This window comes from Corythoichthys intestinalis, chromosome 11 (genome assembly GCF_030265065.1).
Source record: "Corythoichthys intestinalis isolate RoL2023-P3 chromosome 11, ASM3026506v1, whole genome shotgun sequence".
NCBI classification, from domain to species: Eukaryota; Metazoa; Chordata; class Actinopteri; order Syngnathiformes; family Syngnathidae; genus Corythoichthys; species Corythoichthys intestinalis.
In genome coordinates, this window is record NC_080405.1 from 52,610,938 (window position 1) to 52,755,116 (window position 144,179).

Here is a 144,179-nt window from a genome sequence, read left to right on the forward strand (position 1 = left end):
GAAGCCTATCAAATCAGTCGCACCCAAGCACCAGCAGAGGGCAGCAAAACTCCACAAAACACAATTAACAAGTGGGCATTTCACTATACTGTCATTTAAATCTGTCTGAGCGGGGTATGTGCGTTAATTGCGTCAAATATTTTAACGTGATTAATTTTAAAAATTAATTACTGCCCGTTAACGCGTTAATTTTGACAGCCCTAATTAAAACCCCTCTTAATGTTTTCGTTTTAGTTTAAGTTTGTAAGATTTTCAATCAATATATAAACTACTAGCTCGCCATTGTTGATGTCAATAATAATTATGATGCTGAAACCCATAAAATCAGTCGCACCCAAGCGCAGCAGAGGGCGCCAAAACACCAAAAAACACAAGTAACAAGTGGAAATGACACTTGGCTGTCATTTTAATCTGTTTGAGCGGGGCATGTGCGTTAAATGCGTCAAATATTTTAACGTGATTAATTTAAAAAATTAATTAACGCCCGTTAACGGGATAAATTTGACAGCCCTAAAAAAAAAAAACGCTTATTGTCAACTTATTATATTTCTTGTAAGTTAATTTTATTGCTGACACTGCATTTCGGGGTCATCAACATGTTGTGATCCCCCTGCCCCAAAAGTCAAACTCCGCCTATGATCCAGGGGCATCACTAGGTTTTAAGAACAGGGAGGCTTAGCCCCCAGGAGTTAGCAGCAGCTGTTTTAGAGTAGCACCGGATGTAAGTGAACGTAGCGTACAAGCACAAAACTTCACAAACAGCTAACAAAGACTAATAATTTATGTATAGCTATAATATATTATATTAAATATATGGTGGAAAACACATACAAGCCTGAAAAAGCGGTTTCTGCTCTTGCACACCTCTTTAAAATAAACTGCTGTATTTTAAGCCAAAAGAACAGTTGTGTTTGATAGAACAATCTGTCTATATGCTGCCATAGCAGATTCATGGCGCATTATAGCCCCGAACTATTTTTAATTTGTCCGTTTTACCCTGGAAACCCCCGTTTACAGACGTCGCGGAACCACTTTTGTTTTAATCCAGCCATAAAACGAAGGTAATTATATTTATTATTCAAAATGTCTGTCGCTTTTAGCTTAGAATCATTCATTGATGTCTCATATTTCGTTTTAAGGGGAAAAAAAAGACTTTAAAAAAATATTCACTCACATATTTCAAACTTTTAAACAAATTATGTCACAATGAAAAAAATGGCATCTGTAAAAAAGTAACAAATATCTACCTCATAACTATCGCTTAATTGTATTTTTTTTGTTACTGTCGTGTTTTCTCCAATATGTTAGATGATAACTAATTGATTCAAACAAAGAAAAACGTTTAAAAGGGTAAATATATGAAAAAGAAAATCTTAACCAATCCTTGATAGAGATGTCCCGTCACGTCATTTTCAAAGTATCGGAATCGGCAAAAAAATATAGGACATGCCTTTTTTTAATATATATATATTTTTTAATTAAATCGTTTTCTAATTGTATTTAACGTAACAGACCTAATGTGTTACACTCTTCCAGAGTCTTTAGTTTAAGCTTAAGGTAGGGTTGTCAAATGTATCACCTTAACGGTGAGAATGAATATTTTTTACATTCATCACGTTACAATATTTAACGCATGCGCTGCACGACTCACTCACGCATTGTCGCGTTCAATCTATAATGGCGCCGTTTTACCCATACAGTATATAGAGCTAAAAGTTAGCCTTAAAATGAGTAGAGTGAATTTTGGCAGCCTTTGGAGCCTTTTTTCAAATGGCTAAAGCCTTACAATTCCTCTCCCAACGATTAGAATAATTGTGGGAAGCAATGTAGGGAAGAAAGGTAGTAGATGATCTTTTTCTTAACACCCTATGTTATTTCCCAACGCAGAGAATATATATCAATTGGTACCACGACGCACAGTCATGGTTGCACTTCCCATCATGCATTTGGGCAGAAGTTAAATGGCTATAGTATCATTTACTGAAAGCTCAACAAATACACTAGATGGCAATATTTAGTCACAATTTACAAAGTCACATTTATCCTTTAAGAATTACAAGTCTTTCAATCCGTGGATCCCTCTCACAGAGAGAATGTTAATAATGTAAATGCCATCTTGAGGATTTATTGTCATAATAAACAAATACAGTACTTATGTACTGTATGTTGAACGTACATATTCGTCCGAGTTTTATTTATTTTTTTCTTAATGCATTGCCAAAATGTATATGATAGGGAAAAATTATCGGGAATGATTGGAATTGAATCGGGAGCAAAAAAAAAAAGCAATCGGATCAGGACATATCGGGATCGGCAGATACTCAAACTAAAACGATCGGGATTGGGTCGGGAGGAAAAAAACATGATCAGAACAACCCTACTCCGTGATGTCTGTGATTTCTGCATCGCGACCATTGTTAAATTACCATGTTTTACCCATAAAATCCCCCAAAAATCCAGCTGTGGCCATTCACAGCTGTGTCTTGTCACTCAGTGATACATGCGACATGGAGTTTTTGGATCGAAACAAGGTAAGTAAGCGATAATATCTCGTTAAAGGCATGGTGTCTGTAATTCTGCTCTCGCGTTCTCTGACCTCCAGAAAAGGTTTTGTAGTTAAAATTATTATTATTTTTTAAAAAATGCCCTCTTGTCCAAAATTTTTCTTCCCCCTGAAAATTGAGATTTTAGTAAACACCTTAAAACGCTATAGAGCCTACCCACGTACCACGTGCTCGCTGTATGGTTCCGCCCACTTGTCCGTCATTTTGACTCTGTATTAGCATTGTTTTCAATTGATGGCGGAATTGAAAATGCATTTCATGGAAGACCCGGTGCTTTCTGATGCCGCAAACTCACTGGATCTGTTGCATAAAAGGCGTTATGAGGAAAAGCTTCGTTCTATACAGTCGCCAGATCCATATTTGATGCCCAAATCGATGTTTTTCGACCCACCGTCTTCGCCCTGTCTGCCTGACATCTGCTACGCAGATATTTACAATTATCTTGTCCACACTAAATCAGCCTATTCTCACGAAAATATGAAAAACTTCAAGAGCTTGGAGGCTTATAAATACTTCGTTGCTGGTTGGGTGAAACAGGTCCTCGTCCACGAAAATTCGGCAGGAATCTATCTTGTGCTTGGAAAGGTGAGTTACGAAATTTTCAATTCAAAATCTTTTGTTATTGCTAACATCCACTGTCAAGTCTAATGTATTTCATGTCGTTTGTCAATGGAGTTAAGGCTTTTAATGTTTATATGGTTTAGCGATAGCACTCTCACTACATACATACGTGTATGTTGTCGGCGATTAGCCTAGCAATGATCTTAATTGTGGTTATTTGTCAGCCCCGTAGACGAGGCCAGTTTCTTTCACTTGGTACCAGCTAAATATTATTCAAAAAATAACGATGGTGGAAGAAAGGGAAGTCACAAACATCTTGAATTTGAAACTATGTCGTACTACGTCGTATGTTGTCGGCGATTAGCCTAGCAATGATCTTAATTGTGGTTGTCAGGCCAAAACCCTCTAAATATATATTAAATGCATCTTACCGGATATAAAATGATTACTACATAGTCTGTGGTGATTTTTTGGTGTCCAGTTTTCACGTCGAATTGCAGCCGTCCATTTCGCTCTCCTCTTTGGATCCCTCGGAATACGGTAAAACTTCAAGTCTCTCCTTCCATCTTCTCTGTTAGTGCAACCAACAGCCACACACGCCTTCACCATTTTGATTATTAATGTTAAGGAGCAGAAAAACACGCCGTAAATAGGAGAAATGTACGTAGCCGTAACAGGTTAACACTATGTTTTGACGGACAAGTGGGCGGAACCATACAGCTAGCACGTGGTACGTGGGTAGGCTCTATAGCAACATGGCATATTCTCTCAAGCAAGATAAAAAAATGTTACAATATTTACAAAACTAAAGCTTCCTGTGGCAGCCTGTCTTCAAATTACCGTTAGTCAGCGGTGACAACAGTTGCCCACACTGATGCCTGATCTAAATCCTTTTTTTAATTGGTTTACTGTTTTAATTATTATTTTGTCAATCGGCCGATGGCTGATGTTGGAACAAAAGTTTATATATCGGGCCGATATATCGGTCGACTTCTGCTGTGTATAACACCAAATTCTCAGTTAAAAGTGGCCATACAGCAAAAACAATTGCTTCATTGAGCCAATCTCTGTGGCGCTATCAAGAGAGACATTACAGTATAACAAAAGAGGTGCACAATGACAGCGCTGAGGAGGTTCAACTGGTTTCTCTGTTTTTGGGTGCTGGGGATCAATACGACCTATTCAGCCCCCGACTTTTCTTGTAAGTACTTTTATGCTCTATTGCTCGGAAATGTATGTGCAGAGATGACCGGAAAAACGCTAACCTATTATGTTGTGAGTCAAATTGACGTCGTTCGGACCATACAAAAATGGAGAAGTATGTACATTTGAATAGTCCGATTTCTGATGTTTTATTGTTTTTATGCAATCTATGTATACTTTATTGTTTTTTTAATGCACACATACCTATACATATACCAGTATAGTTGAAATATGTCATCATTCTCAGTATACTTCACATGTCACCGGCACACGTTCACACCTTATTTAACACACAAACACACCTACTGTATAAATATTTAATCTCCCATTTAAAATGTGAGGAGAGTCAGACTTATGAACTGTATACTCAGAGAATAACAAAACAGTTCTTCTATGTATATTTGAATGTAAACATTAGCGTAATATCTATTAGTGGAAAAGGTTGCTGTGTGTGTGTCTTCGTGTTTTCATCTCGAGGAAGCCTAATAATAGTTCATTGTGAGCTAGTGCTTGGCACCACCCAAAATAAGCAAGGCACATGCACACCCTAACACACGCTTTTACAAGGCTATATATTGTAGGCACTACTATTCAACATGGAGTAACGGGCGCAAATAGAAAGAAAAAACTTGTAGAACAATTTATTACATTGTGTTTTTTCAGGTTTAAATCACAACGCAAAATTTGGGAATACAAGTTCTTTTTTTGTTTTGTTTTACAAGTTAAAATTACAGGGAAAACGTTCATTTACAACTAAGTTACAAGCTGTGTTGTTATTGGCAGCCCTTTTAATTTTCGTCGTAGTCTTTTGGACGATAATACTTTATTAGTCATATTTTAGTCATTTCAAAATGCTTGTCTTTGTCTAGTCTTAGTCGACGTTTACTCATAAATACAGATGACAGATGAAGCCGAAACTTCAAAGCGCCGCATACGTCAATCATCGTTTAATGACTTGTTAAAGAAATTGCTGTGGCAACTCATTGTGTGTAAGTGAGCAGCTTGAGCGGATTTGAGTGGACTCACTCAATGAAGCATTTAATAAAGACAAGCATTTCTGTACTTTATTCTTGTTTAAAAATAATTCGGTGGGACAGTAACATGTTTAAAAATTTATGATAATTATTAGATTTGAAGTGCTTAAAAACATTTATTAAAATATTAATAAACTAGGGCTGTCAAACAATTAAAAATTTTAATCGAGTTAATCACAGCTTAAAAATTAATTAATCGTAATTAATCGCAATTCAAACCATCTATAAAATATGCCATATTTTTCTGTAAATTATTGTTGGAATGGAAAGATAAGACACAAGATGGACATATACTGTACATTCAACATACGGTACATAACTACTGTATTTGTTTATTATAACAATAAATCAACAAGATGGCATTAACATTATTAACATTCTGTTAAAGCAATCCATGGATTGAAAGACTTGTAGTTCTTAAAAGGTAAATGTTACTACAAGTTATAGAAATTTTATATCAAAACCCCTCTTAATGTTTTCGTTTTAATAAAATTTGTAAAATTTTCAATCAAAAAATAAACTAGTAGCCCGCCATTGTTGATGTGAATAATTACACAATGCTCATGGGTGCTGAAGCCCATAAAATCAGTCACACCCAAGTGCCAGCAGAGGGCGACAAAACTCCAAAAAACACAAGTAACAAGTGGACATTGCACTTTGCTGTCATTTTAATCTGTTTGAGCAGGGCATATGCGTTAATTGCGTCAAATATTTTAACGTGATTAATTAAAAAAATTAATTACCACCCGTTAACGCGATAATTTTGACAGTCCTAATATAAACATAAGAGTTTTTAATATTTTTTTTCATCAAACATGTCTTATACTGTATGTATCTCTTTCCAATGCTAAATCTGAATAAATACATTGGACACACTTAAAAAAAAAAATATTATTTTGCTACTTCGTGGTTTTTCACTTATCGCGGCAGGTTCTTGTCACCATTAACTGAAAAAAGAGGGATCACTGTACAAGTTGTTTCTTTTGTTTTACAAGTTAAACTTTGTTGTTTTACAGGGAAAAGTTGCATTATACAACTTCACTTCTTTTGGCACTATTATATCTCCACTGACTTTTTTTTTTTAAATATTGGAAAAAAAATAACAAAGAAACATCAGCAGATGGACTGCTAACTAGCTAATCGTTATCACAGCAAATCAATTTCAACTGGGAAGGCAGCCAATGAGCTAACACTTAAAAAATAAATTAATACATAAAAAAAAACCAAAAAAAAAACCTGATCTTGTTCACCTGATTCCGATCCTCTGAAAGTCACGTGATCAAATCGGGGACATCTCTACAGTATGTTGTATCACGAAAAGATGCACGCACACACACTTGTCCATTGTTTTGCATGTTTATGCGTGAGGTCATAGTCCAAAAAAGACTCAAAGAGCTACACCCAACGACTGAGACACCACCACCCATTTAGTCATTTATAAAGATGTCAGTTTACAAGTAAATCAGGCAGTAAATCCATAAATCAGCCCTCTACATGAAACCTAAATCTTTCCTATTTTGATGAAGTCAGCCCAAACATTCTGCACTAGCTATGCCATCTAACTTTCTCTCTTTTTCTCCTGTAGTGTATCTTCCCAGTGTTCTAAAAAACCGCACAGCTCATGCTTGCGAAGGGGAAATGCTTACTATTGAGTGTCCCGCCAGAACATCCGTGGCCGTCCTATCAGCCTTCTTCGGACGCCGCGTTCCCCATCGTTATTTGTGTCCTAAACCGACGACAAATCTAACCGCCGAGGAAGATGCAGATTGTTCTTCCCCTGTCGCTATCAAGGTGTTTGTTTACGTCTTTTCTGTTGTGGGAAAATGATTATATTTTGTGTTTTTGTCTTTTTTGTAATGCAGAAAGTGCTGTCGGAGTGTCAGGATGAGCAGTCCTGTCAAATCCCTGTCTTTGCCCCTGTTTTTGGGCACGATCCCTGTCCACTTACCACTAAGTACCTTCTGGTATACTACAAATGTAGACCAGGTAGGTAGAGCTAAAATGAGATGACTACTGTTTCGTGCCATTGAAACGGAACTATACTTAATGTAACTGTTTGATAAAACTGTCGGTGCCAGAAATAGTGATTACATAGCAAAAAGTAGGATTTCAACACATTAATACTCACAAGGTACAGTGGGGCAAATAAGTATTTAGTCAACCACATATTGTGCAAGTTCTCATCTGACCAAAGCACACAGTCCCAGTTGAAGCCTGGGACCGTGTGTATTCTTGTGTGGGACCAAGATTGAGCTTTTTGGCAACAAACACTCTAAGTGGGTCTGGCGTGCCACGAAAGATGCGCATGCTGAAAAGCACCTCATACCCACTGTGAAGTATGGGGGTGGGTCAGTGATGCTGTGGGGCTGTTTCGCTTCCAAAGGCCCTGGGAACCTTGTTAGGGTGCATGGCATCATGAATGCTTTGAAATACCAGGACATTTTAAATCAATATCTGTTGCCCTCTGCCCGAAAGCTGAAGATGGGTCGTCACTGGGTCTTTCAGCAAGACAATGACCCTAAACATATGGCCAAATCTACACAGAAATGGTTCACCAGACACAAAATCAAGCTCCTCCCATGGCCATCTCAGTCCGCAACCTTGTTTTGTTGGCAAAAGGGGGTTGTACAAAGTATTAACACCAGGGGTGCTAATAATTGTGACACACATTATTTGATGTCAAATCATTTTTTTCTTTATGTGGGATTTTTTTCCCCACTGAATGAATGCACTTGTATTGAAGGTTGGATTTTTCTCTTTTTTCCAGTAAGGTCCCATATTATTTGAATTTAAAAAATATATATTAAAAGCTAAAAAACACATCTTTTTCAGGGGTGCCAATAATTATGGAGGGCACTGTACTAAAAAAAAAAAAATCAAATTTTAAAACCCGATCTATATTACCCGATTCCGATCCTCCGTTTAACAAATGACAATGGAAGGATTTTTTGAAAGCCACTCGGGGACAAAAGTTTGGACACCTCTGCCTCAGAGGCTGAGCTTATGGGAGTGCTGGGGCTGTAGCTGTCCCCAGGCCTGGCCCGCGAGGTGGCGTGGTTGGGCAAGGGAAGTGTATTAATCTAAGGTGAGATGATGTGCGGAGCTATAATATAGCGTTTAAGTCAGTGGTTCGTAACCTGGGTTGGATATAACCCCAGGACTTTAGTGAGTATAAGGGGTTCGGCGAAGCCAGACAGGGCCGTATTTTCATACGGTGACGAAAACCAATGTGTCATTTTAGACTAGATTTTGGAATCATTTGCCCCAATTTACAAGCTTTATTCCATTTCTTTTAACTGCTAGCCCTCTATCAAATGGGTGGAAAAACTGCTTTGCTCAGTGGAAGGTTGACTCGCACTTGGTATGAGGAAATATCACAGACCCACAGTAGAGATCGACCGATATGAGTTTTTCAGGACCGATTATTAGTAGTCGGCGGGGCCGATAACCGATTTTTGGATCCGTTATTCATTTGCTGTAAAAGTGTAAAAAATGGCGAAAAAAAGAATGAGTGATGAAAATATTGAACTTCATTGAAACGCCTCAAGTATTTTTATTGAATCACACAAATAGAAAATAATAGCTCCAAAAGCGCCTGAAATTCCAAGACTCAGAAACATCTCTTATGAAGTTGAATAAAAGATTTATAAAATAAGCTCTCTGATTTTTTTTCCACAGAAAAAAAACTGTTAAAAAAAGTTTTAAACATGTTACTGTTCCACTGTGCAGTCTTCATTATATAAATTATTTTTAAACAAGAAAAACGCCTTTATTAAATGTTTCATTGATTGCGTTCACTCAAATCCGCTCACGCTGCTGAGAACAGCCGTTCACTTACACACACACAATGAGTTGCCACAGCACACAACCGCTAGTGTTTGACAAGCTAAACGATTATTGACACATTGGGTGCATTTGAAGATAGCGCTCCAAGCTTCTCTGGCAAGCTCAAAGCTTCAACGCCTGTCAATCATCGTTAACGTTAACAAGCAAACACCTGCTGCGTTGGTGACCAAGAAAAGCAGCAGGAGGGAGAGTGAGAGGCTGTACGTATATATGTTATATATAATTGTTAATTAAAAACCCGATCCTTTACACCCGATTCTTTAATTTTCTTTAAATAAACTCAGATTGACCCTTCTCTGTGTCTAAGCAGTTAATCAAGACAGGTTTAAAAAAAATTAAAAAAGTAAAAAGGCAAAAAAATCAAATGCTTGAATGCACATCAAAACAAAATAATTCAGCGGAACTACAGATTGCATCTTTATCGAGGAGACGTCCTATTGATATCTTGTCGTTTCCTGTTGATTTTTTTTTGCCATTGAAAATGAATGGGAAAATTTTTGGACGTCCATGGCAGTCAATGGCATCAACTTACATAGGCATCAATGGAATCCAAATACATTGGGGCCAATAGAATGGAATCACATGTCCGTCAGTGGCAATAAACACAGTAAATCCCATTAGAAATGAATGGGAAATTTGGACGTCTATGGCCGTCAATGGCAGCACCCTTCATAAGCGTCAAGGGAATCGGGGAAGTTTGGGGGACACGTCCTATTGATATCTGGTCATTTTCTGTTGATTTGGGGATTTTTTTGTTTTTCCCATTGAAAATGAATGGGAAAATTCTGGGACTTCCATGGCCGTCAGTGGCAGTGAGTTACATAGGCGTTGATAGAATTCAAGTCCATTAGCATCAATAGATTTGACATACATGGCCGTCAATGGCAACAATGCAATGTAGATTCTATTGGAAATCCCACTGAAAGTGAATGGTACATTTCCCATTAAAAATGAATGGGAAAGTTTTTGGCAAATTCCCGGCGAACCGTAATTTTTTTCCAAATTCTGTATATATCTTTATGCCCCTCACCGTCCCAGAATTTTTGATGTCCAAATTATGTGATTTGGTCAAAAATTGGAGGACAAGTAGCGTTTTGAAAATTTTTTTAGAAACTGGAAAATCGCCGTTTACGGGCGAACGCAAAAATTTTCGGGGCCGTTTGATAAATTGCCATGGTCGCGCGAAAATTCCGGTCGTGTCGATACTTGAACGGTGCCGATCGGTGCAATGGTTCGGGCTGCGCGGCGCACCGAAAAAACACGGAGAATAAGTTAAGAATAATAAATAATAATAAAGTTGCAGAATAACATTATCAGGCTTTGCCAAAAAGGCAAAGACCAGATAATAATACTCATAATTCATGTCACTCGTAGTTCAGTTCACTACCATACCAAAACCTAGTCCAGTGTGTCCAACATGTGTGTTTTGCTGTGTTTTCAGTGCACCACCGTACAAGACAAGTGTGTGAGAACGAGCGCTTGAGGCTGGCATGTAAAAACGACACCGTGCTGGCCATCTATTCAGCCACATTTGGATACCTGCTGCACGGAAGCGTGCTGTGTCCTCTGGGAGGGGGCTCGCCGTTGGACACGGGTCAGCAACGCTCATAGTGGAATGAAACCAAGACGTGTAAATGATGTCGTCAATGAACCACCCTTCGATTGTTTCACTTCTCTTATAGTAGCAAATATAGAAACTACCCGTAATATACCAACATGCAAAATATGTCACAGTTTACTAAATGAATCAACAGGTTACTACTAGAATTTTCCACTAGACCAAATTTTTCCATTAGAATAGTGTCTATGTTAACTCACTAGCTGCTATTGACAGCACAAGACGACCAATTCATCTTGACAGGGTGGGGACGAATGAACAAATGTAGGTTTTTCGGTCATTTGCTATTATTTTGTGGCCTCTTAGGGTCACTTCTTTGTTAACTCAGTTCAAACATCCACATTAAAAGCCAGTCCTCCCATTTTAAATGAATTGGGATTATCTATCGCTTTCAGTGGCAGGCACTTTAACCTGTGACAGCATGAAATAAAAAACTTAAATAGCATTATTATGTGAATTAGAATCATATTTTGAGACGATTCAACTGTACACAACAATTTGGCAAAGCGCAGATGACAAGAAATTAGATTTTTAATCTGCCGTTTAGCCCTGCCTGTCATTATAGCGCTCTAGCGTCCCCGCCTGGAAGATGACGTCGGCAGGGTCACAATTTTGTCTGATTTAGAATTCAACCTGTTGAGGGGAAATTATTCAGAATGAGTAAAATGCGACGAAGAGAGCAGCAAAATGTCATTGTTTCAATCTCTCTACTCCAATATTTAACAAAATGTTCTTTTTATCTAAATATTTTTTCCACAATTTCAAAATAAATTGTGCGGTCATGACAAAGAACCGTTTTGTGCTAAATGGAATATGAAATATTAAAAATGCATTTATTCAGTACAACATGGCAAAATTACTCCATAATGGTCAAAATTGTTGACTTCTTGTACCTCCTGAACGATATTTTATGCCATAAGCGTTAGTCCGGCTTTTGTCATTTCCCTGCCCTGGCTTCGGAGAGCGTGAACAAACCAGGAGGCGCGAAAGCTAGCCGACATACTAACCCGAACCGAGCGGCGTTTCAAAGTCTTATTCACGCCTTTTGAAGTGAAAAATAACACAAAACTACCCCGGATCATGTCACACGGCGGCGGATTGTCGATTGTCTTCACCGATTGGCAACCCCCCCAGCGGCGAGCAAGTTACAGCTCGTCGTTCCCCTGCTGCGGGCAGGAGAATGACCACCGGACAAACCGGCCGACGTCGGAGGAGCGCGTAGCTGCCCGAGCCCAACCCTATGATAGAGGTCTATTGCCGGGCACACGAAGAGGGCAGATGGGGCTGAAAGTCTGGACGATATGGAGAACCGCACGAGCGTAAAGCCAAGTATAGCGCTCGCTAAGTGGGCATGCGATGAGGACCGAGGGGGTTGTGCGACAAGCCGCCGGTCGTAGGCCGAGGGGCATTCTCAGTGGACAAGGAGCATTGTCAGTAACAAAATGCAAGCCACCTCCGTATTAAAATCCTAGTACCGTATTGGCCCGAATATAAGACGACCCCGATTATAAGACGACCCCCTCTTTTTCAAGACTCAAGTTTGAAAAAAGACTTTTTGAACACCAAATTAATTTTTATACAGAAAATAATTACAATACATCTGAAACAAATTATTATAACAATATATTTGAGAGAAAAGGCATTTAATTTGACATTCAAAACTTAATATCTGAACATTTAAACATTTAACATTTAAATATGTAAACTAAAGTGCAATCAAATTCATAAATGAATGGCTTCTGGTTTTTGAAATATAAATGGGGTTCGCTTTGGCCGCCGGAGTCGCGTTCAGCATTCGATTCATTGATGACTGGCGCCATCCAGTGTCGTGAATGGGTATATGTCTAGGCCGCAGTTTTTTTTGTTTTTTTTTTTAGGCCGCAGTTATAAGACGTCCCCCAGGTTTTCATTCTTACTTTAATGCAAAAAACACCGTCTTATATTCGGGCCAATACGGTATTTAATTTGACATAATACAAAACACGATGTTTACTCACTTCCTCGTAAGTCCAATGGTCCCACAGTTGTCGGACTTGTTTTAGCCAATCTCGGGGTGAATGGGAACTTTTTGAAACCCAAAAAGGCTCACACGCCTCTCCCTGGTGCAGCAACAAAACCCTGCAGCACATTTGGCTGACGTGATGCAAAAAATAAACGAATTAATCTGCAAAATCAGCTGAATCCGCAGTCCATCTGCATGCTATAAAGCAATGCTGTATTGTGAGATGCTGATGTCACATTCGCATTCCTCCTCAATACAGGAAGTTGTTTATTTTCATGGAGCGGGATTCAAAAAATTGAATGTTTAAATCGATCGCTTCCACACACATCCAAACGATCCATTCTATTCAGGAGCATAAAATACCGCGTGAAATGTGAAATAAATATGCTTTTTGCCGTCATAGGCACTTTAAGAAAGACACTTGTTTGTTTACAAGAATTATGCAATAATTCAGTGTTGCTGTGTTTATTTAAAGAAAAGTTGCAGTGAAATATTGTCATTGGCTTTGGGGATAAGATAAAAGTGTATTTTTTAGGGCTGTCAAAATTATCGTGTTAACGGGCGGTAATTAATTTTTAAAATTAATCACATTAAAATATTTGACGTAGTTAACGCACATGCCCCGCTCAAACAGATTAAAATGACAGTACAGTGTCATGTGCACTTGTTACTTGTGTTTTTGGAGCTTTGTTGCCCTCTGCTGGCGCTTGGGTGCGACTGATTTTATGGTTTTCAGCACCATGAGAATTGATGGTACTGAACAATGGCGAGCAACTAGTTTATTTTTTGTTTGAAAATTTTACAAATTTTATTAAAATGAAAACATTGAGAGGGGTTTAATATAGAATTTCTATAACTTGTACTAACATTTATCTTTTAAGAACTACAAGTCTTTCTATCCATGGATCGCTTTACACAGAATGTTAATAATGTTAATGCCATCTTGTTGATTTATTGTTATAATCAACAAATGCAGTACTTATGTACAGCATGTTGAATGTATATATCCAGGGCCGGCCCAGGCCATTTGAGGGCCCTAAGCAAAATAATGCAAAGTGGCCCATATTTTTGGCCCACCATTTCGTCACAGTCTACTGTGAAACCCATACATGCAATCCAACCCATACATAGATTTTGTTGCACTGCATACTTCAAACTTCTCACCCCAAATGATTGTCAGTACTGACAGTAGATAGCGCCAAACCTTTTTCTAAAAGAGGAAAGAAAGAAGTTAAGGAAGATCTTTTATTTTTTTAAAAACTTGTAATCAAGTATCAAAACTCACAAAAGTCAAATAAAGCAAACTGTAGTAAACAAAATAGAATATAAATTAAACAATTGCCAGATTGGGGGCCCCCTAGTGGTCCCTAAGCAGCTGCATAGTCTGCATATAGGCTGGGCCGGCCCTGCATATATCCGTCTTGTGTCTTATCTTTCCATTCCAACAATAATTTACAGAAAAATATGGCATATTTTATAGATGGTCTGAATTGCGATTCATTGCAATTAAATACGATTGATTAATTTTTAAGCTGTGATTAAGTCGATTAAAAATTTTAATCGTTTGACAGCCCTAGTATTTTTATTTATTTATTTTATGTTTAGAAATAGCTTGTTTTTCTCTGTAATAGTTGTATCAGACTATTGTAGACAGATTTCCTGATCACTGATAATTGCTGTATATTGTGAGATAATCGTGATCATGGGCCTTGTATCGCAAATCGTAATGTATCGGGGGGTATCCAGAGCTTCCCACCATGTAAATCATCTGGAGCAGTTTGGTCCATTGAGACAAAAGGGCCTAAAGAAGATTAGGCTGACATATCAGCTCATAAAGGCTGAAATCAGTTGTGTTTTGCAGAGTGTTTGTCAGCGTCCGCTCTGAGGAGGGTGTCACGTCGGTGTCACGGCCGAGCGAATTGCTCAGTGCTTGCTGACACAAAAACCTTTGGGGACCCGTGTTTCCCTGGTACCAGGAAACATCTGCGTGTGTCCTACACTTGTGGTGAGAAGCCTTTTACTACATGCTTTTTGTAATTGAGACTTGAACATGCCGCATTACCTCCCTTAAGTGTGAGACTAGGGTATCATGGCTTGGTCAGACACTGCTTAACTCATAGGCCACCATTGACAGCTTTTGACGTCCATTCCATTTTAAGTGGAAGCAGGGCCGGGCCTAGGCAAAAGTGTAGCTAGGAGCCCCCCAAAAATGACAATTTATTTTTTAAAATATTGTGTATTTTGTATTTATATTATTAGGGCTATCAAAATTATCGCGTTAACGGGCGGTAATTTTAAAAAAATCATTGATCACGTTAAAATATGTGACGCAATTAACGCACATGCCCCGCTCAAACAGATTAAAATGACAGCAGAGTGTCATGTTCACTTGTTACTTGTTTTTTTTGTCTCCCTCTGTTGGCGCTTGGGTGCGACTGATTTTATGCACAATGAGCATTGTGTAATTATTGACATCAACAATGGCGAGCTACTAGTTTATTTTTTTGGTTGAAAATTTTACAAATTTTATTAGAACGAAAACATTAAGAGGGGTTTCAATATAAAATTTCTGTAACTTGTACTAAAATTTGTCTTTTAAGAACTACAAGTCTTTCTCTCCATGGATTGCTTTAACAGAATGTTAATGTTAATGCCATCTTGTTGATTTATTGTTACAATAAACAAATACAGTATTTATGTATAGTATGTTGAATGTATATATCCGTCTTGTGTCTTATCTTTCCATTCCAACAATAATTTACAGAAAAATAAGGCATATTTTATAGATGGTTTGAATTGCGATTAATTGCGATTAATTACGATTAATTAATTTTTAAGCTGTAATTAACTCGATTAAACCTTTTAATCGTTTGACAGCCCTAATATATATATATATATATATATATATATATATATACACATACAGTGGGGAGAACAAGTATTTGATACATTGCCGATTTTGCTGGTTTTCCCACTTGCAAGCCATGTAGAGGTCTGTAATTTGTATCATAAGTTCTCTTCTACTGTGAGGCACGGAATCTAATACAAAAATCCAGAAAATCACATTGTATAATTTTAAATTAAAAAAAATTGCATTTAGCTGCATGAAATAAGTATTTGATACATTACCAACTAGTAAATATTTTGGCTCTTAGTTCTTTTTTAAGAATCCCTCCTGTTCTCCACTCATTACCGGAAGTAACTGCACCTGTTTGAACTTGTTACCTGTATAAAAGACACCTGTTCACACGCTGAGACAAACAAACTCCAACCTCTCCACAATGGCCAAGACCAAAGAGCTGTGTAAGGACATCAGGGATAAAATAATAGACCTGCACAAGGCTGGAATGGGCTACAGGAAAAGAGGCGAGCAGCTTGGTGAGAAGGTAACAACTGTTGGAGCGATTATTAGAAAATGGAAGACGTTCAAGTTGACGGTCAATCTGCCTCGTTCTGGGGCTCCGTGCAAGATCTCACCTCGTGGGGCATCACTGATCATGAGGAAGGTGAGGGATCAGCCCAGAACTACATGGCAGGACCTGGTCAATGACCTGAAAAGAGCTGGAACCACAGTCTCGAAGAAAACCATCGGAAACACATTACGCGGTCATGGATTAAAATCCTACAGCGCACGCAAGGTCCCGCTGCTGAAGCCATTGCATGTCCAGACACGTCTGAAGTTTGCCACTGACCATCTGGATGATCCAGTGGAGCAATGGGAGAAGGTCATGTGGTCGGATGAGACCAAAATTGAACTTTTTGGTCTAAACTTGGCTCGTCGCGTTTGGAGGAAAAAGAAGGATGAGTACAACCCCAAGAACACCAACCCAACCGTGAAACATGGAGGAGGAAACATCATTTTTTGGGGCTTCTTCTCTGCCAAGGGTACAGGACGACTGCACCGTATTGAGGGGAGGATGGATGGGGCTATGTATTGCCAGATCTTGGCTGACAACCTCCTTCCTTCAGTGAGAGCCCTGAAGATGGGTCGTGGCTGGGTCTTCCAGCATGACAACGACCCAAAGCACACAACCAAGGCAACTAAAGAGTGGCTCCGTCAGAAGCATCTTAAGGTCCTGGAGTGGCCTAGCCAGTCACCAGATCTGAACCCAAAAGAAAATCTATGGAGGGAGCTGAAAGTCCGTGTTGCCCGGCAGCAGCCCCGAAACCTGAAGGCTCTGGAGAAGATCTGCATGGAGGAGTGGGCCAAAATCCCTGCTGCAGTGTGTGCTAACCTTTTCAAGCACTACAGGAAACGTTTGGTATCTGTAATAGCAAACAAAGGTTTCTGTGCCAAATATTAAGTTGGATTTTTGTGATGTATCAAATACTTATTTCATGCAATTAAATGCAAATTTATTATTTAAAAATCATACAACGTGATTTTCTGGGGGGTTTTTTGTATGAGATTCCGTCCCTCACAGTTGAAGAGAACTTATGATACAAATTATAGACCTCTACATGCTTTGCAAGTGGGAAAACCAGCAAAATCGGCAGTGTATCAAATACTTGTTCTCCCCACTATATATAGATATATATATATTCCACAACCTCTGTCACTGTTTATAGTTCAGCTGGAACAAGCTATTAAGGGTTCCGCCCCGTGAATTGAAGTCCCATTTTAAGTGCACATTACCTTAAATTCCTGTCTTATGGTGTTTGTGTTTCATAATGGGAGAGGCTTGCACTCTGACAACCCCTTATTTCAGAGGTCCCCAAACTTTTTCCTGTGAGGGCCACATAACTTTTCCCTTCTCTGATGAGGGGCGGGGGTCAGTTTGTAACAGAATAAGTGTGACGAATGCAGGAGTGCCTTAATGTAAAAAATTATTGTTTTTCAGAAAGTCACAATCAAATAACCCTTTCTGGATTCTTCAAGGAAGAAAAGTACCGTATTGGCCCGAATATAAGACGATGTTTTTTGCACTGAAATAAGATTGAAAAAGAGGAGGTCGTCTTATAACTGCGGCCTAAAAAAAAAAAAAAAAAACTGCCGCCTAGACATATACCCATTCACGACGCTGGATGGCGCCAGTCATCAATGAATCGAATGCTGAACGCGACTCGGGCGGCCAAAGCGAACCCCTGACACGAAGAAGAAAGTGGTAAGAAGGAAAAGAGAAGAAAATACCGGTAATAGAAGAGATAACCAAAAATGGAGAAACTTCGCGACAATTTGGAGAAAAGTGGGTCGAAGATTGGCCAGATTAACAGGTGTTCGGCCATTCCTTACTACGCGGCGAAACGTCTACACAATGCTCAGGGCGCTTGCGTATGCATTCACACGCATGCGCACATCGGTTGGAAGCGGTGAGTACTCACTATTTTTGTTTTTATTTAGTTATTTAGAACCTTTTCACAGCCTCAAAGATACTTTTTGCATGTATTACCCTCTCATACTTTTAACCATTGTGTTTTTTTGTGTTAGCTTTGAAGCAGTTGACCACATTAGTCACGTAGCGTATTTAAACCGTCCTTATTTGATATTAGGCTCGAGCGTTTACGTCACAGCAGCACGGGATCGTGCGAGATTTGCCATTGCGGAAGCACGTCTGCATCACGGGACATTTAAACTTAACGGCACAATTCAACTACGAGTGCCAAAGATGGAAAAATGTAGGGAAAACTTGCCAGTTCGAAACAGAGACAAACTTGTTACCACGGCGAAGGACAGATATGTGAGCAATTTTAAGGATGTGAACAATGTTGACCCTCACGAGCAAGCAGAACACAAATGGAATAAAGATGTCGACAAGCTTCCACCACTACGCGAAATGGACATCATGCTGTATTTAGTGTTTGGTATATGTTACTACACTCATCAGCAATTCCGAAACTACAAATCGCTACAAAGCTACGAACAGTTTTGCTGCGGATGGGTGCAGGATCTTCACTTTATGACCATAGCAAACAGCAACACCATCTTTCTAGCAAAGGTAGGCAATGTGTGTTTACATTAGTCCCTGAACACGGATGTACAAATCTTTTGCTGCATAAAATGTAGCCTGTGTACAAATTCTTTGCCACTCTCTCACGTCAAAATATTACAGCTTTTTCATTTAGCAACGACATGAATTATGTCTTATGAAGACAATGCACATGTATGCATGCTAGTTGTTTAGCTGTAGCAATAGCTAACAACAGGCCGACTTAGGGCGTAAAGTTACTGAAATTTGCGTAAGCAAACGAAATTAACTTACCGGAGTGGAAGTGCATAGAGCAAACTCAGTGTGTAACTGGAGAATCAAACGTTATGCCCTTCCTTCTGATCGAGGCCACCCATGCCATTCTTCGACGTTTGGTAAGTTCAGATATGAGCTTTCCCTCGCCTTTTCTCCATGTAGGGATCCGGAAGAAACTCAACGGTGTTCCGTCGAGCTGTACATTCTCCTTTCTATTCGATCGGTTGTTGCAATTCTTTACCGCACAATAATTTCCGACCATTTTTAAAGAGCGACCTGTAACTTGAAATGCCTCAGTTTATGTTTCTCGCTTCCACAATGGCGATAGCGGCTGAAACCTCGCGAGTGCCACGTCATACGCTCGAGCCTAATAACTACATTTAAGTATTTTCTGCAGGCATTTCTTTAGTACGTTATTCCTGTATGCATCCAAACAAAACAAGTTTAGAGCGCACGGTAGTAATTTAGGTGTCAAATTCGACTAATGTAGGACGTTTCGCCGATGTAGCATATTTTGGCAGAACACCGGCAGCTGAGGAGAAGTTATGACGCAAACTTCAAGTTGATGGTGATAAATGAGGCGGTGTCTTCAAACAACTGCAAAGCGGCTGTGAAATATGGTGTCACAGAGTGTAATGTACGGAGTTGGAGAGCTCAAAAAGATCGCCTAAAAAATGCTCACAGTCAGAGAAAAGCTTTCCGTGGTCGTTTCTGTATAAAAATTAATTTGGTGTTCAAAAAGTCTTTTTTCAAACTTGAGTCTTGAAAAAGAGGGGGTCGTCTTATAATCGGGGTCGTCTTATATTCGGGCCAATACGGTAAATAAAAGAAATAATAATATAATATGATATAATATAATAATAATAATGAATAATAATAACAGTATTAATTAAATAGATAATAACCCTGTCTGAATTCTTCACAGAAAAAGGCCAGGAAATAAAAGCAAGCCTTAAAGCAATTTGGCGCCCCCTCCACAAGACGACACCCTAGGCAACCGCCTAACTTGCCTATGCCGAGTGGGTGGGATGTTCATTCGCTGCCAGGCTCAAACTTCAAATGGATTGGACCTCTACTAGTGTTAAACTCATTGGAGGGAGGGTGCATTTTGGCCAGAGGAAGAATAAAAGTTTTTTTTTTTTTTTTAAACTCATTGGCTGCTACCTACCCACTTTAAATGGATTTGATTTCTAATAGTGAAGAAGTACTGCTAACAACAGTGTTTTCCACCTTTTATTGAGCCATAGCACTTATAGTATTTTATACCATCTATCCAGTACCCAGGTATATTCTGGAGGATGTGGGTCGAGGGACAACGGATCCTTTCATGATCTCAGACTACACACATGGTGAGTGTAAACAACAATACTACTGCACTTTATGTTTTGGTTGCACGCATGGGTTTGACGAGGGTCTGAGTGGAGGCTCCTCTCGCCTGCAGGTGGATGGTACACTGGCCCCACCTACAGGCCTCAATATGTCCTACTAACCAACTCTCTGGAGATAATAGAAAAAATGTTGGGTATGTGCAATGACCTACCATACAGTGTTCTAGGTGTTGAATACATGAAAATGAACAAATTTAAAAAAAAAAAAAGACCAAAAATAGTCACTTACCCGATAAAGGGTTGAAGAATAGCTGCCCACTGTAGTTACTGTTGTCCCTGAAAGGGTTAAACTTTTGAGTTATTATAGACATTATTCCAGCGGGAGTTTTTGGTCTAGTGGAAAACATGCATTGCTTTCAGGAGCACCTGAGCGAGTGGTTCTGTACTTCGTTTCTGGGATCTGCGCCGGTCTGGTTTTCCTGCTCTGCCTGTTCGGACTGCGTTCCACACTAGTGAAGGATGTGAAGGAGCTGGTGTCAGAACTGCAAGATGAGATGAAAACATCCAGAAGACAGCACAAGGACCTCACAGAGGATCTCTTCGACAATGATGAACTTTCGGAGGCCTCGTCGTTTTGTCGACTCGCCCAGTCATACCGCACATCACTCACAGTGGAGTCGATGACCCGGGGTATCGAACACACCGCAGCCCTGCCCGATGGAGATATGTGGCCACATCCAGACACCAACCCTTACGCCATTCATCGCATTACAAATTACAATTAATTTCTTCTATGATTTGACATGACTTTTCCTAAACTGACCTAAAAACAAACAATTGAAAATGTTTTCTTATGTACAGGTACTTGGTGTACTTAATCGATTTAATTTTTTTTACCGACAAACAGGGCCGGGCCAGGCCATTTGGGGGCCCTCAGCAAAATAATGCCAAGGGGCCCATATTTTTGGCCCACGATTTCGTCACAGTGTACTGTGAAACCCATACATGCAGTCCAACCCATACGTCCATATTTTGTATATTAACCAGATCTTGTTGCACTGCATACTCCAAACTTATCACCCAGAATGATTGTCAGTACTTACAGTAGATGGCGCCAAACCTTTTTCTAAAAGAGGAAAAGAAAGAAGTGAGGGAAGAACTTTTATTTTTTTAAGCTTGTAATCAAGTATCAAAACTCACAAATTCAAGGAGAAATTCTCTTCGACATATTCATGCATCTATTTTCCAAGCACGTTTGAGCACCAATCATCGCAAATCAGGTTCAATGTCACTCCCCAGGTTGCCAGATTGTAATGACAAGAAAATGGATGTTTGCATAGATAAACGGCAATGCGCACCACATTATTCACGATGTTCTATTAACAACGTATAAAATTAGGTTGCCAGATTGGGGGCCCCCTAGTGGTCAGGGGCCCTAAGCAGCTGCATAGTCTGCGTATAGGCTGGGCCGGCCTTGCCGACAAACTGTGAGTTTCCACCATATTTGCACAAGTTAACAAAACGGACATTAATTCAGCAGAGGGATGAATGGACGCCATTGGACATCTACAGTGGGGCAAATAAGTATTTAGTCAACCACTAATTGTGCAAGTTCTCCCACTTGAAAATATTTGAGAGGGCTGTAATTGTCAACATGGGTAAACCTCAACCATGAGAGACAGAATGTGAAAAAAAAAACAGAAAATCACATTATTTGATTTTTAAAGAATTTATTTGCAAATCATGGCGGAAAATAAGTATTTGGTCAATACCAATAGTTCATCTCAATACTTTGTTATGTACCCTTTGTTGGCAATAACGGAGGCCAAACGTTTTCTTTAACTATTCACAAGCTTTTCACACACTGTTGCTGGTATTTTGGCCCATTCCTCCATGCAGATCTCCTCTAGAGCAGTGATGTTTTGGGGCTGGTGTTTAGTGTTAAGAAGTATTTAAAAGGTTAATTTTGACTTACGCGGAAATCCGGGATACGTCGTCAGTGCAGGAACGGAAGTTGTTCGTTAACCGTGGACTACCTGTATATACACATCTGCCACTGGTTTATTGGGATGCAACAATGTACATGTAGATCAGTGTGCATGCCATACAAGAGGAACAGACAAATTCAATTATATAGCATTGCTTTCTGCAATTCTCTTTAAACAACAAAATAATGTTTTTGCCATAGAGTCATTAAATGAATCATTTTAGGCGTCCCTCACAACCTTATTAAAGACATTACATGGATGTTTTGCAGTGCACGCCTTCATGACACACATTCATGCTCGGTCCACCCATCCATCATTTATAGTTGTTGTCCTCTTCTGGGTCACATATGAACTAGAGCTTATCCCAGATGACTTTAGACGAGATTTGTGCTACACCATGGACTGGTCACACTAATCGTTAACCAAACCGTTAGTGACAAAACTCAAATTCTATGCATTTTTATCGACCTGCATAGTTTGTGTCAATTAAAGCTAAACTCATTCATAAAAATAAGAGTAAACATGCTTGAAGCAAGTGTATAACTGCCGAGTAAACAAACATTTGTCCATGATTTGAGCTGTTCATTGTCGTTTAGATTTTTTTTTTTTTTTTTGCAAGATGTCGTTGGGATGGATGTATTTATTTTTTTAAGTAATAACTCATTGGGTACCATAGAGGGCTTGGACGTCTCTTGTCATCATAGATGATAATGCATGAGCACGCAAAGCTAGCCTAGCCCACATAAATGAGTTAAGGGCTACAAGCAGCACAATTATCCAGGGGTATAAAGATTTAGCAAAAAAAAAAAGTATATATATATATATGCACACTAACAAACTTTGCAGAACAAAGAGAAAATTAAATGTTAAGAAACGTTAAGAAAATCACAACCAAGATTGGATTACCAACTTTATTTTTTATACAAGTTTATTTTAGGGCTGTCAAAATTATCACGTTAACAGGCGGTAATTAATTTTTTAAATCACGTTAAAATATTTGACGCAATTAACGCACATGGCATGCCCCGCTCAAACAGATTAAAATGACAGTGGCGTAATGTCCGCTTGTTACTTGTTTTTTGGTGTTTGGCGCCCTCTGCTGGCGCTTGGGTCCAAATGATATTATGGGTTTCAGCACAATGCGTGAGCATGGTGCAATTATTGACATCAACAATGGGGAGCGACTAGTTTATTTTTTGATTGAAAATTTTATAAATTTTAATAAAACGAAAACATTAAGAGGGGTTTTAATATAAGATTTCTATAACTTGTACTAACATTTATCTTTTAAGAACTATAAGTCTTTCTATCCAAGAATCGCTTTAAGAGAATGTTAATAATGTTAATGCCATCTTGTTGATTTATTGTTATAATAAACAAATACAGTACTTATGTACTGTATGTTGAATGTATATATCCGTCTTGTGTCTTATCTTTCCATTCCAACAATAATTTACAGAAAAATATGGCATATTTTATAGATGGTTTGAATTGTGATTAATTACGATTAATTAATTTTTAAGCTGTAATTAACTCGATTAAAAATTTTAATCGTTTGACAGCCCTAATATATATTAAATATATATATATAAACTTGTATAAAATGCATAAATTACATGTATTTTTTGCAACCTTAGTTCATGCTCCACAACTGAATTGCAATTTTGTTTTATTAATTTATTGTCATTATTACAGGGATTCCTTGCTACTTCACGGCTCAAATTCCATGCCCTCAATGCATCGTAGATTAAAAAAAAAAAAAAAGATACAAAAGTGTTCTAAAAACATATGTATGCACACTTTATTTACATCTACGTATTTTTGCTTATACTTGTATCATATGAGAGAGTAAGGGGATGATTGTAAAGTAGGCTACTTATAATTTATATATTATTGTATGTTACTGATATTACTAATATTTTATTTGCATGTTTCTAACTAGTATTTAATATTCTAATGATAACATATGCGTTTATAAGGTTTGATATACACTTATCGATATATCATGGACTTCACTATCTCATTTGCTCCCAAAAACATATAAATACATTGTATGTATAATTGTTTCAGTGTCCCAAAGACTTATTTATATGTTTATTACGTTTTTTTATTTTTATTTTTTTCTCCAAAAAGACATCTCTGGGCTGTTATTCAATTTAGCTCCAAAGCACAGAGCTGAAAATCCATTTTAAAGCAATAAAACTGGCCACTGGAGGGCAGTGGCGCATTTGGTAAGACCCACAACCCGATTCAACGGCAACAAACGGCCAAGCTTCAAGGCAGAAGATGACCGAATGGATGCCAGGCAGCGGATGACCGAGCAGAACAACCGGTAGGATGTCCGCGATGCCAGGCGCTGGACGACCGAGCAGAACGACCGGGACCACTAGTGCAGCCTTTGAGTCAGAGCCCACAGAGACTCTAAAAAATTCATCTTTATGAGACAGACGCCGATGAGGGAAAAGTTTAACTGGCTGTCGCGGCCAGAACAGCGTCATCTTTCAGTTAGTTATGTGTAAATAAATTGTTACTTTGCTATCAAAAGCTCTATTTGTCTTGTTGTTTATCTTATTTTGTATAAGGAAAACATTATTCAGATGTTTGGGATGTAACCAAAGCAAAAAATAGCTGTGTATAAGTCGAAGTTATGTTTGAAATGTATGCTTTAAAACAAAGCTCAATTTCGCCGTTTTTTCATCAGAAACTGGAAAATTGCTCAAACTAAGCTATTTTTTTAATGCTGTTTTCTAAAGAATGGAAAAAGATATGAACATACTGAGTCTCATCTTTCTTTTGGTGGGTTCCATGTTTATACAGCAATAGAACAGAATTTTCTGTTAGCCTTGCAAAATCAGTCAAAATCCAGTAAAACGGCCGGTAGCGAAGGGCCTTTCTCTGGTGATAATGGCTGGGAGTGAATGAGCTATCAGTAGACGGGGAAAAGGGTGCGGAGCCGCTCTGTAGGGGGCCTATTTTCAAAAACTTAAAATTCAAATATTTTCAAAACCAAATCCGCTAGCGACCTAGAACCAAAACAGGAACCTCCCCTAGGCATATATAAGTCTCCATGAGCAGTGGCATGAAAAAATCGTCCTGAATAAAATCCCGACTTATTATTAATTTTTTTATATAAGTATAACAAAACTTAAAATGGCTATGAAATTCCCCGATTTTACGCTAGATGCACAAAAAAAAATAAAATAAAAAATAAAAAAAAAATGCAGAGATAATCACCTATATCTTCAGGATCAATGACACTATTTAACATATAACAAGTTTTTTGCCCGAAATAGCGACTTAAATTTTTTTTTTTTTAGTGCAATTTTGACAGAAGTTTTAAATAGCTAATAAATCACTTAATTTTCACATCAGAAACTTGAGGAAAGCATGCAGAATCATCTTAATTTAACTCATGAAAAGCAAATTTGGCATTTTTCTACATACAATCACAACTTGTTTAGGTGGAATATTGCTGTTGCCTCAGCACGTCTCACTGGCTATCTGGCCCTCGTCGTTTTTAGATTAAAATGTTACGTAAAATAAAACACAAAGTAATTTTTTTGTATGGACGCTGAAATGTCGAAATTACTAGTTGTTGTTTTTTACCAAAAAACGGGCAGTTGGCCGAAAATTACCTGATTATTTTAATGTCAAGTTACGTTATTGTGTATGGATACAAAATCCAACATGGCGGCCGTCACAATACAAGCAGCTTGTAATTCTTGTAAATAAATGCGTAAATCCTGGAAATTTTATAGATATGAACTAGGGGTGTCAAACGATTAAAATTTTTAATCGAGTTAATTACAGCTTAAAAATTAATTAATCGCAATTAATCGCAATTCAAACCATCTATAAAATATGCCATATTTTTCTGTAAATTAATGTTGGACTGGAAAGATAAGACACAAGATGGATATATACATTCAACATACGGTACATAAGTACTGTATTTGTTTATTATAACAATAAATCAACAAGATGGCATTACCATTATTAACATTCTGTTAAAGCGATCCATGGCTAGAAAGACTTGTAGTTCTTAAAAGGTAAATGTTCGTACAAGTTATAGAAATTTTATATTAAAACCCCTCTTAATGTTTTCGTTTTAATAAAATTAGTAAAATTTTCAATCAAAAAATAAACTAGTAGCCCGCCATTGTTGATGTCAACAATTACTTACACAATGCTCATGGGTGCTGAAGCCTATAAATCAGTCGCACCCAAGCGCCAGCAGAGGGTGACAAAACTCCGTAAAACACAACAAGTACACATTTCACAGTCCTGTCATTTTAATCTGTTTGAGAGGGGCATTTGTGCGTTAATTGCGTCAAATATTTTAACGTGATTAATTGAAAAAATTAATTACCGCCCGTTAACGCGATAATTTTGACAGCCCTAATATGAACGTAAAACAGCCTAGATTCTTGGTTAAAAGCAAAACAAAAAACAAACAAAAAAAAAAACCCGGCAGTTATCATTCATTTTACGTAAATATTTCAAGCTAAAGTTACACAAATTTTTTTCCATTCATTTAAAAAAAGTTTTCACAATATTTGAAAGTGCATGCACGGTGCTATTTTGTATAATAATTACCCGGAATACTCAACCAAATCACTCTTGAGACACTCCTGCCTGCTTGTATGCAGTAAAACTTTCGTCCTGTTTCCACCTAAATCTGGCGGTAGAACACAGCGTATGTTTAAGCTACCTCGACGCTCTGCCTGGCCGGGCCTCCTACGGGAAGCCGTGGTGCAATGTCCGTAAGAGCTGTCACGTCAACGATAGTGGAGTCTATGATTATTATAGACACAAAACAATTATGTTAAAAAAGAGGGGGCTTTACACTACTTCGCGGTTTTTCCACTTTACTCGGTTGGTTCTGGTTCCTATTAACAGCGATAATTGAAGGATCAATGCATTTTAAAACATTATTTGATAGGTTTCTACAGGTTGTAATGTACACTCCTGAACAAAGAGGGCGCAAACTGTGCTTCAAGGGCGATATGAAGTCGAGCAGTACTAAAAAGGGAAGAAGATACAGCAGCAGCCGAATCCTTTCCGCAACTCTCCACTGGAAGCCAACATGCTTTTACATCTGGCGTCAAATTTAAGCTATGCTGTCAAATGAACCAGGTCAAGAAGAGGTTAAAAACCCGGGAGTTTTTATCTTCATAGCTAGAATGGCGCCAACTAGGCGGGACACTATGAATTCTCAACGCTGTTAAATGTCCGAAGTCATTCCCTGGACAAACCACCGAGGTCCTGGCACCCGGAAGGCCGCCGCTACCTCTGCCGTCGCCGCCGCCTCACCGGGCGGGGATTTAACTTTCTTCTTGCCGTACGTATGGACGGAGCCAACTAGCAGCCCCGCCGTAAAATTCGCCTCTTTTCGGTAAGGATGGAGTCCTCCTTGGGGATTGGAAGCGAGGAGTGCTTGGCAATATCCTTTTGAGGAAAAAAAGATACCTTTAATTTTATTGTTGAAGAGCTAGCTTGATTGTTAGCATGTATTCTATGGCTACCGAGTGATTTCTCGAGCTATTTTAACTCCTAATTTGGATACTTGAACTGCATGCGAGTTATAGTGTAACAAACTAATTCAAATTTTGCATACCCATTTCTTCCACTAGGGGGCTGTCAACCAAAACAATGATATAATCACGCGATTAAATGACGGACGAACAGTAGGCGCTCATTGCTCATTTAATAATTAACTCTTTTTCAACTTCAATAGTTATCTGTGTCGCTGTTAGTCTTATATTAATCTTTTGACCTAGTTTGGAATGAGAGCCCCGGTGTGAAGAAATTTACCATAATAACAGCTAAGCTTGAACCTTTAACACTAACCAATGTATTGACTTTTTTGTGTTCTAACAAGGTCTGTTTTCTGTCAACCGTATTCTCCGGACTATAAGTTTTTTGTCGTAGTTTGGCTGGGGGTACGACTTATACTCTGGAGCAAGGGCGTAGGTTTGCATAGGGACGGTAGGGACATGACACTACCAACTTTTCAGGATGCACAAATTGTCACCACCAACTTTTAAGCAACCTTATTTTAATTATATAATGGGATCAGTTATATATTTAATTAGGATTGTCTCCCTATATGTTGGAAGGATATAATTGATCCTACCCCTATTAATTATTTTCATTATGTTCAGACATTTACCCCTTTTCACTGCTGAGTGTGTCAGTCCATTTTTTCCCCTCAAATGCATGTTTAATTGGCTGATGACTTGGACCCCATCCCCCCACACAGACACGCACTCACAGCCACAAACCCATGCCGCCTCCTCTACCCTCTTCGAAGAGTAGGGATATTAGAAGTAGGACTGTCAAACGATTAAAAATTTTAATCGAGTTTATTACAGCTTAAAAATTAATTAATCGTAATTAATCGCAATTCTAACCATTTATAAAATACGCCCTATTTTTCCGTAAATTATTGTTGGAATGGAAAGATAAGACACGAGATGGATATATACATTCAACATATGGTACATAAAAGTACTGTATTTGTTTATTATAATAATAAATCAACAAGATAGCATTAACATTATTAACATTCTGTTAAAGCGATCCATGGATAGAAAAACTTGAAGTTCTTAAAAGATGAATGTTAGTACAAGTTATAGAAATGTTATATTAAAACCCCTCTTAATGTTTTCGTTTAATAAAATTAGTAAAATTTTCAATCAAAAAATAAACTAGTTGCCCCACATTTTTGATGTCAATAATTACACAATGCTCATGGGTGCTTAAGCCCATAAAATCAGTCGCACCCAAGCGCCAGCAGAGGGCGACAAAACTCCAAAAAACACATGTAACAAGTGGACATTGCACTCAATGCACTGTGCTGTCATTTTAATCTGTTTGAGCGGGGCATGTGCGTTAATTGCGTCAAATATTTTAACGTAATTAATAAAAAAATTAATTGCCGCCCATCAACGCGATAATTATGACAGCCCTTATTAGAAGGTTTTTTTTTTCGTCCAGTTGCAGCCACTGTAAGTAATGTAAAAAGACGTTAATGTTGTGGAGGTGGGGAACATACCACTAATTTTGCTACTGAAAGTCCGACCTGTATCAGTGTTAGCATAACATTAAACTGTGTGAATTTGCTAAGATGCTACCTCCTGTATGTATTTTCTATTGTTAACGTCAATTAAACTGTGAGAAATGTATTGAACTGAGGTTCATTCCTTTATCCCCAATTTTCATTTTTATTTTATTTATGTGGTTTTAAAGCAGCCCAAAGGAGCTTTCATTTTTTTGTTGAGTTTGGCTGTGCTTGTGGACACAACCAGTAGTGTCTTATCTGAAGGAAGGCTGAATTTTTATTTATTTTTGTTTACCCCTGACTAAGAGGTTATATCTAATGTATATTTTTATATATTATATATATGTTATAGTAATTTCTCAACAATGTTGAGTGGTCTTAAGACAAATGTTTATTTTTTTGCATTCCTGGATAGTTAAGAGATTATTAACAAGTTTGTTTTTATTGTGTATTCTAATATAATTTGAGTTATTTTCAGATATTGAAAAATAAATCTGCTAATTTAATCCAGACATTTATTCTGGAAGTTTTCAAACTGTTTCTTTAGTAGTTTTTGAAAACAAAGGTTTGAATGGAACAGTTTATCACCTGAACCAATACATATGAAAGTTAGTTTAAGTCAATACAGATGTATTTTGCATTGATTATTTAGCCTATCAATTAATGAGAAATGTAGCCCTGACCCCCATTAACCCGATCTGTCTGTTTGGTCTTATTAATGTCCCGTCCCCAGCAAAAAGTGTACATGCAGGTTATGCTGTTATATCGTCCCTACCAACAGTGTTGGGAATAACGGCGTTATAAATAACGTCGTTACATAACGGTGTTATTTTTTCAGTAAATGAGTAATCTAAGTAATTATTTTTTCCGTCGTTACCGTTACTGACGGTCAAAAGCGGTGCGTTACTTATTTTGAATAAATTGAAGAAACTACCAGCCGTAGCGAGTCTACTCTGCTCTGTTTATTTGTCATCCAAGACTTGGGGTGCGTTCAGGTTCATGGCAATGAAAATAGTAAACACACATAGCCTACCTTTGAAAGAACGATGAAGTTGCTGTTTGATACGGTCATAATGTGCAGGTTCTGCACCAATCCGCAGCAAAACTGTTCTTTGGAGCGATTTGTCATTTCGGAATCGCTGATGAGTTTAGGAACATACACCAAACAATAAATACAGCAGAATGTCCATTTCGCGTAATTGTGGAAGCCCATCGACATCTTTACTCCATTTGTCTTCGGCTTGCTCGTAATGGTCAACATTGTTCACATCCTTAAGTTTGATCACATATCTGGTCTTTGCCTTAGTAACGAGTTTGTCTCTTAATCGAACTAGCAAGTTTAAGTTTAATGTCCCGCGGGCCAGACCTGCTTCCAATTTTCTGTGTAGTTGTCAAATCTCACGTGATCCCCCATTCTATAACGTAAAGCCTAATAGTGCACATACTTCAGAGCCGGTGTTTTCACACACAAACCAGAACACAGAGTCCGGCAAACACACACACGCTAAACAGATGCAGAGGGATATGGTGGCAGAGCATTCAGAGGAAAATTTGTCCTTTACGAGGTGGAGATATAAACACTATTTAAAGTTGGTCAAAATTTAAGGAAAGAACGTGCATGTAAAGTGTAATTTATGTCCCGGGGCAAACTTTTTGTCGACATCTGTGGTAAGCAATTCAAATCTGTTTATTTTTGTTGCACTTAAAGTGTAGGATAAATCTGTTGCTGGTGAGGTGCAATAAATATTACAAGGTTCTATAACACAACTACCTGTCTGTTCTTCTCTATTCAACTGACTCGAATACTGCTCAGAAAATTTCAAATTCTTTGGCATTCAAAAACTTCTTTTTAAAGTAAAGGAAATAGTTACTTTCCCTGGTAACCAGTTACTTTTACTATAGAATAATTCAGTTACGAACTCAGTTACTTTTTGGAAGAAGTAGTGAGTAACTATAATTACTTTTTAAAGTAACCTGCCCAACACTGCCTACCAATGTTGAGACCAAAACTACGCCCTTGCTCTGGAGTGACTGAGGTGTGAAATTGTTTACCCATTATTATATCATTTCACATATTCCGTTCTCAGTCCATTGTTTCAGCGTTATGTAATATTAGCATACCATACACTTATTCAGCCTGTTGTGCTGTATTTTTATTTTAAATTGCCTTCCAAGATGACATGTCTGTTCTTGGTGTTGGATTTTATCAAATACAGTGCCTTGCAAAAGTATTCGGCCCCCTTGAACCTTGCAACCTTTCGCCACATTTCAGGCTTCAAACATAAAGATATAAAATTTTAATTTTTTGTCAAGAATCAACAACAAGTGGGACACAATCGTGAAGTGGAACAACATTTATTGGATAATTTAAACTTTTTTAACAAATAAAAAACTGAAAAGTGGGGCGTGCAATATTATTCGGCCCCCTTGCGTTAATACTTTGTAGCGCCACCTTTTGCTCCAATTACAGCTGCAAGTTGCTTGGGGTATGTTTCTATCAGTTTTGCACATCGAGAGACCGACATTCTTGCCCATTCTTCCTTGCAAAACAGCTCGAGCTCAGTGAGGTTGGATGGAGAGTGTTTGTGAACAGCAGTCTTCAGCTCTTTCCAAAGATTCTCGATTGGATTCAGGTCTGGACTTTGACTTGGCCATTCTAACACCTGGATACGTTTATTTTTGAACCATTCCATTGTAGATTTGGCTTTATGTTTTGGATCATTGTCCTGTTCGAAGATAAATCTCCGTCCCAGTCTCAGGTCTTGTGCAGATACCAACAGGTTTTCTTCCAGAATGTTCCTGTATTTGGCTGCATCCATCTTCCCGTCAATTTTAACCATCTTCCCTGTCCCTGCTGAAGAAAAGCAGGCCCAAACCATGATGCTGCCACCACCATGTTTGACAGTGGGGTTGGTGTGTTCAGGGTGATGAGCTGTGTTGCTTTTACGCCAAACATATCGTTTTGCATTGTGGCCAAAAAGTTCAATTTTGGTTTCATCTGACCAGAGCACCTTCTTCCACATGTTTGGTGTGTCTCCCAGGTGGCTTGTGGCAAACTTTAAACGAGACTTTTTATGGATATCTTTGAGAAATGGCTTTCTTCTTGCCACTCTTCCATAAAGGCCAGATTTGTGCAGTGTACGACTGATTGTTGTCCTATGGACAGACTCTCCCACCTCAGCTGTAGATCTCTGCAGTTCATCCAGAGTGATCATGGGCCTCTTGGCTGCATCTCTGATCAGTTTTCTCCTTGTTTGAGAAGAAAGTTTGGAAGGACGGCCGGGTCTTGGTAGATTTGCAGTGGTCTGATGCTCCTTCCATTTCAATATGATGGCTTGCACAGTGCTCCTTGAGATGTTTAAAGCTTGGGAAATCTTTTTGTATCCAAATCCGGCTTTAAACTTCTCCACAACAGTATCTCGGACCTGCCTGGTGTGTTCCTTGGTTTTCATAATGCTCTCTGCACTTTAAACAGAACCCTGAGACTATCACAGAGCAGGTGCATTTATACGGAGACTTGATTACACACCGGTGGATTCTATTTATCATCATCGGTCATTTAGGACAACATTGGATAATTCAGAGATCCTCACTGAACTTCTGGAGTGAGTTTGCTGCTCTGAAAGTAAAGGGGCCGAATAATATTGCACGCCCCACTTTTCAGTTTTTTATTTGTTAAAAAAGTTTAAATTATCCAATAAATGTTGTTCCACTTCACGATTGTGTCCCACTTGTTGTTGATTCCTGACAAAAAAAATTAAATTTCATATCTTTATGTTTGAAGCCTGAAATGTGGCGAAAGGTTGCAAGATTCAAGGGGGCTGCATACTTTTGCAAGGCACTGTAAATGTTCCCTAAAAATGCAACTTCTACTTCGGTGCAACTCCTTTTTTTCCCTCTTCATTGCTTATTTTTTTAGCTGTTGCGACTTATAGTCACACTACTCAGGTGCGGTTTATAGTCCAAAAAATACGGTAATATAGTCCTGTCGTTTCTCGATCTGACAAATTATCACACACATATGACATTACAATCCCAACCTAAAGGGTGGTCTTTTAAAATACACAAGTAAATGCAGTACTCAGTCTGTTTACAGTTAAGCTGTAGATTGTTTTCATGTTGATACGCAATCATTCCTTCATTATGCTGCTCACACTGTAAGAGGTCTGGAGTTGAGGGATGGCCAGAAGGAGCCCAGACTGCTGTCACTAATTGAACGTGGTGGACAATTTATGTAAGTACCCTTATACTATAGATTAGGGATCTTGCCAGAGTCACAAACTTCAAAAGTGCCGCATGCGCCAATCATCGTTTAACTTGTTAAACAGTTGCTGTGGCAACTTATTGTGTGTAAGTGAGCAGCTAAAGTGGATTTGAGTAGACTCACTCAATGAAGCATTTAATAAAGCCAAGCATTTTTCTACTTTATTCTTGTTTAAAAATAATTTGGTGCGATAGTGACATGTTTAAAACTGATCATAATTGTTGCATTTGAAGTGCTTAAAGAAACATTTATTAAGAAAAACATATGTACATTTTTTTTAATTTTGGGAAAAAACTGTACGTGACTTATGTGCCTCTTTTCAATGCTAAATCAAAATAAATAGATTGAACCCACACACACGAAAAATTAATTCCCATTCACCGCGAAAAGCGATCACTGTATTATACTATCATGACATATTTATTCCCAAAACTCAAAAAGTTCATGCCCCCCTCTCCCTACCCCATGAATATTTTTGTAAGACTTGTCCTGTTCGTCAACTAGTAAGTCAACTAGTAATAAACTCATTTAAAGAGTTTTAATTTCATTTTTAAGATACACATGATAGGACGTCTGTCGTTTTCAGTGACATTGAAAGAGTTCATAACAAAATAGCATTCAATTTTGGGGGATTTTTCTCTATGTAGTATCGAAAATTGTATCGAGTATTTTTTTGGAGTGTCAAAATCGAGTTAAAACATTTTGTTTCCTGACAAAAGTAGTCTTTAGGTGCGGTTTATATTTGAATAAATAATGTTTTCTTGTCAAATTTGGTGGGTGCGGCTTATAGTCAGGTGTGACAGTTTTGTGTTCTGTTTTTAACATACTTTTAGATTTACAGTATGCTTATAAGTAACTTATGGAAGTTGGGTGTAAACTTATGGTTGTGTTGAGCTTTCCATGTACAATAATTGCATGATTGGGCCACTGACCTTGTGTCTGTGCATATGTACAACCCCTAACAAAAAGTATGGAATCACCAGTCTCGGACGAGCAACACTCAGACATTTTATCATGTAGAACAAACTCTGATAAAAAGCTTGAAAAAATAATGAATTTTTGTCAAGAGTCAAGAATCTGCACTGCACAAGATGATGATGCTGGAACTTTTGTTTGGTGCGGTTCCAGTGAGATTTACAAAGATGACTGCCTGAAAAAAACATCAGAATTCATGCCACAGAGCTAAAACTGTTAAAGCATTCCTTAGAGAAAGACTCATCCAGTCCATGGCATGGCCTGCAAATATCCCAGATCTCAACCCCATTGAAAACCTGTGGTGGAAATTGAAAAAAAAATGGTCCATAGCAAGGCTCTGACCTGCAAGGATGATCTGGCAACTGCAATCAAAGAGAGTTGGCACCAAATTGATGAAGAATACTCATGAAGCCCATGCCTCAGAGACTGCAAGCTGTCATAAAAGCCAGAGGTGGTGCTACTAAATACTAGAGATGTGTTTTGTTTGTTATTTCTTTGTTTGTTTCTCATGATTCTATATTTTTTCCTCAGAATGTGGTGATTCCATATATATTTCACTGCACTTGGTCTATAAAAGTAACATTTACTGACCACCACAATGTTTTTTAAATTCATTTCTTTTAGTTTTTCTGAATGCTATGATAAAAACGAGTTACACTTTTGGAACTGAATCATTATTTTTTTCAAGCTTTTTATCTGAGTTTGTTCTACATGATAAAATGAGTGAGTCCTCGTCCGAGACTGGTGATTCCATACTATTTGCTAGGCGTTGTATAAAAGCTAGCAGGCTGTCATGTTTTAGCGTGAGGCACAAAGCATTTAGTCCCTGCCAGCTGCTTGCTACCTTCAGTCATTATCTGGAATTCCTTCACTACGTAATGGAACTCACATGGGAACACAAGTTCAGTGCTCAGTTAACTGTTGGAAAGAGATTCGGGGAGAAACGGACCGGCCAGGGTTTCTATTCTTTGACAGCATTGTTGCCGAGCGGGTCTAAGGTTTAGTTTCGAATCTTGGCTGTGACAAGTTGTTTTTTGTAGGGTACCTCCGGATTTGATGCAGTTTGCAATACAAGGCTCATGATAACTATTAAGGGTGTACAATGTATTAAAAAAGTGATATATTGCGATACTTTGTAGTCCAGACTCCAAAATGTTATCAATAGGCTCCTACCATGAATCAATATGTCGTCTTAAAAAGGTGTCAGTGTTTAAAAAAAGAAAATAAAAGAACCAACAGATTGCTACCAAAGTCTTCCATTGGAATAGTGTCTGTTTGCTCACTGGCTGTCATTGATGGCGCTAGGCATCCAATTCATTTTGACTGGATTGGACGTCTAGTGCCGTCAATCGCACTGAAACCAGAGCATTCACAGCCAGTCTTTTGTGAGCATTTACCGATAACCTCCTCTTCATTTTAGGGCATTTACTGGTCCATTTCTGTTGTTTTTATATCCAAATTAATAGGAAGTGACTCATTCTTGAGTCACATTCTTTTCAGTAACCCAAAATCAACAGGAGGTGACCTGTAAATTCCCCCAAATCAACTGGAAGTAACATGAAATGCCCCAAAATTAACTCATTGCCTGGGCATAGACTTCATCTTGTATTGACGGGACAGGGGCCGCGGGGCCGATAAATAGGGGGCCTGCATTGTTGGCGAGGCCGTCAAAGCTGACCGAGTGGAATCACAGACAGAGAACTTTTTTTTTCGTGGAAAATTCTTGTGAATAAATGCTTAAATCCCAGAATTCTTGATAGATATGGACGTAAAAAAGTGTTGATTTTTGGTTAAAAGCAAAAAAAACCCCAAAAAACGTGCAGTTAGCATTTATTTTACTAAAATATGGGAAGTAAAATGCTAGTCTGTTAGTGACTGTAGCTAGCGGCCACCTGATGTAAACAGAGCTTTTATGGTGAAAATTATTGTGAATAAATGCTTAAATCCCCAAATTCTTTATAGATATGGACATAAAACAGTCTCAATTCTTGGTTAAAAGCAAAAAAAAAAAACGTGCAGTTAGCATTTATTTTAAGTAAATTGTGTCGAAGTAAAATGCTAGTCCGTTAGTGAATGTAGCTAGCGGCTGCCTTATGTACACAGAGCTTTTATGGTGAAAATTCTTGTGAATAAATGCTTAAATCTCCGAATTCTTAATAGATATGGACGTAAAACAGTCTCGATTCTTGGTTAAAAACAAACAAAAGAAAACGTGCAGTTAGCATTTATTTTACGTAAATATGTCGAAGTACAATGCTAGTCTGTGAGTAAATGTAGCTTGCGGCCGCCTAATGTAAACAGCTTTTCCGGTGAAAATTCTTGTAAATAAATGCTTAAATCTCTGAATTATCAATAGATATGGACGTAAACAGTCTTGATTCTTGGTTAAAAACAAAAACAAAACAAAAAAACCATGCAAGTAGTATCTGTTTTACCTAAATATGTTGAAGTATAATGCTAGTCTGTTAATGAATAATTCATTCATTCATTCATTTTCCATGCCGCTTTTCCTCACGAGGGTCGCGGAGGTGCTGGAGCCTATCCCAGCTAACTACGGGCAGTAGGCAGGGGACACCCTGAACTGGTTGTAATAATAATAATAATAATAATAATACATTTTATTTATAACTCACTTTACATTTAGCGGCAGCCTTATGTAAACAGAGCTTTTCCAGTGAAAATTCTTGTGAATAAATGCTTAAATCTCCGAATTCTTAATAGATATGGACGTAAAACAGTCTCGATTCTTGGTTAAAAGCAAAAAAGAAGAAAACAACAAAAACATGCAGTTAGCATTTATTTTACGTAAATATGTCGAAGTACAATGCTAGTCTGTTAGTGAATGTAGCTTGCAGCCGCCTTATGTAAACAGCTTTTCCGGTGAAAATTCTTGTGAATAAATACTTAAATCCCCAAATTCTTTGTTAATGCAAAGGCTAATAATATAATTTCTAAGAAGGGGTACAGAATAGTGAGAAATAATAGAAAGAGGAAGTTGAGCCACACAATAACCTGAACTAACTAGCTGTTTATGACCCCTACTACTAGTACTACTGATAACAAGTGGACCACAATACATCACAGCATGCAGGTCTGCATTATTGCTCAGTTTTTCCATTTTGAATAACTTCATGGTTTTGCCAAATATAAATGGCCATCTTCTCTGCATCCCTTGAAGAACTTTGCATGAAACTGCCTTGTCATTGTGAGAAAATGGGAACTTACTGCTGTAGACGTGAAATACTGTTGTTTGAACATCTATAAATCGTGAAAACAAATAAGGAGCTGGTATTAAGCTGGAGTCTGTGCTGTCGCCACGCAGACTCGGTGTGCTGGCAACCCCTGACGCAGTCGTGGCCCGTCCAGTGCCCCAGCTCTCCATACCTATTAATGGAAAATTTGAAATTGTTAAAGGTAAGTGATGATTTGACTTGATTATTCTACATTTTTATCCCTTTAAGTTTTTAAAGGACAAATTTGAATGCAAATTTCATAGTACTAGTGTTGTCCGATAATGACTTTTAACCGATATACCGATATTGTTCAACTTAAAAATCTAATACCGATATCAAACCAATACCGATATATGCGGTCATGCACTTAACTTGTTATTGCTAATCGTATTGTGATGCCCCACTGAATGCTTTAATAATGATAAATGTAACAACTTGATGGTTTTCCAAATAAAATGAACATTCTGTAAAAAATAAGAGAACTTCAACTGAAGTTATAGAAAATACATGCCCTATATAAATTTATATAAATTGAAATGAGCAAAAATGTCCATAATGTAATAAAAGGACTAATTTACAAATAAATCATGTTTATACTAGTTACCCCAAAGGGCCACTGGGGCGGCGACAGAGCATTACAAATAAAAGCAGCCAATTATAGGACATGCCGATGCGATGATAATTCTCAAGATGCGTTTTGCTGTGCTTTTGCGCAGATTTTTGTATTTTAATACAGGTAGTCCCCGGGTTACAAAAGAGTTCCGTTCCTACGCTGGTGACGTAACCCGAATTTCCGCGTAATTTGGAATTAACCCTTTAAGTACTCCAGACACCCCCCCTCAACCTCAAACTAACCGTCCAAAAACATGAATTATACCTCATATTAATAATATAAAGTTAAAAATAAGATACTGAACTTACCATTAATGCTGGTGGATGGTGAAAAAGGTACACAGAGTATGCCGGGCTTGTTCAGAAGTGGAGACACAAGAGTTCTTATTTCATCGATGTTTACTGTCGTTTTACTTTTAAACCACAGCCACGACGTAGAACACTTTGGCCTGCTAGTGAACTGGTAAGTCAATGCGACTTATGAAGCTCATTTAGAGCTTGATTTCAGCAACTTAGCTGCTTATGCTACACCGTTGCTTGCTGCATCGCACTCTACTTCCTTAGTAAAAACAGAAAGCGACTGGGTGTCCGTTAACAGCAATTAAACTTAATGCCATCTTTTTAATTTAACTTGTAAATAAATTATTATTAGGGGTGCACGCTATCCATTTTTTGAAACCGATCGATAACTATCGATAACTTCCTGCTCCTCAAAGCCGATACCGATATCGATATATAGTGGTGGATTCAACATAGATTTGCCTTCTCACCAGATTTTTCATAATGACATGAACAAAACAGTGCGTTTCACTTCTGCACTGCCTGACAGCCAGCTAAAAATGAATGCACTTCCATAAACCACAAGGCTTGGTCTTTTCTTGCTTTTATGGGAAGACACTCGTCTTAATAATGTGAAAGTACAACAGAAAAATACACATATTCAATACTCGGTATACAACAAACTGCACAATACACTTATATTTACTGGTGCTGCGTCACCAGTAGGTAGATGGTGAGATAGTGTAAAGCGCTTTGAGCGCCTTGAAAGGTGGAAAAGCGCTATATAAGTATAACACCATTTACCATATATATACAACTATTATATGTATAGCATAGCACACTAGCTTGAGCTACTAAAGCATTGGCTGGCTTCTATAACACAACAACTTAAGTTCTGTACATATGACCCTTCACCAAAAAGTAAACATATGGTGCACATCCATATGTTATAGTGAACATAAAATACTTACAAACATATTTCCGAGGCGGAAACGTAGCAGAAAGCATTCACGATTGTCAATGCGACCGCTAGACACCGCAATGTGTATGTGAATGAGCTTGTAATGTGAACAAAACTACTGTAACAAAAAATAGATGCAACGAATTATTCTTACCAGCAGGTGGGAGCAATGCACCGCAAATGGTCAACTGCTTTCCTATCCTAGTGTGTAAAGTCAATGTAAACTGTAAAGCAAACACAATCAATATTATCTGTCCCATTAATAATGTTATTGGATTTATCGGGATGACGTCATAATTCCTATTATCAGACCGATAATTATCGTGCACCAGTAATTATTGTCAACAATATAGTCCCAAGAATTCTACAATGACGACAGGAAACCAAAAATAATGCACCCCAAAAAATATGTTTTCAATCAACCTTAGTGAGACAACAGCTCCCCTTATTGGCGAAACAAATATTTGCAGGAGAACTTGACTGCTGTTAGACGAGGAAAAATTCTGTGCTTATAAAAAAAAAAAAAAAAAAAAAAAAAAAACGACGAGACAAAATGGCGGACGAGACTGCAGCGTCATAAAGTCGAAATCGTATAAGTCGGGCACGTTGTAACCCGGGGTCTACCTGTACTTTTCTAGTTTTCTTAGAGACTATTTCTTTCTGGTAGAGCAGTAGTTATATGCAATGAGTTTATAATTCATTTTTTTCAATGATTTATTGTTCATTTAATTTTTGCACCTTGAATGCTAATTGTCTGCTCACAAAACAAATTCCAGGCATCTTAGTTTGGAGACACCCAATAGCCAATAAGTATAAGTACATAAATAACTGCTGTGCTAAGCTGTGACTAGCCCTTGTACAAAGGGCGAAGGCTAAAGGCTTCTACATTCACTTCGTAGGCAACATGCGAATTGAGTCAAAACCGATATCTATATTATCTTATTTTATTAGACAAATCTACGAAATACTATTTAACACTGATGAAGCTATTTTTTTCCTCTTCTTTCAGAGGGTGAGGAAGCTCTTCTCATTGACTTCTCCTTAGTCAGTGAGTATTTTCAAACCCTTTCTGGTTAAAAAAAAAAAAAAATCTTCCAACCGTCTATTTTTTACTCCAAGGCCAAACTGTGGGAATATGCAACCTCATTGGAATGCAGAAAACTGCATTTCTTTTGGTAGTGTTTACATCTTTATTTAGTAGCAGTCACGGGTCATTGGTTTCCCTGGGCACTCTGAGAGAATTCTGAATGGACTGACTGTGAAATCCCTATGCTTTGTTTTTTTGAGTCTGCATTTCTTGTAGCCATTCCAAAGTTGTCTCCTGTTGTTAAAATGTGTGTTGTCCAATTGCCTATAGCCGGACTCAAGATACGAATAAAAGGAGAAAAAGCTCCAGAACTCTTGGTAGAACTCCAGGATGATGAACGCACGCAGACTTTTCTCACCCAAGTGATTAGCGCTCAACAACAAGGTAAGTCCTCTTGTGTGAAGTGGTTAGATGATGTATTTTAACAAATTACCGTAACTTTCCAAGTATAAGACACTACTTTTTTCCTTCGCTTTGAACCCTGCGGTTTATAGTCCAGTTTGTCTTATACAGTATATGGATTTTTACAGGCCAATGAACAATACACTCACCGGCCACTTTATTAGGTACACGATGCTAGTAACGGGTTGGACCCCCTTTTGCCTTCAGAACTGCCTCAATTCTTCGTGGCATAGATCCAACAAGGTGCTGGAAGCATTCCTTAGAGAGTTTGGTCCATATTGACATGATTGCATCACACAGTTGGTGCAGATTTGTCGGCTGCACATCCATGATGCGAATCTCCCGTTCCACCACATCCCAAAGATGCTCTATTGGATTGAGATTTGGTGACTGTGGAGGCCATTTGAGTACAGTGAACTCATTGTCATGTTCAAGAAACTAGTCTGAGATGATTCCACCTTTATGACATGGCGATTATCCTGCTGAAAGTAGCCATCAGAAGTTGGGTACATTGTGGTCATAAAGGAATGGACAGCAACAATACTCAGGTAGGCTGTGGCGTTCCAACGATGCTCAATTGGTACCAAGGGGCCCAAAGAGTGCCAAGAAAATATTCCCCACACCATTACACCACCAGCCTGAACTGTTGATACAAGGCAGGATGGATCCATGGTTTCATGTTGTTGATGCCAAATTCTGACCCTACCATCCGAATGTCGCAGCAGAAATTGAGACTCATCAGACCAGGCAACTTTTTTCAATCTTCTGTTGTCCAATTTCGATGAGCTTGTGCAAATTGTAGCCTCAGTTTCCTGTTCTTAGCTGAAAGGAGTGGCACCCGGCGTGGTCTGCTGCTGCTGTAGCCCATCTGCCTCAAAGTTCGACGTACTGTGCGTTCAGAGATGCTCTTCTGCCTACCTTGGTTGTAACGGGTGGTTATTTGAGTCACTGTTGCCTTTCTATCAGCTCGAACCAGTCTGGCCATTCTCCTCTGACCTCTGGCATCAACAAGGCATTTCTGCCCACAGAACTGCCGCTCACTGGATATTTTTTCTTTTTCGGACCATTCTCTGTAAACCCTAGAGATGGTTGTGCGTGAAAATCCCAGTAGATCAGCAGTTTCTGAAATACTCAGACCAGCCCTTCTGCCACCAACAACCATGCCACGTTCAAAGTCACTCAAATCACCTTTCTTCCCCATACTGATGCTCAGTTTGAACTGCAGGAGATTGTCTTAAACCATGTCTACATGCCTAAATGCACTGAGTTGCCGCCATGTGATTGGCTGATTAGAAGTTAAGTGTTAACTAGCAGTTGGACAGGTGTACCTAATAAAGTGGCCGGTGAGTGTATATCCTTAGTAGAGTTGACAATGATATCGAAAAGTGCTGCGTGCACTTGGCACAGATGCATGTTGATTGCATATGAGTATCCAGTTCCTACCACAGATGTTTATTGGTCATCAACACACCGTAGAATTAAAGTTCAGACATACAAAATAGGGAAACACAGCTACAGTAAACATTATAAAATGTTAGCATTGCTCCAATGAGGCTAATGGAAAAAGGACAATGTACTAACCACTTTAGTCTGCTATAAAAACATTGGCAGTTTTTTCCAAAACGCAAACCTGTGGTCAAAAGGTGACACTTCAAACATAAAAACTCGCTGGCTTACAGCATTTGCAAACGATGCGAAGAAAAAGAAAAAAAAAAATGTATGACTTATTACTTGCACTTTTTTACTGAGTGTAAAGCTTAGTGTTAGCAGCTTAGTGCACGTATTTCCGGTGAACATTTCAAAATAAAAGCATGTCATTTTCAAGATGTAAATAAAGATTTCTGGGGTTTATCTCACATACTTCAGATTCTTCATCGCTTTAAAATGACACTTATTTTGAAAAACTGGCAATTAATAATTTGGCTTCAAATTTGCTAAAATGCGCACTTTGGAATTCAAGATGACAGTCATCTTGCATTAAATAAACACTTTTGATGGACTAATTGGCATAGAACAAAAATGGTGTAGGTTTTCGCACCTATTTCATATTCCGCGCTTAGCTAGGTTTCAAATGACACATTATGCATTGTGTGTGTGCGTGTGTGTGTGTTTTTAAATATTATTTTTAATATAGTTTGTGCTCAATTTAGAAATAACAATTTATTGCGTTCGAATGGGTGATTTATTAGGATATGTTGTCACTACATTAGTGGTTGAATTAGTTAAAAAAAACAATTGACCATAATATCGCATTTCTGCAATAATTTATGAGACAATATATCACCTACTAAAATTTATCCTGACAGGCCTAATTTAGGTGTGAAAATATTTCTCCTCCCCCTGTTGGACAGTGGTATCGATGAGCCCGCTCAAGATTGTCCACTAGCACTCCCAGTCGGACGTTATCCACTGGGGGCCCGTTGAAACTCATCACACCTGGACCCTGTTCACATTTGTTCCGCCACTGAATGGAGGATTTTTTTGCATTTTCCTTGTTAATGTGTTCATTCGCTGCCAACCCTCCCACTTTAAATGGATTGGACGTCCACTAGTGATAAACCATTGGTAGCAGGATGCATCTTGCTTAGAAGAAGAAAAAATTGTATTTTTAAAGCCCAAAGTCACTTAGGACATGCTCCAGTCAGAGAGCTAGCACTGTAGAAAACTGATTCATATTGGTAATATTTTACAAAATACAGGTCTTCAAGAATTCATTACCACAATTTGAGCATGGCGAGGTCAAGTAACTATAATGCTGCCATTGTTTTCAGATGAATATTCTGAGCAGTTGGAAAATATGTTGTACAAGCATGCAGGAAGATGTGATGACTCACTCTCCGTTTCCTCAAATGCATGAATCAACATAGATAAGGGGAGTGACTGCCTTTCTGTTTTTTTTTTTTTTTTTTTTGGACTGCATGGCCTTATATACGCACACTGGTTCACAACTGCCCTACATCATACTGAAATTATGTTTAATTCACCCTATTAACGAACATGATAAATCTTAAAAATATGAATGTTATAGTTGAGGCTCCTCAACATGTTTTTACTATGAATTGATGTCGTTGAAACACTAGTAGTATAGTAGTTTTGATATTTGTATTTTTTCTTGTCTGCTTTTACGGCACGCATTTTGACCGATTCTGAACATTCCAACTTTGAAATGTTCCAGAAATTCACATGGCGATTTCACTCTTACGATTTCGCCTCTAATGTTTACAGTTGCGGCAAAAGCAGTTATTGTTTATATAATATATTTTTTGACAAAAAAACCTTTATTATTTCCAAAAGCAAAAAAAAACATTTCAACATATATCTCGCCGTTCATATTTTTCATCCAATTCACATGATTAGTAAAGATGTCGATCGATCGGGTCCGATTACGTCATTTTCAAAGTATCGGAATCGGTGAAAAAACATCGGACATGCCTTTTTTAATATACAGTGCTGCTCGAAAGTTTGTGAACCCCACAGCGATGGTCAGATTTTTTGTAAAAAAAAACTAAAATAACCTTATTAAATGTTAAGTTATACCCAAATCCACAATACTGACATTCCAAATAATGGACTGAAACAAAAGAAATAGTTATATTGTCATTCTTTATTTAACAAAAGTGGTTGATTTAAGAAAAACTCAGATATCATGTGTGCAAAAGTATGTGAACCCCTTCAGTTAATAGGATATTGCGCCTCCTTTTGCAGAGATTACCTCAACCAAACGGTTTCTGTAGTGACTAATCAGCCTCTCACATCTACTTTGGGGGATTTTTGCCCATTCTTCCTTGCAGAACGCAGTCAGTTGAGAGAGGTTTGATGGGCGTCTGGCATGAACTGCTCGCTTCAGGTCCCGCCACAGCATTTCAATGGGATTTAGGTCAGGACTTTGACTGGGCCAGTCCAGAACACGAATCTTCTTCTTTTTCAGCCATTCCTTGGTTGTATTGCTGGAATGCTTTGGATCATTATCATGTTGCATGATCCACCTTCTGCCAAGCTTTAACTTCAAAACAGATGGCGTCAGGTTATGTTCTAGGATTTGACAATATTCCTCAGAATTCATGATTCCCTGGACTATGTGGAGTTGTCCAGATCCTGAGGATGAAAAGCAAGCCCAGATCTTGACATTCCCACCTCCATGCTTCACTGTTGGGAGAAGGTTCTTTTGGTGGTATGCAGTGTTGACTTTTCGCCAGACATGGCGGTTTTAGTTGTGACCAAACAGTTCAATTTTGCACCTACATCAGTTGATGAAAACTCTTTTTAATTTAGTCTCGACAACACAACTGTTAAAAAAACAAAAAAAAAACTACTGAATTGATTGATTAGGAAATCAGGTTGAAATAATAGAAAATTCCAAAATGTTGAGGGGGTTCACAAACTTTTGAGCAGCACTGTATACAGTGCCTTGCAAAAGTATTCGGCCCCCTTGAACCTTGCAACCTTTCACCACATTTCAGGCTTCAAACATCAAGATATAGAATTTTAATTTTTTGTCAAGAATCAACAACAAGTGGGACACAATCGTGAAGTGGAACAAAATTTATTGGATAATTTAAACTTTTTTAACAAATAAAAAACTGAAAAGTGGGGCGTGCAATATTATTCGGCCCCCTTGCGTTAATACTTTGTAGCGCCACCTTTTGCTCCATTTACAGCTGCAAGTCGCTTGGGGTATGTTTCTATCAGTTTTGCACATCGAGAGACTGACATTCTTGCCCATTCTTCCTTGCAAAACAGCTCGAGCTCAGTGAGGTTGGATGGAGAGTGTTTGTGAACAGCAGTCTTCAGCTCTTTCCACAGATTCTCGATTGGATTCAGGTCTGGACTTTGACTTGGCCATTCTAACACCTGGATACGTTTATTTTTGAACCATTCCATTGTAGATTTGGCTTTGTTTTGGATCATTGTCCTGTTGGAAGATAAATCTCCGTCCCAGTCTCAGGTCTTGTGCAGATACCAACAGGTTTTCTTCCAGAATGTTCCTGTATTTGGCTGCATCCATCTTCCCGTCAATTTTAACCATCTTCCCTGTCCCTGCTGAAGAAAAGCAGGCCCAAACCATGATGCTGCCACCACCATGTTTGACAGTGGGGATGGTGTGTTCAGGGTGATGAGCTGTGTTGCTTTTACGCCAAACATATCGTTTTGCATTGTGGCCAAAAAGTTCAATTTTGGTTTCATCTGACCAGAGCACCTTCTTCCACATGTTTGGTGTGTCTCCCAGGTGGCTTGTGGCAAACTTTAAACGAGACTTTTTATGGATATCTTTGAGAAATGGCTTTCTTCTTGGCTTTCTTCTTGCCACTCTTCCATAAAGGCCAGATTTGTGCAGTGTATGACTGATTGTTGTCCTATGGACAGACTCTCCCACCTCAGCTGTAGATCTCTGCAGTTCATCCAGAGTGATCATGGGCCTCTTGGCTGCATCTCTGATCAGTTTTCTCCTTGTTTGAGAAGAAAGTTTGGAAGGACGGCCGGGTCTTGGTAGATTTGCAGTGGTCTGATGCTCCTTCCATTTCAATATGATGGCTTGCACAGTGCTCCTTGAGATGTTTAAAGCTTGGGAAATCTTTTTGTATCCAAATCCGGCTTTAAACTTCTCCACAACATAATCTCGGACCTGCCTGGTGTGTTCCTTGGTTTTCATAATGCTCTCTGCACTTTAAACAGAACCCTGAGACTATCACAGAGCAGGTGCATTTATACGGAGACTTGATTACACACCGGTGGATTCTGTTTATCATCATCGGTCATTTAGGACAACATTGGATCATTCAGAGATCCTCACTGAACTTCTGGAGTGAGTTTGCTGCACTGAAAGTAAAGGGGCCGAATAATATTGCACGCCCCACTTTTCAGTTTTTTATTTGTTAAAAAAGTTTAAATTATCCAATAAATGTTGTTCCACTTCACGATTGTGTCCCACTTGTTGTTGATTCTTGACAAAAAAATTAAATTTCATATCTTTATGTTTGAAGCCTGAAATGTGGCGAAAGGTTGCAAGATTCAAGGGGGCCGAATACTTTTGCAAGGCACTGTATGTATTTTTTAATTAAAGCGTCTTCTATTTGTATTTAACGTTACAGACAAAATGCCTTACACTCATCCAGAGTCTTAAAGTAGGGCTATCTAATTTATCGCGTTAACAGCGGTAATTATTTTTTAAAAATTAATCACGTTAATATATTTAAAGCAATTAACGCATGCGCTGCACAACGTACTCACGCATTGTCGTGTTCAAATTATAATGGTACCGTTTTACCTATATATAGAGCTAAAAGGCAGCGTAAAATGAGTAAAGTGAATTTTGGCAGTCTTTGGAGCATTTTTTTAATTGGCTAAAGCCTTACAATCCCTCACTCATCAATTAGAAATATCGTGGAGAGCAATGTGGGGAAGCAAGGTAGTAGTTGATCTTTTTTTTTTTTTTTTTTTAACACCCTATACGCAGAGAAGATATATCAATTGGTGCCACTACGCACAGTCATGGTTCCACTTCCCATCATGCATTTGGGCAGAACAGTTAAATGGCTACAGTTTCATTTACTGAAAGCTCAACAAATACACTAGATGGCAATATTTAGTCACAATATACAAAGTGACATTTATCCTTTAAGAATTACAAGTCTTTCTATCCGTGGATCCCTCTCACAGAAAGAATCTTAATAATGTAAATGCCATCTGGAGGATTTATTGTCATAATAAACAAATACAGTACTTATGTACTGTATGTTGAATGTATATAATCGTCCGAGTTTTATTAATTTTTTTCTTAATGCATTGCCAAAATGTATATGAAAAATTATCGGGAATGATTGGAATTGAATCAGGAGCAAAAAAAAAAAAGCAATCGGATCGGGAAATATCGGGATCGGCAGATACTCAAACTAAAACGATCGGGATCGGATCGGGAGCAAAAAAACATGATCGGAACAACCCTATCTGTTATAAGAATTCATTAATGCTCATGACGGTCTCATCTCATAATTATGACTGTCTAATGAGTCTTATGGCGCCACTGTTAAATAAAGTGTTACCAAATACCATAGATAGCAATTAATGAAACAACTGGTACAGTAACTGAAGAAATAATTCGCACAGAACAAGAATTTTGATTGTAAGTTACATCCGTAGCTCTGCAATGCATGCTAGGAAGCATGTTGGACAACAACAATGTTGACAGCAGTTGGCAGAAGAGGCTTCCCCAAGGCAGCAGTGATGGCCAAATGAAGCTTCTTGAACCACCATGAAGCTTTGCAGCCAATCGGTTCAAAGCTTCATGGTGGTTCATTTGGTCTTCTGACAGTCGTATGATGCCGCTGTGTAATAAAGTGTTGCCGGTTAATATCTTGTGGTGTAAATATCCCGTAATACAGTGAGGACAGCTGCGGCTTAAAGTCCAGTACGGTTTATCTATGAACAAATGCCATTTTCGTCTCACATTTGCTGGGTGGCAGTTTACAGTCAGGTGGGTCTTAAAGTGCGAAAAATCTTACATTTTCAGTTTTATATTTATAATGACAAATTCAAAATAGATGTATCTCAAAGATGTATAAATTTATATCGATCAGGCTCACTTTTTTTCCCTTCTCTTTTAGTTCAATTGAATCCCACCAAGCCCGGCGAAATGGATCCCCTTGCACAAGTTCCACAAAGTAGAAGTAGAGTCCCCACCCCACCTCAGAGAGGACATAAAACTGCCAACTGTGTGGACTCGGGAGTAAACGTGCCCACTTCGACAAGCACACTGCCTTCCGCTCTCAATAGCAGCGCAACTACACATAAGACTAATACAGGTAAAATTTGCTCTACAGCTCATTAATTGCAATGATCTAAGAACACTTTGTACATACTTATCTGATGATACAGTCCATTCTCTGGCCTCGGACTTCGGGTTCGAGGACAACTTCAATCACACTTTAAAAGTAGAGGAAAAGAAGAACCACCAAAACAGGATAGTCGCTTCCAGGGATCCTCCTCCCGTGCCTCCTCTGCCTCCTCGCAAAGCCTCCTTCACGCCATCTTATCAGCTGCCCCCTACGCCCGTCCCTAAGGAGCGAGCAACCTCCCTGACCAAAGATAACTCCACTGCTATCACCAGACCAGAGTGAGATAACACTCACATGATAAAGTCTTAAATCCACTCTAAATTCATTTAATCTGGCAGCAATTTTAGGTCGAACTTCGATCGGGCGGACAGGTCTCCGTCGTGGTGCGAGAGTCCCACCACAAACACCATGAGACAAGCTTTGTTCTCCACTCAGGCCGGACAAAGAGAATATGTCATCAAACAACGCTTGGGAAAGAAAGAAAACGAATATGTAGACATACAGAATTTTAGGTAGGACTGCTTTGATTACCGTATTTTTGGGACTATAAGTCGCAGTTTTTTTCATAGTTTGGCTGGGGGTGCGACTTATACTCAGGAGCGACTTATGTGTGAAATTATTAACACATTTTTATATAATTTCACATGTTAATTTGGTGTTTTGGAGTGACACTGATTGTTTGCTAAACTTGTTAGCATTTTCTTGATGCTATAGTTATCTGAGTAACTCTTAATAGCTATGTTACGTTAACATACTAGCCACGTTCGCATTTTGTTGTTCATGCATCATGTAACATTATCATACTGTACACTTATTCAGCGTGTTGTTCTATATTGTACTTTAATTTCAAATTGCCTTTCAAGATGAAATATCTATTCTATGTGCTGGATTTGATCGAGTAAATTTCCCCCCAAAATGCGACTTATACTCCAGTGCGACTTATATATGTTTTTTTCCTCTTCATTGGGCATTTTATGGCTGGTGCGACTTATACTCAGGTGCGACTTATAGTCCGAAAAATACGGTATTTAGATTTAGGTTTGAAAAAATTACCACTATTACCAAAGTTTTAGCCACATTTCAGCCACTGATTTTTCATTGTATCCTTTATTTAAACCAATTGCTTTGCTCTCTTTTTGTAGGTTCTTCAGTGGTACGTGGAACGTCAATGGGCAGTCGCCAGACTGCAGCCTTGAATCATGGCTCTCTTGTGACGCGGAACCTCCTGATATTTATGCTGTGGGGTCAGTGATGATTGTTCATTTGCCTCCTTATTTCCCTTTTGCAATATAAATTCAGTATTTCTTTCTTTTTATTAGTTTTCAAGAATTGGATCTGAGCACTGAAGCGTTTTTCTACATGGACTCATCCAAGGAGCAACTGTGGGTGGAAGCGGTTGAAAGAGGCTTACACCCTAAAGCACAATACAAGAGGGTGAGTGGAGAAGCAAATTTAATTACGTTTGCCTGCTTAGCCCCTGAATGCCTGAATTAACATTTAACAAATATACATAAATACATAAAAATAGGATTATTAGTATAAAACTACAGTAATGTGAAAAACGTAGGACACCCTATGGAAGCCTGTGTGTTTTCTAACATATTTGGTCATATGGATATTTAATATAAATTTTAACAATCTTGAGAAATTCAAGTAATACAACTGAACAATTAAAATGGAAAAAAAAAAGTTTTTTTTATTTTTTATTTTTTTTATAGCATTCTGAAAAATGTAATTTTAAATAAATTCAATTTTTGTTGAGGAATAAATTAGGACACCCCCACATTCAAGCCCACTTAAAATGGCTAAAATACAGGTGTATCACATCAGGTGCACATGATTTGAACATCATTACCCAGTGTTTTGAAGGAGGCTTAAACCTCACATTTAGTTTGGTGTTCCCCTAACGGTTGAAGTGAGGGAAAACACCATGGTGAGATCAAAGGAGCTGTCTGAGGCTTTCGGAAGGTAGATCGTAGACGCTTATGAGTCTGGTAAGGGATTTCAAAAGATCTCAAAAGAATATATAATAAACCAGTCCACAGTGCGGAAAATTATCTGCAAGTGGAGGACATTCAAAACAACTGCCAACATGCCCAGGTCTGACCATCCAAGCAAGTTCACCTGAGAGCAGATCGCAGGATGCTAAAAGAAGTCTCCAAAAACCTTAAAATGCCATCAGGCTCTTGCTAATGTTGATGTGAAAGCGCATGCTTCTACAATCAGAAAGAAACTTTACAAGTTTGACCTTCATAGGAGGTGTGCAAGGAGAAAACCTTTGCTCTCCAAGAAGAATATGAAGGCCCGACTGAAGTTTGCCAGAGTGAATATAGACAAAGACCACGACTTCTCAAATAATGTTCTTTGGATAGGTGAATCTAAAATTGAATTATTTGGACACCAGAACAGAGGACATGTTTGGTGTAAACCCAATTCAGCATTCCAGGAAAAGAACCTCATACCAACCATGAAGCATGGAGGTGGAAGTTTCATGGTTTGGGGATGCTTTGCTACACCAGGACTTGGACAGCTCACCATCATCTAATCCACCATGAATTCTATCGTGTATCAGAAGGTGCTTGAGGAACATGTGAGATCATCTGTGAAAAAATTCAAGCTGAAGCGAAACTGGACCCTGCAACATGATGATGACCCAAAACATACCAGTAAATCCACCAAGGACTGGCTGAAAAGGAAGAAATGGATAGTCCTGGAATGGCTGAGTCAAAGCCCAGATCTTAATCCCATTGAAATGCTATGGGGTGATTTTAAACGGACTGTACATACAATAAACCCCTCAAACATCTCATAGCTGAAAGTATTCTGCGTTGAGGATTTGGGCAAACTTTTTTCAAACCGATGTCAAAGACTGTTAGATGGCTACAAAAGCGTCTCACTCATTTATTTCAGCCAAAGGGGGTAACACTAGCTATTAGGTGGTAGGGTGTCCTAACTTTTTCCTCAGTTAGAATATGCATTTTTGTTGATATATTTGGTTTAATGAGTAAAACAATGTTAATATTTGTTGTCTACCTGCAATGAAATCACTTTCTTTTCCAGAGATAAAGAAAAACAAGATCATACACGGATATGTGAACATTTCTTCATAAAGAGCTGATTATTTAATGGGGTGTCCTAATTTTTTCACGTGACTGCAAATATGGAGCAGTAAATTTAATAGTATAGGTAAAAATTAGCGAAGCCGAAAATAAAAAAAATTAGGGGTGTCAAACGATTAAAATTTTTAATCGAGTTAATTACAGCTTAAAAATTAATTAATCGTAATTAATTGCAATTAATCGCAATTCTAACCATCTATAATATATGCCATATTTTTCTGTGAATTAATATTGGAATGGAAAGATAAGACACAATATGGGTATATACATTGAACATACGGTACATAAGTACTGTATTTATTTCTTATACAATAAATCAACAAGATGGCATTACCATTATTAACATTCTGTTAAAGCGATCCATGGATAGAAAGACTTGTAGTTCTTAAAAGATAAATGTTTAGTACAAGTTACAGAAATTTTATATTAAAACTCCTCTTAATGTTTTCGTTTTAATAGAATTTGTAAAATTTTCAATCAAAAAATAAACTAGTAGCCCGCCATTGTTAACGTCAATAATTACTTACACAATGCTCATGGGTGCTGAAGCCTATAAAATCAGTCGCACCCAAGCGCCAGCAGAGGGCGACAAAACTCCGAAAAACACAACAAGTACACATTTTACTGTCCTGTCATTTTAATCTGTTTGAGCGGGGCATTTGTGCGTTAATTGCGTCAAATATTTTAACGTGATTAATTCAAAGAATGAATTACCGCCCGTTAACGCGATAATTCTGACAGCCCTAAAAAAAAAATCATAGGATTTTTTCAGAATTGTAAGAAATCCAGTGATCCCTCATTTTTCCCGTGTAATGGGGCCCAGAACCTGCCGTGATAAGTGGAAAAACTGCGAAGAAGATTCCCCCCCCCCCCCCCCCCGATTTTTGTTTTGTTTTGATCGTCTGTTAACAAAACAAATCTCAAGCATCTTTGTTTGGAGACAACTAAAGGTCAATACGCATAACTGCCGTGCCATGCTAAGCTGTTACCAGCTCTTGTACAAAGGCAGACATTCATTTTCAAGGCGATATGCATACTGGCCATGAAACCGATAATGAAAAACCGATGACGAAATGGTCCAATATTGTTTTAAAATGCTTTTATCAGTCAATATTATCGGCTAACTGATAATATCGGATAACTGTAGTCCTAGGCAATCCATTAACTTGTATATGTTCTTCAGGTTCGCATCATTAGACTGGTTGGGATGATGCTGGTGGTTTTCATCAATAAGATCCACAGGAATCACATAAAAGAAGTGGCCGCAGAACATGTCGGCACCGGAATAATGGGCAAAATGGTATGTTTGGACAAACTTGGAAATTTCAGGATTGTCATTCCTTTGTATCCCAGATTATTTTTCCTGCATAGGGAAACAAAGGAGGTGTGGCGGTGAGGTTTGTGTTCCACAATACCAGCTTCTGTATCGTCAACTCTCATCTGGCGGCACACGTGGAGGACTTTGAGCGGCGCAACCAGGACTATAAAGACATTTGCGCCCGCATGACCTTCCATTTACTGGACCACCCCCCTATTAGTATCCACAAGCACGAGTGAGTTCCTAAGCCTTTTTAAATTTAGAGTGCACGTGGCTCTGATTTCACACTCATTAGCTTTCGTTATTCTCGCAGATGTGACAATTCAGCCATTCTTACAAACTGAGACGATCTAGACAACATGCAAACATTTTTTTAATGTTTTCCTCATGCCAAATCCTGATTTGGTTTATTCTTTGTGTGTTGTAGTGTGGTAATCTGGTTGGGTGATTTAAACTATCGCCTCTTCATGTATGACGCCTCTGAGGTCAAGTATTTAATTTCCCAGAACGAGCTGAAGAAGCTTCAGGAATTTGATCAGGTGAAACATTCATCAATATACAGTAGTGGTGGGAACCTCTGGGTACTTCCTGATATGATACGATTTGCGATACAAGGCTCACGATGATGAATAACTAGCAATACTTTCCGCACACGGGTCAGGAAACCAATCGACGATATTCGACAACTATTAATCGACATGGATAGACTTCCAATTCATTTAAACTGGGAGGACTGTGTGAGAATTTTATTCATGCTTAAAACACAACCATTATACATCATATTTTGTATGCTTTTGTTATGCTTGCATGAGAACATTGTAGCATTAATCTGTTGAGTGTGCCTTCTCAATGGCTTTGACTACAGTAGACTGTATCACCATATGCGCAAATATGGACTGTTATAGGAGTGGGAACCTCTTGGTACTTCACGATACGATACGATTTGCGATACAAAGCTCACGGTAAAGATGATCTGACAACGATTATCGATACATTGGTCAGGAAATCATACTAGAATATTCTACAAACAACTAATAAACAGAAAAACAAGCTTCTGCTGTGAATTGGAATGAGTTTATCACTAGTAGATGTCCAATCCATTTGAATTGGGAGGGTGACGGCGAATGAACATTCGCTGCCCATCCGTCCCACTTCAAACGGATTGAACGTCTATGGCCGTCAGTGGCAGCCAATGCCAGGCAATGAGGTAATTTTGGGCTATTTAAGGTCATTTACCTGTTGATTTTGAGTTACTTCCTGTTGATTTTGGGGTATTTTAACTGAGACACTAATTTAACTGAGACACTATTATGGCGGAAGGTTTTGGTAGCAACTTGTTGGTTCCTTTTTATTTTGTATCTTTTTTGTTTAGACATACCTTTTTAAAACGATATCTCGATTCTTGGCAGGAGCATATCGATAACCTTTTGTGATACAAAGTATCACGATATATCACCATTTCGATATTTTGTCACACCCCTACACTGTTATGTTCTTATGTTCTCAATATGCCCTGAATGAATACCAGGGAGGACTGTGGTTTATCATCTTTCTAGCCGGGACTGGTGTTCAAGGTCTCAGCTCAAAGATGTTTTTGTATGGGAAAATACCCAGGTTTGTGAGATGATGTTTCGTTTCTGAGTACGTTTCGTGGGCTTCGGCACCGCCCTTTCAACTGTATAAATGTCCAGCCTCTATTATACTTCTTCGTACTTTCTGGGTGATCGCAGCTCCTGGCTGGGTCGCATCATTTTGTACCCGAGAGCTCTTGTTTATAAAGCCTTGGAAGAAAAGCAATCCATGCTTGGGGTCGTATTCATTCCTCTAATCGAGCTATCGAGGTAACACTTGTCTTGGAGTTAAAACTTGAGCTTCCTTGACAGACTGGGTTTGGAGATTTTTAGCACTAGCATATTGATAATAGGGGTTTGGCAATATATCCAAAGATGATATATCGTGATGCTTTGTAGTCCAAAATGTTATCGATATGCTCCCAGCAAGAATCGATCGTTTTAAAAAGGTGTCCAAAAAAACAAAGGAACCAACAGGTTGCTACTAAAGTCTTCCATTAGAATGGTATCTTCGTTAGCTCACTGGCTGCCATTGACAGCGTTAGACATCTAATCCATTTGGACTGGACTGTACGTGTAGCGCCGTCAATGGTACTGAAACCAGAGCATTCACAGCCAGGCTTTTGTGAGCTTTTTCACGTCACTTTTTGTTCATTCTAGGGCATTTACATGTTACTTAATGTTGATTTTGAGTCCCTTCCTATAACATTTGGGTACATTGAGTAACGTCCTGTTTTATCACCCGAAATCAACAGTAAATAACCCAGAAATGCCCTGAAAATAACAGGAAGTGACTGAAAATAAACTGCAAATGATCTGAGATGCCCCCAAATTAAACTTACTGGTTGCCACTTACCGCCATTGATGTCCAATCCGTTTGAAGGGGGAGGGATGGCAGCGAATGAACGAATGCTCATCATTCATTCATTCACCTACTCTTGATAAATTAATTCCAAATCACAACAGAAGGATGAAAAGAGTATGTTTTTCTGTTTAGTACCATAATTTTCGCACTATAAGGTGCACCTGACTATAAGCCGCCACCCACCAAATTGACATGAAAATGACATTTGTTCATAGATTAGCTGCACTGGCATATAAACCGCAGCTCTCCTCACTGTATTATAGGATATTTACACCGAAAGATATTATCCGGTAACACTTTATTTGACAGGGGTGTCATACAACTGTCCTAAGACCAAATGAACCACCATGAAGCTTTGAACCAATTGGCTGCAAAGCTTCATTGCTTCAAGAAGCTTCATTTGGCCATCACTGCTCCCTTGGGGGAGACACTCAACCACGGCTGCCACTTGCTGTCAACATTGTTGTTGTCCAACATGCTTCCTAGCATGCATTGCAGTGCTACAGATGTAAATAACAATCAAAATTCATGTTCTGTGCTATTTATTTCTTGAGTTTCCATTCTAGTTTTTTCATTAATTGCTATTTATGGTATTTGGTAACACATTTTTTGACAGTGGTGCCATAAGACTGTCATTAGACAATCATAATTATGACATGAAACTCATTACTAGCATTATTGAATGCTTATAACTAGAGCTGCAGCTATCGATTATTTTAGTAGTCGATTAATCGATAAACTAGTTTATCGAATAATCAAGTAATCGGATAAGGAACATGAAAAATTAAAATACCTGAGCTGAGCCTCAAACGGTATAAAAAAGATTAAATAAGGATCTATGTTTAACAAAAGAACAATTGGCTAACTTACATAGCAAAAGTCCGCTAGCTTAAATAATATAAAACGCTAACTTTTTTATTTTTTTAAAATTTTTTTATAATGCTCTTAACAAATGGTTCAGACACATATTCTCACAAAAAATGGCTGAATATACTCATAAACTAAATTATGAATGCATTAAAAAAACATTAGCTCAAACAAAAACTTAGCTTAAGTTGGTCTTAACATAGAGCTGCTGGATTCACCCATGTAAAATGAGGCAGACTAGAAGGTAGTGTATCCACTCAAATCAATAAAACTGAATGCAAACACTTTCGAAATAAACCATTACAACGCCACAATCAGGCGAATACTCGAATCAGCAAAATTTAATTTGAATCTTTTTTTCTAATCGAATACTCGAGTTAATCGATAAATCGTTGCAGCACTACTTACAACATGTAATTTAGTGTTATCTGGCAAATTATCTCACTTTTGAACGGATGTTAAAGATCCGAGCTGGACGCACTGTAAATTGAGTTAGTGACATAATTTGCCAGATGACACTTAATGACATCTGTCATAAGCTTTCAGTAACACCCATGGTAGTGTCATGACATAATTATGACGGTCTTATGACACCGCTGTCAAATAAAGTGTGACCTATTCAACCAAATAAATCAACAAATAAACTGCATTGGACTATAAGATGTAGGATTCAAAATGGAGGAAAAAAGTTGCGGCTTATGTCCGAAAATTACGGTAGTTGTTTTATTTTATTTTTTTTTTAGAATATCCTAGATTGATTTCCTGACCCATGTCTCGATAATTGTTGTATCGCCATATCATGAGCTCATCTTTATCGCGTATCGTGAGTTACCCAAAAGTTCCCACCCTTAATTAATAACCTATGGGGATACAAAGTATAGTGATATGATTCAAAGCTTTAGATACAACTGCTAATTTATTTTCTTTGGTTTGCAGCTGAACATTCAACGCCAGACCAGACGAGCCTTCACTGACTTTATGGAAGGAGAAATCAACTTCATCCCTACTTACAAATACGATTCTAAAACAGACAGATGGGACTCAAGGTATAACTCTATTTTGCTTTGGCTTTGTATGATATGCCAAGAGCAGCTCAAATACAGCTTTAGTTGTGTCAGGATAAAATCTGGCCAGCAAAGCAGATGTTTGCTTTCAATATAAGCTTACAGATGCCGAGTCAGCTTATCTGCGTAGGTCTGCTCTGCTATCACTGAAAGCCTTTCCCTTTTTTCCGTTAGCGGGAAGTGTCGAGTTCCGGCGTGGTGTGACAGGATCCTTTGGCGGGGCAACAATGTCAAGCAGCTCAAATATCGCAGTCACATGGAGCTGCAAACAAGTGACCATAAACCAGTCAGTTCCATCTTCAAGATGGGGGTAAGAGTTTACTAATCAAGACCTGTTTTAAATTGCACTTACTGTATTTCCTAAAATTATGTTCTGATTTACTTAGCATGCCTGACTGTGTCCATGTAGAAGATACAGTGGGGCAAATAAGTATTTAGTCAACCACTAATTGTGCAAGTTCACCCACTTGAAAATATTAGAGAGGCCTGTAATTGTAAACATGGGTAAACCCTCAACCATGAGAGACAGAATGTGGGGGAAAAAAAAAGAAAATCACATTGTTTGATTTTTAAAGAATTTTTATGAAAATCATGGTGGAAAATAAGTATTTGGTCAATACCAAAAGTTCATCTCAGTACTTCATTATGTACCCTTTGTTGGCAATAACGTAGGCCAAACATTTTGCCTGTAACCCTTCACAAGCTTTTCACACACTGTTGCTGGTATTTTGGCCCATTCCTCCATGCAGATCTCCTCTAGAGCAGTGATGTTTTGGGGCTGTCGTTGGGTAACACGGACTTTCAACTCCTTCCACAGATTTTCTTTGGGGTTGAGATCTGGAGACTGGCTAGGCCACTCCAGGACCTTGAAATGCTTCTTACGAAGCCACTCATTTGTTGCCCTGGCTGTGTGTTTGGGATCATTGTCATGCTGAAAGACCAAGCCACGTCTCATCTTCAATGCCCTTGCTGACGGAAGGAGATTTTCACTTCTCTCGATACATGGCCCCATTCATTCTTTCCTTTACACAGATCAGTCGTCCTGGTCCCTTTGCAGAAAAACAGCCCCAAAGCATGATGTTTCCATCCCCATGCGTCACAGTGGGTATGGTGTTCTTCAGATGCAATTCAGTATTCTTTCTCGTCCAAACACGAGAACCTGTGTTTCTACCAAAAAGTTCCATTTTGGTTTCATCTGACCATATCACATTCTCCCAGTCCTCTTCTGGATCATCCAAATGCTCTCTAGCGAATCGCAGACGGGCCTGGACGTCTGGCAGTGCAGGATTTGAGTTGCCTGGTACACCAGACTCAACGCTGTTCCAGCTATTGAGTCTGGCCACCATTCCCACGGAAACAATTTCCAGGGCGGAGCAAGCCACAGCAAACAGACAGCGGAGTGGACCAATCGGCGACGGGCAGACGTGACGTTAGAAAAATGGCGACGGCAGGACGAGGGACTTGCTCGCGGAAGTAAACATACGAAGAGAGCGGAGTTTATTCGACATGGCGAGCGCGAGACAGACTGTTGTCAATGACTCGTTTCGATGTGTTTTTGGTCATTTAAAACTGATTTTACCGTGGATTGGAACATATTCTCGGCTCTGCCGTTCACCATCTGTGTTGCTGAAGAGACGACTTTCGACCCGCAAGAGTGACGTTGCTCGTGAAGAACACGTCACGCAAATAAACGAATCTGATTTGTCGATTGATTTTGTATCTGCTCGAAAAGGCCGTTAATGGGATGGTTCCCAGACTATTTCTCTCAGTGTTTGAAAAATACAGGGAGAATAGTCTGGCAGAGCCAGGCTAGGATTTGAGTCCCTGGCGGCACATTGTGTTACCGAAAGTAGCCTTGTTACTGTGGTCCCAGCTCTCTGTTGGTCATTCACTAGGTCCCCCCGTGTGGTTCTGGGATTTTTGGTCACCGTTCTTGTTATCATTTTGACGCCACGGGGTGAGATCTTGCACGGAGCTCCAGATTGAGGGAGATTATCAGTGGTCTTGTATGTCTTCCATTTTCTAATAATTGCTCCCACAGTTGATTTCTTTACACCTAGCGTTTTGCCTATTTCAGATTCAGTCTTCCCAGCCTGGTGCAGGTCTACAATTTTGTCTCTGGTGTCCTTCGACAGCTCTTTGGTCTTGGTCATAGTGGAGTTTGGAGTGTGACTGACTGAGGTAGTGGACAAGTGTCTTTTATACTGATAATGAGTTAAAACAGGTGCCATTAATACAGGTAACGAGTGGAGCCTCGTTAGACCTTGTTAGAAGAAGTTAGACCTCTTTGACAGCCAGAAATCTTGCTTGTTTGTAGGTGACCAAATACTTATTTTCCACTCTAATTTGGAAATAAATTCTTTAAAAATCAAACAATGGGATTTACAGGTTTTTTTTCTCCACATTCTGTCTCTCATGGTTGAGGTTTACCCAAGTTACAGGCCTCTCTAATCTTTTCAAGTAGGAGAACTTGCACAATTGGTGGTTGACTAAATACTTATTTGCCCCACTGTACATGACAAGTCAGTCTGGTCTTCTGTGGTTGAGTCTGCATTTCAAAATCGATGCGATAGGTGGAATGAACAAGCACAGACTGAATCTGAACAAACCAATCTCAGAAGCACAGATGTGACGTAAACGAAATGTGCTATCTGTTGTAGTCAATTTGTAGTTCTCAAGCAATCTTAACATGCAGTTATGATAACCGTCGTTTTTGTGGTAAAAATGTGAGCGTACATGGTGTATTGTTGTGTACAGTACTTGTTTTTGAAAACACAACTATCGCTGAAAGTCAGTCTGAAAAATTTGCTCAGTTAGGTCTGCCTTTGACTTTGTGTGCAAAGTTAGATGCTCTCTCACGCTCCGAACGAGACTTTTAAGTTGTATGAGCAATAATGAGATACTGAAAAATGTACCATCAAGTCCCCTAGGTCATTCTTCGCACGCTGTAATTCATTAGTTGGTATTTTAGTGTTGCACCGACTCAATGCTAGTACCAATATAGTACCAAAGTAACGCTATTAGTATCAGTGAGTACTAAGAAATAACATGCTGATGCTGCGCAATAAGTACTCTTTAAGATTTAGCTTCTAACTGCTGGTTGACCTACCCAAGATGGCTGCCAGCCACGCATGCCGCTTTAAAAAAAAGAGCACTTGTCTCCCTTCCCAAGACGAAGATAAACATCCAATCGTGTGGCGTCCAACCATCCTCTGCTGCGAATTTCAATGAGTTCATCACTACCAGACGTCCAATCCAGTTAAAGTGGGAGGGTCAGCGCTCCCACATTAAATGACAATGACAATGATAGTCATAACTTTACATTCAAGTGAGTACAGTGATACCTCGTTTTTCGCGGTGAATGAGGACCAGAAACCCCCCCGATAAGTGAAAAATCGAGAAGTAGCACCCCCCCTTTTTGTGTGTGTGTGTTCAATGTATTTATTCAGATTTAGCATTGGAAATAGATACATATAAGACATGTTTTTCACCCCCCCACCCCCAGAAGTATAATAATAATAATAAAAAAACCAAAAAAAAAAACTTTTATGTATATGGCGGAAAACACTCAGGTGACTTGAAGTTCTGCTGTGAGAGCCCCAATTTGGGCAAATTTCAAAATTGTCCTATATCCATGTGTGATAAATAATTGGAAAGCTCAAAATCTCAATTTTCTGGAGGAAAAAATTAGAACAGGCGGGCATTTAAAAAAACAAACAAAAAAAAAAACAAAACTTTTTTACAAATTTTTTGTAATGTAATTACTTATTTTTATAGCTGGGTTGAAACAAAAGTAGTTGCGCGGTGTCTGTAAACAGGGGTCTCCAGGGTAAAACGGACAAATTAAACAATAGTTCGGGGGCTTAATGCGCCATGAAACTGCTATGGCAGCATATGGACATATTTAACAGGTCTTTTGGCTTAAAATACAGCAGTTTATTTTAAAGAGTAGTGCAAGAGCAGAAACTGCTTTTTAAGCCTTGTCTGTGTTTTCCACCACATATATTTTAATAAATGGTTTTAAGCACTTCAAATGTAATAATTCTGATAGGTTTTACAAATTACTGTCCCACCAAATTGTTTTTAAACAAGAATAACATGGAAAAATGCTTTTCTTTATGAAATGCTTCATTGAGTGAATACACTCAAATCCGCTCACGCTGCTCACTAACACACAATGAGTCAGCAGATGTTTAACAAGCTAAACGATGATTGACACATGCGGTGCCTTAAAGTTTCGGCTTCCGAACTTCCATGGCAAAATCGAACCTTAAAGCCTGTCAATCATCATTAACTTTAACAACTCCAGTGACCAAGAAAAACAGCAGAAGGGAGAGTGAGAGACTACGTGATCGGATTGGGACAGCTCTATAAAATACTGCATTTATTTATTAATTTTTTTAATTGAAAAAAATAAAATAAAATCCGCGATTGACTGAGGGTGCGAAGTTTAAGGCGCGAAGTAGCAAGGGATCAGTGTATTCTAAATTTAGTTTGAAAAGAAATATTTTTTTCCTTTTGTCCCAAGGGCAGAATTTTAGCACCATGATGAATATGATGATTATGATGCTGTAATGCACACAAAGCCATAAAGCATAAATGATCTCCTGATGAAGATCACAGTGCACTTGTTAACACTGATTTATATAAGACTTCTTTTTTTGTCCTTAAGGTGAAGGTGGTCAACGAGCAGCGCCACAAAAAAGTATTTGAGGAGATTGTTCGGGCCATGGACAGAATGGAGAACGATTTCCTGCCTTCTGTGTCTTTGAGCCGGAGAGAGGTAAGAAAGTCGCTCTGCCTCACACCAATCGTCGATAACTCCTTCTATTTTTATGAGCAGCATAACTGAGTGGCTGTTTCCTTAGCAACATATTCTAATTTGTCCTCATGGGCCTTGAGGCATTCATAGGCCAAAAAGAGACCTGTAATCCCTCTAATATGTCCTAGGATAGATCTATCAGATTTTAACCTCCTGGTTCACTGTGACTGGACTACTTCCAGTAGGAAGTGTGTATCTCACTTCCAAAATCAGGTGCCTGCCTGAATACCCTCAACCCACTGGACGCAAATGAGCTTATAGGTTAAGTCTTGCTAGTACTTGAATAAAGCCCATTTGCAGAGCTTGTTTTCATGGTACATTCCTTCAGTTAATACCCAAAACTGAGGGAGGCAGGGAAGTACAGTGGTACCTCTACTCAAACTTCTGGCAGGCAGATTAATAGGGGGGCCTGCATTGTTGCAAATCTGCAAATCTGACTGAGTGGAATCATAGACAAAGAGCTTTTTTCTTTGAAAATTATTGTGAATAAATGCTTAAATCCCTGAATTCATTCTAGATATGGACGTAAAGCAGTCTCGATTCTTGGCTAAAAGCGAAAAAAAAAATCAAAACGTGCAATTAGCATTTATTTTACGTAAATATGTCGAAGTACGATGCCAGTCTTTAAGTCGTTGTGTCGGCCGCCATATGTAAACAGAGCTTTTACGGTGAAAATTGCTTGTGAATAAATGCGTAATTCCCTGAATTCTTTCTAGATATGGATGTAAAACAGTCTCTATTCTTGGTTAAAAGCAAAAAAAAAAAAAAAGTGCAGTTCGTATTTATTTTACATAAATATGTCGGAGTACGATGCTAGTCGTTGTGGCGCTGCCTTGTCACCACAATGAGCTTTTTACGTTGAAATTCTTGTGAATAAATGCTAAAATCCCTGAATTCTTTATAGATATGGACATAAAACAGTCTAAATTCTTGGTTAAAAGCAAAAAAAAACATGTAGTTAGCACTTATTTTACGTAAATACCGGTATGTCGAAGAATGATGCTAGTCTCTTAGACAATGTGGCGGCAGCCTTACTACAAAGAGCTTTTTACGTTGAAAATTCTTGTGAAAAATGAAAATATAATAATTACCTTGAATCCTCGAATAAATCACTCTTGAGACAATCCTTCCTGTTTGTGTTTGTCGCTGCGACTGACTGGAATAACTGAAGCGGATTGTGGGATGGCCCCCTACTTAAAGGCATGGCGCAGTGAAGGTCGAATCTGACCCGTCAATATCATTCTGATATCTGTTTCATGATATGAGAGGCAAAAATACATTATGGGTTGCTACTCACAGCTTCCAGAGTGAACCTAATGTACTTATAGCTGCTACTGTATGTGTGTATCCCAGCATCCTCTCCATGAGGTGTTATGACAGCTTTACGTCAGTGTATTAACTTTTAATCTTAATTCTTTTTTTTTTTTACATTATGCACAACTCTCCTTTTCTGTTCATTATGCAATGATATAAATATATCATGTATTTGTTACATGTTTTGATTAGAGGTAGGAATCTTTGGACACCTAACGATTCGATTACGATTACGATTCCGAGGCTCCAATTTGATTATAAATCAATTATTGATGCACCAGATGCACCCCCCCCCCCCCCACGCTTTTAATTTTGTGCAGTAGTTCCCAAATTGTTCAAAAATCCTCTCAGGCTAAACAAACTACTATTTCAGTATCAAGTTAACTGTTTAAAACAGTAAATAAAATACTCAAGTCCCCATTCTGTATCGGTAGCTTTAAACAACATTACATTAATTTAATGTTCTGAATCAACCGTTAAAGTTGTTAAAATTGCTCCTGTTATTCCATAATTTCCCTTCTGTCTACTTTCGACGTGAAAGTTTTAAAACTGTTTCATCATTTAAAGATGGATTCAAGTCAAGATTTTGCCGATTTGGGTTTTTTTTTTGGGGGGGGGGGGGGGGGGGAGAAATTAGGTTCGCTACAACAAAGCCTTCTAGAGAAGTCTACTGCTTTAAGATGGCGCCTGTTTACTAGCGCGGGAAAGTCTGTCATTTCGCATCTAGTTCTTGGTATATGATCCAACACAGCCATCGTCTGTCATTTCACATCTACTTCTAGATATATGTGATATCTACCATAGCCATATGTTTGTAGCAACTAGCAACTGGGCGCTATTTGTAGCAGCTGACGGCCGCAGTCAGGTATTAATGTTTTTTTGTTTTTTTTTATCTAGCGGCATGAGTTGAACATGATATTTACTCTCCGTCTGTTCCTCATTGCATCCTGAAGAACGCGCTGACGGTTTTATTTCCGCTTTACCTGGTATAATTCAATAATCAAAATTTCGATGTTTGTGAATTCTTCTCGAATCTTCCACGGCCGAATCGCGATTAATCCAAGAATCGGAAATTTCGCACGCTTCTAGTATTGATGCATTTTTATGCATTATATTAGATTTATGTCTGAATTTTTGGAGGCTTGGAAAATGTGGAAAATGTGTCTCTACTTACGGAATTTTCAGTTTATGAGACTACTTCCAGAACCATATTTTGTCATATCACCATATTGTGAGATAATTGTGAGCCTTATAGACATACTAAAAATCCCTATGGAAGCCGCAAGGTTCAAAGGGGATGAAAAAAGTAGCGGCGAACAGTGCGTAACTTCCGTTTGTTTACTACTCTCTCACTATTGCTGTCTCTGAAGATTTTCTCTGCAGTCAATTGGTCACAGTCTCGTTCAATTTTTTTTGTGGGAACGAGTCATCTCACAAGTGGTTATTTTTTACCCATTATCATTTTTTTAAACTTCTTTTCACCCACAGTTCGCATTTGAGAATGTGAAGTTCCGGCAGCTTGAGAGGGAGCGTTTGCTTTTAAAGAATGACGGGCAGGTCCCTTGTCACTTTGCTTTCATACCTAAACTGAATGACACACTGTACTGCAAGTCGTGGCTGCGTGCAGAACCCAGTGAGGGATTCTTGGAACCAAGTAAGTCCTTTTCTACATTTATTAATCTTCCATGTAATATTTGTAGCAGCTCGAATCCAGGAACAGTCTTGCCAAAACCCTAATGATAATGCCAGCAAGATTTTTGAACAATACATGGGTTACTTTGTTGTGGTTGTTCTGCACATATTAAAGCAGTTCTACATTGCTCTGCATCACACTGAAGACAAATGTAATATTTTAAGTCCAACAATATGTAGCAAAATTAGCCAAAAATAAGTTGCCCTGGGAGTAGGCTTTTTTTTTTCATTAGGGCTGCAACTTAGTTATTTTCATAATCAATCAGACGATTACCGTAATTTCCCGAATATAACGCGCACTTTTCCCCCTTCCAAAATCAACTTGTAAAATCATGGTGCGCATTATAAACGGGTACATGGATGGAGACAGAAATATATATACACTCTCCATTTTATATTTTATTAGGTACACCATGCTAGTAACGGGTTGGACCCCTTTTTGCCTTCAGAACTGCCTCAATTCTTTGTGGCATAGATTCAACAAGATGCTGGAAGCATTCCTCAGAGAGTTTGGTCCATATTGACATGATGGCATCACACAGTTGGTGCAGATTTGTCGGCTGCATATCCATGATGTGAATCTCCCGTCCCGTCACATCCCAAAGATACTCTATTGGATTGAGATCTGGTGACTGTGGAGGCCATTTGAGTACAGTGAACTCATTGTCATGTTCAAGAAACCAGTCTGAGATGATTCCAGCTTTATGACATGACGCATTATCCTGCTGGAAGTAGCCATCGGAAGTTGGGTACATTATGGTCATAAAGGGATGGACATGGTCAGCAACAATACTCAGGTAGGCTGTGGCGTTCCAACGATGCTCAATTGGTACCAAGGGGCCCAAAGAGTGCCAAGAAAATATTCCCCACACCATTACACCACCATCACCAGCCTGAACCGTTGATACAAGGCAGGATGGTACCATGCTTTCATGTTGTTGACGCCAAATTCTGACCTTACGATCCGAATGTCGCAGCAGAAATCGAGACTCATCAGACCAGGCAACGTTTTTCCAATCTTCTATTGTCCAATTTCGATGAGTTTGTGCAAATTGTAGCTTCAGTTTCCTGTTCTTAGCTGAAAGGAGTGGCACCCGGCGTGGTCTTCTGCCGCTGTAGCCCATCTGCCTCAAAGTTCGACGTACTGTGCGTTCAGAGATGCTCTTCTGCCTACCTTGGTTGTAACGGATGGTTATTTGAGTCACTGTTGCCTTTCTATCAGCTCGAACCAGTCTGGCCATTCTCCTCTGACCTCTGGCATCAACAAGGCATTTCTGCCCACAGAACTGCCGCTCACTGGATATGTTTTCTTTTTCGGACCATTCTCTGTAAACCCTAGAGATGGTTGTGCGTGAAAATCCCAGTAGATCAGCAGTTTCTGAAATACTCAGACCAGCCCTTCTGGCACCAACAACCATGCCACGTTCAAAGAGCCTCTGAATCGTTATCGTAATCAAATCATTAGGTGCCCAAAGATTCCCACCTCTACTTATTACTCCTTATAATAAAAGTAAAATACAGTCATGATTATGTAACATGACTTGGCTATTTACTATAAGTGACACATCTCATCTGAACAGACGAGACCCTGGAGATCTACCTAGAAGTCTACGTCAGTAAAGACTCTGTCACGCTCCTCAACTCCGGAGAAGACGTCATCGAGGACATCCTGGTGCTTCACCTCGACCGAGGGAAGGACTACTTCATCACCATCTCCGGCAACTACTTGCCCAGCTGCTTCGGCACTTCGTTGGAGACCCTGTGCCGAATGAAGAAGCCCATCCGGGAAATCCCCATCACGAAACTCATCGACTTGGTAAGTAAGGAGGATTTCTTTTTGAGTTGAATAATTGTTAAACACAACACGTTTAGTCTCAATGACCGGTCTTGCAAGTGAGGCCCCTGACTGCAGTAAGCGACACGTGAAGGCTTGCTCACTAGCTCTGGGTAAACTCGGTCACACAATGAGTCTATTTTTAAGGACTCTGAAATGCCTCAGCGTGTATTTACGTGAACAAGGAAGTAGCAATGACACCGGAAAGGAGTTAGAGAACTCATTTAGGTGATAAGTTTGATGTTGCTATTTTTGATCGGCGCTACTATCGCTCCTTTATTCCCACCCGTTTTCATTTTCCTGCATTTATGAGGATGCGATGATTTATTCTGACCATCATCAATCATTTTTCTGTTTCTGATGCTTGGTGCCATCTTCTTTCCCTTTCTGTTTCCTTTTATCGCCTCTCCTTGCCTTGATCATTCCTTTCCAACTCTGCACTCTGGTTGTGGGCTGACGCCTTTCTCAGGGAGAGGACACCTTCACTGAGAAGGTAAAATACTCTTATTGATAATTGCAGCATCTGAGGACGGAAAATGTGTGGTTTCATTTGCATTAGCACAAGCATGTCATTGAAGAGTAGAGAGTATTTGTTGAATGATGATTAGGGTTGGGCATCGACGGGATCCAGGACTAACACTCTGATCCTCCCGGAACCGTTCAATTTTTTAAATTTTGATTCTAAGTTTCGATGCCCTGACAGCCGACCGGAAAAAATAGCTGCCGAACACCACAAAGAAGAAGCCACTTGAAGACTAGCCTCGTTATCAGCAAATCAAATGAAGTGGCTAAATTAGCTTAGCACAAAAACGTGTTGCTTCACTTCACATACATGACAACAAAGTAACAGAATAAACACACCAAATACAGGGGTGGCCAACCCTGGTCCTCGAGAGCCGCAGTCCAGCTTGTTTTCCATGTCTCCCTCCTTTAACACACCTGAATCAAATGATCAGCTCATCAGCTAACTCTGCAGTTGCCTGATAACAATCCTGATGATTTGATTCAGGTGTGTTGGAGGAGGGAGACATGGAAAACAAGCTGGATTGCGGCTCTCGAGGACCAGGTTTGGCCACCCCTGCACCAAAATGATATCAAACGCTCTGTTAAAACATGCAAACCTACAGATTTTGTTGTATCAAGGGTTCCCAACAATGTGTAGTGCAGAGTACAAATCAAGGATTCTTTTCCAACGAAAGTAATATTCTTTTTGCCTGCTGTTTCCAGTAAGTCACCACTAGGGGAAGCCAAGCGCAAAAAGCAAAACCAGATAAAAAATAGTCTGGAGTTACAATAGTAAAATCTTGTGGACGGATGAACAATATATCAGTTTAGAAATAAATCAAACTTAAAAAGTAGTCAACTTAAGATCAAGGGACAGACCACTCCTTACATCTGCCAGCCCTTAACTAACTTGTAGAAATACCACCTAAAACAATAAATTAGAGCTGAAACGAATACTCGAGCAACTCGAGTAACTGGAGTTTAAAAACTAATCCGAGTAATTTTATTCACCTCGAGGAATCGTTTAATTTTGCCAGCTCTACGCATCACGTTTTGCCAGGACTACTTTTAATGCATGACAACGCGCTGACGTCACGTGCGTAGAGGAAGAAGCAATTAAAAAAAAAAAAACCTTTCTGCACCCGACAACCGCTACAAACTATGCCGACGTTGCTAAAAACTACGCCCGCATGATGCTAGTGTGGTAGCAGGTAGTGGTCTGATGCGTCTAATAGATATCGCATGCATTTAGGACTAGATGCGAAATGACAGACTCGGCCGCATTAGTAAACAGCCGCCATCTTTAAGCAGTACTCAGCGCTAATAAATATAACGTTACTGTCACTCGCTCACGTAACGTTAGCCCTTCATAGGGTTAGGTTTCTATTGATTATGACCACTGTCGATGCGTGGCTAACGTGTCTTATATACAGGCTTTATTTAATCTGTAAAAACACAGCGCTGTAGAGTGATGAGGGTGTAAAATTAAAACATAATAAAGCTAAATGTCAGTTTTAGTTCAGTAGTCATTGCTGAATAAAACACCAAGTAGCACTGGTCCCTAATGCGCTCCAATACAGCAGGTATCATACATTTGTTTTGAACACTGCAAAAACTCAAAATCCTATCAGTACTTACAGTTTAGACTAAGTTAAAACATAACTGGAACTTAAAAATAGCTTGACACAAATGGAAATTCAATTGAAACACGTGGGGAAAACACGTAGCTTTCAAGTGATGTCTGTTGTCAAGCGTAATTACTAGGGCTGTCAAACGATGAAAAATTTTAATTGAGTTAATTACAGCTTAAAAATTAACTAATCGTAATTAATCACAATTCAAACCATCTATATAATATGCCATATTTTTCTGTAAATTATTGTTGGAATGGAAAGATATGACACAAGATGGATACATACATTCAACATACGGTACAGAAGTACTGTATTTGTTATAACAATAAATCAACAAGATGGCATTAACATTATTAATATTCTGTTAAAGCGATCCATGGATAGAAAGACCTGTAGTTCTTAAAAGATAAATGTTAGTACAAGTTATAGTAATTTTATATTAAAACCCCTCTTAATGTTTTCGTTTTAATTATATTTGTAAAATTTTCAATAAAAAAAAAAAACTAGTAGCCCGCCATTGTTGATGTCAATAATTACACAATGCTCATGGGTGCTTAAGCCCATAAAATCAGTCGCACCCAAGCGCCAGCACAAGTAACAAGTGGATATTGCACTGTGCTGTCATTTTAATCTGTTTGAGCGGGGCATGTGCGTTAATTGCGTCAAATATTTTAACGTGATTAATTAAAAAGAATTAATTACCGCCCGTTAAGGCGATAATTTTGACAGTCCTAGTAATTACATTTTTAGGTAGGAAATATATAATTTATATAAATATATATTAGGGCTGTCAAAATTAGCGCGTTAACGGGCGTTAATTAATTTTTTAAATTAATCACGTTAAAATATTTGACGCAATTAACGCACTAGGCCCGCTCAGACAGATTTAAATGTCAGTACAGTGAAAGGCCAGCTTGTTAATTGTGTTTTATGGAGTTTTTCCGCCCTCTGCTGGCGCTTGGGTGTGACTTGCATATGTTATGTGGCGTAATGTCGCCCTCTGCTGGCGATTTAGTGCAGCTGATTATTTGGGTTTCGGCGCGCTTTTCTGACGTGATTATATGTCGACGCGAACTCACACTAATAGACAGTGCTATTCAGACCAGCTAACGTCTGCATCCAGTATTCAGTGGCAGTTCTCATAGCCCCATCACACTGTTTGTGTCTAATACATGCATCGCTTGTGAGTTATATTCCTCCTTTGTTTATATTCATGAGCATTAGATAGTTATTGATGATGTGTATTTGAATTTGTTCACATATATGGTGAAATGCAGTTACATTGTTAGATGCTTGTGAGCTAATTGGCTAGTGCTACTGCTCAAATGGACACGTGTGTGTACATTTTGTTATTTTGTGATTTATGCAAGTTATACATTCCCTTGTTATTTTCAGTTTTACAAAAATACAAGAAACGTGCTCCTGTCAAAAAGAGATGACTTCAGTAAAGCCCATGCAACTTTGCCACACCGTCTGATTTCTTTTTGGAACTTATGTTCGCTATCTGTCAATTTGTGTACTCACACACATTGAGGACAGAATAGGGCTACTAGTTTATTTTTTGATTGAAAATTTTACAAATTTTATTAAAACGAAAACATTAAGAGGCGTTTTAATATAACATTTCTATCACTTGTACTAATATTCATCTTTTAAGAACTGCAAGTCTTTCTATCCATGGATCACTTTAACATAATGTTAATAATGTTAATGCCATCTTGTTGACTTATTGTTATAATAAACAAATACAGTCCTTATGTACCGTATGTTGAATGTCTATATCCATCGTTTTATCTTTCCATTCCAACAATAATTTACAGAAAAATATGGCATATTTTATAGATGGTTTTAATTGCGATTGATTGCGATTAATTACGATTAATTAATTTTTAAGCTGTAATTAACTCGATTAAAAATTTTAATCGTTTGACAGCCCTAATATATATATATATTTTTAAATAAGATCTAGAAGTTTTTTTGAGTGAAAGCAGTGCATTTTTTTTCGTAGTCACATCTGAGATGCAATTGTTGGCTGTTTGCAACAATGTACATCGAAAATAAAGACATTGATTGACTGAAAATGGTTCAATATTGGATTAAATGTCTTTTTTTCTCATGTATATTTATAATTGCTCTTTACCTAAAAAAAATGTTTTATCCAATTACTCGATTAATCGGTAGAATTTTCAGTCAATTATTAAAATATTCGATAGTTGCAGCCCTACAATAAATGCCTCGAGCATAAGACACTCTAAAACATAGGCAAAAAAATATGTGTAAATGTTTTCTCCTTGAGCTTTTGAAAAATAAACATCTTTGTGAAAGTGCACTCCTGTGGAAAGAAACTTCATCATATTCCAAATTCAAAGACTGATATTTGTATACAAGTTAAAATAGCCCCATGAGAAATTCATAGCAAAGTTGGTTGAAAGTTGATGTAATTTAAAAAATAATCGAGATGTTAAGAAATTGATATAAACTACTATATATATACTAGATATAAACTTTTTTTACCCTGCCTACTAATAGAATCTGAATTGAGAATCGTTCGGAACCGGAGTTAAAATGTAGAATCGGAACCGGAACCATTCAAATTCAAACGATACCCAACCCTAATGATGATCATCTGAATGATCACTGCTGGAGGGGTGGGAACCTCTAGGTTCCTGCCGATAGGATTTGCCATACAAGGCTTACGATAACAATGATCTCACGAAGTGGTGGTACAACAACATTGGCCATAAAGGTGTAATGCTATACGCAAGTCACGATTAGACACGTAACTCGGTACAGGTGTCACGGTTCGGTACAGGTTTGGTACAAAAGGGAAATCAAAGCATTGCCTAGAACTAAAACGCAGCTCTTATTTTAGTTCAAAATAAATAGAAGCAAACATCAAACATTTGTGTTTTTATTTTTCTAATATTCTTGAATTCACAGTTATGTGCAAACTGACAATACACCTTTTTTTTTTTTTAGGGATCAACTTAGGTAACAGTTAAAGTCGTGTAGCATTTGCCATCTAGCAACCTGGGTAACTTTTTTTTAATAATAAAAATTATAGTCAACCATTTTCAATGTTGGATTACAGCAGTTCTTCTCAATTATTTTCTGTTATGTCCCCCCCATGAAGACGTAAACGTTTCGCCCCCCCAACTCTCTGCCGCCACTTTAAGTAGTACCATTATTATTATAAGTACACCTCTGCATAACATTGTCCTTATTTATATTAAAGGAAAAAAGTGATATAAATCAACTTGGAATAAAGTATAACTTTTTGAACATTGTTTTGTCTGTAACAGAAAACGGTTAAGCATCATTTTTTGACCTTTTAAAACTTAAAAATAACTTAATAAAATCAATCAATAATAATAAATTCAAATTAAATGACAGTGTCATTGGACAGAGGGAGTTATTTTTGTTGCAGGCAGTACTAGCCCCTTTGCTTTGGTGAGTTTATTTTGCACTGTGCATGCTGGTTTACTGCTGTAACATTGACAAAGAGGGACGATTGTTGGTGATATTCGGCACGTTTTCGCTGAAAAAGATTCAAGCGGCTTATCAATGCGATCGGGGTCTAATGTCTTTAAGTGACGTCTTAGTTGATTTGGCTTCCTGGTGTCTGCTTCAAACACTTTTAGACACAGTAAACAGACAGGTCTTCCCTCGTCTCCTACTGTAGTCTTTGCTGAGTGTTCTTGTTCTGTTTAAAAATACTGCGCACACTCTGAACATGAGAACGCCACTGCCACCTACTGAGTGGGTGTGCAAGTACACTGTACACTGCTGCCACAAAAGTACACTTTTGTACAGCAAAAAAATCATGTTTACCCGAGGTCGCATGCGCCACCCCCGGCATGGATCTGGCGCGCCCCACAAATTGAGAAGTACTGGATTACCCTCAGTTAACTATAAACCATTACCAGTGATCATACACTCCCACATAAGATATAATTTTATATTAGCTAAAATATAATAAAGTGCAAATTGTTCCAAAACAGAAAAAGCATCTCTTGTAGTAGTAAATAGTGCAAAAGAAAAATACTCAGTGTTTCAATGACTTCAGCCTAGGGCTAGAGCAAATAAACATTTCCTGATTTGAAAATAAAAAATCAATACATTTCAAAAATTGTTAGTAATTCTGCATTTGATTGTTTCTACTCTTTACATTCACCATAACTTTCCTAGTAGTGAGTTTGTGGTCTTTTTTTCCCCGTAATGATGGTTGTTAGTTTAGGTGCATTACCTCTACTGTCCCCTGGAGTGGTGGAGGACTAACTGCGACATGTTTTTTTTTTTTTTTTTTTAAACTCAAAATGTAGTCACCGTCTGACTGCGTACACCGATCCGTGATGCCCGTACCGAATACAAATACCATTACACTCTTAATAGGCCAGGAAATCAATCTACGATATTTTTCGATGACAAGATATGAGATAACGTAGACCAGGGGTAGCCAACTCTGGTCCTCGAGGGCCCCTATCCAGCTTGTTTTCCATGTCTCCCTCCTTAAAAACAGCTGAATCAAATGACCAGCTCATCAGTAAGCTCTGCAGGAGCCCGATAACAATCCTGATTATTTGAGTCAGGTGTGTTGGAGGACTGAGACATGGAAAATAAGCTGGATAGGGGCCCTCGAGGACCGGAGTTGGCTACCCCTGATGTAGACACTATTCTAGTGGATAATTTTGAAAGCAAACTGTTGGTTCCTTTGTGAAGTAGCGACATTTTTTTAAAAACAATGTATCGATAACCCATCTGATAGAAAGTATCGTGATGTGTCACCACAAGTCATAAGTGTATTTGTTTTTGTTACCCCCAGGAGAGGTCCAAGGTGAACTTCCTTTTGATGGATGGTGCAAGCACAGAAGACAAACCTCTAAAGATCCCCAAAGAAGTGTGGATTCTGGTCAACCACCTTTTCACTAAGGCCTGTGATCAAGTAAGACGTGATGCTGTATGGCAACACAAATGACAAATGAGTAACGTGAGTTTCATATATCAATCCTGTCTTGCATTGCTCTATTAGGAAGACCTGTTCCAAACGCCAGGTTTAAAAGAGGAACTACAGAGCATCATTGACAGTCTTGATACCAGCATTCCAGACACAGTCCGTATCCTCATTCACGAAGCCACTGTTAAACTTTACCAAATAGCAGATTGACAAGTCTGACACGTTTGAAATGAAAATAATTCCGAGAACAATAGAAGCACGTTGACGGTTACTAGTCCACCTTTATAGGGCAAGGAACAATGTTTGAATACATTGCTTGAGTCAAACAAGTTTATTTTTTTTCGATGACCATCCTGGTTAGAAATAGTGTTATTGAAACGAATGGTAATGACATAGTAATGACATTAGTCTACTCCAGCCTCCTAAAAGAAACAATTTGTAGCATGTTTTTAGAAGAATCACACTCTACAGTGCTGGCCAAAAGTGTAGGCACCCCTGCAATTCTGTCAGAAAATGCTCAATTTCTCCCAGAAATTTATTGTGGTTACAAATGCTTTGGTAGTAATATCTTCATTTATTTTGCTTGCAATGAAAAAACACAAAAGAGAATGGAAAAAAAAGTCATTATCATTTTACAGAAAACAAAAATGGGCCGGACAAAAGTACTGGCACCCTTTGAAAAATCATGTGATGCTTCTGTAATTTGTGTAATTAAAAGCACCTGTTACTTTCATGTGGCACATAACAGGTGCTGGCAATAACTAAATCACACTTGCAGCCAGTTAAATTGGATGAAAGTTGACTCAACCTTTGTCCTGTGTCCTTGTGTGTACCACATTGAGCATGGAGAAAAGACCAAAGAACTGTCTGAGGACTTGAGAAGCAAAATTGTGAGGAAGCATGGGCAATCTCAAGTATTACTGCAACGATTAATCGATTAACTTGAGTAATTCGATTAGAAAAAAAAGATTCGAATTAAATTTTGCTGCTTCGAGTGTTCGTTTAGTTGAAGTGGCGCTGTAATGGTTTGTTTTGAAAGTGTTTGCATTTAGTTTTATTGATTTGGGTCAATACATTGCCTTCTAGTGGCAACAGTGTATGACATTTTTCACATGGCTGAATCCAGCTGCTCCCTGTTAAGACCAACATAAGCTAAGTTTTTGTTTGAGCTGTTTTTTAATGCATTCGTAATGTAGTTCATAGGTATATTTATCATTTTTTTCTGGGAATATGTGTCTGTTAAGAGCATTGTAGAAAATAAAATTGTTAGCATTTTATAGCATTTAAGCTAGCGGACTTTTACGATGTCATTTAGCCAATTGCTCTTTTGTTGTACTTAGATCCTCATTATTTTTTTTATATCGTTTGAGGTTCAGCTCAGGTATTTTAATTTTTAATGTTCCTTATCCGATTACTCGAACTAACTAGTTCATCAATTAAAGGACTGCTAAAATAATCGATAGCAGCAGCCCTAATCTCGAGGCTACAAGTCCATCTCCAAAGACCTAAATGTTCCTGTGTCTACCATGTGCAGTGTCATCAATAAGTGTAAAGTCAACGGCACTGAGGCTAACCTCCCTAGATGTGGACGGAAAAGAAAAACTGACGAGAGATTTCAACGAACGATTGTGCGGATGGCGAATGAAGAACCTCGACTAACATCCACACAAGGTACAACAGTGTCAACCCGTACTATCCGTCGGCATCTGAATGAAAAGGGACTTTATGGTAGGATACCCAGAAAGACCCCACTTCTGACCCAGTGACTTACAAAAGCCAGGTTGGAGTTTGCCAAAACCTACCTGAGCCAAAAACGTTTGTGAAGAATGTTCTCTGGTCAGATGAGACTAGAGCTTTTTGGGAAAAGGTATCAACATAGAGTTTACAGGAAAAAAAAACAAGGCCTTCAAAGAAAAGAACACGGTCCCCACAGTCAAACATGGCGGAGGTTCCCTGATGTTTTGGGGTTGCTTTGCTGCCTATAACACTGGACTGCTTGACTGTGTGCATGGCATTATGAAGTCCAAAGACTACCAACAAATTTTGCAGCATAATGTAGGGCCCAGTGTGAGAAAGCTGGGTTTCCCTCAGAAGTCATGGGTCCTCCAGCAGGACCATGACCAAAAATACACTTCAAAAAGCACTACAAAATGGTTTGAGAGAAAGCACTGGAGACTTCTCAAGTGGCCAGCAGTGAGTCTAGACCTGAATCCCATTGAACACCTGTGGAGACATCTGAAAATGGCAGTTTGGTGAAGCCACGCTTCAAATCTCGGAGACCTAGAGCAGTTGGCCAAAGAAGAATGGTCTAAAATTCCAGCAGAGCATTGTAAGAAACTCATTGATGGATACAGGAAGCGGTTGTTTGCAGTTATTTCGTCTAAAGGTTGTGCTACCAAGTATTAGGCTGAGGGTGCCAATACTTTTGTCTGTCCCATTTTTGGAGTTTTGTGTGTTTTCATTTTCTTTAGTGTTTTTTTCATTGCAAGCAAAATAAAGGAAGTATTACTACCAAAGCATTTTAATTGCAATAATTTTCTGGGAGAAAATGAGCATTATCTGACAGAATTGCAGGGGTGCCAATACTTTTGGCCAGCATTTTAGTACCTTTAAGTCAAATAAAATGTCAAAGCAATCAGTTGGTTATCAAAATAGTTCATTATGTGTTAAATAATAAATGTTGTATCTGAATGTTTAATCTGACAGTAAACTTAACCTGGGCAAACACAGTTAAACACTGTTCACTATCAATCTGAGGGAACTATACAGTGTTGAGTGCGCTTGCTTGTTCTTAACACCCTCAACAAGCTGGTTGCAACCACTCTGTGGCCGAGGCTCTGTTGATCTTCTTAGAGGCCTTGCCGGAGCCAGTCGTGTGCTATGAACTCTACCAACGGTGCCTGGACTGTGCCCACGACAGCCGGCTCTGCAAACAGGTGACAGCATTAACATTTATTGTCCTTTTTACTTTCATTCGTCATAAAAATTCATGCATTTTGTTTTATGTCTGGCAGTTGGTCTCCCAGCTGCCTCGAGCCCACCGTAATGTGTTCCGCTACTTGATGGGTTTTCTGAAGGAGCTGCTCAAGCATGCGCATAACAACAACCTCACAGCTAACCTCATTGGTAAGACACATAACTGGAAATTTTGGTCTCCAATATGGATTTCCAGCTCTTTTCGAGTTTTATTTCTTGCAGCTTTTAGCCATTTAAACACCAAAATTGACTTAATTTACCAAGCCAGAGGGGCAAATATGGGGCCTAATGTAGTAACTACAGTCATACCTTGAGATACGAAAGCAGGGGTGGACAATATAAATGGCCCGATGGCCCGGACGAACTTTGAAAACCGTCATGGCTACCAGAATGATCTAATCACTGGCTCGGAGGGGCCAGTAAAAATAATGCGACATTTAAAAAAAAAAAAAAAAAAAAACTATTTCACATTAATTCCCAGTGTGTCCATGTTTTGATGACGTTACACTATCCAGATCAAAGACAACCTTACAGTCTGTACTGCCAGCCATTGCGAACACACCTCGTTCAATTGCTCGCTCTCGTGTGAACGCGCACAACCGATTACTGCTGCCGACTAATTGTTAATATCTGAGTACCCACCTGACATTATACTACACAATGACATGTTTCCGAAATCCCCAGCACCTGGCCAAGCACCAGGGGAAAAAAAGACCACTCTATAAAGAGAAAGTCACCTGAGGAGTTGAAGGAAAGCGAAATCCAATATAAAAAGAAAAGGGGGAGAGAGTTTCAGCCCCAGTTGTTTTTGTTATCAGGTGTTATGGTAGTACAGGACATCCCGCCATTTGTTCTGGACTGTCCTGAAGAGCTGATTGCGGGATTTGGTGTTGCAGACGTTGGCTTGTAGATAGATGTCTTGCCTATCACCTGGTTGTCGGCGTCAATCTTGCTCAGTCAGCTGCATGACGCACGCGTTGGGACTCCGTGGTCAGAGGGCTTCATGTATCTCTTATGCCCTATGTGAAAAATATTCTGCTTGTTTTCCTTAAACTATGATATAAATGCTATTTATTTTATATCGTGTACGTTAGAGTAATACAAACAAACAGTAACTACAAGAAAAGATACTATTACCTGATTGATTACATTAAGTGTTTTAGAGTAAAACAAACAGTCGAACGGTAAATACGAGAAACTCCAGCGTGTTTAGTGTGTTTAGCGGTGGTAAAACATTTGTTTTTTCTCTCTGGCAACTGTCTTTGTTGAGAAAGAGAGCGTGTGTATTATGTAAACATGATACGAGTCATACACATGTGCTTTTTATGGAAAATAATTCAATTATTTTTATTCTGATGGCAATAATGTTGAGCTGTGGCTGTGGGTTTAGGCTGACCTAAAGGACTGCATTTATTTCAATTTTATTTACAATATTTTGTTTTATTTATTTATTTATTTACTTTACACTTATGTTCCAATTTGCTAATGTTTTGAAAAATAAAAATCATGTTCAATGGATTTTTTAAAAAACTCAGTAATCTCAAAGTAACACATTTTGGAGCTGTAATTGCAATACTATTTAATACTAACTAATAATATTTTTGCTTAAAGTTGTCATACCGTCAGAATATCATACCAGCACATGCCTAAGTGACACACATATCATCGTGCTGTGTCCGACTTAACAGCAGGCTACTTCTTGTGTAGAATGTTGGTTTATTTTATAATCTTATATCTATATCTATATATAAATAGCAAATTTTAAGGTACACCGCAAATCTTTTTATGATTACACACATAAATCATACTTTCTCCCGCCCACACCCTTTTGTCAGCCACCCTCTTTGCCAGCCTGCTCATCAGACCTCCTCCCAGCACGGCGAGCCGACAGACATCCCACGACCGACAAAAAGCCATCGACTTTGTCTTGGGTTTCCTCATGGCGGGAGATGAAGACTAACTTCGACGGTGTCTCCAACGGAGCCAAACAAGTGATCATCTGGTGAAAAACATTCTCAAAACTTCACGTGAGAGTTCCCAGATGCCTTTTTTGGGGGACCTCCATTAGACGGTGAACCGTTTTAACAAGTTGTCCTCCTCTGGATAGCCGGTATGTGGATTTACGAGCACTTTGGACAGATGCGCTTCGTTTCCCGATGAACTAAAGGATCCTCAGTTCCAAAACACATGCCCTCATTCCTAACAGATTCAAAATGGACCCCCCCCAAAAGGAATCTGAACTGCACCAATAGAATGGTGGGCATATAAAACACTATGCTTCATTGCTGTGCTATCATACCTCTTACGAATTTAGTTCACAAGTCAAGCTTAATGGTCATTTTAGGTTCATAGTAAAATTTCATCCTAAAGGTGAGTGATTGCGATGACCTTACTTAGAATAAGGCACGCAAAATCGTTCATTTTACAGCAGATATTAACATGTTTGCATTTTAAAATGCGTTGACGTTTAAAAATAGAAATGTACATCATTATATGACGACATTTCATCAAAATGTTTGTGGTGATCTTCTTGGGAGCCTCACATCAAGTTTGTCCTGTTAGTCCGGAGTTACAAAGCAAGTCTTTTTATTCATACGTCAACTTCCTGCTTAAATGCGACTAGTTCAGCGCGCTATCCCCGTGGCTGTAAATAGCAACTGTTTACCTTTTAGTGTGACATCTGTTATTTGCTATTTTGAGAGTGGTACTATTTACGTTTGTGTGTGTTTGTTTGATAATTGTTTTCTGCCTTTTATTCATCGTGTTGCTATCTGTCTCACTCTGCTTTCTCCTTACTGGAACACCACGAGGCATAAGCATATCCGGGTGCATTGTTTGATGATGTGTGTTGTAGTAATTGACCAATCAGATTAGTTCTAAACTGTGTAAGTGAGTGAATATGAGGTTATTCATTGATACTCATTAGTTTTGCTTTGCCTTGTGACACTTCAAGTGTGAGCATATGATGTAACTGCTGACAATCACGCATATAGGCTTGAAATTGCTTTAATGCTCGCAGAGGCAACGTTCTAGCTTGGGAGAGACATGTTCCATTACTATTTTAATGTTCTATATTTGTGTTTTCAAAATCCAACTCTTTATATATCCTGAAATCAAAACCTACGAGTCAAAGTGTCGTCCCAAGCCAGTGAATTATGTGTATTTATGGGAATTTATTAGGCGGATATTGGTTACGTGACACGCTACTTAATGAAGGTACTCAAAGCAACACTTCTGTTTGTCTGTTTAGATTCTTTGGTACGTTTTAATTTATTTAACAAATAAAAATACATTTAAAATTTATTTGTTGTTTTTTTGTTGGAAAATGAACACGGCTTAGTTGTTTGGTAAGTTCACTCATCTCCATGCTTGATTTTAATTGCAGGTTTACAGCTTCACTTACGATGCTATGACACCAAGGGGTCCTCCCGTATGCTGTTAATATTAAGCGCGGAGCCAGTTGGTAAGCGCCTGTCTTCAAACTTGAAGTACAGTGCTGGCCAAAAGTAATGGCACCCCTGCAATTCTGTCAGATGATGCTCAATTTATCCCAGAAAATGATTGCAATTACAAATGCTTTGGTAGGAATATTATGGAGGTAGATTTGTGTCTTTATCATTCATTCAAAAAAACAAAAGTTGCTTCAATCAAATAAAAAGTTGCTTCAATGAAAATAAACATTTTCAATCGAAGAAAACGTCACTTCATAAAAAAAAATGTGTTTGAATGCAAAAATAAATTTGAAACTCAAAAAAATATATTTGAAAACTTTTTCTTTGATTATTATTATTTTTTGATATTTTTTTTGATTGAAACACCATTTTTGATTGAAGTCATGTAATTTTGCGTTTGGACCACATTTTGTGTCTTTATTATTCAATCAAAAATTAAGTTGTTTCAAACAAAAAATATATATTTTCAAAAGAAAAATCACTTCCAAAAAAAAAAAAAAAATTCAATCGTAGAAAGGTATGAATGTGAAAAAAAAATTGAGACTCAGAAATTCGCATTTGAACACTTTATTTTTCATTCAAACTTTTCTTTGATTGAAGCAATCCTTTTTGTGTTTGAGCCATATTAGGGGTAGGACATTTGTGTAAAATCATTCAATCGCAATAAAAGTTGCTTTAATCTAACTATTTTTAGTCAAAGAAAAAAATCATTTGCAAAAACGTTTTTTGAAAATATTTTTTTGAAATATGTTTTTAAAGTGTCACTTTTTTTGAAAAGCAAAAGGTTTTAAACTTTTTTTTTTCAAAGTGGAAAAAGTAAAGATACACGATAATATCGGTTACCGATAATTATCGGCCTATAATGGCAATTATGACGTCACACAGATAATCCAGAGATTAAAAAAACTGCTGGCTGGTGGAAATAAAAAACGACGCTCTTTCCATCTGCAAAAAATGCACTGCAGAAGTTCCACAAGGCGGAAAAAAGCGTCCTCATTCAACACCACTAAACTCGATCAGCCATTTAAAGCTGCATCACAAATATTTTTGGAACGAATACGAGGCTGCTGCTAGCGAGGATGCTATTGGTAATGTAAACACACATAAACAAAGCTAAACTATGCTATGCTATGCGGCTTGTGTTGACGAAGAGGCGCTGCGGACTTCCCAGGGTTGGGTTGTTTGGGGATGCACCCCAAAGCGGGCGGTAAACTCAACATCTCGAGGCTAAACACCGGCACGAGACCGATAGTCGACAAGTAGCCGTCTTCCAACGGAGCCCGCCGGTAATATCTTGTGTATACTTTAAAATTTTACATAAATCTTTTAATAGAATTATCGACTTGACATTATCGGTTATCGGTTGGAACGAGGAGGAAATTATCGGTTATCGGTATCGGTTGAAAAATGTATTATCGTGCATCACTAGGAAAAAGTTTTGAACACTTTTTTTTTTTTTTAAATTTGAAGTGGGAAAAGTTTTGAAGGCACTTTTTTTTCGAATGAATCATTTTGACACAAAGATTCAACTTCCAACGCTAGTTCCGGTGTGTTTAAGTGGCAGCTGATTACGCCAACGGCATTAAATTTATTTTTGCATTCAAACACATTTTTTTTCATTGAAGTGACGTTTTCTTCGATTGAAAATATATATTTTGATTGAAGCAACTTTTTATTTGACTGAAGCAACTTTTTTTGGGATTGAATAATAAAGACACAAATCTACCTCCATATAATATCTTCATTTATTTTACTTGCAATGAAAAACAAAAGAGAATGGGGGGGGGAATCAATCATTTTACACAAAACTCAACAAATTGGCCGGACAAAAGTATTGGCACCGTTCAAAAATTGTGATGCTTCTCTAATTTGTGTAATTAACAGCAACTGTTACTTATCTGTGGCACATAACAGGTGGTGGCAATAACTTCATCACACGTACAGCCAGTTAAAATGGATTAAAGTTGACTCAACCTCTGTCCTGTGTCCTTCTGTGTACCACACTGAGCATGGAGGAAAGAAGACCAAAGAACTGTCTGACGATTTGAGAAGCAAAATTGTGAGGAAGCATGGGCAATCCAAAGGCTACAAGTCCATCTCCAAAGACCTGGATGTTCCTGTGTCTACATTGAGCAGTGTCATCAATAAGTGTAAAGCCCATGGCACTGGCTAACCTCCCTAGATGTGGACGGAGAAGAAAAATGGACGAGAGATTTCAACAAAAGATTGTGCGGATGGTGGATAAAGAACCTCAACTAATATCTAAACAAGTTCAAGCTTTCCTGCAGTCCGAGGGTACATCAGCGTCAACCCGTACTATCCGTCCGCGTCTGAATGAAAAAGGACTCTATGGTAGGATACACAGGAAGACCCCACTTCTGATCCAGAGACAAAAAAAAGCAAGGCTGGAGTTTGCCAAACCTTACCGAAGAAAGCCAAAAACGTTTTGGAAGAATGTTCTCTGGTCAGATGAGATAAAAGTAGAGCTTTTTGGGAAAAGGCATCAACATAGAGTTTACAGGGAAAAAATGAGGCCTTCAAAGAAAAGGTCCCCACAGTCTAACATGGCGGGAGGTTTTGGGGCGCTTTGCTGCCTCTGGACTGCTTTGAACGTCTAGCGCTGTCATTGGCAACCAATGAATTAACACTTAAATATTTGGTCGAGAGGAAATCTTTTGGTAGCAACCCGTTGGTTCTTTTATTAAACTGGTATCTTTTTAAAAAGATATATCGATTTTGGGCGGGATTAGACTGATAATCTACTTGGATACAAAGTATCGCGATACATCACGATATCGTTATATTGTCACCCCGTTAGTAGTCAAGTACAGAAAATCTAAATGAAAGGCTGTAAGTATATCGGCAACTGAACGTGCCTTCAAGTACTTTTTACATTTTCATGCGATAGTGCAGTCTTATCACTAGGTGGCAGTGTTGCCTAGCCTGTGTCTCCTCAGCGTCTGGTTTTTAAGATGGCTGTCAAAAAGACGGATGCATGACTAGGCATTTGTATTTGCACACACGATGCTTTCAGTACTTAAGCCTGATCATATTTTTTTTCCTTTTTATGCGAGGATGATGTATGTTTTTTTTCTAGTTTTTTTTTTTCTTTTAATGTGAGTACAAATCGAGGCCTATATGTAAAAAATCAGGGAAGTCTTGTGAACACAGCAGTAATTTCTACCACATACACTCACCGGCCACTTTATTAGGTACACCTGTCCAACTGCTCGTTAACATTTAACATGGTTTAAGACAATCTCCTGCAGTTCAAACTGAGCATCAGTATGGGGAAGAAAGGTGATTTGAGTGACTTTGAACATGGCATGGTTGTTGGTGCCAGAAGGGCTGGTCTGAGTATTTCAGAAACTGCTAATTTACTGGGATTTTCACGCGCAACCATCTCTAGGGTTCACAGAGAATGGTCCGAAAAAGAAAAAATATCCAGTGAGCGGCAGTTCTGTGGGCGGAAATGCCTTGTTGATGTCAGAGGAGAATGGCCAGACTGGTTCGAACTGATAGAAAGGCAACAGTGACTCAAATAACCACCCGTTACAACCAAGGTAGGCAGAAGAGCATCTCTGAACGCACAGTACGTCGAACTTTGAGGCAGATGGGCTCCAGCAGCAGAAGACCACGCCGGGTACAACTCCTTTGAGCTAAGAACAGGAAACTGAGGCTATAATTTGCACAAGCTCATGGAAATTGGACAATAGAAGATTGGAAAAAACGTTGCCTGGTCTGATGAGTCTCGATTTCTGCTGCGACATTCGGATGGTAGGGTCAGAATTTGGCGTCAACAACATGAAAGCATGGATCCATCCTGCCTTGTATCAACGGTTCAGGCTGGTGGTTGTGGTGTAATGGTGTGGGGAATATTTTCTTGGCACTCTTTGGGCTCCTTGAGCCAAAAAAAAAAGCCTGAAATGTGGCGAAAGGTTGCAAGGTTCAAGGGGGCCGAATACTTTTGCAAGGCACTGTATGTAGATTTCCCCTTTCATATTAATTGTTTCCATATTATATCCAGAATGTTTATATAGTGCCCTATCAGTCCATGTCTATAAAGGTCTATAAAGGTATAATATTAAAGTTTTCATGTATCTGTGTTTTAAATATGGGCCTGCATAATACTATAATTAATTTAGAAAATGTTTGTACCATGGTTCAAAACAATATTTCACCGTATAATCCCTGAATGTTTTGTCTTGTATTGGTGGATGGGGGGATGGGGGAATGGGGGGGGGGCACCAGGGCACCACAAAGCATTTATGCCTAGCGCACCAAAATAGCTAGCGCCGGCCCTGATTTTAAATCAAAATCTGTTGCCGTCTGCCCGAAAGCTGAAGATGGGTCGTCACTGGGTCTTTCAGCTAGACAATGACCCTAAACATATGACCAAATCTATACAGAAATGGTTCACCAGACACAAAATCAAGCTCCTCCCATGGCCATCTCAGTCCCCAGACCTTGTTTTGTTGGCAAAAGGGGGTTGTACAAAGTATTAACACCAAGGGTGCTAATAATTGTGACACACATTGTTTGATCTCAAATAATTTTTTCTTTATGTGGGATTTTTTCCCCCCACTGAATGAATGCACTTGTATTGAAGGTTGGATTTTTCTCTTTTTTTCCCATTAAGGTCCCATATTATTTGAATTAAAAAAAATATTTGAAGCTAAAAAACACATCTTTTTCAGGGGTGCCAATAATTATGGAGGGCACTGTAGCTAGCGAATTCTTTATAGATATGGACGTAAAATAGTCTTGATTCTTGGTTAAAAGCAAAAAAAAAAAAAAAAACCCTGCAATTAGCATTTATTTTACGTATATATTACGAAATGCTGCAGCGGCTAATATCCCCCATTGATTTTCTTTTCACAACGTTTCAAAATCCATGCATGGTACGAAAAATATAATACCCGAATCCTCGAACAAATCCCTTCTGAGACAATCTTTCCTGTTTGTACGCGGTACAACTTTCGTACTTTTTCGACCGGAATCCGGCGTTAGATCGCTGCGTACGTGTTTGTGAATAGCTCCTCTTGATGTGGACGGCCCCCTACTTGAAAGCGAGGCGCAGTGCAAAACCGATCTGACCCGTCAATACATTATGTAGTCTACGGTGAATGGCACCCAATGTGTTTGAGGCAGGAATTTAAGCACTCATTGTTTTGGTGGCAAAGGGTTAATGAGTACGTGTGTGTGGAGTGGGTGTGTCACTGTCACTCTGTCACCTAATTAATCTCACCTGTGACTACCTGGGAAGGTTTGATTGAGGTAGGAAGAGAGGAGGCAGGTGCCAATTTTCTGTTGACCGCTAATGTTAATTTATCCGATAGTATTTGAATCCAAAGGCGTAGGTTTGCATAGGGACGGTAGGGACACAACAGTGGCGCCTCCAGAAATTTTTCATAGGGGTGGCCAGATGGGGCCACTTAAAATCTTGGGGTGGCCAAAACTAAAAGCCATAATTTCAGGTTTTCATTATATTGTCGCAGTAAAAAGGTCAGGGGAAAACTTAAGAAAGACTTAAGGACACGGCTACTGATATACTTTGGTGTATAGTGTAATATTTGATGTTACTAATGATTTAATGTGCCTAGTCCATTACTGTCCAGTCAACATTTTGAGTTCCACAACAATTCTGTTTTATTGTGTTATGTATATATTAGGCATAAGGTGTACATTTAACTAGGGCTGTCAAATGATTAACATTTTTAATCGAGTTAATCACAGCTTAAAAATTAATCGTAATTAATCGCAATTCAAACCATCTCTAAAATATGCCATATTTTTCTGTAAATTATTGTTGGAATGGAAAGATAAGACAAGACGGATATATACATTCAACATCCTGTACATAAGTACTGTATTTGTTTATTGCAACAATAAATCCACAAAATGGCATTAACTTTATTAACATTTTTTCTGTGAAAGGGATCCACGGATAGAAAGACTTGTAATTCTTAAAGGATAAATGTGAGTTTGTATATTGTGACTAAATATTGCCATCTAATGTATTTGTTGAACTTTCAGTAAATGATACTGTAGCGACTTAACTGTTCTGCCCAAATGCATAATGGAAAGTGGTGCAACCATGACTGTGTGTGGTGGCTGCAAATGCTATATCTTCTCTGAGTTGGGTACACTTCAGGGTTTTAAGAAAAAGATCAATTCCAATCATTTTTCCCCACGTCGCTTCCCACAGTATTTATAGGTGCTGTGGGAGAGATGAAAAAGCTTTTGCCAATTAAAAGCACGGCCCAAATGAATGAATGCTTGTGTCTACTCCACTCTGCCTCTTATCTCTGTATATAAGTAAAATGGCGCCATTGTAGGCTGTTTGCTGCAATGTGTGAATGAGTCGTACAGCGAATGCGTTAATTGCGATAAATATTTTCACGTCATTAATTTTAAAAAATTAATCACCGCCCGTAACATGATAAATTTGACAGCCCTACATTTAACAAAACAAAATAAATGCATTCATTTGGGATGAAATGCATAACTGATGCTACAACAATCTAACGATATACTGGCAAGTGGGGTGGCCAGTGCGGTGGCCAACCAATTTATAGGGGTGGCCGTGGCCACCCCTGGCCACCCCCTGGAGGCGCCACTGGGACACAACACTAGCAACTTTTCAGGATGCTGAAATTTTCCCCACCAACTTTTAAAGCAGAAATGTGAAGTAATTTCATAACATGCCAAATATGGTTAATTAAATTAATAATGAAAGTAATTAAACATTGTCCAACAAATAAAGCATGAAAAAATAATTTATATGTTGTATATTTGACAAAATAATCGCGTTTCCGAAGTTCGAGCCTGAAAGGGGAAGAACCCGGAAGTGCTACGTCAAACAATGATTCAAATAGCAATATAAGCGATAGATCGATAGATACAAGTTTTTGAAGAGTTGGAGGAAGAAGAGGAGCTTGGAATTTCATGTTGGACCTAATATGTATTAGCCAGACGCTAATCAGGATGCAAACAATGTGCCTGGACTACCTGACATGGAATGGAGACAAGACCCATCGAGATTACAAGATTGGTAAAATATAGGCTGTTATTATTTCCATGATTTGAAGATGCAGGCATTTGCACATAATTTTATGTTTTTGTCTATCTGATGACATTGTGTAAAAAAAAAAAAAAAAAAAATCTGACTTCATGTTCATTTTGGCAGATCCGGCAGCTCCCGTGCATATAAAATAATAATATAAAAACTAGAGATGTCCGATCACGTCATTTTCAAAGTATCGGAATCGGCAAAAAAAATATCGGACATGCCTTTTTTTTTAATATATACAGTGGGGAGAACAAGTATTGCCAATGGGAAAACCCATTGGCAGTGTATCAAATACTTGTTCTCCCCACTGTATATATTTTTTAATTAAATCGTTTTCTAATTGTATTTAACGTTACAGACACAATATTTTACACTCATCCAGAGTCTTTAGGCTTAAGGTAGGGTTATCAAATTTATCCCGTTAACAGCGGTAATTAATAAAAAAAAAAAAAAAAAAATCACCTTAAAATATTTAACGCAATTAACGCATGCGCTGCACAACCCACTCACGCATTGTCGCGTTCAATCTATAATTGTGCCGTTTTGCCTATATATAGACCTAAAGGCAGCGTAAAATGAGTAGAGTGAATTTTGGCAGTCTTTGGAGCCTTTTTTAAATTGTCTATAGCCTTATAATCCCTCTCTCAATAATTAGAGAAATCGTGGGAAGCAATGTGGGGAAGAAAGGTAGTCGTTGATCTTTTTCTTAACACCCTATGTTATTTCCCAACGCAGAGAAGATATATCAATTGGTGCCACTACGCACAGTCATGGTTGCACTTCCCATCATGCATTTGGGCAGAACAGTTAAATGTAGGGTTGTTCCGATCATGTTTTTTTGCTCCCGATCCGATCCCGATTGTTTTAGTTTGAGTATCTGCTGATCCCGATATTTCCCGATCCAATTGCTTTTTTTTTTTTGCTCCCGATTCAATTCCAATCATTCCCGATAATTTTCCCGATCATATACATTTTGGCAATGCATTAAGAAAAAAAAAAGAAAAAAAAAAAAAAACTCGGACGAATATAGACATTCAACATACAGTACATAAGTACTGTATTTTTTATTATGACAATAAATCTTCAAGATGGCATTTACATTATTAACATTCTTTCTGTGAGAGGGATCCACGGATAGAAACACTTGTGACTTTGTATATTGTGACTAAATATTGACATCTTGTGTATATGTTGAGCTTTCAGTAAATGATACTGTAGCTATGGCCAAATACATGATGGGAAGTGGAACCATGACTGTGCGTAGTGCTATCAATTGATATATCTTCTCTGCGTTGGGAAATAACATAACGTGTTAAGAAGAAGATCAAGTGCTACCTTGCTTCCTCACATTGCTTCCCATGATATTTCTAATCGTAGGGAGGGGGATTGTAAGGCTTTAGCCAATTAAAAAAAGGCTCCAAAGGCTGCCAACTTTCACTCTACTCATTTTACGCTGCCTTTTATCTCTCTATGTAGGTAAAACGGCGCCATTACAGATTGAGCGCGACAATGCATGAGTGGGTCGTGCAGCGCATGCATTAATTGCATAAAATATTTTAACGTGATACATTTAAAAAAAAAATTAATTATTGCCGTTATTGGGATAAATTTGATAACCCTACCTTAAGCTTAAACTAAAGATTCTGGGTGAGTGCAACATATTATGTCTGTAATTTAAATACTATTAGAAAATGATTTAATTAAAAAAATAATAAATAAATAAATTTAAAAAAAAAGGCATGGCCAATATTTTTTTGCCGATTCCGATACTTTGAAAATGACGTGATCAGATCGGGATGCCGATCAATCGGGACATCTCTAGTTAAATGGCTACAGCATCATTTACTGAAAGCTCAACAAATACACTAGATGGCAATATTTAGTCACAATATACAAAGTCACATTTATCCTTTAAGAATTACAAGTCTTTCTATCCGTGGATCCCTCTCACAGAAAGAATGTTAATAATGTCAATGCCATCTTGAGGATTTATTGTCATAATAAACAAATACACTGCTTATGTACTGTATGTTGAATGTATATATTCGTCCGAGTTATATTCATTTTTTTCTTAATGCATTGCCAAAATGTATATGATCGGATCGGCGGATACTCAAACTAAAACAATCGGGATTGAATCGGGAGCAAAAAAACATGATTGGAACAACCCTAGTTTTGGTGAGAAATCATAAAGGAGGAAGAGTAGATAAGATATGCGAATAATGCACAGCTCCGATGGGTTAAACTGCACAATATGGTAGCGATAAGGTCACTTGTCCATGGAATGATGTTAGACCTGAAAGAGGGTTTGCTAGCTCACCATCTATGTTTTAGTTCATCCCAGCAGTGTTGAGCTAAATTGTTCAACACCAAACTCATTCAAACATGCCTTTATAGATCTTGCATTTCTCACAGGAAGTGGACCCACGTGTGACGGCGCTGTTTGGCACCAGTGCAGACAAGCGACTATCTGCAAGTAGCAGCTGGCTGACACGGTGGCCCCGGCGCAAGATGCCGAGAGACGATATACAGCAACGGCGTGATGAAAGACGACGCTTCGGAACCCATAAAACACAGGATTGTGGGTCAGACGTAAGTTTTGGATGAATGCCCGGGCCTGTAAGTTGACAAAGCAGCACATGCTGGGATGCCCCATCCAATCATGAGTTGTGGTCAACCAATACCATGCAGTATAAAAGTCGTGTGTCTTAAAAAAATACTTGAATTTTTTACCTGAGGCCAAAATATGAATGTGGAGCCTGTTGCCGAAATGCCTCAGAGCTTTCACGATAAAAATGATGTACAAAAATAAACCCAGTTAGCTGCTGCCAAACTATACAGAAACACCATTTATACTGTTTTACAATAATACAGTATTGCCTTGATTTGTGTTTTTTTCATTTCGATGAATAACACGTATTAAATCATCTTTAACACTGGAATGAAAGGAAATTTAATCTGATCCAGCAAACCCCCCCCCCCCCCCCCAAAAAAAAAGTAGATTTATATACAGCATCTAGCATCTGAACCTTTAGGAATTTCTCACATATCTGCATAAAATCACCATCAAATGCGATCTGATCTTTGTCAAAATCACACAGAGGTAAAAACAGTGTCTGCTTTAACTAAAACCACCCAAACATTTACAGGTATAGCATGCAAACAATGACACTAGGGGGTAAATAAGTAAGTGCATCCTCTGCTTAAGGAGACTTAAAGAGCAATTTAAACCAATTTTCACCAAACAATTTAACTCTTAAAGACCGGCAACATGTAGCAATTATCAGAGAATCCCAAAATTTGAAAAATAAGGTCCTAATGAAACCTTTTTTTGAAAATTTGTAAAAAGAAATGTCAAAATGAATATGTGTAATAAGCGCTCTAATATCTATAACCCTAGCTAAATCCTGTTTTTTTTTCTCACTGAACCTGCAGATGACTTGCATCCATCTTTTTTTTTTCCAAAAAGAAATGTCAAACTTCTGAATTACTCTCAAAAGCATGAAATTTTAGGTGTATCAAATGTTACAGTACATTTGGCAATAAAGGGCTAAGACAGGTGTGTGCCCAATCGCTGATGAGTGGTTTAAAGCTGCCCTGCCCACTATAAAACACACATATGGTAAGAATTGTCTTGATGAGAAGCATTGTCAGATGTGCATCATGGCTCAGTCAAAAGAGCTGTCTGAAGACCAGCGATCTGGGATTGTTGATTTGTATAAAGCTGGGAAAGGATACAAAACCATCTCTAAAAGTCTGAATGTTCATCAATCGACAGTCAGAGAAGTTGTCTACAAATGGAGAGAGTTCGGCACTGTTGCTTCTCTCCCAAGTAGTCGACGTCCACCGAAGATGATGCCAAAAGTTCAGCGCAGAATACTCAGAGAACCCCAGAGAGTTGGCTAAAGACTTACAGAAATCACTGGCACAGTCCAATATCTCTGTGCACACATCAACTATATGTAAAACTATGGCCAAGAATGGTGTTCATGGGAGGACTCCACGGAGGAAGCCACTGCTGTCTAAAAAAACATTGTTGCTCGTTTAATGTTCGCAAAAAGGCAGTTGAACACTCCACAGTTTTGGCAAAATATTTTGCAAACTGATGAAACCAAAGTTGAATTGTTTGGGACTGACACATAACAGCATGTGTGGAGGAAAAATTGAACAGCTCACCAACATCAACACCTCATCCTCACAGTGAAGCATGGTGGAGGGAGCATCATGATTTGGGGCTGTTTTGCTGCCTCATAGCCTGGATAACTTGCAGTCATTAATGGAAGAATGAATTCAAAAGTTTATCAGGATGTTTTGCAGGAAAACCTGAGGCAGTCTGTCAGACAGTTGAAGCTAAAAAGGGGATGGATGCTGCAACAAGACAATGATCCAAAACACAGAGGTAAATCAACTTCAGAATAGTTTCAGATGAACAAAATACACATTCTGGAGTGTCCAAGTCAATGTCCAGACTTGAACCCCATTGAGATGCTGTGGCATGACCTAAAGACAGCGATTCATGCCAGACAACCCAGGAATCTGACTGAACTACAACAGTTTTGTAGAGAAGAATGGGCCAAGATTAGTCCTGATCAATGCGCCAGACTGATCTGCAGCTACAGGAAGCGTCTGGTTGACGTTATTGCTGCCAAGGGGGGGCACAAAAAATTAAATGTGAGGGTTCACTTACTGACTCTGAGTTTTTGTGTCCAACTGTTTGAGATGTTGTTTACGAAACATCAATTTTAAAAATATGTACCGTATTGGCCCAAATATAAAACAGTTTTTTGCGTTGAAATAAGACTGCAAAAGTGGGGGTCGTCTTATAGTTGCGGTCTAGATGTTATACCCATTCACGACGCTGGATGGCGCCAGATATCATTGAAGCGATGTTCTGGCATGACACATCTCAGCTACTCTCAAGTTTAACCAGTTTGCATTATTTTATTGCAATGTTTTTCCTTATTCAGATTTGTTTCAAGACTAGTTACAGTTAGACCTCACTTTGATGGTGACTGCAGTTAATGCAATTTTGTTGTTTTATCACAATAGATTGGTTTATTTACATTTCAAAAACCAGGAGCCATTCATTTACGAATGTGATTGCACTTTAGTTTACATATTTAAATGTTCAGATATTACGATTTGAATGAGGTAAAATAACATGCTTTTTCTCTCAAATATATTGTTGTAATCATTTGTTTCAGACGTACTGTAATTATTTTCTGTATAAAAAATAATTTGGTGTTGAAAAAGTCTTTATTTCAAACTTGAGTCTTGAAAAAGAGGGGGTTGTCTTATAATCAGGGCCGTCTTATATTCGGGCCAATACGGTAATTCATTTTTTTAACCTACATAAACATAACCCCTTCAGGGACAATGGTTACTACAGTGGACAGCCATTGCTTAAATATTAGCGATAATTGTGTTGTTTTCTTGATTATTGATCATTTTCATATTTTTAATGTTATTTTGGATTCTCATCTTCAATGCAATTGATGGCGCTAGACCAGTGTTTTTCAACCTTGTCTGAGTCCCCGTTGTCTTTGGTTGCATACTATCTTCATTAAAATATGAAAACCTTGAAATATTTGGGTGGTTTTAGTTAAAGCAGACAGTTTTTTCATCTGTGTGATTTTGACAAAGATCAGCTCATATTTGGTGATTTTATGCAGAAATGAGAAATTCCAAAATGTTCAGATATTTTTTTATACCATTCTACATATCATTAGAGGTGTGTAGTAATGCGTTACATTTACTTGAGAAACATTTTGAGAAAAATTCAGTAAGCCATACTTTTTACTTTTACTTGATTTGTGAAGAAGAAACGCTACTCTCACTCCGCTACAGTTCCCACAATGAGACGTCGCAAGCTCGCTCGCTTGTCTAGCTAGGACTTGGCTCCAATGTCTTGGCGAGGACAGTACAATGATGTATAATACATGTTTTTGGATAGTTATTTTGAGATTTTGGGGGTATTTAGGCATACTTAAAGGGTTCATTCCGACTTGCGCAGAAATTAGGGTTACGTCGTCAGCGTCGGAACGGAAACACGTTCATGACATGGGGACTACCTGTATGTTTTTTTTACCCACTGTATTGTGCATTCCGTGGCTGGGTGGACTTATACTCAGGTGTGACTTATAGCCCGAAAAATACGGTAAATGTAACGCGTTACTATCCACCTCTGCTGTTCAATACGATGTCCTCTTCCTTTGCTCCAGTGTGTAACAAGTCGACTTCATCAGGCTGCGTTTTTCCTCTGCAGAGTTGGACATTTAACACACTCCCTGTGGGAGCACGCTCCATCAGTCGCCCCTCAGAAAATGCGTATGAATAGCAAATGAAAACAGAAGTTCCCCTTTGTTTTATTAAGTGTTATTATCAGCACTTCCACATAGGCCGTATTCCCCTGATGGATGAGGAGCCATGTCATTATTTAGAAAGGGTGGTGGAACGGAGAAAAATATAAAGGCGGCCAATGCGGCTTTTTAACAGGCCATTTAACTTGTAATGGAAGTGGAAGTTCTAAGCTGAAAAGTTCTTTACTGTACGCACGGCTGAATGCAAATGTTCATTCGGCTCATATTTGTTCAAGGTTGGAAAGTAATGAAGTACATTTGACTCCACTGTTAAGTGAGAGCGCATGTGTATCTCGTGACATTTAAAGCACACATTGGCGCGGCTCGTTCCCTGACGTACTCACTCTGCTTCGCTGACATAAAGAATGTTTCGGGTCATAGTCCATTACATTCTCCATGAATTTATACTTAAAAGCTGGCCATTGTGTGAGAGATTAACTCACTTTTCCCTTTAAATGTGCAGTACATGGTCATTTGTCATAGAACAAACCCATTCTAAAGTACTGTAGGCGTGTGACTACCGTAATTTTCGGACTATAAGCTGCTCCTCATTTTGAATCCTTTGGTTTATGGTCCAGTGCAGCTTATTTGGTGATTTATTTTGGTTAATAGTAGGGCTGTCAAAATTATCGCGTTAACGGGCGGTAATTTTAAAAAAAAAATTAATCACGTTAAAATATTTGACGCAATTAACGCACACGCCCCGCTCAAACAGATTAAAATGACAGCAAATTGAAAGGTCCACTTGTTGTGTTTTTTGGAGTTTTGTCGCCCTCTGCTGGCGCTTGAGTGCGACTGATTTTATAGGCTTCAGCACCCATGAGCATTGTGTAATTATTGACATCAACAATGGCGGGCTACGAGTTTATTTTTTGATTGAAAATTTTACAAATTTTATTAAAACGAAAACATTAAGAGGGGTTTTAATACAAAATTTCTATAACATCTACTAACATTTATCTTTTAAGAACTACAACTCTTTCTATCCATGGATCGCTTTAACAGAATGTTAATAATGTTAATGCCATCTTGTTGATTTATTGTTATAATAAACAAATACATTACTTATGTACCGTATGTTGAATGTATATATCCATCTTGTGTCTTATCTTTCCATTCCAACAATAATTTACAGAAAAATATGGCATTTTATAGATGGTTTGAATTGCGATTAATTATGATTAATTACGATTAATTAATTTTTAAGCTGTAATTAACTCGATTAAAAATTTTAATCGCTTGACACCCCTAGTTAATAGGTAACACTTTATTTGACCACAGCATCATGAGACTGCCTTAAGACTGCCATAATTATGACATGACACTATGATGGGCGTTAATGAATGCTTATGACAGATGTCATTAAGCGTCACCTGGAAAATTATGTCACTAACTCCATTTATGCACAGCTCAGATCTTTTACATCTATTCAAAGTGAGATCATTTGTCGGATGACACAATATGACACGTTATGACATACATTATATTTCGCTGCTCAGCCTTCACCGCGTACAGACGCACTCTGAGCTCCTGAAGCACTCTCTTATCTTTACCGATAAGCGCTCAGGGCCAGCAAGCTCGACTCCCAGTATGGCTCCAAAGAATTTGAAACCTGGAGACTTTGATGAAATAAAATCCTCCATACAGAAGTTGGAGGTCTCCTTGACTGGCTTGATTCAAAACCAGAATCAAGAAATCGTCAGAGAGCTCCATTTAATTCGCGCTGAAAACGAGAAACTCAAGCAGGCGGTCGAGGAGAGAGATGTTCGCTTGATTTTATACATTCATGTCTGATGAAACTGTTACAGTGACCTTTGTGTGCGCCAATTGTTGCCGCTACTCACACCAGCTGTGATAACACATAATCACTTTTGCCACACACATAACCACAACAAAATGTTCCACAGCAAACAGATGCAAAAATGTCAGGGACATGACTAAGCCATAACCTTGTACGCCCTGAAATTAATTGAGCTGCTTGACTGGACGCTAAGTTACTAAACTCAGATTGTTGATTGTGTTATTGTATTGTATTGTATTCCATGCCTGAATGTGCGTCTTTAGTTGTATGGGGGACGGGAAACTGATAAGCATATGCTTCATCCCGTCCGCCTTTGTCTTCTTCTTCGGTTCCTTCGGGCAAATCATACACATTTTGTAATTGTCAATGATTTGTCAATGATACCGATGATGATGACAATAAAATTCCATTCCATGCCATACTTTATATATTTTATATATGGCGGAAAACACAGACAAGGCTGAAAAAGCAGTTTTTGCTCTTGCATCCCTCTTTAAAATAAACTGCTGTATTTTATGCCAAAAGAACTGTTGTGTTTGATAGAACAATACGTCTGTATGCTGCCATAGCAGATTCATGGCGCAATAAGCCCCAAACTATTGTTAATTTGACCGTTTTACCCTGGAAACCCCCGTTTACAGATGTCACGCAACTTCTTTTGTTTCAACCTAGCCATAAGAAGAAGTAATCGTATTTAATATTGGTAATGTCTGTCATTTTTAGCTTGGAATAATTAATTGACGTCTAATATTTAGTTTAAAAAACAAATGACTAAAAAAATTATTCACTCGCATATTTCCAACTTTTAAACAAATTATGTCATAATGAAAAAATTGGCGTCTGTAAAAAAGTCAGATATCTACCTCATAACTATCGCTTAATTGTATTTATTCGTTACTCTCGCATTTTCCCAAATATTTTACATGATAAATAATCCATCCAAACAAAGAAAATTTGAAGGGAAAAAAAAAAACATTTAAAAGGGTAACTATATGAAAATGAAAATCTCGACCACTCCTTGATGTCTGCGATTTCTGCATCGCGACCAATGTTATATTACAGAGTTTCACCCCTAAAATCCCCCCAAAAATCCAGCTGTGGCCATTCACAGCTGTGTCTTGACACTTGATATATGCTACATGGAGTTTTTGGATCAAAACAGGGTATGTACGCGATAAGATCGCGTTAAAGTCACGGCGTCTTTAATTCTGCTCTCGCATGCTCTCACCCCTAGTTTTGGTTTTGCTGTTTAAAAAAAAATTTTTTTTTTTAAATGTGCACCTGTTAAACAATTTTTGTTCCCCCAGGAAATTGAGATTTTATGCTTTCCAATGATGTATCACATATGTATATCGGACAATTTTGAAATTTGGCCAAATTGGGGGTCTCGAAGCAGAATTTCAAGTCACCTGAGTGTTTTTTCGCCATATACAGTGCCTTGCAAAAGTATTCGGCCCCCTTGAACCTTGCAACCTTTCGCCACATTTCAGGCTTCAAACATAAAGATATAAAATTTTAATTTTTTGTCAAGAATCAACAACAAGTGGGACACAATCGTGAAGTGGAACAAAATTTATTGGATAATTTAAACTTTTTTAACAAATAAAAAACTGAAAAGTGGGGCGTGCAATATTATTCGGCCCCCTTACGTTAATACTTTGTAGCGCCAACTTTTGCTCCAATTACAGCTCCAAGTCGCTTGGGGTATGTTTCTAACAGTTTTGCACATCGAGAGACTGACATTCTTGCCCATTCTTCCTTGCAAAACAGCTCGAGCTCAGTGAGGTTGGATGGAGAGTGTTTGTGAACAGCAGTCTTCAGCTCTTTCCACAGATTCTCGATTGGATTCAGGTCTGGACTTTGACTTGGCCATTTTAAAACCTGGATACGTTTATTTTTGAACCATTCCATTGTAGATTTGGCTTTGTTTTGGATCATTGTCCTGTTGGAAGATAAATCTCCGTCCCAGTCTCAGGTCTTGTGCAGATACCAACAGGTTTTCTTCCGGAATGTTCCTGTATTTGGCTGCATCCATCTTCCCGTCAATTTTAACCATCTTCCCTGTCCCTGCTGAAGAAAAGCAGGCCCAAACAATGATGCTGCCACCACCATGTTTGACAGTGGGGATGGTGTGTTCAGGGTGATGAGCTGTGTCGCTTTTACGCCAAACATATCGTTTTGCATTGCGGCCAAAAAGTTCAATTTTGGTTTCATCTGACCAGAGCACCTTCTTCCACATGTTTGGTGTGTCTCCCAGGTGGCTTGTGGCAAACTTTAAACAAGACTTTTTATGGATATCTTTGAGAAATGGCTTTCTTCTTGCCACTCTTCCATAAAGGCCAGATTTGTGTAGTGTACGACTGATTGTTGTCCTATGGACAGACTCTCCCACCTCAGCGGTAGATCTCTGCAGTTCATCCAGAGTGATCATGGGCCTCTTGGCTGCATCTCTGATCAGTTTTCTCCTTGTTTGAGAAGAAAGTTTGGAAGGACTGCCGGGTCTTGGTAGATTTGCAGTGGTCTGATGCTCCTTCCATTTCAATATGATGGCTTGCACAGTGCTCCTTGCGATGTTTAAAGCTTGGGAAATCTTTTTGTATCCAAATCCGGCTTTAAACTTCTCCACAACAGTATCTCGGACCTGCCTGGTGTGTTCCTTGGTTTTCATAATGCTCTCTGCACTTTAAACAGAACCCTGAGACTATCACAGAGCAGGTGCATTTATACGGAGACTTGATTACACACGGGTGGATTCTATTTATCATCATCGGTCATTTAGGACAACATTGGATCATTCAGAGATCCTCACTGAACTTCTGGAGTGAGTTTGCTGCACTGAAAGTAAAGGGGCCGAATAATATTGCACGCCCCACTTTTCAGTTTTTTATTTGTTAAAAAAGTTTAAATTATCCAATAAATGTTGTTCCACTTCACGATTGTGTCCCACTTGTTGTTGATTCTTGACCAAAAAAATTAAATTTCATATCTTTATGTTTGAAGCCTGAAATGTGGCGAAAGGTTGCAAGATTCAAGGGGGCCAAATACTTTTGCAAGGCACTGTATACACACTCACCGGCCACTTTATTAGGTACACCTGTCCAACTGCTTGTTAACACTTAATTTCTAATTTCACCTACTTGTTACGCAGCACCAGGACCAATTTGGGGTTCAGTATCTTGCTCAAGGATACTTAGACGAGTTCATCAGGGCAGAGAATCGAACCCACGATCTCTGGGTTGGGGGGGGGGGGGGGGGACTACACTACCACTGAGCCACGCCACCCCATAAGACGGTACACAAGAAAGCCCGCCCATCTCATCAGACCATAGGACATGGTTCCACTAATCCATGTGCTTCGATGACACATCTTCAGCAAACTGTTTCTTCAGAAAAGGCTTCCTCCTGGGGTGACAGCCATGCACACCAATTTGATGTAGAGTAGGGCGTATTGTCTGAACACTAACAGGCTGACCCTCCACCTCTTCAATCTCTGCAGCACTGCTGACAGCACTCCAGTAACGAGTCACATGACATTTTGGAGTGAAAATGACAAGCAGGACTCAATTTGGACATTTAGGGATGTACGTAGTTCCCATGCGGTGTACTCACTTTTGTTGCCAGGGGTTTAGATATTAATGGCTATTTTTTTAGTTATTTTGAGGGGAAAATAAAGTGTATGTTTGACTTTTTGGGTTCGGTGTGAAAAGAGCCAACAGAAGCGCTGACATCACGCTAACCTTTGCCGTCTTCTTCCACTGACCACTTGACCTCTCTCCATTTTGAAACCCGTCCTCTTCCATGCTGAGTTGGTCGTGAATGTAAATCTCCGTTTCCACTTAAATCTCATGTGTTTTACTTCCCCTCTTAAGATGACACAAAATGATTTAGATCTCACGATAACAGACCCAGACAAACAGCCTTTGTGTACCTGGGTGCATGCTTGTGTGCGTCCTAATGTGTATTGCAGAGACACTGGTGCTGTTCTGGGGTCAGTCCACAGCTCCAGTGGTTCTGACCTCAAATGAGGAGAGGGTGTCTGCCCAGTTCAAAGGTCAGGAGTGCAGTCAGACTGCTGGCCGCCTTCCCAGGCACCTCAGCATTACTCATGTGCAACATCTCCGGCTGCCATAATTTTATCCTTAGCAACCTTTCATGAGTTGCATTGCCCCAGCACGTGATGTGATATTTCAGGAACAGATTTAACACTTTCAGGGACAGTGGTCACCATAGCAGACAGCTATTGAAAAGTTGGCACTGAAATGGCAATGAAAATGACTGCACCAATGAAGTTTTACATGAGGAAAACAAATATGTCACTCAAGTATTGTTGTCGTTTACCATTTCATAGATATTTCGAAAACGCCTGACAGAATTTCAGAACAGTCACACGGCAACACAATAAAAAGCCTATGGATAGCATGCTAGACGTTTACAAAATTCTGTAGCAGTGGGTGAGGCAAAGGCTCGTTTTTCTGATTGATTTGTATAAAAAAATATGCCATCATTTTAAATTCACGTGTTGTCGTATTTCATAGCACCTTTAGATGTTGTACAATCGGGGACGCTTCTTTAGAACGTCTGTTGTATTCATCATAAAGACCAGTATATACGTAGACGAATAGTAGCTATTTCATTCAACACTAGATGGCAGCTTTGTCCCATCGTAACCAAATGAGTTTTCCAGAGTTGCCTGAAAAAAATCCAGTTGAAGTTCATGTCAGTGGCCGACATCTTGCATCCGCAAAGTTTTATATCCTCTCCTCCCGAGATAATCAATATTGATCGCAATTATATGGGAAATATGGCATCGCAACGACAAGGTAGGGGTAGAAGAAGGTGTGGAACACCAAGAGAAGACCATCCAGTCCGTAGGAGGCGAGTACAAGCGGTAAATTATGTCGAGTCTAATGAGAAGTCTCCAGAAAGAGGGGACATGGATTTATAGGAAGACGAGTTGATAAAAGAATGGCATTGATTCCGTCCAAGAAGGTAATAAAATGAAAAAATATTGCCATTTATCATGGACATATCAAAGATCCAGTTAAATTAGAGCTCCTTAAACAGTGACCCTCACTGCTGAATTAATAACATGTTGTATTTTTGCCCATGTAAACAATGACAAAAATGTGTTTTTTTTTCTGTTTGTAAGATGCTAAAATCCATTAGGAACCTAAAAATACATTGATAAATTATGAGACTACACTATCATTTTTTTTCGTTTTATATGATACTCATGTGCGAATTTGAAAATACAGTGTGAAAATGGCTATTCATAAGAAATAGAATATATTAGGGCTGTCAAAATTATTGCTTTGACGGGTGGTAATTATTTTTTTTTTAAATTAATCATGTTAAAATATTTGACACATTTAACACACATGCCCCCTCAATCAGATTAAAATGACAGCACAGTGGCATGTCCATTTGTTACTTGTGTTTTTGGTGTTTTATCGCCCTCTGCTGGCGCTTGGGTGCGACTGATTTTATGGGTTTCAGCACCATGAGCATTGTGTAATTATTGACATCAACAATGGCAAGCTACTAGTTTAGTTTTTGTTTGAAAATTTTACACATTTTATCAAAACAAAACGAAAACATTAATAGGGGTTTTAATACAAAATTTCTATAACTTGTACAAACATTTATCTTTTAAGAACTACAAGTCTTTCTATCCATGGATCGCTTTAACAGAATGTTAATAATGTTAATGCCATCTTGTTGATTTATTGTTATAATAAACAAATGCAGTACTGATGTACAGTATGTTGAATGTTTATGTCCGTCTTGTGTCTTATCTTTCCATTCCAACAATAATTCACATAATAATATGGCATATTTTAGTGATGGTTTGAATTGTGATTAATTGCGATTAGTTAATTTTTAAGCTGTGATTAACTTGATTAAAAATTTTAATTGTTTGACAGCCCTAGAAAAAAGATATAAATATTTTCACCTTTCAGATCGACCCTCTGCCATGGCCAAAAATCCATGGAGGCCCAGGTGCAGGGCAAGATGTAGAGCCAGAGGCATGAACTGACCCTTCCTAGATGTAGAAGACAAGGTTTCATTCCATTGAAATGAATAGAAAATGTTATTTTTCAACTTTCATGACAATAATGTCTATTGTTTACAAATGATTGTCAAAAAAGTGCAATTTTTTGGAATGTACAGTGGTATGAAAAAGTATCTGAACCTTTTGGAATTTCCCACATTTCTGCATAAAATCCCTCTCAAATGTGATCTGATCTTTGTCATAATCACACAGATGATAAAACGGTGTCTGCTTTAACTAAAAACACCCTAACATTTATAGGTTTTCATATTTTAATGAGGATAGTATGCAAACATCAATCAGGACTAATCTTAGCAAATTCTTCTCTACAAAACTGCTTTAGTTCAATCAGATTCCTGGGATGTCTGGCATGAATCGCTGTCTTTAGGTCATGCCACAGCATCTCAATGGGGTTCAAGTCTGGGCTTTGGCTTGGCCACTCCAGAACGTGTATTTTGTTCTTCGGAAACCATTCTGAAGTTGATTTACTTCTGTGTTTTGAATCATTGTCTTGTTGCAGCATCCATCCTCTTTTTAGCTTCAACTGTCTGACAGCCTCAGGTTTTCCTGCAAAACATCCTGATAAACTTTTGAATTCATTCTTCCATTAATGATTGCAAGTTGTCCAGGCCCTGAGGCAGCAAAACAGCTCCAAATCATGATGCTCCCCTCACCATGCTTCACGGTGGGGATGAGGTGTTGATGTCGGTGAGCTGTTCCATTTTTCTCCACACAGAATGTTGTGTGTCACTCCTAAACAATTCAACTTTGGTTTAATCAGTCCAAAAAATATTTTTGCCAAAACTTCTGTGGAGTGTCCAAGTGTCTTTTTGTGAACATTAAACAAGTAACAATTTTTTTAGACAGCAGTGGCTTCCTTCGTGGAGTCCTTCCATGAAAACCATTCCTGGTCATAGGTTTTCATTTAGTTCATATGTGCACAGAGATATTGGACTGTGCCAGTGATTTCTGTAAGTCTTTAACAGAGTACTCTAGGGTTCTTTTTTACCTCTCTGAGTATTCTACACTGAACTCTTGCTGTCATCTTGGGCGTGGACGGCCACTCCTTGGGAGAGAAGCAACAGTGCCAAACTCTCTATTTGTAGACAACTTCTCTGACTGTCGATTGATGAACATCCAGACTTTTAGATATGGTTTTGTATCCTTTCCCAGCTTAATAAAAATCAACAATCCTTGATCGCAGGTCTTCAGACAGATCTTTTGACCAAGCCTTGATGCACATCAGACAGTGCTTCTCATCAAGACAATTCTTACCGGGTGTGTGTTTTATTGTTGGCAGGGCAGCTTTAAACCACTCATCAGTGATTGGGCACACACCTGACTTAAATTGTTTGATAATAATTGGTTTCAATGGCTCTTTAAGTCTCCTTAGGGAGAGGGTTCACTTATTTTTCCCCCTTCTGTCATTGTTTGCATGCTATCCTCATCAAAAGATGAAAACATATAAATGTTTGGGTGGTTTTAGTTCAAGCAGACACTGTTTTTGCATCGGTGTGGTTTTGACAAAGATCAAATCACATTTGATGGTGATTTTATGCAGAAATGTGAGAAATTCCAAAAGGTTCAAATACTTTTTCATACCACTGTAAATTACCCGTGTTCCTTCCATTGATGGTGATAAATGTCCTTTTGCTACTTCTTTTAATCACACTGGCGAAAAGACAATTTAACAAATATCATCACCCAGATAATGAACATCACAGTTGTCCTATAATATCAGCTATATATCAGCTGATATCTGCCGATCTTGAAAATTGTCCACATAGACAGACAATATACTGGTTGGCCTTTTAAAGGAAGATCATCACCCAAAAAGTGACCATAACATACTGTATTACCTTTTTTTATTGGGTATATATTAAGGGTGTAACGGTACATGTATTTGTAATGAACCATTTCGGTACGTGGTGCTCAGTTCGGAACGGAGGCGTACCGAATGAGTTTCTGATGTAATGTAACCCTAACTTTTCAAGGCTGTGAGTCGATCGGGTTACAGTTTCTTTGTGTAGATTATATTTACCGTATTTTTCGGACTACAAGTCGCGTTTTTTTTCATATTTTGACTGGGGGTGCGATTTATACTCAGGAGCGACTTATGTGTGGAATTATTAACACATTATGATATAATTTCACATGTTATTTTGGTGTTTTGCAGTGACACTGATGGTTTTGTAAAGTTGTTAGCATGTTCTTATGCTATAGTTATCTGAATAACTCTTTATAGCTATGGCCACGTTCGCGTTCTGCCTTTGGCAGTGTATGTTCAATTGTATTATTGACTTTTTTATCTTGAAATGGATGCATTTAGTTTGTGGCGCTTTCACGCCCACGTGAGGGCGCACTCGCACTTGTTTACGTGAAGAAGAGTGCTCACACGCCAGAAGAAGACTGACAGCTACGTAGCTCTGAGTGAGTGAGTGGGCGAGCTAGCGAGAGAGAAAAGACGGCTGCGAACCTACTTTCATTGTTTATGCTTTTAAATTATCTCTACAGAGGCAACGCCTGCGTGTATCATCTTTTCTGTTGTTGTTGTGTGTTTTCCACCCGCGATCGGACACTTAGAGGCAGTTGTGTGGTTGTTTGAACAATGTGCTAATGATAGCGAACGCATGCTAACCTGTTACTTATTACTGTAATAGTACCTAATTATCATTTATTTACGTTGATGCGAACCTGTTTGCTATCGGGGACCAAATTGATTCAGCAAATTATGCGGACGTCCAGCATTGTCTTTTGGGAGTTTGCTGGATAGCCAGGACCGAGCCATAGCGTAGGACAGTATATTCATATTTCGTTGTTCATGCACTGTACACTGTACATTTATTTAGCATGTTGTTCTCTATTATATTTTTATATTAAATTGCCTTTCAAGATGACATGTCTGTTCTATGTGTTGGATTTTATCAAGTAAATTTCCCCCAAAAATTTGACTTATACTCCGGTGCGACTTGTATATGTTTTTTTTCTCTTCGTTGGGCATTTTATGGCTGGATCGACTTATACTCAGGTGCGACTTGTAGTCCGAAAAATACGGTACTCCGTCTTCTCTACTATAATGAGGACCAACACGGTAGGACAGTATAACCCAGAAACGTCAACGGCGCGACAATGTGGCCGCCGCGAGAACGCAATGAAACGCAGGCGTTAAAGTCAATCAGCCAATGCACACCAGTTGCAGTGGGGCTGTGTGTTAGACGGGTCCCGGAAGCGGCTCAACACGACACACGCGAAAAGAACGGCAGAGTTTATTATTTGACGCGAGACGCGACCCTCCTGCGTCAATACTACTACCGGTAGCTAGGATCGGGCAGACCGGAAGGCACTTTTGTAAAAATACGGTGGATCCGGTCGATTTTCAAACCAATATGCAATCGTAACCCACTTTTTGAGTCCATCAGATCTCTTGAGTGGTAGATCGGGGCTTAGTTGACTTATCTTTGTTGATTTACTGCTGTCTTCTCTGCTATAATAATAACCAACACGGCCCCGTGTTCAATACAAAACGTTCCTACTACAACAAAACAAGTAGGAACTAATATTCCCATAGGAACTAAAGTTATACAACATAAAATATACAATATAAATGAATACTACATCACATTTGTAAAATATAAACACATAATAAAATAAATTGAAATGAGCTAAAACACCTGTAATTAAATAATAAGAATAATACACAGATCCTGCTTACACAAATGTATTAATTTCTGTGTGGCGCTTGAACTTGAGAAAATCCACCAATAAAGCTTTTGAAAACCGTTCTTAAGAAAAAAAAAATAATTGTGGCATTTCATTTGTATAATACATGTTAAAATCTTTGTCATTAGGCTTGCTTTTTGTCTTTAGCACAGGACTTCTTTTTTCTTCTTTCAGAAAGAAAGCTGACCAGTACGCGGGGTCTGAAAGGCAAATTGTTGTTGGATTATCTTTAAAGACCCTCTACTTTTTGAGCAGAATTCTAGCTTTGTATAGGCTAATGTTCCTATTGTTGAAAGGTGTGTAATAAACAACTAGCACATTCATATTTTGAATTTTGTTTTCTTACTGTACCGAAAATGAACCGAACCGTGACCTCAAAACCGAGGTACGTACCGAAGTGAGATTTTTGTGTACCGTTACACCCCTACTATATGTTGGACGTCTAATGAGCTTTTTACAGGGTTTAAAAAAATATGTTTAAGTGCATGAAAGTGTTAATAGCAATTCAAATGAAAAAAGTGCAACATCAACACTGCTGCACCGCTCATATCCTTCAAGAATTCTGCCTAGCAACAAGTGGCCGCGCGAACACGATGCGCGCACTAAAAAGAAATTGATGTACATCGAAACTCCTTCTCCTCTTCCCACCCCGCTGTCTCTCGGATGCAGCCCCATTCTGCGCCTACCCTCGTTTACAAGACGCACTTGTCTCCATTGCAAAATGATTGCTATTGGCTTTGAATGGTAATGCTGATTGCTAGCCAAGACACTTTCTCTCTCACACACACACACCTGCACGTCCTCCAGTCGCTCGGCTCTACTGAGTTTTGTTCCCCTATCCAATCAAGAATGTGCTGTGCTGAGGGAGAGCTTTAACAATCAGCCAGTGCAGGGGCCAAGTTGAGAGAAGCTCTGATTTCCCCTAAAGAGACAGCAATTCTAATACACTGACTACCGGAGCTACCATTGCTACAAACGCATTGCTAACAGAGACTATTAATGCACCAGCTGGCTGATATGCTGCCAACACTGATGACGCAGTAACACAGAAATTACAGATGCTAATATAAGGATTACGAATACTCATTAAATGGAAACAGATGTGCATATACAGAATTGTACTAAATTGTGGATAACAATGGCTAAATAACTAGATGGGGATACTTTGCTCTCCCTTGGGTTACTTCCTGTATTTTTGATCAATAGCTTATAGTTTTGGGGTGCTTTTTGGGTCACTTCCAAGTAGATCGATCGGGATGCCGATAGATCGGGTCCGATCACGTCATTTTCAAAGTATCGGAATTGGCAAAAAAATATAGGCCATGCCTTTTTTAAATATATATATATATATATATAAATTAAATCGTTATCTAATTGTATTTAACATTACAGACATAATATGTTACACTGATCCAGAGTCTTTAGTTTAGGCTTAAGGTATGGTTATCAACTCTATCCCGATAACGGCGGTAATTAATAAAAAAAAAAAAAATGTAGCACGTTAAAATATTTAACGCAATTAATGCATGCGCTGCACGACCCACCAACGCATTGTCGCGCCCAATCTGTAATGACGCCATTTTACCTATATAGAAAGATAAAAGGCAGCGTAAAATGAGTAGAGTGAATTTTGGTAGCCTTTGGAGCCTTTTTTTAATTGGCTAAAGCCGTACAATCCCTCTCACTACAATTAGGAATATCATGGGAAGCAATGTGGGGAAGCAAGGTAGCAATTGATCTTTTTCTTAACACCTTATGTTATTTTCCAACGCAGAGAAGATATATCAATTGGTAGCACTATACACAGTCATGGTTCCACTTCCCATCATGCATTTGGGCACGGCTACAGTATCATTTACTGAACGCTTAACAAATACACTAGATGGCAATATTTAGTCACAATATACAAAGTCACATTCATCCTTTTTTTTTTAAATTAAATCGTTTTCTAATTGTATTTAACGTTACAGACATAATGTGTTACACTCTTCCAGAGTCTTTAGTTCAAGCTTAAGGTAGGGTTATCAAATTTATCGTGTTAACGGCAAGAATTAATAATTTTTACATTTATCACGTTACAATATTTAACGCAATTAACGCATGCGCTGCACGACCCACTCACTCATTGTCGCGTTCAATCTATAATGGCGCCATTTTAAACATACAGTATATAGAGCTAAAAGGCAGCGTAAGTTGAGTAGAGTGAATTTTGGCAGCCTTTGGAGCCTTTTTTTAAATGGCTAAAGCCTTACAATCCCCCTCCCAACGATTAGAATAATCGTGGGAATCAATGTGGGGAAGAATGGTTGTAGTTGATCTTTTTCTTAACACCCTATGTTATTCCCAACGCAGAGAAGATATGTCAATTGGTACCACGACGCACAGTCATGGTTGCACTTCCCATCGTGCATTTGGGCAGAAGTTAAATGGCTACAGTATCATTTACTGAAAGCTCAACAAATACATTAGATGGCAATATTTAGTCACAATATACAAAGTCACATTTATCCTTTAAGAATTAAAAAAAATTAAATAAATTAAAAAAGTCTTTCTATCTGTGGATCCCTCTCACAGAAAGAATGTTAATAATGTAAATGCCATCTTGAGGATTTATTGTCATAATAAACAAGTTCAGTACTTATGTACTGTATGTTGAATGTATATATTCGTCCGAGTTTTATTCATTTTTTTCTTAATGCATTGCCAAAATGTATACGATCAGGAAAAATTATCAGGATTGAATGGAACTGAATCCGGAGCAAAAAAAAAAACAATCGGATCGGGAAATATCGGGATCGGCAGATACTCAAACTAAAACGATCGGGATCGGATCGGGAGCAAAAAAACATGATCGGAACAACCCTACTTCCTAGTTTTGATTGACTTTGGACTACCACAGGCGTTATTCTGGAAGAATAGAGCTGGGTAGACTAGCCAAAATTTTACTCAAGTAAGGTAGCTTTCCTTTGAAATATTACTCAAATAAAAGTGGTCATCCAAAAAATGTACTCAAGTACAAGTAAAAGAGTAGTGAAAAGAATATTCAAATTACTCTGGGTCTTTGCTGTATGGAGATACAGATCTTGGCCCCACCCAGGTTGGTTTGGGGACAATATCAGGTCCTGGTCATAACATGTCATTTGTGGACATTTGGGGGAGACGTGTCCTGGTCATATTAGGTCATTTTGGGGACATTTGAGGGGCGTGTCTTAGTCATATCTGATCATTTTCTGTTGATTTGGGGACACTTGTTTTTTTAAAATGGTAGATGGTGTTATACTTATATAATGACTGGGTAATTTGGACGTCCATGGCCGTCAATGGCATTGACTTACAATTGTGTCAATAGAATCCAAGTATATTGGCATCAATAGACCTCGACAAACATGGCTGTCAATGGTATTAAACAAAGTAAATGCCATTGTATATGAATGGGAAATTTGGACGTTCATGGCCATCAATGGCATCAACATCGATATGCATCAATGGAATCCAAGTACATTGGCACCAATAGATTTGACATACATGGTGGTCAATGGCATCAATGCAATGTAAATTCCATTGGAGATTCCATTGAAAGTGAATGGGAAATTTGAACATTGCATCCCATTAAAAATAAATGGGAAAGTTTTTGGCAAATTTCCAGAAAACCGTACATTTTTTTCCAAATTCTGTATATAACTTTTATGCCCCTCATCACCCTGGAATTTTTGATGTCCAAATTATGTGATTTGGTCAAAAATTTCGAATTTTTTTTTTTTTTTTTCTTTGAAAAATCGGTGAAAATTTTTCGGGGTCGTTCGAAAAATTCCCTGCGTCGCGTGAAAATTCCGGTCGTTTCGATATTTGAACGGTGCCGATTGGTCTAACGGTTTGGGCTGTGCGGCGCGCTGAAGAAAACCCATTCAAAAAAATAAATAAATAACTCTGGGTCTTTTTCAAAGACCCAAATAATGAGTATCATTGTGAGTATATGCTTACGATGTTCAGAAAGAAAAAAAAAAAAGTTTTTTTTTATTCGCTCAAAATTATCCATATGAACTGTTATTATTATACTTTGAAGAAAAAGACTATAACCTGCTACATAATCACATTAAGCCAAAGAAATACCATCGATAGAAAAAAAATACAAAAATGAAGCATCATTCATCCAAAGAGCATAAGTGCCCTCTAGTGGAGAAAACATTGTTCCTATTATAAAACTAATAGGATCATACCTTCATCATCATGTCCATCGGTGCCAAATAAAAACTGTGACAGAGGTTAAAAATCCGCTCTTTCGAGTCCGTTCCAATAAATTGGAGGTCTATCATTGTCATTAGTTAAATTCCATTGAAATTTTGTTCATTTTTTGGGTACTTACAGGTAATGTTCCCTCTAAGCTGCGCGCGTGCGCAATCACGCACTGCTTGCACAATCACGCACTGCTTGCACACACTCAGCGCACAGGAAAATCTATGAAGCGCAGAAAAATAAAATTCAACAGAAACGTAGCGCTAATAGGACTACTGTCTGTTAGCGCTGCAATGATATGTCAGCGCAACACTCCTATTGGTGCGTCCGATACGGCAACGCGGCGCTGCTTTTGGTGCGTTTGATACAGCAACGCGAACTCCCATTCGTGCGTTTTTTTTTTTTTTTTTAACCTATCCTGTTCAGCCGTTTGACATGAAGAATGGAAGCCTACAGTCCCTGACAAAAGTCTTGTCGCTTATCCATTTTGTAGAAACAATTTTTAATAACCTGACTTTTGATTATTCAATTGGTTTCAGAAATGGCTCGTATGAAAGCTAAGACCCTCCCAAATGACGTTGAATGTACAAAAATATATTTGTTTCACTGAAAAAAGATTGATCATTTAATGAAGACATACAGTGCCCTCCATAATTATTGGCACCCCTGAAAAAGATGTGTTTGTTAGCTTCTAATATTTTTTTTAAATTCAAATAATATGGGACCTTAATGGAAAGGTCTCACACAAAAATACACACGGTCCCAGGCTTCAACTGGGACTGTGTGCTTTGGTCAGATGAGACCAAGATTGAGCTTTTTGGCAACAAACACTGTAAGTGGGTCTGGCGTGCCACGAAAACTGCGCATGCTGAAAAGCACCTCATACCCACTGTGAAGTATGGGGGTGGGTCAGTGATGCTGTGGGGCTGTTTCGCTTCCAAAGGCCCTGGGAACCTTGTTAGGGTGCATGGCATCATGAATGCTTTGAAATACCAGGACATTTTAAATCAAAATCTGTTGCCCTCTGCCCGAAAGCTGAAGATGGGTCGTCACTGGGTCTTTCAGCAAGACAATGACCCTAAACATATGGCCAAATCTACACAGAAATGGTTCACCAGACACATAATCAAGCTCCTCCCATGGCCATCTCAGTCCCCAGACCTTGTTTTGTTGGCAAAAGGGGGTTGTACAAAGTATTAACACCAGGGGTACTAATAATTGTGACACACATTATTTGATGTCAAATAATTTCTTCTTTATGTGGATGTTTATGTGGATTTTTTTCAGTCAAACAAATATATTTTTGTACCTTCAACATCATTTGGGAGGGTCTAAGCTTTCATACGAGCCAGTTCTGAAACCAATTGAATAATTAAAAGTCAGGTTATTAGCAATTGTTTCTACAAAATGGGTAAGCGACAAGACTTTTGTCAGGTACTGTAAAAACCAGTAATTGTGTGAATCCCTTGTGAGTGTAAGCCCGTTGGCAACCGATACCCCATCGCCAATCCTGGCACCGGGGCCCCCCACCTGAAAACACCCAATCACATCCAGCCGCGTGCGAGCCCCATCAAACACGCGACAGCCATGCAGACAAGCGGAGACATGTTTCATAATTGGAACGGTGTGAATTGGTCCAAGTGTGCTGCATGCCAAAAAAGTGGATGGCAAAAGATATTAGGGCTGCAGCTATCGATTATTTTAGTAGTCGATTAATCGATCAATATTTAAATCGAATAATCGAGTAATCGGATAAGGAACATAAAAATTAAAATACCTGAAACGGTATTAAAATAAATAAATAAATAAATAAATGAGGATCTATGTACAACAAAAAAACAATTGGCTAACTTACATAGTAAAAGTCTGCTAGCTTAAATGCTATAAAATGCTAACTTTTTTATTTAAAAAAACTTTTTTTTTTTACACAATGGTCTTAACAAATGGTTCAGACACATATTCCCACAAAAAATGGCTAAATATACTTATAAACTAAAATATGAATGCGTTAAAAAAAATCTTTAGCGCAAACAAAAACTTAGCTGAGGTTGGTCTTAACAGGGAGCAGCTGGATTCAGCCATGTGAAATGAGGCAGACTGGAGGGCAGTGGATCCACCCAAATCAATACAGCTAAATGCAAACACTTTCAAAACAAAGCATTACAAGGCCACTTTAATTAAACGAATACTTGAAGCAGCAACATTTTAATTCGAATCTTTTTTTCTAATCGAATACTCGAATGAATCGATTAATCGTTGCAGGACTAAAAGATATACTATATTACTTCGCAAAGCACCCTCCCCCCCCCCAACATACTACTTCAGAGCCACTTGTTAATATGTGAATTGTCTCGCTCTATGTTTGTATATGTGTATTTGTTGTTAACAAAGTTTTTTGTTTTGTTTTGTTTTTTTAAACAAACCGGAACAGCGCGTGCGGCAAACACACACACGCAAAACAGATGCAGAGGGATATGATGGCAGAGCATTAAGAGCAAAATTTGTCCTTTACAAAGTGGAGATATACACACTATTTCAAGTTGGTCGAAATTAAAGGAAAGAACGTGCATGTAAAGTGTAATTTATTAATTTATGTCCCGGGGCAAAGCTTTTGTCGACGTCTGTGGTAAGCAATTCAAATCTGTTTATTTTTGTTGCACTTCAAGCGTAGGATAAATCTGTTGCTGGTGAGGTGCAATCAATATTACAAGGTTCTATAACACAACGACCTGTCTGTTCTTCTCTATTCAACTGACTCGAATACTGCTCAGAAAATTTAAAATTCTTTGACATTCAACAACTTCTTTTTAAAGTAACAGAAATAGTTACTCTCCCTGGTAACTAGTTACTTTTACTATTGAGTAATTCAGTTACTAACACTTATTGGAAGAAGTAGTGAGTAACTATAATTACTTTTTTAAAGTAACGTGCCCAACACTGGTCATGACAGAACATCACTTCAATGATAGCTGGCGCCATCTAGCGTTGTGAATGGGTAAAATGTCTAGACCGCGAATATGAGACGACCCCCTCTTTTTCAGTCTTATTTCAATGCAAAAAAACACCGTCTTATATTCGGGCCGATACGGTATTTTTCAAAGCATCCTCACCCAAAAATACATTCCCTGCGTGGATGTGAGTGAGTGTACGTCAGTTGAGTGACAGCGGAGTAAAAACGATGTCTGACTTCCTGCTGATCGGAGTGTTGACTCTGTGCGCTGTTTCAGCAGGAGTCGTGAAGGACTTTTGGGATTTTTACAGTGACGGAAGACTTCCTCTTCTAATAGATGAAGGGAAATAAGCACTTATGTAGGGGGAAAAGGCCAGGAAACTAAGCTGACTTTGAATGAAGTGGACGTCATTTTAAGTAACGGACCTACACGTCTATCCCTGGTCAACCCGCGGTTGGCTAACAAGGCGGTTTGGTTCTCATTAGCATCAGAAAGACCACCTCTCAACTCTGGATGCTCTTTGGTGTGATGGATGCCTCGGGTCTGTTATCCTCCTACATGGCCAAACAAACACTGCAGTGGAATCAGCCCCCCGGTGCCCGAGCGTATATAATAAAGAAGGCACTAATGGCTTGCGCACTTGTGTACACACATACACACCAGCATTCAGTTGCCACCCGTCATGCCAAAGGGAATAGAGGAGTTTGAACGTATGTGTTTGTGAGGAAATGAGGTTGCCAGGTTGGGAGGCTGTCATCAGGCAGTGAGGAGGAACTGAAAGTCTTCCTTGCCTCGCATGATCTCACTGAAAGACGACCTGCACAGCTGCATGATCCCCATATGGCCGCCACAGCTAATTGCTCAACTTGTGAGATTGCTGTAATTACTCACTTTCACACACACACACACACATGGACCGGGACTGAGGGGAGGAACATGACGCTGCATTTGTTTGGTAGTCAGAAGAAACGGCTTTGTGCTGTTCTAGGGCTGTCAAAATTATCGCGTAAATGGGCGGTAATTAATTTTTTAAATTAATCACGTTAAAATATTTGACGCAATTAACACACCTGCCCCCGCTCAAACAGACTAAAATGACAGTACAATGTAATGTCCGCTTGTTACTTGTTTTTTGGTGTTTGGCGCCCTCTGCTGGCGTTTGGGTCCAACTGATTTTATGGGTTAGTACCATGAGTGAGCATGGTGTAATTATTGACATCAACAATGGCGAGCTACTAGTTTATTTTTTGATTGAAAATTTTACAAATCTTAATAAAACAAAAACATTAAGAGGGGTTTTAATATAAAATGTCTATAACTTGTACTAACATTTATCTTTTAAGAACTACAAGTCTTTCTATCTATGGATCGTTTTAAGAGAATGTTAATAACGTTAATGCCATCTTGTTGATTTATTGTTATAATAAACAAATACAGTACTTATATACCATATGTTGAATGTATATATCCGTCTTGTCTTATCTTTCCATTCCAGCAATAATTTACAGAAAAATATGGCATATTTTATCGATGGTTTGAATTGCGATTAATAACGATTAATTAATTTGTAAGCTGTGATTACCTCGATAAAAAATTTTAATCGTTTGACAGCCCTAGTTTTTAAAAAATTTTTTTTTATAAATCTAGCGGCATGAGTTGAACATGATATTTACTCTCGGTCCGTTCCTCATTGCGTCCAGAAGACCGCGCTGACTGTGTTTTATTTCCGCTTTACCTGGTATAATTCAAAAATCGTAATTTGGATGTTTGTGAATAATTTTCGAATCTTCCACGGCCGAATCGCGAATAATCTAAGAATCAGAAATTTTTCACGCCTCTACAAATAGGCTCCCACGCCTCTCCCTGGTGCAGCAACAAAAGCCTGCAGCACATTGGGCTGGCGTGATACAAAAAATAAATGAAATAATCCACTAAACCAGCTGACTCCGCAGTCGTTCTGAATACTATAGTATTGGCTCTATACTGAATATGATTATCCCGCTGATGTCACATTCGCGTTCTTCGTCAATCCAGTAAGTCACTCATTAACATAGGGTGGGATTTAAAAAACTGAATAATTATATATTGATCGCTTCCACACACATCTAAGCGGTCCATTTCATTCAAGAGCATAAAATACAGCGTGAAATATGAAATAAACATGGCTTTTTGCTGTCATAGGCACTTCAAGTAAAGGGGCGATTTAAGTGTCCTTTATAGAGGGCGTACAAAAAAAAAAAAATCACAGTTCTGGATGAAGCAGCATGACGGCCATGGGTTAAAAGAGAAGGTTAAAGCTTATTAATTTGCTCACATTATACCGTGTTTATCCAAACTCTCTCCTCACTCAATGAGCTTCATTACCATCTTCCCCTTGAGGGATTCAGGTGCTAAAAAAAACAAAAAAACATGTAGAACTCAAGCGCAAGCTTAATTCATAATGTCATATACATCTTGGTACAATTAGATGAGAATACATTAGGACACTGTGGTCCAATTGTTAGGGATGAACTGGAGATGGACGCTCATCACGACGTCTGGAGGTTTTCCGTTACAACATAAACATCACGGCGGGCCACTTCACTGATGCGTTTGTCCTCTGTGATTAATAGCGCTAACTTTGTGACCTCACTTACTTTTGTTTCTAGTTACGATTAACCCTTTCAGGCAAGAATTATGACATTTTTTTACGCTTACAGGGGACTCATTGATGGCGTGAGATGTCTAATCCATTTAGACTGGGAGGGGCGAATAAACATGAAATATATTGGACGTCTATCGTCGTCAATGGCATGCAATGATTAAGTACTATGAAAAAAAAAATACACTTCAGAGTAGGCATGTGGCGGTATGAGATTTTGACGTTATGATAACCTGAAGCAAAAATACCACGGTTTCACGGTATTGCAATCACAGCTGCAAAATGTGTTATTTTGAGATGTATGGGTTAAAAAAAAAACTTTTTTCCATTGAACGGATTTAAAAAAATTTTCACAACCTATTTGCAAATTGGAACATCGACATGACTACAATCTAAAATAAAATAACTAATAATAAATAACTGAAACTAAAAGACTAACCCCTTCTAGCCTAGTGTATCACATTTGATACACTCAGAATTTCATTATTTTGAGACAAATTTAGACTTTTGAAATAATTTTTTTTTTTTTTTTTTTAATGATGGATGGAAGTCAACACATGCATCTACAGGTTCCATGAGGGAAAAAAATCTGGATTTAGCTAGGATTATAGATATTAGAGCACTTATTACACATATTCATTTGATTTTTCTTTTACTACAAATTTGAAAAAAGTACCATTAGGACCTTATTTTTTAAGTTTTGTGATTCTCTGACAATTGCTTCATGTTGCAGGCATTAAGGGGCTAAACCCAAAGCCACAGCTCAAGTTGCTCAACATTAAAACAAGAAAAAAAATTGAACTGGACTTAAACAATATATGATCAAATTTGATTTTATGTATAACACCTAATACCACTACTATTAATAATATTTACTTGACAATTAATGGAGAGCGAGAGCAAGAGACATAGCACGTGTGTATGACTCGTATCATTATCTACACATTATACACACACGCACCCAACCTCTCTCAATACAGAAAGTCGGCATAGTAGAAGAATGGTTGAGAGGAAACTAGCTAGCCATCTTAGCATGCTAACTAGCCACTTTATCTGCTTCGTTAACAAGCTTAGTATTTGTTTTACTATCGCTAGACACACTAAACCAGCTAGAGTGAACTCTTGTAGCTCATGCGAAACATTCAGGACAGCATTTACTTACTTTAAATTATGTGTAAAGTGACGGATGATGGTCACGTAAATGTGAAATCATGTTGTAGGTCCTGCTGTCCTTCCTCCTCCAAGCCGTGGTTGTGTTTCTTTTCGGTAGCTGAAGTACTCCCATACTATCGACTTACTTTTGTGAGTGGGCGTAAAAGCTCAGGTGTAATTTCAACACCTTCAGCCGTTGTGTCTATTCTCCAGGAGAGCGACAACTGGAGGGGTGAGCGCTGCCTCTCCAAGCCACGGTTTTCTTGCTGCATTTTTGGTATATAAAAGATGGCTAATACCATACTATGGTATGACGGAAAATTTTAGTGGTTTTGAAAGCGTGACATTAAACCTTGGAATCGGTAACCGGCACATGCCTACTTCAGAGTATTAGTGGGATCTGCCATCAGTGTTTATTGTTGTTGTTTATTGTTTTTTATTTTAATGTAATTAATTTAGCTTTAACATTATTTTAATTTCTACATTTAACGTAAATTTCAGACTATAAGCCACTACTTTTTCCCCTCATTTTGATTCCTGCGGCATATAGTCCAGTGCAGTTTTATTCATTTGCTAATTTGCCAGAGGACACTTAACGACATCTGTCATAAGCATTCATTAATGCTCATGACAGTGTCATGTCATTATTATGATGGTCTTTTGACAGTCTAATGGTGCCACTGTCAAATAAAGTGTTAGTAAATGCCATAACTAGCAGTTAAAGAAACAACTGGAACAGTAACTGAAGAAATCTGTAGTGCTGCAATGCATGCTAGGGGGCATGTTAGACGACAGCAGTATTGACAGCAGGTGGCGGCAGAGGTTGACTGTCTCCCCCAAGGGAGCAGTGGTGGCCAAATGAAGCTTTGCAGCCAATTGGTTCAAAGCTTCATAGTGGTTTGTTTGATCTATGACAGTCTTATGATGCCGCTGTCAAGTAAAAAGTTACTGTTTAATATTTTTTGGTGTAAATATCCAGTAATACAGTGAGGACAGCTGCGGCTAATAGTCGAGTGTGACTTATGTTGTCAAATTTGCTCGGTGGTGGGTTATAGTCAAGTGCATCTTATTGTCTGAAAATTACGGTGTTCATAATAACTACTTAAAAATAATATAACAAAATACAGTAATTATTATTTATTGAGAAAAAAATACTAATTTTTTTCCCCCTAATGAACAATAATAGGCGCTTGCCCTATGAAGGGTTAAAGATAAACTTTTGCATAGCTGTCAAATGTAGTGACCAATGTCCATGAAAGAGTTAAAACCAGTCAGACGCCATGACATTTAAATTAAAAAAAAAAGAGGATCCCCATCACTGATGAAATGAAAACAGACGCTCCCTTACGGCGAGCCATGGAGGGTTTAGCTTTGTTTAAAAGTGTCCACAGGAATTATAAGCAATGTAAAGATTGTGGCATGATTTCACTGGATTTAAATTAACTTCACTTTGTGTTTATTTTACACATTCTTTCCATGTGACCAACTTTTCCAGTCCGCCTGATCTCTAAATGAGATTGGATGGACTCTGTCGGAAAGGTGCCATCTCATCTTGATATTTCATTGTTGCAAAACAAAGCTAAAATTTGAGACTTGTTCTCAAAGGCTCTCTTACTATAATTAATATTTGTAAAATATTTGTTAAATTTTGTATCCAGCCTGATATTCTTTGAATTCAGCAGTCAGTGCCATTAGTACATTAGCTTAGCTCATGTGCTAATCACTTATGCTAGCAGAGGACACAAGTTCGCTAGCCTGCTTTTTCCTGTTTCCCCTCCTTCTAACAACCCTAACATCTTTACAGACATTCATGTCAATGTCAGTGTTCACAAAAATTCAAATCCTGGCGAGTATTTCTATGTAATGTGTACATTTATCCACAATTTAAAGTATAGGCTATAAAGATATGACTGTTAAATGAGCACATTCAACAACAGGAAGGGTTGCCAACAGTCCCTGATTGAGAGGAAGTTCTGCAGTACCAATCAGAACTTCCTTAATTCGTATTTCTGATTGGTACTGGAACGTTTTTGTTGACGACAACTCAAGACTAGCTTCATCTAGTGTTAGTCAACGTTAACTGAAAATGTTTTCATCTGTAAAACTACATTTTTACTCCAAAAATTAATCAGTAAATGAAAGTTTCCAACCATTTAGAACAGGGGTCCCCAAACTTTTTCCTGTGAAGGCCAACTTTTCCCTTCTCTGATGAGGGGCCGGGGTCAGTTTGCAACAGAAAACGTGTGACGATTGCAGGAATGCCTAAATGTAAAAATGTATTGTTTTTCAGAAAGCCACAATCAAATAACCCTTTCTGGATTCTTCACGGAACAAAAGTAAATTAAAAAAAAAAATAATAATAATAACAATATAATACAATATAATCTAATATATACGGCTGTCAAAATTATCGCGTTAACGGGCGGTAATTAATTTTTTAAAGTTAATCACGTTAAAATATTTGACGCATTTAACGCACATGCCCCGCTCAAACAGATTAAAATGACAGCACAGTGTCATGTGCACTTGTTACTTGTATTTTGGGGTGTTTTGTCACCCTCTGCTGGCGCTTGGGTGCGACTGATTTTATGGGTTTCAGCACCATTGTGTAATTATTGACATCAACAATGGTGAGCAACTAGTTTATTTTTTGATTGAAAGTTTTACAAATTTTATTAAAACGAAAACATTAAGAGGGATTTTAATATACAATTTCTATAACTTGTACTAACATTTATCTTTTAAGAACTACAAGTCTTTCTATCCATGGATCGCTATAACAGTTAATAATGTTATTGCTATTTTGTTGATTTATTGTTATAATAAACAAATACAGTACTTATGTACTGTATGTTGAATATATATATCCGGCTTCTGTCTTATCTTTCCATTCCAACAATTATTTACAGAAAAAAAATGGCATATTTTATGATGGTTTGAATTGCGATTAAGTACGATTAATTCATTTTTAAGCTGTGATTAACTCAATTAATATTTTTAATCGTTTGACAGCCCTAATAATAAATTATAATAATAGTAAATAATAATAACACCTGGACTTGATTTTAACATACGGTACAGAGATTAGTGACCTTAGTGTCCATCCCCACAACCCCGTACTGTCTGATCATTTTCTAATTACCTTTCAGTTTGTGCTTCAAGATAATCCGCCACTAGTGACCAGAACTCAGATGAAAAGGACATTAGGTGATCACTCTGTTTCAGAGTATAAACAGATAATTCAGCCTATATTTGCCTCCATGACATCTAATTATGAAGGAATGATGCCCGGCCTTGCTGTTAATGACGAGTTTGTTGATCGTGTTCTGTTTACGTTTCGTACCACCCTCGATGTCGTCGCTCCCTCCAAATTAAAGTTTGTCAAGCCGAGACGAGCCTCTCCCTGGTATAATGCTGAAACACGCTCTCTTAAACAATCGACACGCAAATTAGAAAGACTTTGGCGCCGTTCCAACACAGAGCACACCCTCTCTGCCTGGAAACGCAGCTTAGTGACATATAAGCAGGCCTTGCGTACGGCTAAAACCAGATATTACTCATCCTTAATAGAGGAAAACAAAAATAATCCTAGGTTTCTGTTCAGCACTGTAGCAAGGCTGACAAACAGTCACACCTCAATAGAACCTTATATCCCAACCACCCTTAGCTGTGATGACTTCCTAAAATTTTTTAACAATAAAATCGCAACTATTAGAAATAAAATAAATGAATCACTTCCAGTTATTAGGTCTGATAAAGTGCAGACAAAGAATTCGGAATCTCCTATAAAACCCTCTAAAATATTAAATAACTTTACCACTGTAGACCAAATTGATTTAATTTCTATTATAATGTCCTCCAAACCATCAACGTGCCTCCTCGACCCAATCCCAACCAAACTTTTTAAAGAGACCCTGCCTCTAACTATTGACACTATCTTAAATATAATAAATACCTCATTAGTTACTGGCTACGTGCCGCAGTCCTTTAAATATGCAGTTATTAAACCGCTCTTGAAAAAATCTACTCTTGATCCTGATATTTTGGCCAATTATAGACCTATTTCTAACTTACCATTTCTCTCCAAAGTCCTTGAAAGAGTGGTAATTAAACAGCTCTGTCAGCACCTACAGGACAATAGTTTATTTGAACAGTTCCAGTCTGGCTTTCGAGCTCATCATAGCACTGAAACCGCATTAGTTAAAGTAACTAATGACTTGTTACTTGCCGCTGACGTTGGATTAGTCTCGATCCTGGTTCTGCTGGACCTGAGCGCAGCCTTTGACACAGTCGACCATAATATCTTATTGCAGAGATTAGAATGTGACATAGGCATTAGAGGAGCAGCCCTATGCTGGTTTAAATCATATTTATCTAATAGGTACCAGTTCGTCAATGTAAACCAGCAATCATCATCGTACTCTAGAGTTAGTTATGGTGTGCCGCAAGGATCTGTCCTCGGGCCCATCTTGTTTACGCTGTATATGCTTCCTCTAGGTAATATCATCAGAAAACATAGCATTAACTTTCACTGTTACGCTGACGACACACAACTGTATTTATCAATTAAACCTGAGCAGGTCAGGCAAGTAGAAAAACTAAGCGCCTGCGTCCGAGATATAAATACCTGGATGAGCACTAACTATCTTCTACTTAACCCTGAAAAGACAGAAGTCCTTATAATAGGCCCGAAAAGTGTTAGAGACTCTTTATCTGCCCAGATAGTCACTCTGGACAATGTAAGTGTAGCCTCCAGCGCCACAGTTAAAAACCTAGGAGTTTTATTTGACCCTGACTTATCGTTTAAAGCACACATTAAACAAACCTGTAGAACGGCTTTCTTTCACCTGCGCAACATTGCCAAAATTAGAAATATTTTATCTAAAAGTGATGCAGAAAAATTAATTCACGCGTTCGTTACATCGAGATTGGATTACTGTAACTCCCTACTTGCAGCTTGTCCTAAAAACTCTCTAAAAGGTCTTCAGCTAGTCCAAAACGCAGCAGCAAGACTTTTAACAGGAACCAATAGAAGAGAGCACATCACCCCTGTGCTCCAGGCACTTCACTGGCTTCCAGTCGAGTTTAGAATTAAATTTAAAATACTCCTTCTTACATTTAAGACCATTAATGGGTTGGGGCCATCTTATCTCACCGATGCTCTCGTCCCATACCGCCCCAACAGAACACTCCGATCTCAGAATGCAGGTCTACTGGTAGTTCCCACGGTTTATAAAAGTACTGTCGGAGCTAGAGCCTTTAGCCACCAAGCCCCTGTTTTATGGAATCAGCTTCCAGCTAGTATTAAAGAAGCCGAGACAGTTTGCACATTTAAGATTAGATTAAAAACGTTCCTATTCGACAAAGCTTATGGTTAGGCTAGTTGAAGTCGGAGTAGACTCACAGTTTAGTTTAAGCTGCACTAGAAGCTATAATGCTGGGGGCAGTACAGCCGCTGAGTTCTATCTCCTTTTCTTACTCTACCTACTATTTGTCTTACTTTATTTCTATTTTCCATTGTTAATATCTAGTTGTCTAGTCTCTTCATCACTAGTCACCCGGTGTCCCCTTTCCCCCCTCCCCTCTGGGGAGGGGCTATTTTTCAGCTGCAGCCTCCTGACTATCCGGACCCCTGGCTGGATTGACGTCCTCGCTGCTACCCCCGTCTCATCTGACCAGAGGGACCTCTTCTTGCTCCTTTACTCCACTGTATTTTTACGGACTACAATTTCGCTTGCTAATTCCCATTAGCCGTTCTGGGGTTCCTGTCTATCCGTCCTGGGAGTGGATCTCTCCTGACTGTGGTACTCCCCAAGGTTTCTCATTTTTCTCCCAATTGACTCTGGAGTTTTTGGAGTTTTTCCTTGCCGGCATGGAGGGTCTTAGGATAGGGGATACCCAGGACTTGAACTGTATCTATTCATCTTTGTTGCTTCATTTCTAATTGTGTATCATATTGCCTCTGTAAAGCCCTTTGAGACCTCTGTTGTGATTGTGGGCTATACAAATAAAATTGAATTGAATTGAATTAATAATATAATATAATAAATAATAATAACACTATTAATTAAATCGATAATAACCAAATAACTCTCTCTGAGTTCTTCACAGAAAAAAAGTTTGAAGTTAGCCGCCACAGACACTGTGCGGCATCAAAAGTCGGCCAGACCGCCTCGAAACAGTCTTCTGCGTCGCCTGCCCGTCAACATTTGTATGTTCAATATTTATTCAGTGTTGATGAGCAGAATATTTACTTTCAAGAGTTCCATCTTGCATTGTTTATTTTTTCTCCGACTAGCGGAAGTAAACAAGCATGCCCCAAAACCGTACAAACATAACGCCACATCCCTCTAGTGGCTTGGCGGTGAATTACAGAGCAACGCGTTCCCTCACCGCAGAACTATCGAATGTCGCCGTAGTCGCTACGCCGTCACCGCAACGCGGGAGTATAGCTCAGGCTGTACACACCAGCCTTTGTTGCCAATTGGGCTATTTTCTAAGACTCAGTTAAATTTGAGTTTCTTTTGATGTCTAAGGCTATTATTATTATATACAGATTAACAGAGGTATAGGTGGTGATTAAGAGTGTAACTGTATTTGTATTCGTCACGTACTGTCACGGTACTGGCAGCACGGTTTGGTACACATAATCGGATGGCGAACACGTTTGAGTTAAAATTATTATTATTATTTTATTAATCCATGTTGCATTTAGTCCTCCTCCACTCCAGGGAGCGGTAGAGGTAATGCACCTAAACCAACAACCAAAATTAAGGGAAAAGAAAGGCAAAATTAATTGCTCTCTATTATACAGTGCCCTCCATAATTATTGGCACCCCTGAAAAAGATGTGTTTTTTAGCTTCTAATATATATATTTTTTAATTCAAATAATATGGGACCTTAATGGAAAAAAAGAGAAAAATCCAACCTTCAATACAAGTGCATTCATTCAGTGGGGAAAAAATCCCACATAAAGAAAAAATTATTTGACATCAAATAATGTGTGGGTATGACCAAAGCACACGGTCTCAGGCTTCAACTGGGACCGTGTGCTTTGGTCAGATGAGACCAAGATTGAGCTTTTTGGAACCAAACACTCTAAGTGGGTCTGGCGTCCCACGAAAGATGCGCATGCTGAAAAGCACCTCATACCCACTGTGAAGTATGGGGGTGGGTCAACGGTGGGTCAGTGATGCTGTGGGGCTGTTTCGCTTCCAAATGCCCTGGGAACCTTGTTAGGGTGCATGGCATCAATGAATGCTTTGAAATACCAGGAAATTTTAAATCAAAATCTGTTGCCCTCTGCCCGAAAGCTGAAGATGGGTCGTCACTGGGTCTTTCAGCAAGACAATGACCCTAAACATATGGCCAAATCTACACAGAAATGGTTCACCAGACACAAACTCAAGCTCCTCCCATGGCCATCTCAGTCCCCATAATACAAAGTATTAACACCAGGGGTGCTAATAATTGTGACACACATTATTTGATGTGAAATAATTTTTTTCTTTATGTGGGATTTTTTCCCCACTGAATGAATGCACTTGTATTGAAGGTAGGATTTTTCTCTTTTTTTCCATTAGGATCCCATATTATTAGAATAAAAAAAAATATCGGAAGCTAAAAAACACATCTTTTTCAGGGGTGCCAATAATTATGGAGGGCACTGTATATTTATAATTGCTCTTCACCTAAAAATATATATGTTATATCCGATTACTCGATTAATTGATAGAATTTTCAGTCGATTACTCAATTACTAAAATATTCGATAGCTGTAGCCCTAAACCTAGCCCTCCGCAGGGCTAACGTTACGTTAGCAAAGTACAGTAATGTTAATCTTATTTGTTAGCGCTACGTTAACTTAATTTTACCTTGTCCCGGGTATCGCTCCTCCGCTCTCGTGGTAAACAGGGTGCCTTCGGTGGAGTGGGGGCTAGGCGGGCGCCCAGGTTTTGGGGGCAGTCATCGCTCACGGGGTCCAGCCCAGGGTGCGGAAGCATGGGTGGGGCTGGGTGCGGGTAGTGTTATGCAAGGGCTGTCTTACAGTAAATACATGAAACGGTGTTCAACTTGGTCTCCAGTTTGAAATGCTCCCACACTTTTGACATTTTCTGCTTTTTCTTGGTGCCTTTCTTCGCTTTCGTCTGCACATCTATATTCATGCGTGGTTGAAATCAAATGAATCTTCCGTCTCTCTCTTTTTCCTATACGTACGTTATGGCACATTAAAAGTAGTCCGGGCAAAACGTCATGCTTAATGTTGGCAAAATTAAACGATTCCGCGAGGCGGACAAAATTCCTCGATCAATTTTTAAAGTCGAATTATTCGAGTAATCGTTTCATCTCTAATTGTGACGCTTCTATCGGAAATCTTATTGTATCAGGAGGTACTGGGAGGTTCCCACTTCCACTTGAATGGCTGCTGAGTCTCTGCCAGCACAAGTTTTTCTATTCAAGACAACCCCTCCCACTTATCCTTTATCCACATTTGTAGCTTCACTGCCCGACAAACCAGTGCAGAAAAATCCTGAGATGGTGCCAACTGTCTTTTATTCCCACCAGTCCTTTTCTTTATTTACTGGATGTTTTGTCATCCGTGATTAAAATGGTGGATACAATTTGAAGCGCTGCTTGTTTATTCTCCTCGTGTCTGCACAGCAGACCTTTATGACCCCTGAGGTGCCATTACTGGATGGCTTATCGCCCGTGAAAGCATCGCAGAGCCCGGCAGCTTCTGCTCACCGTTAATGTGAGCGACGTTGCACTGGTAAACAGCAGTCTAATCATTAGGATGGATGTAGAGGAGCAACAAGTTGCTCATATCGGAAGATGTTTATGTTGCACTCATCCTGGAATGATTTGAGGTGCAATTTAAAACCTGCCGTGATAAATCTGCAGTGCTCCTAAATGCAAATTTAAAGGGTTGCTACACAATTACTTTTTAGTTCATACAGTAAATGCAATGGGGCCGTTGGGTATTGGGCAAGTTCAAAATTGGCAAGTTCACCCTTTTAAAAAGAGAGGTTTGTAATGTTTATCATAGGTACAGTACATTTCGAGCGTAAACTATATACTTTTATGACTTTTCTCAAAATATTACAGAAAATTACATAGTTTTGTAATATTTCAATTTTAATTGTGTTATTTTATGACTTTAATCTTTTAATATTACATTAAATAAAGAGGTTTCTCATAATCTCATAATATTACGTAAAATAAAAGCCTTTTCTCATAGCAGCATGTAAAATTATGTAACGATATGACTTTTCTCATAAAATTAGTTAAAATTACAAAACATTCCGACTTTTGCCCTGTCATATTACGTAAGGTTATGTAGTATCATGACTTTGATCGTATAATAGTACGATTTTATAATATTACGTAAAGTACTTTTTGCTTATAGTAGTTCATAAATCTCGTGACAATATGACTTCTCGTAATATTACATAACATTACAAATCATGATTTTTTTCTCATATTACGTAAAGTTGCGTAGTATTATGACTTCAATCGTATAATATTACAATTTTAATCGTAAAATGACTTCTCAAAATAATAAGTAAAATTACATACCATTACGAGTTTTTTCTCCGCATATTACTTGCATAAGCGGATTTTAAGGGGGGGGCAGGCCCCCCCTGGTGTCCGAAAAGTGTCATTGCATGTAATTGACTTTCCTATATATATATATATATAAGTTGAAAAGCAATAAAACTGCAACAAAAATGAATGAAATGAACAAAAACATATATTTTTATAATGGGTCAAAATTATTTTTTGAGCACCTTAGATGGTCATTTGCTTTGCATATAATTTTCAATAAATAAATAAATAAAATAGAAAAAAAAGTTGTTTTTTTTCTCGAAAATACTCTTTTTGATTGAAGCAACTTTTTGGGGGGATTGAATGATTTAGACATAAATGTCCTACCATAATATGGCCCAAACACAAAAAGGATTGCTTCAATCAAAGAAAACTTTTTCAATAAAAAATTAAGTGTTCAAATGCAAATTTTTCAATCTCAAATATTTTTTCGCATTCAAAAACTTTTTCTATGATTGAACTTTTTCTTTTTCTGATTGAAGAGATTTCTTTTTGAAAATCGACGTTTTTTTAAGCAACTTATTTTTTGACTGAATAATAATAAAAAAAAACATGTCCTAGCCAAAATGTGGCCCAAAAACAAATCAACATTACTTCAATCAAAAAAGTTGCTTCAATTAAAAAAAAAAATTTCAATCAAAAAAAAAAAAAAAAAAGAAGTCAAAGAAAAATAGCTTTCACAAGCATTTTTTTGAGTTTCAAATTTAGTTTTGCATTCACATTTTTTTTTTTTTTTTTTTTTTAATTGAAGCAACATTTTTGGGGGGGGTTGAATAATAAAGACACAAATCTACCTCCATATGGCTCTGCCCAGAGGATACAAAATTTTGACTGGGGTAACTACATTGGCACGACACCGGCGAGGGTACCATATTCAATGGATTATGATCTTGGCGACAAGTATTGCCTAAACAACCTGCCCTCAAGATTGATGGGGAAAAAAACACTCATTGTCAACTTATTATTATTATAAATATTCTTGTAAGTTAATTTTATTGCTGACACTGCGTTTCGGGGTCATCAACATGTTGTGCCCCCCCTGCCCTAAAAGTCAAACTCTGCCTATGATTGCGTGAAGTTATGTAGGATTAAGGCTTTCATCGTGTTATCTAATGACGTATAAATACAACTTATAAACTTGTGACTTCCAAAAACTTTTCACATAGCAGCACATATTACGTAACAATATGACTTTACTCGTAAAACTAGTTAAAATTACATAACATTCCGACTTTTCCCCCCGTGATGTTACGTAGTATTATGACTTTGATCGTATAATATTATGGATTTTAGTCATGTAACATTATGACTTTAATCTCGTAATATTAAGTAAACTAGACTTTTTTTTCCTAGTAGTAGTACGAAATATTATGCAACATTACTTTTTTCTTGTCATATTTCATAAAGTTATGTATGATTATGACTTTAATATTGTAATATCTTAATACTATGACATGTGACTTAATTCTCATAACATTACGAGATTAAAGTCGTAATATCACAACTTTATTCTCATAGGCCTATATTTTTCTTTTTTTGTATGGCCCTAATACTCTTAATACTAATAATCCTAATAAGGGTTGTCCGATAATGACTTTTTAACCGTTACCGATATTGTCCGACTCCAAAAATCCAATATCAAACCGATATAGATTCGGTAGTGAACTTAACGTGTTACTGCTAATTGTATTGTGATGCCCGACTGTATGCGTTAATAATTATAAATGTAACAACTTCAAGGTTTTCCAAATAAAATGAACATTCTGTGAAAAATAAGACAAAGGAACTTCGACTGAAGTTATACAAAATAAATGTCCCATATCAATAATGTAAATTGGAAACTAGAATATTCATAATCAAGTAAACGGAATCAGTCACAATTAAATCAGGTTTACAATAGTTTCCCCAAAGTCACTAGGCGGCGACCAAAGCATTACAAATACAGATTGGCAATCAAGGGACATGCTGATGCAAGGACAATTCCCAAGGTGGGCATTAGCACAGGTTTTTGTATTTTATTACTTTTCTAGTTTTCTTAGTGACTATTTCCCCCTGGTAGCGCATGAGTTACATGTAATGAATTTATAATTCAGTATTTTTCATTTGATTTTTCAATCATTCATTGTTAATTTTTGCACCATGATTGCAAATTGTCTGATCACGTAACAAATCCCAAGTATCTTGATCCGGAGCTTTACAATGGTCAATAAGCAAAAATACAGTGCTAAATTGTGACCAGCCCTTGTACAAAGGCAGAAGGCAAAAGGCTTCTACATTAACTTTAGGGATGCATCTATCGATTATTTTACTAGTCGATTAATCTATGAACTAGTTAGTTCGAATAATCGAGTAATCGGATAAGGAACAGAAAAAATTAAAATACCTGAGGTGAGCCTCAAACGGTATTAAAAAAAAAAAAAAAAAAAAAAAAAAGAGGATCTATGTACAACAAAACAACATTTAGCTAACTTACATAGCAAAAGGCCGCTATATTAAATGCTAAAGTTTTTAAATTTTTTTTTTTTTACAATGCTCTTAAGAAATAGCTCAGACACATATTCCCACAAAAAAGGCTAAATATACCCATAAACTACTTTACAAATGCATAAAAAAAACCAAGCTCAAACAAAAACTTAGCTCATGTTGATCTTAACAAGGAGCAGCTGGATTCAGTCACGTGAAATGAGGCAGATTAGAGGGCAGTTTATCCACCCAAATCAGTAAAACTAAATGCAAACACTTTCAAAACAAACCATTAGAATGCCACTTTAATTAAACGAATACTCGAAGCAGCAAAATTTAATTCGAATATTTTTTTGTCATCGAATACTCGAGTTAATCGATTAATCGTTGCAGCACTAATTAACTTAGAAGTAAACATTCATATTGGTCAAAAACCGATGTCTATATTATCCGATATCATCAACTACTTGACAATATAAGACAACACGTCTTCTAATACTATACTCAAATAGAAGGGGAAAAAAATCAAGATGGAAAGTAAAAATAAACAACTGACATATTATGGTGGACCTTCTGTTAACTGAGAATGTGTTCAGAATTAACCGGTCACATTCAAACTTGTGTTAAATGTGATTCAGCACACACTTGACACCATTTGCACTTTATTGCCAGCAAATAAAATTCAGCTGTTCTAGTAGGCTTTTCTTTGTCAACCACATGATCAAAGCTGTTTATTTTGGTTAATTTTTACATAAAGTCAAGGCTGGAGATGCTAAATGGGCGCCTGACGTCAGTCGGTCTTGGCACCTGTTCTGGGATTGGACGTGAGGGAACGACGGGGGTAAATGTGAGGTCACTGCTGTCAGCAGCCTCTCGGTTCTGGAGGCCAAGAGGGACTATAGATATGAGGAGGGTGTGCTCGGTGAAAAGGGGGGAGAAACAGCTACAGTGATGACATGTTAGAGGCGCTTTGGAGGTTCCGTGCCTGCAATTTTATGTTTCGTCAAGTGGGGATTATTCTGTAGCTAGCGGTATGGCCCGGCTCGGGTTTGTGTAACGTGGCCGCAATACAACCACTGTTTGCGTGGTGTCTTTAGCTTTCTGTGTTGTAAGCCGCCAGTCGGTGTCATCACCACCATCTCCAGTGCCTAGTAAATCATTGTCATCTGACGCCTTAGGTTCAAATATGTACGGATTAATGGCGTACCGCAAGCAACACGTCACTTCCGCTCATTAATATTCATGACATTAGCTACTGTTGCTAAGTAGGGACAAGCCACCGTTTGTCCCTAATAGGAAATGAATGGAAGTCGTGTACGATGGAGATGTTTACAGAACTAAACCTATCAATTCGCTCCGAAAATGATGTGCCTGGTGCCAAATTCACTGGCAAAGATGTGGAAGAACATAAAAATGTTCAGTTAGAGATGGCTTGAGTGTCGAAGGCTGAAAAAGAAAAAAACGAGCCGACTTAAGCATAGCTTTAGCTTTTTTATCGACGCGACTGACAATGACATTCTCCTGTTTCAACAAGCTATCCTTTACCATCAGCCCTGTCTTTCTTATATATCCTCTGGTTGTCCTACGTCTCTTACCGTTCTCGGGGGTAATCTAGTTAGCTTTGTGTAGAGATCGCAAATGCTACTCAGTGACAACCAACGAACACTTTTAATTTTTTCATTGATAAGACATCTTAATTTAAATTATCGCGTTAACGCGCGGTAATTAATTTTTAAAATTAATCACGTTAAAATATTTGACGCAATTAACGCACATGTCCCGCTCAGACAGTATTCTGCCTTTTGGTAAGTTTTACAGCAAGGTTTTTTTGGGCTGTCTAACAGCGAACTCTTGTGGTCGCTTTGCGACATGGTTTATTGCTTTCTTGCCAGTTCAATATGGCTGCACGACGTCTCGGGCTGACGCCTACGTTGTAATGTTGTGTTTATATGATCCTTGGACAAGATTTGTCCTTAAGTATGGTTGTTGTAAAGAATGTACATATTATGTTAGTAAGCGAAATGTTATATTTTTTGTATGAGACGCTTTTTGTTTTTGTTTAGTGAACCTGTATAGCGTGCTAAGCTAACGTTGTTGCTAATGCAATGCTTGTGTACTTTTTTTTTTGTAGTTTTACTACGGTCTAAAGAGGACAATGGTTTGAGGCCATTTTATTAATAAATCAGATGAAAAAGGAAGAAGTCTGATTATTAAGGCGTCGTTCACGAGCTGTCTAGCTTTGGAAAAAGTAGACGCTTCGGAGTGAGGACAGCATAGACAGATTTAAATGACAGTAGAGTGAAATGCCCACTACAGTCCTTATGTACTGTATGTTGAATGTATATATCCATCTTGTGTCTTATCTTTCCATTCCAACAATTTATTTTACAGAATATATATATAATTTACAGAAAAATATGGCATATTTTATAGATGGTTTGAATTGTGATTAATTGCGATTAATTACGATTAATTACTTTTTAAGCTGTAATGAACTCAATTAAAAATTTTAATCGTTTGACAGCCCTAATTTTTAGATATGTTGATTGTTTCCATTTTTTGTGCCTTTTGGAGACAAAGAAAAATGCCATTGCCTGAAGTGGGCGGGTATCCGGGCTGAGGAGGTTGTTGCGGTCAAAGTGCATCATTGGCTGTCGTCTTGTAAATCTGCATTGCCCCCTAGGGCCAGGCATGAATACTACATCGTTTTCACACGGAATTGCGACATTGTTCGAATGGAGATGGAACCATATAATTGCAAATTTGAAATTGTTCGTATTCTTGGAGAGTCACCATTAGGGGTGTAACGGCACACAAAAATCTCGGTTTGGTACGTACCTCGGTTTTGAGGTCATGGTTCGGTTCATTTTCGGTACAGTAAGAAAACAAATGCAAAATATAAATGTGGTAGTTGTTTATTACACACCTTTCAATAATAGGAATATTAGCCTATACGAAGCTAGAATTCTACTCAAAAAGTAGCGGGTATTTAAAGATAATCCAACAGCAATTTGCCTTTCAGACCCTGCATATTGGTCAGCTTTCCTTCTGAAAGAAAGAAGAAAAAAAGGAAATCCTGTGCTAAAGAGAAAAGCAGTCCCAATGAAAAAGATTTTAACATGTATTTTACAAATGAAATGCCTCAATGAATCATGTTTTTTTCTTACGAACGGTTTTCAAAAGCTTTATTGGTGGATTTTCACAAGTTAAAGCGCCACACAGAAATTAATAAATTTAATTGTGTAAGCAGGATCTGTGTATTATTCTTATTATTTAATTACAGGTGTTTCAGCTCATTTCAATTTATTTTATTTAAATGGGCTATTATTTATTTTATTATGTGTTTATATTTTACAAATGTGATGTAGTATTCATTTATATTTTATATTTTATGTTGTATAACTTTGGTTCCTATGTGAATATTAGTTCCTACTTGTTTTGTTGTGGTAGGAAGGTTTTGTATTGAACACGGGGCCGTGTTGGTTATTATTATAGCAGAAAATACAGCAGTAAATCAACAAAGACAAGTCAACTGTGCCCCGATCTACCACTCAAGAGATCTGATGGACTCAAAAAGTGGGTTACGATTGCATATTAGTTTGAAAATCGACCGGATCCACCGTATTTTTACGCGAGTGACTTCCAGACTGCCCGATCTTAGCTACTGGTAGTAATATTGATGCAGGAGGGCCGCGTCTCGCGTAAAATAATAAACTCTGCTGTTCTTTTTGCGTGCGTCGTCTTGAGCCGCTTCTGGGACGCGTCTAACACGCGGCCGCACTGCGACTGGTGTGCGTTGGATGATTGACTTTAACGCCCGCGTTTCACTGCGTTCTCGTGGCGGCCACGTTGCCGCGCCGTTGACGTTTCTGGGTTATACTGTCTGTTGGAATTTTGTCCCCCCAGCCAAAGCTGCACGGGAACGGCGGCAGCCGAATGGAACTGGTGCTCCGCTGTTTACCGCCCCCGCGAGCCAAACCGGGAGGAAACAAAACTTTGCGCGTTCTCTTTTTATTATAACCCTTTGTACTGACTCCATGTTTCAAAGGTTTGAAAAAGACCCACCGAAAACAGGTTGACAATTTATTCGTCGACAATGGTCGAAAACAAGGCAAAAACAGACGACGAAGGGACCGTTCTGGATCCAGAACAAAGCTACAAAGAAAATGTTTCCGAGCAGCAAATCCGTGTTATCTCAGTGTCCAGTGTTTTTAAGTCCGTGATGTTGGAGGGCCGGGCCGAAGGTGTGGCTGTGTGTTGTCCCGGGACCATCCCTCTGTGGCCGGTTTTAGGCGGTTAGATTCGTCCGTGGACGAGACGTGGTTGCCACAGCGACCGACGCTGGTCTTGACGTCCCAAGCGCCTGCTATCAACTTTGTTATCCGGGCTGGCTCTACTTGTTTTAGGACAAAGAGCGCTTTGTCCTTGCAGAACTGATTTGCAAGTTTTGGTGTGGCAATCTTGCTCGTGACGCATATGTTGGGCTTCTATGACAAGATGTCGTTGTGTGTCTATGCTGCTTTTCATTAAACTATGGTGTGCTATTTATTTTATATTAGGTGCAGTCCTACAGTAAATATGAGAAATGATACTATTCCCTGGTTAATTATATTACGTGTGTTCGAGTAATGCAAACAGTTAGACGGTGCCTACGAGAAATGGTACCATTTTTCCTTTTCCCCCTCAGGAGCCCCGAAAAGGTGATTAACTTTACTGTGTCAAGGGCACTGAGTGAAGTCTGCCTAAACTATAGTTAGATGAATGTGTTAGACTAATGCAAACAATAATATGGTGTGTGCGAGAACGGTACCTTTTCCCTTCCTACCGTGTTGGTCCTCATTATAGTAGAGAAGACGGGGTAAATATAATCTACACAAAGAAACTGTAACCCGATCGACTCACAGCCTCGAAAAGTAAGGGTTACATTACGTCAGAAACTCGTTCGGTACGCCTCCGTTCCGAACTGAGCACCACGTACCGAAACGGTTCAATACATGTACTGTTACACCCATAGTGACCGTGTAAACGGCTACAGTGCCTTGCAAAAGTATTCGGCCCCCTTGAACCTTGCAACCTTTCGCCACATTTCAGGCTTCAAACATAAAGATATAAAATTTTAATTTTTTGTCAAGAATCAACAAGTGGGACACAATCGTGAAGTGGAACAAAATTTATTGGATAATTTAAACTTTTTTAACAAATAAAAAACTGTAAAGTGGGGCGTGCAATATTATTCGGCCCCCTTGCGTTAATACTTTGTAGCGCCACCTTTTGCTTCAATTACAGCTGGAAGTCGCTTGGGGTATGTTTCTATCAGTTTTGCACATCGAGAGACTGACATTCTTGCCCATTCTTCCTTGCAAAACAGCTCGAGCTCAGTGAGGTTGGATGGAGAGTGTTTGTGAACAGCAGTCTTCAGCTCTTTCCACAGATTCTCGATTGGATTCAGGTCTGGACTTTGACTTGGCCATTCTAACACCTGGATACGTTTATTTTTGAACCATTCCATTGTAGATTTGGCTTTATGTTTTGGATCATTGTCCTGTTGGAAGATAAATCTCCGTCCCAGTCTCAGGTCTTGTGCAGATACCAACAGGTTTTCTTCCAGAATGTTCCTGTATTTGGCTGCATCCATCTTCCCTGTCGCTGCTGAAGAAAAGCAGGCCCAAACCATGATGCTGTCACCACCATGTTTGACAGTGGGGATGGTATGTTCAGGGTGATGAGCTGTGTTGCTTTTACGCCAAACATATCGTTTTGCATTGTGGCCAAAAAGTTCAATTTTGGTTTCATCTGACCAGAGCACCTTCTTCCACATGTTTGGTGTGTCTCCCAGGTGGCTTGTGGCAAACTTTAAACGAGAATTTTTATGGATATCTTTGAGAAATGGCTTTCTTCTTGCCACTCTTCCATAAAGGCCAGATTTGTGCAGTGTACGACTGATTGTTGTCCTATGGACAGACTCTCCCACCTCAGCTGTAGATCTCTGCAGTTCATCCAGAGTGATCATGGGCCTCTTGGCTGCATCTCTGATCAGTTTTCTCTTTGTTTGAGAAGAAAAGTTTGGAAGGACGGCCGGGTCTTGGTAGATTTGCAGTGGTCTGATGCTCCTTCCGTTTCAATATGATGGCTTGCACAGTGCTTCTTGAGATGTTTAAAGCTTGGGAAATCTTTTTGTATCCAAATCCGGCTTTAAACTTCTCTACAACAGTATCTCGGACCTGCCTGGTGTGTTCCTTGGTTTTCATAATGCTCTCTGCACTTTAAACAGAACCCTGAGACTATCACAGAGCAGGTGCATTTATACGGAGACTTGATTACACATAGGTGGATTCTATTTATCATCATCGGTCATTTAGGACAACATTGGATCATTCAGAGATCCTCACTGAACTTCTGGAGTGAGTTTGCTGCACTGAAAGTAAAGGGGCCGAATAATATTGCACGCCCCACTTTTCAGTTTTTTATTTGTTAAAAAAGTTTAAATTATCCAATAAATGTTGTTCCACTTCACGATTGTGTCCCACTTGTTGTTGATTCTTGACAAAAAAATTAAATTTCATATCTTTATGTTTGAAGCCTGAAATGTGGTGAAAGGTTGCAAGATTCAAGGGGGCCGAATACTTTTGCAACGCACTGTATTTAGTGTGTGACGATCACTCAGCACAGACCTTTAAAGGCTAACTCAACATTGTATGTTCTCTTTTGCCAAGACAAGAAAAAAAATAAAACAAATCTTACCATGTGTTTCCAAACAAGCAAGATGGAGCGTAGCCTTGCTTGAAATATATCCTCAACTCTGATGAAGAGAGTGAGTAAGAGGCGCAGCTCATCTCACATGAATGACACGACCCAAACACTGCTACGATACAAGCTGACGTACAATATGAAAATGTCATGCATTGTGAACATATGACAGAAATTTTGTCGCATTTTCTCGTCACGTTGTATTCAAGTCTCCCACGCCACGTTTTTAGTTCGTCATCGTCACGAAAAAATTATTCGTCGATGAAATATTTTCATTATCGTCATTGTTGACGAATACAACAATGGTTTTAGTAAACAAGGATGACCGACTGACCAAAAATGTACAGGAAGTGACTCATGGGAACGCATTCTCACTCAATTTCTCCAGAAATGGCATCTTTTAGTTTGTTAAACACTCTCCTTTGTATATTTTTACTATTCTTAGTTTCTTCCTCGATTCCACCTCTTGTCCTTTCGAATTTATTTGCTTTCTTAACAGCGGCTGCCTCATCACGGGCGACGTTTCTTTAAAAAAATGACCTCAGCGCTCAGCATGAACGAGTGTTTATTTGCGTAGGTGAACCCGAAGGCACCCGATTATTTTGGCGATACCAGGCTGACCTTGGTTCGCGTTACCTCGGGCCTTCAATCGCATTCCCCGCCGTACGCTGAAGATGTTTGGACTGATACAAGCGTTTCGGGTGTCATAATTGATTGAGCTGCCACGCTAGGCGAGAAGGCAGTCCTCCACCGAGTGATATTAATGGCATGTTATGTCCACCGCACACGTTGTTTGAAACAGTCTGCGCAAGCAAAGCGTCAAGTGAAGTCACGTCGAAAAAGTGGAGTCTGACGTCGAGTGTTTTCTAAAGGGACCCTGGCCGTTTTGTTTGCTGCTGTTTGTCAGGGTTTTTCTTCCCTCCCCCCAAGCTTTCATCACACTCTTCGGCGGGAACCGTCAAGGCTAACTAAAGGCATGAAAAGGCCACGCCGCTGCGGAGGCGCCGATCCATGACCGGCCTTTGAAAGCATGCGCATTGAAAATCAAGTTGTCCGGCTTCAAGGAGCGGGAGGTGCCGCCTCGGGCCGCTCGGTGTCACCGAGCACTTTTGAGGGGTTAACGCGCATTTTTCTCACTTGTCAGGCAACGTGTGATGGAGGGCACGGAATAACACAGTGTTGAGGTCACCACATAGACACAGGAAAGGCTTTGAAATCGTCCATTGTGCTGTCAAAGCAGTGGAGAATTTGGTTTTTATTTAGTGTTTCGAAATGTTTATAGTCAGGGGTGCACATAATTTTTTTGCCCAGGTTCTCAGAGGAGGACCTGGAGATGTGACTTGGTCCTCATTGAGCTTGAGAGCCGACCCGCCTGATGCGATAAATTTATGACAAGCTTTACTTAGAGCCAATTAACTTTAATTAATTATATTAACAATTAATGCTTGATTAACATCAACTGGCACAACAAAATTGCCATTACTTTGAAGTGAAATGTAAAGAAATAAGAAGCACCAATTCAAAATAAAGGGCATTATGCGGCTCCCACATTAACTCCAAGCCTTTTTAAAAGTGGGATATCCTCCTCATAAGACCTCATTGAACGTGCATGTTTAGCTTTGTAAAATGCGAGCAAAAACACGTTTGTTAGTGCATGTCGCTGTTCATTACTTTTATTCCGCCACTTGTCCATAGGGCGAGTGGGGTCCTGTTTGACATCGATAGTTTGCTTAATTGCCACATGCTCTCTGTTTTTTTCGTGCTTTTCAAAGTTTGGATGGCTGAAATTCTTTGACCCTACATAAAATGCGCTGCTCTTATCGGCGACATTGGGATTCTCACGGCACATTTTGTACCGCATTTCCGTGCGAGCATCATTTGCTTCTAGCCATGGTACCTCCTGTAGCCACTTTTCAGCAAAAGCCCTTTTTTTCGGTAGCTCCGGTGACGTCTCTGTCGTCTGTCTGTCTTTTGACGGGGGTGGGGGAACACGGAAGTAATTTAGTGATGGCCAAATGAAGCCTCATGAAGCAATGAAGCTTTGCAGCCAATTGGTTTGCACATGTAGCAAAGCTTCATGGTGCTTCATTTACCCTATGGCGCCATCAAGTGGTCTAGAAGCCCAAGAGGTCAACATTGTTAGGAATTCAATGGCTATTTGCTTAAGACAAAGATATGAATGTGCTTGTGTTAGTAATTTAGTATGTGAACAAAATACAACAAGTGCTAAGGGTAATTTGTTATTCATTTTTATTTAGAAATAATAGCTTTCCCACAGTGGCTGGCTTTAAACAGTTTCTTTTTTTTTGGAAAATATTTCACCAGCTTTAGAAAATATTCTTTCACAAGGCACAGATGAAGCTGGGGTGCAGAGAAATGTGAGTGCCAGTTTATATAAATTTGGGTAGGTATTCTTTTGTGCCTCCCAGTACACTAATGGATTGTTCATTCTGTTGATGTTTGGTTCAGATAGGTACACACACACACTCACATTTATATTAAAGTAGTTTTTCTCCCTTACCTTATTGAAAGCAATCAAATCAAAATGTTCCCATACAGGGGAGGATCGCTCTTTTCACGCAGGTTCCATCGCAAGCAAAGGACAAGGCTCGAAAAAAGATTGCACTGGTTGCACTGTTGCGCACAGATGTAACAAGTACAGGAGCCCGAAATCCACAAAATGTCAGATAACAGGCGATCGCCATTGCGTTTTGCAACCAATTTATACCGTAGTCTGTCCTGTTTTTGCAATGTGCGCCAAACGTTGGATCACTTCTGAAGCACTCACGAGATTCAGCCGGCCGCCGGCGAGGCTTCCCACGTCATCATTTCCGGGTTTTGCCGAAATGAAGCGCGCCTCGCTACAAGCTTCGTGGAAACCCCCCTCCCATTACTCGACACAAGCTTCGGAACCTCGGCTCATTTCGTCCCATCACTAAAGTAATTACTCAGTGTGGCCTGCCTCTTCAAAATTTTGAGAAGTTATTTTCTCGTGTCCGCCGCAAATAGAGTGGTCAGCCATCGGTACGCAAAAGCGTATGGAAGCCGTTGAGGGCCAGCGCATTTGTCTACGTCCAGTACGCATGCGCGCATGCGGACCACTTATGTGCACCCCTGTTTATAGTCCATCCATACAGCCATTTTCTCCTACTTATTCAAGAATCGCTGGTGTGGCAGTTTCGGCAGAGAAGTACAGACTTCCCTCTCCCTAGCCACTTCATCTAGTATCGCGATATAAACTCACCGGCCACTTTATTAGGTACACCATGCTAGTAACGGGTTGGACCCCCTTTTGTTTTCAGAACTGCCTCAATTCTTTGTGGCATGGATTCAACAAGGTGCTGGAAGCATTCCTCAGAGAGTTTGGTCCATATGGACATGATGGCATCACACAATTGGTGATTTGAGTGACTTTGAACGTGGCATGGTTGTTGGTGCCAGAGGGGCTGGTCTGAGTATTTCAGAAACTGCTGATCTACTGGGATTTTCACGCACAACCATCTCTAGGGTTTACAGAGAATGTAATAAAATACTGCAGTCCCCATTCTGTATCAGCAGCTTTAAACTACATTCAATTAATTTAATGTTGTGAATCAACTGTTACAGTTGTTAAGATTGCTCCCGTTATTCCATAATTTCCCATCTGTTTACTTTTGTCAAAGTTTTAAAAGTATTTCATCATTTAGAGATAGATTCAAGACAAGATTCTGCCGATTTAGGATTATTTTAGATAAAAAGTTCATTAGGTTCGCTACAACAGCCTTCTAGAGAAGTCACTGCTTTAGTACTGCTTTAAGATGGCGGCTGTTTACTAATGCCGGAAAGTCAGTCATTTTGCATCTCGGTTCAATAATACATGTTCTAACACCGCCGTCGTCTGTCATTTTGCATCTAGTTCTACATATATATGATATCTACTGTAGCCGTATGTTTGTAGCAACTAGCAACTGGGCGTTGTTTGTAGCGGCTGTTGGCCGAAGTCAGGTTTGCTTGTTTTTTTTATCTAGCGGCATGAGTGGAACATGATATTTACTCTCGGTCCGTTCCTCATTGCGTCCCAAAGACCGCGCTGACTGTGTTTTACTTCCGTTTTACCTGGTATAATTCAATAATCGGAATTTGGATGTTTGTGAATTGTTCTCAAATCTTCCACGGCCGAATCGCGAATAATCTAAGAATCGGAAATTTCGCATGCCTCTAACTGGCACCCCTGCAATTCTGTCAGATAACGCTCAATTTCTCCCAGAATATGATTACAATTACAAATGCTTTGGTAGTAATGTCTCCATTTATTTTGCTTGCATTGAAAAACACAAAAGAGAATGGGGAAAAAATGAAATCATTATCATTTTACACACTTGCAGCAAGTTAAAATGGATTAAAGTTGACTCAACCCCTGTCCTGTGTCCTTGTGTGTACCACATTGAGCATGAAGAAAGAAGACCAAAGAACTGTCTGAGGACTTGAGAAGCAAAATTGTGAGGAAGCATGGGCAATCCCAAGGCTACAAGTCCATCTCCAAAGACCTAAATGTTCCTGTGTCTACCGTGTGCAGTGTCATCAATAAGTATGAAGCCCATGGCACCGTGGCTAACCTCCCTAGATGTGGATGGAAAAGACAAATTGATGAGAGATTTCAACAAAAGATTGTGTGATGGTGGATAAAGAACCTCGACAATTTGGGAAATGTTCAATTTCTCTGCAGTGAATCCTATAGAGAATGACGCACCACGTGACTACTCTGTTGTACGATGCATATTAATGAATTAGACTAATGTTTGTGTCATGTTTTTCCTTCGACAGAAACCATATTAAAACTACAAATGTATTTCCATCCCCCGTCTTTTTCCATTTTCAAACATTTTTGAAAACCTCCAGGCCGCCACTAGGGCAGCGATTAAATATAAAAACGATTCCTCGAGGTGGAGAAAATGCCTCGATCAATTTTCAGGCATGAAAATCTCTCACCTTTCGGCGAAATTCGCCGTTTTGTAGTCAAAAAGGGCGACCTACGTGAATTGCGTAGATCCGAGGAGAAATTCTTTTTGGGAGGAGGGGGGGGGGGGGTCGGGAGGTTTTATTTAATTATTATGATTATCATCATCATGTGATTAACTTAGTACGTAAACTGAGCACTTAAGAACACAGTCAGCAAATCCTTCTAGATGCTTCGCTGACGAGAACCAATCATCGGCCCAAGCTGCGTTCCATTATTCCAAATGCGCGCACTCCTTACGCGTGTACATGGAGTGCTCGGAGAGCCTTCAGTTGCATTGCAAAGCTGCGAAAACAAAAAGCAGGCCTTATCCACATCGGGGCAGACCAGAGCGCAGCATACACACTTGCCTGTATTTACCAGCAGATTGAATTTGGTGAGTAATGGTTTCAATCGTTTTCACGTTTTGCGATATAAAAAAGTTACTGCCATTCGTTGCACACTGCCAGAGCTAGCCAAATCTCCCATGAAAAAAATAGCTCCCGTTAAATTGGCGTCAAGCTTGTGTATTTAGCGGTAATATAAACGAAGAAACACACTGTTGAGTCAAATTAAGCGGCATTCTCTCGGATGGAGGGGGCGCCTCACATCGCTCCCGTCGTCCGCCGGAGACGCGTTATTTTCGGCTTGGATTTTAGCTGACGGCCGGTGTCGGCACAACACCGGCCCGACGAGTGGTGGGAATGAGTCCTGCTTCTTAAAGCTTTTCAGAAATACAGGGATCCCTCGTTTTTCGCAGTTAATGGGGACCAGAACCCGCCGCAATAAGTGAAAACCGCGAAGTAGCGCCCCCCCAATTTTTTTGTGCGTGTTCAATGCATTTATTCAGATTTTACATTGGAAAAAAGATACATATATATAAAAGACATGTTTCTTCACTTTTTTCACCAAAGTATCATTTATAAATGGTTTTCAAGCACTTCAAAATGTAAGAATTATGATAAGTTTTAAACATGTTACTGCCCCACCGAATTATTTTTAAACAAGAATAAAGTAGTTAGAAAATGCTTCGCTTCATTAAAAGCTTCATAGTGAGTCTACTCAAACCCTCTCAGGCTTTGGTAAACGGTGATTGGCACATGTGCAAAGTTTTTCTTTTTATATATATTTTTTTGTTTGAAGCAACTTATTTGATTGAATAATAAAGACACAAATGTCCTAGCCAAAATGTGGCCCAAACGCAAAACAACATTACTTCAATGGAAAAATTTGTTTCAATCAAGAAAAATAGTTTTCAAATGCTTTTTTTGTCTCAAATTTATTTTTGCAATCAAAAATGATTTTTTTTATTGAAGTGACTTTTTTGGGATTAAAAGTATAACTGTATTTTGATTGAAGCAACTTTGTTTTTGATAGAAGTAACTTTGTTTTTTGATTGAATAATAAAAACACAAATCTACCTCCATCGTTATTGAGAGAGAAAGAAATTAAGAAAGCTTTAAAACTAAAAGCCACCGGGGAGTCTGTTTTTTGTTTGTTTGTTTTTTTTAAAATATTTATATTTCATTACAATTGACATGCCTCGTAGGGAAAGCAGATTGAGGGATAAAAAAAAAAAGAGTTGGATGAGGCTGCTAAAGGCAGTGGATACCTCATCAGCTGGGTGAATAGCAGACCTGGTAAGAACAAGTTTGCAAGGATAGTCGGGTATTAAATACAATTATAAACACAATTACAATGTTATTTTTCTATAAGATTTTATGTCATTGCTTTATTAATCATTAGGTGCTAGAGTTGTTAAGTATGGATAGTAATGAAATAATAGTTTTAAGAAAACTGTGCTGTTGGTGGCTCAGTGACCATCTGATGTGGTTTGTTCTCAGAGGAACAAGTTGAGGAAGGAAGTTTTGATGCAGAGGTTGAAGGAAGAAAAGAGGCAGACTGACTGAGTCACAGCCAGAAAGTGTTGATGACAGTTTTGATTTCTATTCACCACTGTTGCCCCCTCCCAATAAAGTATGTCACAGTCGCAGCCAATTATTATCTAAAGCTGGTTAAAATTGAAGTTATGTTGTTTTAAGGTGTATTAAATACTTGTTCATGTGCCCCTTTTGATCTACGAGCACCCACCCCTCCACCGGTCTCTGCATGGCCCTGCTGAAACACAGTGTGGGTCGACAGAGCTCAATATTTTGTTGGGGTGTACAATACAGTGTACTGGAATATATTTCCTCCACACCCTTCTCACCTTTTTAACCCCTGACCCATTTTCATGCCTGAATTTTTTAAATCGAGTTACTTGAAATGTTTGAGAAATCATTTCAGCTCTAATACTGTATGTAACATTGTAGTGAAGTAGAGTTTATGTTATGACTGTGAATGATTCAGCATTTTAACACTGAGAGAACAGACTTCCTCTCAAGTCAGCCATGTTTCTCGTCAGGGCAATTAAACAAACCAACTACCCGCCCAATACCGTAGTAGACAGTGAAGTTCTGACACAAAACCACAAGTTCACTAACCCTGTGCTAATCTCATCCGATAGCATATTACCGTCATCTTTACGACCGCGCTAACAAGCCTCCGAGATCATTAATAGCCGGGAAATGTTCAAATCTCACGAAGATAAATGAGAGAGGGATCACTTGACATTAATCGCCGTGCTCCTTGCATAGTTTTATAGCCAGGGTAAAGCCTTAAGCCCAGCGGCTCTCAAGTAAGTCTCAAATCCACAAAAGAAATCACACAGAGGATCTCTCGGAACATTTGATTTATTTAGGTTAAATCCAAAGTACAATCAGATGCTTGAAGACAGAGCTGGAGCCAAAAAGGCCTTTGCTGAAAACATGAAAGGATTGGACATCTAGCGCCGTCAATGGCAGCCAATGAGTTAGCAAAGAAATTGCAAAAATGTCCTCTATTACTATCAAGAGTGGTGCAACATCAAATTTACCCCATAACAGCACATTTGTGGTGATCTGTAGTCGTGCAAAAACAAATAAATAACAGTGTGAATTAAAGATGTCTCGATCGATCGGGTCAGATCACGTCATTTTCAAAGTATCGGAATCGGCAAAAAAATATCGGACATGCCTTTTTTTAATATATATATGTATTTTTTTATTAAATCGTTTTCTAATTGTATTTAACGTTACAGACAAAATGTCTTCTACTCAGCCAGAGTCTTTAGTTTTGGCTTAAAGTAGGGCTGTCAAATGTATCGCGTTAACGGCGGTAATTAATTATTTTTAAATGAATCACGTTAAAATATTTAACGCAATTAACACATGCGCTGCACAACCCACTCATGCATTGTCGCGTTCAATCTATAAAGGCGCCATTTTACCTATATATAGAGTTACAAGGCAGTGTAAAATTAGTACAGTCAAATTTGGCAGTCTTTGGAGCATTTATTTAATTGGCTA

At 38.7% G+C, this 144,179-nt stretch overlaps 2 protein-coding genes across 8 annotated transcripts; both read left to right on the plus strand.

The window, feature by feature from the left end:
* Positions 1-4,232: 4,232 nt before the first annotated feature.
* Positions 4,233-24,915, plus strand: si:ch73-335m24.2 (protein eva-1 homolog C). Of its 2 annotated transcripts, XM_057849351.1 has the most exons (8): positions 4,233-4,326; positions 6,948-7,153; positions 7,225-7,348; positions 10,650-10,802; positions 14,690-14,833; positions 20,288-20,359; positions 20,452-20,532; positions 20,762-24,915. In XM_057849351.1, exons 1-8 carry the CDS (start codon positions 4,242-4,244, stop codon positions 21,121-21,123), a joined length of 1,227 nt encoding a protein of 408 aa, XP_057705334.1. In that variant the 5' UTR covers positions 4,233-4,241; the 3' UTR covers positions 21,124-24,915. The 2 variants fall into 2 exon arrangements, with proteins under 2 accessions (XP_057705334.1, XP_057705335.1); XM_057849352.1 differs by lacking the exon at positions 20,452-20,532 and having other exon boundaries at positions 20,759-24,915.
* A 2,386-nt stretch (positions 24,916-27,301) lies between these two features.
* On the plus strand, positions 27,302-80,931 carry ocrl (OCRL inositol polyphosphate-5-phosphatase). 6 transcript variants are annotated; one of them, XM_057850440.1, is made up of 24 exons: positions 27,572-27,769; positions 33,544-33,623; positions 37,951-38,042; positions 40,723-40,761; positions 41,071-41,184; positions 48,804-49,001; positions 49,075-49,312; positions 49,373-49,546; positions 50,177-50,278; positions 50,354-50,468; positions 53,337-53,453; positions 53,525-53,706; positions 53,899-54,010; positions 57,711-57,820; positions 58,013-58,148; positions 62,511-62,621; positions 65,463-65,628; positions 67,247-67,482; positions 67,970-67,993; positions 74,461-74,580; positions 74,668-74,752; positions 77,401-77,528; positions 77,607-77,718; positions 79,404-80,929. In XM_057850440.1, exons 1-24 carry the CDS (start codon positions 27,728-27,730, stop codon positions 79,526-79,528), a joined length of 2,958 nt encoding a protein of 985 aa, XP_057706423.1. In that variant the 5' UTR covers positions 27,572-27,727; the 3' UTR covers positions 79,529-80,929. The 6 variants fall into 6 exon arrangements, with proteins under 6 accessions (XP_057706421.1, XP_057706422.1, XP_057706423.1 ...); XM_057850438.1 differs by lacking the exon at positions 33,544-33,623 and having other exon boundaries at positions 27,302-27,721; positions 79,404-80,931; XM_057850443.1 differs by lacking the exon at positions 67,970-67,993 and having other exon boundaries at positions 79,404-80,926.
* Positions 80,932-144,179: the final 63,248 nt, after the last annotated feature.

Excerpts from the sequence above, each read along its gene's own strand:
- ocrl (XM_057850438.1), top strand. The coding sequence starts at position 27,555 with ATGTCCGAAGTCATTCCCTGGACAAACCACCGAGGTCCTGGCACCCGG. Across the intron at positions 40,762-41,070 it reads CATTGACTTCTCCTTAGTCA|CCGGACTCAAGATACGAATA; the intron begins GTGAGTATTTTC and ends AATTGCCTATAG. Across the intron at positions 49,002-49,074 it reads TACACATAAGACTAATACAG|TCCATTCTCTGGCCTCGGAC; the intron begins GTAAAATTTGCT and ends CTGATGATACAG.
- si:ch73-335m24.2 (XM_057849351.1), top strand. The coding sequence starts at position 4,242 with ATGACAGCGCTGAGGAGGTTCAACTGGTTTCTCTGTTTTTGGGTGCTG. Across the intron at positions 4,327-6,947 it reads TTCAGCCCCCGACTTTTCTT|TGTATCTTCCCAGTGTTCTA; the intron begins GTAAGTACTTTT and ends TTTCTCCTGTAG. Across the intron at positions 14,834-20,287 it reads GCGTGTGTCCTACACTTGTG|TACCCAGGTATATTCTGGAG; the intron begins GTGAGAAGCCTT and ends CCATCTATCCAG.